Source organism: Podarcis tiliguerta, assembly GCF_965153285.1.
Source record: "Podarcis tiliguerta genome assembly, chromosome: 18".
NCBI lineage: Eukaryota > Metazoa > Chordata > Lepidosauria > Squamata > Lacertidae > Podarcis > Podarcis tiliguerta.
This window is the reverse complement of record NC_139551.1, coordinates 493,609-633,529: the sequence shown is the minus strand read 5'-3', so window position 1 is coordinate 633,529 and position 139,921 is coordinate 493,609. Positions and strand designations below refer to the sequence as shown.

Here is a 139,921-nt window from a genome sequence, read left to right as displayed (position 1 = left end):
AGTAGTCCAAGCGGGAGATAACCAGAGCATGGACCACTCTGGCCAGACAGTCTGTGGGCAGGGTCTCATCCTGCATCCCAGATGGAGCTGCCCTGGACACAGAACTGACCTGCACCTCCATGGACAGCTGGGAGTCCAGAATGACTCCCAGGCTGCGCACCTGGTCCTTCGGGGGCACAGTTGCCCCATTCAGGACCAGGGAGTCCCCCACACCTGCCAGCCCCGTCCCTCCAAAACAGTCCTTCTGTCTTGTCAGGATTCAACCTCCATCCGTTAGCCGCCATCCATCCTCCAACCGCCTCCAGACACTCACACAGGACCTTCACTGGCTCTGATTTGGGGCAAGAGCCCTCTCCTTTCTGATCAAATCAGTCCTTTATCCAGAGCCACCAGGACTGGAAGCCCAGCCAGATGGCCGGGGTATAAATAATAACTTCTTATTATTATTATCATGTTGCAGTCGTGATGTATGGAAGCGAGAGCTGGACCATCAAGAAGGCTGATGGCCGAAGAATGGATGCTTTTGAATTCTGGTGCTGGAGGAGACTCTGGAGAGTCCCATGGACTGCAAGAAGATCCAACCTCTCCGTTCTGAAGGAAATCAGCCCTGAGTTCTCACTGGAAGGACAGATCCTGAAGCTGAGGCTCCAAGACTTTGGCCACCTCATGAGAAGAGAAGACTCCCTGGAAAAGACCCTGATGTTGGGAAAGATGGAGGGCACAAGGAGAAGGGGACGACAGAGGACGAGATGGTGGGACAGTGTTCTCGAAGCTACCAGCATGAATTTGAGCAAACTGCAGGAGGCAGTGGAAGACAGGAGGGCCTGGCGTGCTCTGGTCCAGGGGGTCACCAAGAGGCGGACACCACTAAACGACTCAACAACAACAACAATTATTGTTATTATTGTTGTTGTTGTTATTATTATTATTATTATTATTAGGTCCTTTGCTGCGCTGCCTCACCAGTCCCAAAGCATCTCAAGGGCTCTGGCTTGGGGAAGCCTGCAAGCCCCCCGATGTCCCTCGGGTTTAGTTTTTAACGGGGGGGGGCTGGGGACTGAGGACTTTGCACGCTGATCCTGTGCCCTGTTTTTCCGCTTTGGGGATCCCCAAGGCGGTCTGTGGCCTTACCTGCCCCAAGCAGGGCATGTTTGCCGGTCCAAACTCGGCCGGAACCTTTTCCCAGAGTTTGCACTCCAAACCTGTTTTCCGCTCGTCCGGTTAAATTGGCGAAAGGGGGCGGCATTTATGTGGCAGGGGCAAAAGTCACCTGAGGACAACAGAGGTAGCTGACCTCTGGCTCCCCCAAGAGCAGACAAATACATAAGGCAAACTGCGCAACTGAATGCAGATAAAACGCGGGTGCATTCTTTATTTATTTTTAAAAAAGAATGTTTCATTGAGAATTTTCAAACACATTTCATTCTCACCGTACTTTCTGATCGACGTGGATTTCCCCTGCTGGCGAATTTTCATTTATATATATAAAATGTTTCATTGTGAATTTTCAAGCGCACACGTTTAATTTCTTTCTAATCAGTGTCAACGTCCTCTGTTTCCCGGAAACACTGACGAATTTTCACGAGAATTAAAATGAATAAATAAATAAATCGCGACGTGCTGGACAATCGACCTTAAGGCTGGGGGTGATGGGAGGAGAAACTGAGATAAAAGTGAGACCCCTGGGCTGTGTATAAATTCCATTAATAATAATAATAATGATGATGATGATGAAATGGGCTGATTTGACCCTGCCTAGTTGTGGGAAGACAAATTTCCTTGGCTCTTGAGGGTGTGCTGAGCTTGACGTTTCCCCCGTCCGCTTTTGTGTGCAAACATTTGGAGACAAAGATCTCGCCTGCGTGCCTTGTGGTTTTTTTAAAACTGTGCCGGTCAAAAATAGCTAAATTTAGCCGCCGTTCCTGATATCATCTTGGGGTTAAGAGGCAGGCGGCGGGAGCAGGTTTGGCCCAGGCTTGCAGAACAATGGAGTGAGTTTCTCTTGGAAATGTTAAGCCGCCCGTGGGGTGTGGGGTTTTTTTTTAAATCCTGCCAACGTTTCAATGTGCTTACAATGATTTTGCGTATACATAATAAACATTCTCCATGCTTTTTTGGAATTTCTTCTCCTCTTGGTTTCTGAGCTTCCCAGTTAATTTTGCCATTTCGGCATAAAGTGGTACCTTGGTTCCTAAACTTAATCCATTCCAAAACCAGAGTGTTCCAAAACCAAGGCGCGCTTTCCCATAGAAAGCAATGCAACTATTAATCCATTCCAGACTTTTAAAAACAATCCCTAAAGCAGCAATTTAACATGAATTTTACTATCTAACGCAGGCATAGGCAAAGTCGGCCCTCCAGATGTTTTGGGACTACAGTTCCCATCATCCCTGACCACTGGTCCTGTTAGCTAGGGATGATGGGAGTTGTAGTCCCAAAACATCTGGAGGACCAGAGTTTGCCTATGCCTGATCTAACGAGGCCATTGATCCACAAAACGAAAGCGATAATCAATGTGCTGTACTATAAAATAAATAAGACAGCATTGTAGATGATCACTATCTTGTTGGGGTGAGCATTGTAGATGATAAAAATTAAAATTAGTATTTTTTCTTCCCTGCACTGATGACGGTCATTGTTTGGATGGGGGGCTTTTATCCATTTCCATAGTCACACAATCAATTAATCAATCAGTAGCTGAACTGGGTTTCCACAGTCACAGAAACAAGTCACACAAACGGAGTCACAAGCCACAGTCACAAGTCAGTCCCATAAAGCGAAGAACAAGTCACAGTCAAAAAAAACGAAAAAGTCACACAAACAAAAACGGTACCCCTGTATTCCATCAACCTAGTTTGTCATTCCTCTCTAGTCGGGGTTATTTCCCTTTTCCATCTCTGGGCTTGTGGCGTCGGAGCGGCTGTTGTCGTGTACGTGAACAATTTCCTCTGGTCATTTGGAAGAAAAAGAAAGAAGGCCCTCTGTCTTTCTGGAATCGGTGGCAATAGCTGAGAAACTTTGTGTGATGAAACTGTTATAAGAAAAAACTGCTCCTTTCCCCCCTTATGGGGTACCCAAGAGCCCATATAGAGTCCTTAAGTGGGTTCCCTGCCGGTAGGAGAAAATAACAGAGGCCAAGCAGAGAATATTGAGAAGCAAAGCGACTAGTAAGCATAATCTCTATTAAACTGTGGCAACAGGGTCCCCAGCTCACCCCACACAAGGAGGGAGGAGGAACCCAGAACAATGGTGTGCAAGCCCCTATATAGACTTCTGAAACTGCCCAGACAGCACCTTGCCAACAAAGCTCCGTATAGTCAAAGCTCTGGTTTTCCCAGTAGTGATGTATGGAAGTGAGAGCTGGACCATCAAGAAGGCTGATCGCCAAAGAATTGACGCTTTTGAATTCTGGTGCTGGAGGAGACTCTTGAGAGTCCCATGGACTGCAAGAAGATCCAACCTCTCCATTCGGAAGGAAATCAGCCCTGAGTGCTCACTGGAAGGACAGATCCTGAAGCTGAGGCTCCAATACTTTGGCCACTCAGGAGAAGAGAAGACTCCCTGGAAAAGACCCTGATGCTGGGAAAGATGGAGGGCACAAGGAGAAGGGGACGACAGAGGACCAGATGGTGGGACAGTGTTCTCAAAGCTACCAGCATGAGTTTGACCAAACTGCGGGAGGCAGTGGAAGACAGGAGGGCCTGGCGTGCTCTGGTCTAGGGGGTCACAAAGAGGCGGACATGACTAAACGACTCAACAACAACAACAACACCCTGTAGCTTAAGACACCCCCCCCCCAAACATAATATATGCATCACAGAAAGAGGTGGTCCACGATCACTGCAGATGGTGACAGCAGCCACGAAATTAAAAGACGCCTGCTTCTTGGGAGGAAAGCAATGACAAACCTAGACAGCATCTTAAAAATTGATTTTTAATATAATAATTTTTTTTTTAAAAAAGAAACCGTGTGTTGAGCTCCTTGCCACCAGGGGGCGCTTGTAGAAAGCAGGAGGCAAAGGCAGAGCACCCGTGGGTGCCTTGGGGAGAGATGGTTGCTGGCGTCCGAGAGTCTGGTGAAACTGCATTACTGACCAGCTGTGGCAACTGACCATATAATGATTCCGTAGCTTTAATTATTTTTTAAGACACCTGAAGGCAGCCCAGTATAGGGAAGTGTGTGTGTAATTTTACAATTTAGAGTATTCATTTAAGCAACCTTAAAACATCAATTTCTTCTCTTTCCATGGTTCATTTCGCACAGCACAAATCCCTGCATATTTTAGAAAAAAACCCAAACCGTTCTGTATTCCGTTATTGCATCCATCAAAGCTTATTTACCCCCCTGAATTTATCTCAATGCTGGCAGCGTTTTCGGCTGTACACCATTATTCCCCATATATTCAATAAACGTTTTCCGGCCTCCTCTGTTCTGCTTGTTCTCTTATTCTATATATTAAGTCTGCAAGCTGCGCATATTCCATCAGCTTAATTTGCCATTCTTCTTCGCTCGTTTTCCATTTTGGGGATAACGAAACACAGGCCGCAGTAGTGGCAGACATAAAATAACCTTTTTGGACACCTGGGGATTTCTGTCTGAATTATCCCCAACAGAATGGACTTTTTTTTCTGGAAAGGTGCTTTTAAAACGTATTTTCCAACCCGTTACAAATTATTTCCCGATACCCTTTTACAGTTCCACCACATACAAAAGAACATCGCATCTCAAGCAGTTATTTGATTCACACTTATACATTTCAAAAGGGACGCGGGTGAAAAAGGGACGCGGGTGGCGCTGTGGGTTAAAGCCTAGGGCTTGCCGATCGAAAGGTCGGCGGTTCGAATCCCCGCGGCGGGGTGCGCTCCCGCTGTTCGGTCCCAGCACCTGCCAACCTAGCAGTTCGAAAGCACCCTCGGGTGCAAGTAGATAAATAGGGACCGCTTACTAGCGGGAAGGTAAACGGCGTTTCCGTGTGCGGCTCTGGCTCGCCAGAGCAGCGATGTCACGCTGGCCACGTGACCCGGAAGTGTCTCCGGACAGCGCTGGCCCCCGGCCTCTTGAGTGAGATGGGCGCACAACCCTAGAGTCTGTCAAGACTGGCCCGTACGGGCAGGGGTACCTTTACCTTTACCTTATACATTTTAGCAAGCCTACTCAAAGTTTGTATGGGCAAGGCTTTTAGGGTGTGATGTTTTATTCTGTTTTTCTATATGCTGGAATCCACCCTCTGGGTGCAAATAATAAAATCGTTGTAGTTAATAGTGTTACAATGATGAGCTGTGATTCCTGTATGGCTGCGGGGTGGGATAGAGGACCTCTGAAGGGCCCTTTCTGACAAATTCCAATTTCTGTTGGGGGAAAGGAGAAATCGCTTGCCCGCCTCTGCAGAAAGGAGGATGTCGGGGAATTACAAAATATGACTGTCGCCCCACTGCCCACTCAAATCAGGCTGCAGCTTGGCAAGCGGTTCCGTTTCCTGACCAGCAGATTCCCAGCTGCTGGGACTAATCCTGTTCTTGGAAGGAGAGGGCAAATTTGAACATGTTTGTGGCACTGTTTGTGTGACTAGGCATGTGATAGCGAGAGGTGGGAGGCCTGGAACGCAGGAGGGGATGGAATAGGACGTCCCTCTTTTCAGGGGAGAAACGTTGGAGGGGATGGAATAGGACGTCCCTCTTTTCAGGGGAGAAACGTTGGAGGGGATGGAATAGGACGTCCCTATTTTCAGGGGAGAAACGTTGGAGGGGATGGAATAGGACGTCCCTCTTTTCAGGGGAGAAACGTTGGAGGGGATGGAATAGGACGTCCCTATTTTCAGGGGAGAAACGTTGGAGGGGATGGAATAGGACGTCCCTCTTTTCAGGGGAGAAACGTTGGAGGGGATGGAATAGGACGTCCCTCTTTTCAGGGGAGAAACGTTGGAGGGGATGGAATAGGACGTCCCTCTTTTCAGGGGAGAAACGTTGGAGGGGATGGAATAGGACGTCCCTATTTTCAGGGGAGAAACGTTGGAGGGGATGGAATAGGACGTCCCTCTTTTCAGGGGAGAAACGTTGGAGGGGATGGAATAGGACGTCCCTCTTTTCAGGGGAGAAACGTTGGAGGGGATGGAATAGGATGTCCCTATTTTCAGGGGAGAAACGTTGGAGGGGATGGAATAGGACGTCCCTATTTTCAGGGGAGAAACGTTGGAGGGGATGGAATAGGATGTCCCTATTTTCAGGGGAGAAACGTTGGAGGGGATGGAATAGGACGTCCCTCTTTTCAGGGGAGAAACGTTGGAGGGGATGGAATAGGACGTCCCTCTTTTCAGGGGAGAAACGTTGGAGGGGATGGAATAGGACGTCCCTCTTTTCAGGGGAGAAACGTTGGAGGGGATGGAATAGGACGTCCCTATTTTCAGGGGAGAAACGTTGGAGGGGATGGAATAGGACGTCCCTCTTTTCAGGGGAGAAACGTTGGAGGGGATGGAATAGGACGTCCCTCTTTTCAGGGGAGAAACGTTGGAGGGGATGGAATAGGATGTCCCTATTTTCAGGGGAGAAACGTTGGAGGGGATGGAATAGGACGTCCCTCTTTTCAGGGGAGAAACGTTGGAGGGGATGGAATAGGACGTCCCTATTTTCAGGGGAGAAACGTTGGAGGGGATGGAATAGGACGTCCCTCTTTTCAGGGGAGAAACGTTGGAGGGGATGGAATAGGACGTCCCTCTTTTCAGGGGAGAAACGTTGGAGGGGATGGAATAGGATGTCCCTATTTTCAGGGGAGAAACGTTGGAGGGGATGGAATAGGACGTCCCTATTTTCAGGGGAGAAACGTTGGAGGGGATGGAATAGGATGTCCCTATTTTCAGGGGAGAAACGTTGGAGGGGATGGAATAGGACGTCCCTCTTTTCAGGGGAGAAACGTTGGAGGGGATGGAATAGGACGTCCCTCTTTTCAGGGGAGAAACGTCGGAGGGGACGGAATAGGACGTCCCTCTTTTCAGGGGAGAAACGTTGGAGGAGATGGAATCAGACTTTTAATTATGTGCTTATATATGTCAGAAGCCTCTTGGCCTCTGGAATTCTCCCCAGCCTGCACTTATTTCTTCCAATAAAATGGCATCGGCAGCACAGCCACCTTCCTGTTTTCCTCTTCTCCCAGATCCCCTTTTGGCAAGCCTTGCCTGCCACACCGTCCAAAGGCCAAACATGTCGCCGGACCTCATGGAGGAAACTTATTTTGGCCTCGAGGCAACCCTTTCCCGTCCACTCCCTTCCAGCGACTTTTGTGTGAAAGGAAGAGCTTTGGACTTGACTTTTTGCCAGGGGAAGAACCTGAGTTTTTTGTGGCAGGGATTTCGTGGTTTTTGCCTCGTTTTGAGCCTTGTAATGCTGCAAGCCCATTTTTTAAAGAAATAAATGCGCACGGATGCTCCTGTTTTACCGGTTTTACGTCGTGATATTCTTTTCGTGCTGTCTGGCCAAGGAGACGCTATTGTCTCTTAAATTAAGCCCCTTGTAAATGCTCTTGGAGGAGGAATGACGGAAGAGAAAAGCTGTTTGGCCCAATTTCAGGGAATCCAGGAGAATGGAAAGATACAGAAGGAGACCCAAAGGCAAAGGCAGGGAGAATTGAGTGCACAACGTGGATTTTATTTTGCGCAACTGCAAGTTTTCAAAAGTGCTTCTCATGCCTTTTTATATTATTTTCAATTGTTATTTATTTTTTAGATTGGCAAGCGAAAATGATAAAGTTTTTACAGCTCGAGAAAATGACCTGGAGAACAAGAGGGAGCACAAATCAGAAAGTTAATTAAAGTCTGGATAATATTTAGAGAATATCTCAAAAAATTATTGTGATAACGCAAACCTCCTGACAGGCTGAATCCTGAAGTATAAAGAAATTATAAAATAAAATTTTTGCTGATGAATAACGGGAAAGTAAAACCATAACAAAGTGCATAAGAGACTTGCAAACTGTAAAAAACATGAGATGGATCGGAAGTTAAAAGTGTGTGTGTGTGTATATATTATATATATATGCAGGTTTTGGTGTCCTCGGGTGTCTTCCCGTGTAAAAGTTGGGGTGTCTAGGCGACGTTTCGACGAGGTCTCACTCGTCATCTTCAGGCTGGTGCTTTCGGCTTCTTGTTACTGGAACAGAGCAGGATCTCAGTGTTTGAGTTCCTATAAATACTGTTGAGGAGGTGTGGTGTATAGCCTCCAATGTTCTGGGCAGAGAGGAGGTTCCCAGGCTAGTGTGCCTTTTCTTCTTTTGTTCCTTAATTACTTGAGGGATATCTTGGGTGATTTCTTGAGTGATTTCCTGAATCCTCGTCGAAACGTCGCCTAGACACCCCAACTTTTACACGGGAAGACACCCGAGGACACCAAAACCTGCATTCCTGTACCCGTGAAAATCTACGAAAGCAAATATCTCACCTCTACGGGGAGGAAACCTTCCAGCTGACAAGAACCTACGAGAAACTAGAAATCCGAAGAGCCACCATCTTATGTGATCTCTTGTTCCTACGCAACTGCCGAGACAACAACTTAATTCCCACATGCTTCCAACTTAAATTCCACTCTAAAACCCCAGCTACCGAAAGGATCCTGAAACGAACTGAACTATCTCTAATCAGAAACGAACTACACAAGAAAAGATACCTACTAAACCAAACCAACAAAGATCTACTCACTCTTCACCTCAAACTCTGTAACAAAATCCACCCTGCACTCTGGGACAAATGCAAACAACTAGCCGTCTGGAGAGCTGAAACGGAGACCTCACACAAGACAGACACACACACCAACAAACTCCACAAACTAGAGAAACGCCAGAAGCCCAGCCACCCTCCACAACAACCCATGAAACAAACAGTACATAACATATCAGACAGGATCCTCACCTCAACTGAAACCAAAGTACTCTCCAAAGGTTTCAACTTTGCAGTCGCCCCGAGACGCATCCCCACGGAAAACATCATATGCGGAGTCGAAGCTAGCCTAACCAAAATCAATCCAGATGAAGCCAATAAAATCAGACTTGAAGTCACCAACATCCTCTGCTCCAGCAAACCACCCAGAAGCAATTTACACAAAGAAGAACAGAAAGCACTCACCAACCTGAGGAAAGACAACAACATAATCATTCTCCCAGCAGACAAAGGTAATGCCACTGTTGTGATGAACACATCGGACTACCAAGCAAAACTATCAAATCTACTCCAAGACCCTACCTACCAACCTATAAAAACAGATCCCACCACCTATCTGGAAAAAACCACCAAATCCAAAATAAAAGCCTCTCCTATCAGTGAAGAAATCCAGCTAAGAATCATCCCCAGAGAAAAATCATCCAGATGCCCCAAACTCTACGGCCTCCCCAAGATACACAAAGAAGGAACACCACTCAGACCAATAGTCAGCTCCATAGGCTCACCTCTACAAAATCTCGCTAAATTTCTCGCCAAGCAACTTCAGCCCTATGCAGAATCCATCTCTTCACACGTTCCAAACTCCTTCCAGTTCATAGAAACAATAAAGAAGCAAAACCTACAACCCAATGACCTACTTGTGAGCTTCGATGTTGTATCTCTCTTCACACAAGTGCCCATTAATGAAGCCTTGACAGCCATTCAAAACAAATACAATCCCCCCGAATACATCTTGGACCTGACCAACCACTGCCTAACCAACACGTACTTCATCCACAATGGACAAAGATACAAACAGATAGAAGGAGCACCTATGGGATCACCCCTCTCACCGGTCATCGCTAACCTGTACATGGAACACTTTGAAACCAATGCTTTAGACAAGTCAGAACACAAACCCAAACTTTGGCTCAGATATGTTGACGACACCTTTGTAATTTGGCCACACGGGAAGGAAAAACTGGATAGCTTCCTCACACATCTCAACAGCCTACACCCCAAAATACAATTCACTATGGAAATAGAAGCCAACAACCAACTTCCCTTCCTTGACGTCCTAATCTACAAAAAACCTGATGGCTCCCTAGGACACACTATCTACCGGAAAAAAACACACACCAACCGCTACTTACATGCACAATCACACCACCACCCTGCACAAATAAACTCCGTAGCCAAGACTCTCATCTCCAGAACCAAACGCCTGGCTGACGAAGACCACTTGACAACTGAGTTACAGAATCTCTCAAATGTGTTAATTGCCAATGGATACCAGCAAAACAGGGTTACGAAGCTAATCCAAAAAGAAACACCCCCCAAAAACCAAGACACAGAAGAAAACAATGGCATAGCCCTCCTTCCTTATATCAAGGGCACTACAGATAAAATTAGCAAAATCCTCCATAAACACAATATCAAAACAGCCTTTTGCACCAACCAAAAAATAGCCAATATCCTCAGAAACCCCAAGGATAAAATTCAGTTGGAAAACCAAGGGGTCTATGAAATACCCTGCAAAGTCTGCCCAGCCACGTACATTGGACAAACAAACAGACGAATAAATGCACGGATCGCAGAACACAAGAATGCCGTCAAAAAAGAAGAAAAAACTTCCTCCCTTTTCCAACACATGAAAGAAACAGGACACGAAATTAATTTTGCAGATTCCAAATTGCTCTTTAACATGGAACATCACCACAAGAGAATAATCATGGAAGCCATCGAGATAGAGAAACACCCTCACAACATGAACAAGCGTGACGACACATCCCGCTTGCCAGACATCTGGAAATTAGCCCTCCCCACAAAATCTGACACCAGATCCAGAGGCACACAGAACGCCATCACCAATCAACCACACCAGACCCAAACCCAGACCCTCTCCACAGATAAATTACAGACACCATCCAGTAGCCAAACCAGGGTGGCACCTCCGGATGCTGCACCCCCCTGCAATCCCTACACAGATCTGGCTGGCACAGGCCACAAAACCACAGCTCGCCCCTATACACGAAGCCAAGCCAGAGCACAACCAAGTGCAGTACAGCCATCTTCTCAGAAAAACTCTTCACAAAGTTCAAGAGTTCAAGACACGAAGGCTTTAGCAACTAATCCACACCTAATGACCCACCTAAGTGGGATTCAGGAAATCACTCAAGAAATCACCCAAGATATCCCTCAAGTAATTAAGGAACAAAAGAAGAAAAGGCACACTAGCCTGGGAACCTCCTCTCTGCCCAGAACATTGGAGGCTATACACCACACCTCCTCAACAGTATTTATAGGAACTCAAACACTGAGATCCTGCTCTGTTCCAGTAACAAGAAGCCGAAAGCACCAGCCTGAAGATGACGAGTGAGACCTCGTCGAAACGTCGCCTAGACACCCCAACTTTTACACGGGAAGACACCCGAGGACACCAAAACCTGCATTCCTGTACCCGTGAAAATCTACGAAAGCAATTATATATATATATATATATATATATATATATATATATATATCGTTAGTTAGTGTCCATGTTCTTTATGTTGTTATATGTATTGTCTATGTATTGTCTGTCATATGTAAATTGTTGTATAATAAAGGTTATTTTAAAATAATAAATAAATAAAGAATAAACAAACAAATAAATTTTAAAAAGGGTTTTTTGTGTTTTTTTTAAGGTGCACTAGATGTCTGTGGTGTTCCTTTCCAACTGAAGGATTCTGTGTTTATAATATATATCAGGAATGTCCAACCGGTTCATCGCGATGTACCAGACAATTGTGGGGCGTCCCATCGTGGTCGATTGCATGATCCTGATCGGTCAGGGGCCCCCCAAAAAGGGGGGGGGAACCCTCAACAACGTGGGGTCTTCCTCCCCGCCAAAAAGCTGAACAACGCTGATGGGTAGATCACAGCCAGTTATCCGAAGAAGGGTGCAAGCACCCGAAAGCTCATACCAATAACTAACTTAGTTGGTCTCTAAGGTGTTACTTGAAGGAATTTTTTAAATTTCATTTTATTTGTTTTGTTTTGTTTCGACTACGGCAGACCTACACGGCTACCTACCTGTAACTAGTTCTTTTATAAGGGGAGCAGTTCGTAGTCTTTTGGAAGTTGGACATGCCTGGCGTGTATTAAGCAGAGGTTAAAAGGGTAAAGGGACCCCTGACCGTTAGGTCCAGTCGTGGCCGACTCTGAGGTTGCGGCGCTCATCTCACTTTACTGGCCAAGGGAGCCGGCGTACAGCTTCCGGGTCATGTGGCCGGCATGACTAAGCCGCTTCTGGCGAACCAGAGCAGCGCACGGAAACACCGTTGACCTTTTCTCCGGAGCGGTACCTATTTATCTACTTGCACTGGTGTGCTTTCGAAAGGCTAGGTTGGCAGGAGCAGGGACTGAGCAACGGGAGCTCACCCCGTCATTGCGGGTATTCGAACCGCTGACCTTCCAATCGGCAAGCACAGGAGGCTCAGTGATTTAGGCCACAACTAGACTAAAGGTAAAGGGACCCCTGACCGTTACGTCCAGTCGCGGACAACTCTGGGGTTGTGGCGCTCACCTCAATTTACTGGCCTAGGGAGCCGGCGTACAGCTTCCGGGTCATGTGGCCAGCAGGACTAAGCCGCTTCTGGCAAACCAGAGCAGCGCACGGAAACGCCGTTTACCTTCCTGCCGGAGTGGTACCTATTGATCTACTTGCACTTTGACGTGCTTTCAAACTGCTAGGTGGGCAGGAGCAGGGACTGAGCTCACCCCGTCATTGCGGGGATTCGAACCGCCAACCTCCTGATCGGCAAGTCCTAGGCTCAGTGGTTTAACCCACAGTGCCACCCGCGTCCCCTATTTAAACAGAGGGAGCAAGAGATTAAAAACGAATGAATGAGGCCCAATTGCACAGCTATAATGAAATCCAAGGGAAGCAGATCAGGGCCATTGAAAATATGCATTTGCACGGCTTGTGAGACGAGGGAAGGGATGTCATGAAGGAATTCCTGTGGCCTTTTCCCCCCAAGCACCTGCGCTGTCCTCCCTCGGAGACTGAGCGCTAGGCTGGCCCAGAATATGAAATGGGAGGAAATTCACCCTTCTGCCACCTTTCCCCTGCCTCTGGCTTCCTGGAAGGTGCATTCATTCATTTATTCATTCAAACTCTTTCTTCCCTGGGGCGATTCCCACCCTGTGACCGCCTGCCTTCGTCACCAGTCCCATGTTGTCAGGCAAAGGCCCCCCAGGCATTCCCAGAGGGAGGAAGAAGAAGGCCTTGTTTGGATGGAAAAACACACCTGACAGACAGGTCTCCTGAGGATCTCCTTTCACTTGGCCCTGGTGTTTGCAAATTTTGTGCGTCCCCTGGGGGGTCTCCCGCGGGAATCTCCCCTTTCTCCCAGTTCCCTCCAGGAGTGGCTCTGGTTTCTGGAAAACAACCCTGCGTGTTTTTCCCCATCCCCTCCAATGTTTCTCCCCTGAAAAGAGGGACGTCCTATTCCATCCCCTCCAACGTTTCTCCCCTGGAAATAGGGACGTCCTATTCCATCCCCTCCAACATTTCTCCCCTGAAAAGAGGGACGTCCTATTCCATCCCCTCCAACGTTTCTCCCCTGGAAATAGGGACGTCCTATTCCATCCCCTCCAACGTTTCTCCCCTGAAAAGAGGGACGTCCCATTCCATCCCCTCCAGCGTTTCTCCCCTGCAAAACAGGGACTTTGCAGGGTCTGTTTTTCCCCTTGGCGATGGGGCGGCCATATTGGGACATTCAGCCCCAGGCCTCTTATTTCCTCCCCTGGTGGAAATTTTCCGGATCTTGCGCAAATGTGTTTTTCTGAAAGTGGAGCAGAGCAAGAGGAGTTTTTCTCCCGGGACTGAAAAACAGCGTGATTTTGGATAAACAGAAAAACAGCCCGAGGGAGGCGGATACTTTTTCGTTATCTCTATTTCCTAGAGTCTCGGGTGACGAGGGAGAAGTGTTTTCGCTCCTCTCGTGTCTGCTGGCAAAACACACGCCGTGTTTTGCATTCCTCGTATAAACGGATAAAGATTTGCTAGGGCCGTAAAAACAGGCCGACCTGATTCGGGGAATATGGGGCCGCCGATTGATTTGCAAAAAGGACAGAAAGATGTGCCCCCAGAATCAGGATGGCATGAACCCATGTTCACGCGTGGAGGCAATGCGGCCTAGTGGTTGGGTGAGATAGAAAGGCAACAAAGAAATCATGGAATTGTAGAATTGGGACCCTAAGGCTCATCCAGTCCAGAATCCCTGGCAGATGACCATTAATTCCAGATTTACGGAAGTCCTTGTTGTTGAGTCATTTAGTCGTGTCCGCCTCTTCGTGACCCCCTGGACCAGAGCACGCCAGGCCCTCCTGTCTTCCACTGCCTCCCGCAGTTTGGTCAAACTCATGCTGGCAGCTTCAAGAACACTGTCCCACCATCTCGTCCTCCGTCGTCCCCTTCTCCTTGTGCCCTCCATCTTTCCCAACATCAGGGTCTTTTCCAGGGAGTCTTCTCTTCTCATGAGGTGGCCAAAGTCTTGGAGCCTCAGCTTCAGGATCTGTCCTTCCAGTGAGCACTCAGGGCTGATTTCCTTCAGAATGGAGAGGTTGGATCTTCTTGCAGTCCATGGGACTCTCCAGAGTCTCCTCCAGCACCAGAATTCAAAAGCATCCATTCTTCGGCGATCAGCCTTCTTTATGGTCCAGCTCTCACTTCCATACATCACTACTGGGAAAACCAGAGCTTGAACTATACGGACCTTTGTTGGCAAGGTGATGTCTCTGCTTTTGAAGATGCTGTCTGGGTTTGTCGTCGCTTTTCTCCCAAGAAGCAGGCATCTTTTAATTTCGTGGCTGCTGTCACCATCTGCAGTGATCATGGAGCCCGAGAAAGTGAAATCTCTCACTGCCTAGGGAAGTCCTAGTCCCTCTCTATTCTGTGTGAGAAGATGACGCCAGACCCAAACATATGAACATCTCTTACGTTCTCATGTGAAAGCAGAACGCACCCTTTTCTGTTCCTTTTCCCTAGAAAGCCTGAATTGTCCCCAAAAATGTGACTTCGCCGTGACCTCTGCGCAACACGCGCCTGCCAAGCCTTGCAGGAATCTTCCGCCAGATATTATGATACGGCGAAAAGGCAAATAGACCTCCCTGCGACCCCGCCAAGAAAGATAACACCTTTAAAACCCAGCGATAACAACAACAAAAATCCCATAATTGTCCAAAACTTCTGGCTGCCTCGAGGATATTTTTTCCCCCGTGTCTCGCTCTCGAGAGAAAAAACACATCTCAAAAGTTCAGAGCATCTGACTTTGGAGAAAACAGAGGCTGTTGACAGATTCAATAGAGATAAAAAATCGCAGCCTCTGTCCATAGGCCACACGGAAACTGGAGACTGGGGCTGAGAGGGATCCCAAGGCAGTAAACAAGTCCATAACGGGGGAAAAAGGTTTCTTTTCCCAGAAAGGAAAGCGAAATTTCCCAGGGCTGCGACCTTCAGGAGATCATCATATCATTCTTAAAACTAAAAACAAAACCATAACTTGTTTTTCTCTGAGCAATATCTGAGCTCTGCTTTCTTGGAAAAGGCGACGTCCGTCTTTTAACTCTGACGACCGTTTCCTTTCTCTCCAGATTATTCTATTAAAATCAGACTTTGCATTACAGCCAACAAGATGGAAATTTGGGGCAAAATCAAGCTTGCAGTTTCCATCGGAGGAAGGTTGGAGGGGATGCATAACCCCTAAGAGTTCTCCGATGGAAATAGGGACGTCCTATTCCATCCCCTCCAACGTTTCTCCCTTGAAAATAGGGACGTCCTATTCCGTCCCCTCCAACGTTTCTCCCCTGAAAATAGGGACGTCCTATTCCATTCCCTCCAACGTTTCTCCCCTGAAAAGAGGGACGTCCTATTCCATCCCCTCCAACGTTTCTCCCCTGAAAAGAGGGACGTCCTATTCCATCCCCTCCAACGTTTCTCCCCTGAAAAGAGGGACGTCCTATTCCATCCCCTCCAACGTTTCTCCCCTGAAAATAGGGACGTCCTATTCCATCCCCTCCAACGCTTCTCCCCTGAAAAGAGGGACGTCCTATTCCATCCCCTCCAACGTTTCTCCCCTGAAAATAGGGACGTCCTATTCCATCCCCTCCAACGCTTCTCCCCTGAAAAGAGGGACGTCCTATTCCATCCCCTCCAACGTTTCTCCCCTGAAAATAGGGACGTCCTATTCCATCCCCTCCAACGTTTCTCCCCTGAAAAGAGGGACGTCCTATTCCATCCCCTCCAACGTTTCTCCCCTGAAAACAGAGACGTCCTAGTGATTTTATTGTACTGAACCTTTTAGGAATTTTGTCTGTATGCCATTAAAGGTTTGAGGCTGAGATCTGTGATTCTAGGATGAGAGGCCTCCCCTTATGGCCTAGGTGTGCCTAGACTCAACTGGCAGCTCACAGGAAAATACCTCTCTCCAACAACAAGAAAAAGCACTTTTCCACCTGCCTTGTTCCTGTTTTCTCCAAAAATATTTGTACTGTCTTTCACACGGAAGTTGTGACGGCCGCCTGTTTCACCAGCCTGTCGGTTGCACAACTTGCTGGTGGGGGCAGAGAAGGCGGGGGGGGTGACAGGTATTAGTCAGACAGGTGGGGTTTTGGCAGCAGAGGAAATTCACAGGCAAAGTGTTTTTTTCTGCCTCTCGGCTGGTTTCTCTGCAGGAAGAAACGGAATCTGATATATTCATTTATCCTATTTGTTTCCTATAATTTATACACCGATCAATTGCTTAGAAAACATCCAAACAATTAAACGACAAATAAGAATTGGCAACCGTAATTCAAGGGATTCAGTAAGTCAAAGGTGCAATAGGCTAGAAGCCGATTAAGAAACTCTAAATATAGAGCCGCCTCTGTTTGTCCTAAAACTTTTATCGATTTTAAAACCTGTGTTTACTGGGCGGTTGTTTCGCCATGTTTGCCTTTGAAAATAAATAAAAAGTGTGTGGCTCGGAGCTGCGTTTTATGGACAGCTTTCTTTGTGAGCTGTTCTGAAACTCCAAAGTAAGCAGTATCCGATCAGTGTTGTCCCGCTCTGACTGGCAGCAGCTGCTCTCCAGAGGAGTGCGGGGCGGAAAGAAAAACCCATTTTCCCCAGATCACCCACACCCTTTAATGAGGAGATTTAGAGCCTCTCCTCTTGTCCAGGTCATTTTGGGGGTGGAATGGGCCTTGACTCTAGCTGGATCCTGGTTCCATTGAGCGCAGTGCTGCCTACACGGACTGGCAGCAGCAGCAGCAGCTCGCCAGGGTTTTGGGCAGGGAACCTTTTCCCCTTCCTACCTGGGCATTCTGCACTCCAGGCAGGCGTTCTGCTTCAGAGCTGCAGCCCCCTTCCTAAAACCAAAGTACGATTCCGACTCTGCAATCGCATGATTCTATTTCTTTCTTTATAACAATTTATTGATTTTCCAAAAGTAACAAAATAAAAAACAATAACAATACCAAAACAAATTGACTTAGGTCCAGTCATGGCCGACTCTGGGGTTGCGGCGCTCATCTCGCTTTACTGGCCGAGGGAGCCGGCGTACAGCTTCCGGGTCATGTGGCCAGCAGGACTAAACCGCTTCTGGCGAACCAGAGCAGCGCACGGAAACGCCGTTTGCCTTCCCGCCGGAGTGGTACCTATTTATCTACTTGCACTTTGATGTGCTTTTGAACTGCTAGGTGGGCAGGAGCAGCGACTGAGCAACGGGAGCTCACCCTGTTGCGGGGATTCGAACTGCCGACCTTCTGATCGACAAGTCCTAGGCTCTGTGGTTTAACCCACAGTGCCAGTAATTCTATCTCAGACCTAAATCTTCCTGTTTCAGAAACATTTTCTCTTTTTGTCCTCCAGGTATTCTCACAATTTCACCTGCCACTGTACTTTGGAGTGTCAAAACAAGGTCTCCGAGGGCAGCTGCCTCCAGGCGTGTTGACGAGCTGGGTCCCTGGGTGGGGCACCTTGTTTTTCCCCCCAGACGGAAGAAGCTGGAGGGATTCCAGGCCGGCTGTTCAGGAATCTGCCGGGCAGCAGAAGACGTCGGTCCACAAATTCGCCCTGGAAGCGAAGCCTGACTCAGCTCAGCGCCTCGGCCAAGAGGCACATTCCGTTCCCACAAGCGCCCAGCCATGCCAAGTCGCCGTTTGCCAGCCGGGCACCCTCAGCCTCATGAACAACTTGGCCACAATCAGGAAATTTGGGCCCTGGCATGGGTATTTTCCACCTTCCCATCTCAACTCTCTGGCTCCCTATCTGTACAAGCTAGCAGTTCTAAAATATAGACCCGCCTGGACTAAAATTCTCTATCAAAAACTCTTGTGGTTTGTCACTACAACAGCTACTCGCTTTGGGTTTTAGTAAAGCAAATAGTCCAATTTGTTGGCACCGCTGTGGGTTAAACCACAGATGAGCAAGGAGGGCGAGAACTCGGAGGCATATAGATAGCAAGCGCCGTTTTATTTTTAACCGGGTGGTCTCGGAAATATTTCCCCTGGTGCTATAAATACCCGGAAAAACGCCCTGTTGTTGACGAAACCCGATCCAGAGATGTCTCTGTCCGGACTCGATGTGCTGAGCTGGGTCTGGGATCCGGGATCGGGGCCATCGGAAGTGAGCAGGCTGCCTCTGATAGTCTTACTTTACATTATTACATTCAGTTACACATTTGAGCATTCTCAGCACTCCATTCCCAACGGTTATCGCTTCCAATCGTCTATGTATATAGATTTTCCTTATCCCTATTCACCACTTTACGCAGTCACACAATCTGCCAGTCAGTAGCTGAACTGGGTTCCACACAGTCACAGAAACAAGTGAAAAAGCCTCAAAAACCCTCAAAATAAAGAGCAAAAACAAAAGCGTCAAACTTCACCCGTTCCGGGAGTCCGTTTGACTTCTGAAATGTTCGAAAACCAAGGCGTGACTTCTGATTGGCGCAGGCGCCCCGGAAACAAAAGCCGACAGCCGCGTCGGACGTCCGGCTTCCAAAAAACATTCAAAAACCAGAACACTCCTGGGTTTTCGGCGTTTGGGAACCAAGGTCCCACTGTACTTAAATAGGTATTTCTGGACCTAAAATTCCTAATAAAAAAGCTTCATTTTGCAAAAGTTATTTTTAGCATTATTTTTTTCAACTCGTTATACATCGTTTCCCAATATGCTTTTGTTGTGGGTTTTTGTAACGGCCTCCGAAGTTGATCACAGGCCCTCCAACAGTTTGGGGCAACTGACCGCTGACCCCAGCCTGCTCTCTGGACCAGAGACACCTCGCATGTCCGAAAGCTCAGGCGGACAAGGGAGGATCTCCGCTTGGCAAACCCGGGGAGGAAAAACACAAATCTCTGCCGACCGGCAAAGTTGACTCAAGAGAACTGACTGCAAATGGTGGACTTTAGCCGAAAAGTTCAGGGTTCGATGTGACGCGAGACGAGGGAGAATTTCCCCCGTAAGGTGGGACCCCATCTCTTCCTCTCTGTCCGCAAACACATCGGAAAAGCCGCCTTGAATATTGAATATTTACAGATCACTTGCAAACAGACCAAAAAAAAAAACATTGGCAGGACTCTTTAAAATGCTTGATTGGTTGAAAACGGTATAACAGAAATAATCATGTTAAAGACAAGATAACAACAAATCATTATTCATTTCTTAATTGATGCTTGTTTTGTACATCATTTTGTGATGAAATTTAACCCATTGCCTTCCCAGATTGGGTTCCTTGATTAAGCCCTATTGTTTAAATTTTGTAAAATTATCCGATTTGTACACAGACGTCAATCGAAACCTGCCAATGGGTTGATCTCTGAGGCTCAGTCCAGCAGGAGAACAAAACACGAAACGAAAGACATCGCATACGCCAGACCAGGACTCATCTGCAAGCTCCAGAATTTAGGGACATTCCTTCTAGCCGGTTTCCCTACGGATGAGTGATGGACCTCTGGCCATGCGCAGATTTCTTGTGCCTCCGTTCCACAAGCTGACCCACACTGCCCCCCCCCTTATATATATTTATATATATTAGAAGCCACTCACAGTGGCTGGGGCTACGCAGTCCAGTGGGCACACCACAGAACCGTCGTTATTAAGAATATTACAGCATGGACCAGGCAGAGGCAAACTCGGCCCGCCAGATGTTTGGGACTACAACTCCCATCATCCCTAACCACTGGTCCTGTTCGCTAGGGATGATGGAAGTCGTAGTCCCAAAACATCTGGCGGGCCGAGTTTGCCTAGGCCTGGCATGGACCTCCCTCTTTTCATCCTGTAGGGAGAGATTCGCACTCAGAACCCCAGCCGGGCGGAGACACTTCCATCTCTCCATCCTTCTTCTCTCTTCCCTGCTTTCCTTCTGCCTCCCCGCCAGCCTGACCCACTTTTCCAGGAAATCCCAACTATGTTCTGCCGGCCCGGTCCCGTCCTCGCCCCGCCAGCACAGAAATAGCCAACGGGACGGGGGCCAAGGACCCCCCTGTCGTGATGGCCAAAGGCAGGACTTCTCAGATGCCTCGGACGCCCCCCAGACAGGGGTCTCCGGTTTCAGACGCTGCCGGGGCCGAGAGAGTCCAGTGTTTTTCCATTCCAGTCATTCGCTCCATTACTGTAACCGAGTCTTCGGTCTGTTGCCTTTTTCCTTTTCCAGGGGGTACCTGGTCCCCCCCCCCCCACCACCATCAGTTTAATTCCCATTATGACCTTGCAAGGGAGGTTAAGCAGAGACCCAGAGACCGCCCCCCCCACCCAGCAAGGCTGTCCTGGCTGAACGAGGATTCGAACTCAGGCCTCGTCCGGCACTCAGAGAGAGAGAGAACAGGGGCCGGGAACCTTTTCTGTTAGGTATAGTAGGTCAGGAAATTCCCCCCAAAATACCCAAATTTCTTTATGTATGCAACGGCGGCAGCAAGGACTCTTTTAATCCAAAAATGGAAGCAACAGGAAAAAGACGGTGGAATGTGCAGGATTGGCGAAGCCGACCGGGAAAATTCGAAACCAGTGGGATCCAGCTTTTCCCAAAAGACCAGAGCGAATTTGTACAATATCCGAAGGGCGATTGCAAACGATTAGCAAGACTAACGGGGCACCGTTACTCCCAGCCGCAATAAATGTGCCATGTTTTTCCTGTGTATAAGACGCCCCCATGTATAAGACAACACCCAATTTTAAACTTAAAAAAAAGGGGGGGGGGAGATAATCTTATACATGGGAAAATACAGTATACCGTCTTTTTCGCTCTATAAGAGGCACCAGACCACAAGACACACCTAGTTTTTGGAGGAGGAAAACAAGAAAAAAAATATTCTGAATCTCAGAAGCCAGAAGAGCAAGAGGGATCGCTGCACAGTGAAAGCAGCGATCCCTCTTGCTGTTCTGGCTTCTGGGATAGCTGCGCAGCCTGCATTCACTCCATAAGACGCACACACATTTTCCCTTACCTTCGAGGAGGGAAAAAGTGAGTCTTATAGAGCAAAAAATACGGTATATTATTTCTGTGCGATTTGTATCTTTTATTTGTTTCACAAAATGTGCACACTGCCTGGCTGCCAAGCAGGAAAAGGTAAAATAAGAATAATAATACAGTGGTACCTCGGGTTACATACACTTCAGGTTACAGACGCTTCAGGTTACAGACTCCGCTAACCCAGAAATAGTGCTTCAGGTGAAGAACTTTGCCTCAGGATGAGAACAGAAATTGTGCTCCGGCGGCACGGCGGCAGCGGGAGGCCCCATTAGCTAAAGTGGTGCTCCAGGTTAAGAACAGTTTCAGGTTAAGAACAGACCTCCGGAACGAATTAAGTACTTAACCCGAGGTACCACTGTAGTAAACAACAAATTTAAGGCTTTGGAAAAGCTAAAATGGTGATCATCCGGGTTGACTTGGCTTAAACAAAAATGTGTGTGTTTTTTTAACAGGATGGCACCTGCCTCTTTGCTTCATCCAGTGGCAGGGAGTTCCCAAGATGCTGCCCCATTGCAAAATCCGAGTTCTTGCAGGCAGGCGGAGACGGCGTTTCGGAAACGCGAGGGACAGGGTGTGCCAATATTGGGTGAATTTGCAGGGTGTGTCCCGCCATCCTTGCAAAGGGCAAAGTGTCGATCGCAACTGGGCGTGTGTCCCTGGGGGAATGTGCCAAGCGGGGGACAATTACTTTCTGCAGGGAGTTTGGAGACACGCCCAGGTTTCGGGATTGGCCAAGGAAATTTGGCAAAGCAAAAAGCTGATCGGATGTTGGGTTTTTTTGTTCCAAGTCTGGCCTGGTCCGGGTTTTTTTGGGGTTGCTCAGCCAGAAACTCCACCGGCAAAGCGGCTCTTCTGACGCACGTTCAATTTGCACACCTTTGTCGATTCTTCCGTACGATTTATGTTGCAATTTGCTGTATTCCTGCGTTCGCGGGAGTGAAAACAAAGCCCCTTCTTCATTATTAGGATTTGAGCTCCTGGCCTTGTGCCTTGTTTAAAAAATGGTTAGCATAAGGTGACCAGATCTTTTTCCCAATTATTCTGGGGCCACTTTTCAACTAAATAGATGGATTTTGTCAGGGGACTGATTTGCAAATCCGGGGACTGTCCCTGGGAAACAGGGATGTCTGTTAACCTAATAATAATAACATCATAATAATAATAATAATAATAATAATAATAATAATAATAATGTTATTTATATCCAGTGCTTTTTTCCTGGGGTACCCATACCCCTAAACATTTTTGGGGGGCCCCCAAGAGAGTGGGGCCCTAAGTTTTGGCTTGTTTAGCTTAGACGTAAATCCGTCCCTGGGGGGTGGGACGCCCGGCCTGTCTCGACGCACCTCCAGCTATCCAGGCCAGGCACAGAGCCAGGTGTCTGCTGGACGTCTGACCAAGTGACCGTCAGGATACAAGATGTTCTGGGGGGAGGGGGCAGCGGAAAAGGGGACACTGAGTGCTTTTAATCCTTGGAAAGCTGGACACCCAGGCAGGTGTCCCCATCCCAGTCGCAGGGACTTCGATCTGAATGGGGTAACTGTTCCCCTGAAGGACCAGGTGCGCAGCCTGGGAGTCATTCTGGACTCGCAGCTGTCCATGGAGGCGCAGGTCAATTCTGTGTCCAGGGCAGCTGTCTACCAGCTCCATCTGGTACGCAGGCTGAGACCCTACCTGCCCGCGGACTGTCTGGCCAGAGTGGTGCATGCTCTGGTTATCTCCCGCTTGGTCTATTGCAATGCGCTCTCCGTGGGGCTACCTTTGAAGGTGACCCGGAAACTGCAACTAATCCAGAATGCGGCAGCCAGACTGGGGACTGGGAGCAGCCGCCGGGACCACATAACACCGGTCCTGAAAGACCCACATTGGCTCCCAGGACGTTTCCAAGCACAATTCAAAGGGTTGGTGCTGACCTTGAAAGCCCTAAACGGCCTCGGTGCAGTAGACCTGAAGGAGCGTCTCCACCCCGGACACCGGGGTCCCTCTCCCAAGGGCTTTCTGGCAGTTCCCTCCCTGCGAGAAGCGAGGTTCCAGGGAACCAGGCAGAGGGCCTTCTTGGTGGTGGCGCCCGCCCTGTGGAACGCCCTCCCACCACATGTCAAGGAGATAAAGAACTATATGACTTTTAGGAGACATCTGAAGGCAGCCCTGTTTAGGGAAGCCTTTAATGTTTAATAGGTTATTGTATTTTAGTGTTTTGTTGGAAGCCGCCCAGAGTGGCTGGAGAAACCCAGTCAGATGGGTGGGGTATAAATAATAAATTATTATTATTATTATTATCACACCCCATCCCAGGGATGGGGACCCCTCCAGAGTGAAGCTGGTTCCCAACATGGGAACTGGTGTGAGTTCAGGGCCGGATTTCGGTTTGATGTGGCCCTCTGCTCCTGAAGGTAATGGGGCCCTTTATATGTCCAGCTGTCCTTTGTCCACAACAAATTGTCACTGTTTTTTGTGTTGAATATATATGGTGATTTATGGACCTCATAGGCATCTCAAGCCGTTTGCACAGAACAAAATTATGTATTTTATCCAAGTAATGGTTGAACTGAAATACAATTAAGAGGACGCATATGAGTAGTGAAATAATAATAATAATTTATTATTTATACCCCGCCCATCTGGCTGAGTTTCCCCAGCCACTCTGGGCGGCTCCCAATCAAATGTTAAAAACAATGTTAAAAATACAACGAAGAAGTATATTAATAGTGAAATAATGATTAAGCTCTAACTTAACGGTGTGTTTTTTGTGTGTTGAATAGATGCTATAGGGTCATTGATCTCAAGCCATTTGCACATGTTTCCGCGCAACCGGTCCATGCAGAATGTAGCAACTTGCCATCACATGAAATAATAATAGGTGTAAATATAAGATGCAAACTACTAGTAATTATAAATAGCAGAATGTCGGCACCCTATATATAGAAAGGAGCAAAGCAGGGATATTTGAGGGAGCAGGCGGGGCCATGACTTACATCCGAGGAGCCGACACAACACAAAACACGGTTGCTGGATGTCGGTTTTATTTTATTTGGCTTTTATCTTATATTTTAAGGGACGCCGGTGGCGCTGTGGGTTAAACCCCAGAGTCTAGGACTTGCCGATCAGAAGGTCGGCGGTTCAATTCCCCGCAATGATGGGGTGAGTTTCCATTATTGACATTAGTCCTATGATCCTGGCCTGAAATCCCAGAGCGCTGCTGCCAGCCAGTGTACGCAGTATTGAGTTAAATGGATGTTTGACTCAGTGCAAAAACAGCAGCTTCTTATCAGTTTCCGTTATTGACATTTAGGGTGATTTTTGAAGATTTTAACTGCACACAAAGGTTCCCCGGAAACCACAGGAGTCCTAAGTCGGGTTAAAGACCCCAGCCCTCTCCCCCCTCCTTGCAATTTTGGGCAAGAAACTCAGGAGAACACAGAGTAAATTTCACAATTTTAATTTCAACACATGTACAAAAAAGCCACAAAGCTTTGTTTTCAAACACAGGTGTTTTTTTTTGGGGGGGGGGTTGTTTCTGAAAAGGCCGCAAGTATTCTATAAAAATATAAACCGGGAAACCGGTTCTTTTGTGTAAATTCTGCACGGAGCCACAGCATATCAGGAAAATCATATTTACACATATTTACAACGTAAGGCCACTGTCCCAACTTGGGGGGAAATCAAAACACGTCCCTCCCCTGGAGACCAGAAAGCTTTGGAAAGTGGAATGCAATTTCAGAGAGAAGAAGAAGAAAACGATTTTCCTCTATTGCCCCCACAATGTCTTCGAAATGCCCGGGATTTGGGGTCTGATCTGCACCCCAAAACCCCCACACGACCCCCAAAAAACTCATTTTCTCTGCCTTCAACAGCGCAAAGGTTCCTTTCCCTCTCCTGCCAAGTTGTTCTGACCTTCTTTTCCCCACTTTAAAAACCCACAGGGTGGATCTTTCCAGAGCGGCGGGTTCGAATCCCGTCTCTGCAAAGTGGGGTGGGAGATAAAATCAGGGGGGGGTCACCCCAAAACTTTCGCTCAACCCCGCAATTTCTCCTGCTGCCTGGGGAATCTCCCCGCCCTGTTTTCTCGCCCGTAGGTGTTGTCGAAAGAAAAACCGGGACTGCCGGATCGTGTCTGAATCACAAGGCAGGCATTCGCCCTTGGGGGGTTCAAGCGTCCCCATTTCCTCCTCCGTAAACCCCGCAGGATCGGTGCCGTCGGTCTGGGACACCCCAAACCCTCGCCTCTGCCGCTTTGGGAGTCAAGGAGCCGTCTCCCCGCCGGAGCCCCTCTCCTTGTTCAGATCGCCTGATCCCGTTCCCGGGAAAGCAAAAGAGATCCGTTCCAATAGATCCGATGGCTGGCGCCTCTCAACAGGTCATGCAACGGGGGCGGATGGTGGCGTCCGATTGAGGATTGGGATCCACCTTGGAAAAAGAGGAGGAGAGAGAGGTGTTAGCGAAGATTCGTCGAATCCTGGATGGGACCCCGGCGGTCATCTAGCCCAACCCGCTTCAAGGCACGGGGTTCGAGAGCCGAGGAGGGCATAGCTGTCAACTGTTCCCTTTTAAAAATAATAATAATAATAATGATAAATTTTTATTTATACCCCGCCCTCCCCAGCCAAGACCGGGCTCAGGGTGGCTAAAGGGAATTTCCCTTATTCCGAATAGGATTCCTCGCAAGAAAAGGGAAAAGTTGACAGCTATGGAGGAGGGGCAGCCCAGCACTCGCTTTAAGGGGTGTCCCCATCGAAGGGACCTGAGGGGTCACCCAGCCTGTGCAAAAAGCCCCGAAACTCAGGGCTGTGGGTTCGAATCAAGATCCCTGGGTGATAAGCGGGTTGGGATGGATGACCGCTGGGGGTCCCACACCCAAAACAGCCTTGCTCCTTCTCCCCACCAGCGAGACGGCCAACCACCTTTCCAACCCCAGGGTTTCTAGTCCTCAGTGAGCTCACCTCGGAATAGAGCGGAGGCGGCCGGAAGCGGAATTCCTGGATGTAGGCGAAAAAGGGCCCTTCGAGGATGCCGGGGGGGCCGTTGTCCTGGCCGGGCGGCGAGAGGGTCTCCAGGGGTCCCTCACTGGACACGACGGACGAGTATTCGGGAGGAGCTGCAGAGAGAGTGGAAGGGGAAGAGTTACGGGGTTGCTTGGAGCAGGTTTCATTTTATTCTATTCTATTTTATTTTATTTAGGGACCCCAACTTTTTCACCTCCCCAAGGCGGCTTGGCGCACCTGGTTGTTCCTCCTCCTCACAACATCCCTGCCAGGTGGGATAAGCCTAAAGCAACCAGGATGCTGTCGGACTACAATTCCCATCATCCATGGTCCCGCCGGCTATGGATAATGGGAGTTGTAGTCTTTTTTAAAAAAAAGTTCTTTACATAATTTTTTTTTAAAAGTTCTTTATATAAAGCTATTTTACAAGAAAAGTTTTACAGATAGATAGATAGGTTTCCAGTCTTTACACAGGTTCTTTGTATATGCAGTTATTTCGTAAAGTTGCTTTATAAAGTCCCCTTTGTAAAAATCGTTTTTTAAAAGCTCTTTATATAAAATCATTTTTTAAAAAATGTTCTTTATATAAAGCTATTTTGTAAGAAAAGTTATACATATAAATGGAGAGAGAGGTTTCTGGTCTTTCCTAAAAGACTCCAAATTTGTATCTTTTCTCGATTGGTGCCGATGGGTCTACTCTTGAGTAGGCCTTAGCTGGCAGAAACCCTCTGCAACACCTGCACAATGCATAAAATTGCCTTGCAAGGTTTTTGACGGGGTTCTTACCTTCGGGCTCTTCGGGAATCCCCATCCGGACCCAATCCAGACTGACGCTGTACTGGCTGCTGACGCTGGAGGTGCGGCTACCAAAGGGGTGCAGGGGGATCGTGCCGATGACCAGAGGCAGCTCCAGGAACAGCTTCGACGTCCCCGGGATTTCGATGCAGACCTGCCGGGCGGGCGGAAAACAGGGAAATTGTTAAATATAAAAATGAAATCATGGCCTCCTTCGTCTCACGCCGCCCCGAGAGCAACGGATCCGCTGCAGAAAATGAGTTCCCTGCTCTGAGAATTGCAGAGAATCAGTGCTGAACACAAAGTCAGAGAGTTGGAAAGGGACCTGAGGGTCATCTAGTCCAACCCCAAAACCACCGGGTATAGGGCGGTATATAAATTCAGAAAATACTGTATTTTTCCGTGCATGAGACTATATTCCCCCCCAATAATAATAGTACTGGAGCGGGTTACTTCTGGGTTTCGGCGCTTGCCCATGTGCAGAAGCACTAAATTGCACTTTGCACATGTGCAGGAGCACCGAATTGCAACCCATGCGTGCTCAGATGCGGTGCTTCAGGTTGCGAACGAGACTCCGGCGTGGATCACGTTTGCAACCCGAGTTTCCACTGTATTATTATTATTTTTATTAGAATTTAAATACCGCCTTATACCCTCAGGATCCAACTCTCTGAATATCCCAAGTCCGAACTCTCAAAAAGCCCAAATCGGAAACCCCAGTGAGCTTTGCTGCCGGCCTGTGTTGGTGACACCGGACGGAGCAAGCAGCCCCCAATGGCTCTCCGCGTCCCCCCTGGAACCACAGAGAGCCCCCCAGCAGAGGTTTTGGGGGTTTTCCAGGACCTCCCTCCCCACGCTGTATTGGCTGCTGATGCTGGAGGTGGCTCCGACCACTAGGCTTTGCTGCCGGCCCGTGTCAGCGACACTGGATGGAGCAAGCAGCCTCCAATGGCTCTCCGCACCCACCCTGGAACTGTTTCCAGGAGTTTCCCAGCACCTCCCTCCCCACGCCAAGCTGGCTCCGACCACTAGGCTTTGCTGCCGGCCTGTGTCAGCGACACCAGACAGAGCAAGCAGCCTCCAATGGCTCTCCGCACCCACCCTGGAAACCCTAGAGGGCCCCCCCCCAGCAGAGGTTTTTGGGTGTTCCCCTCCCTGGCCCGCTCCGCCCACTAGACCACACTGCCCCCTTGGCTCACCTTGAGGGCGTACTCCACATGGATGATGCGGCACTGGAGGATGGAGGGTCCCACGGGGGGGATCTTGAGCGCCCGGCCGTGCCACACCTCCCTCTTGCCGGCCGCGATGGCGTCGCCCACCATGGAGGCCACCACCGACTTCTTCTGCTTCTTGGTGCCGCGCGCCACAAAGGTCTGGGTCTGGATGATGGCCGCCTTGGGCACCACCGTCCGGGTCGAGCAGTTGTCGATCTCGGCAAAGATGGGGATCACCTCGCCTGTCAAGGAAATGGGCGCAATGCTGAGTTGGAGGGAGCAGGAAAACCTCTTTTTTGGGGGCCACCCTGTTCCTAAAGCCAGGAAAACTTAGCCGGGCTCCCTCTATAGATTTCCCACTTTCTATTACACTGTGAGCACCAGTAATGCAAAGGTTGTGGGTTCGAGACCCGCTGCGTTGCAGCAGGTTGGACTAGATGACCCACAGGGTACCTTTGCAACGCTACGATTCTGCGATTTGACGTTTTTATTGCCGTTCTGCAATGTGTTTTTAAGGTTGCAAACTGCGCCCTGGGAACCTCTGATATTGGGCAGTACATAATAATAATAATAATAATAATAATAATAATAATAATAATATTAAGACATCTGAAAAAATCAGGGAAGTTTTCAATGTTTGAACTTTTATTCTCTTTTTAATGCTCCATTGAAAGCAGCCCAGAGTGGCTGGGGAAACCCAACCAGATGGGCAGGGTATAAATAATATATTAATTTATTATTATTATTATTATTATTATTACTACTACTACTATTAAATCGCAATTGGCTGGACTTTTGGGAAGCGAGGAAATCTCTTGTGGGGAGCGAAGGGCTGCCAGCCAGCTCTCCGTCCTTGGAGTTTTTTTAACGGGGGCTGAGCAGCCAGGGATTCGCGAGCCACGACGCCTGCATTTTCAGGGGGTCAGGCTGGATGACCGCTGGAGGACCCCGATGGTTTGAAGCCACTGCGTTTCTGCAGGGCCACCGGCAGATTCCCCGCATGCCAACCCTGGAGGCCACAGAGTCAAGTGCCCGGGGTCCTCTGGCCGATGGGCTGAGCTTTGCCATAAGCCCCATGCGCCCCGATTTCCGCTGTCCCCCAAGACTCACCTGGGGTGTAGCCTTTCCGGTCGATCTTGGCTGAGACAGAGACCAGCCCTCGGTTGCAGTACCAGGCACGTGCCAGCTTCTCCTTGGCACCGGCTTGTGGTGCCTGATGGGCAGAAGCAGAGAAGGAAGACAAATTATTATTATTATTATTATTATTATTATTAAATCAATTTTCCAGATTAAAATTCGCACCACAACATAATATATAAAAGCGAGATTCCCAAGAATCTCCTGGACTTTCCCTCCTCCTCTTACTGTTAATCCTTTCCTTCTGCATCCAAATTTTAATATCTCTGTTATGTCCAAAGGTCATCATTCGGCTACAAGTGTTATTCCAGAATATATTATTATTATTATTATTATTATTATTATTATTATTATTATTAAAGGCAAAATGTCCCAGGTTCAAATAGGGCTTGGAAAAGTCCCCCTGAGCTGAATACCAGGGAGACCCGACGCTGCCAGGCAGCCATAGAATTGCAAAACCGGCATTTATTTTTTTCCTTTTTCAATGTTATTTTGATTACGTTAGACCTTAAAACATTTCTCTCCTGCCTTTTCCAATCTTCATTTTCACCTTAGAATATGTGGTCAGTTGTTTTCTTTAATCTCTTTTTGTAAATTCCGAAAATGCAATAAAGTGTGTGTGTGTGTGTGTGAATTTCAAAACTTGAAGGAACCCCAAGGTTCATCTAGCCTGACCCCATAATTTGCCCGGCACGGGACTCAAACCCGCGACCCCGAGGGTCCTCACGCCCTACCGGCTGAGCTATCCCGAAATCGGGAAATCGGTTGCAGAATTGGAGACTCGCAAGGGACCCCTGGGGGTCATCTAGCCTGACCCGGATGTTGCAGGGGTAGCAATGAGCGAAGGGGTTTCGGTTTAAGGCCGGGGGCTTCCCCTGGTTCCTAATTCGACCCAAATCCCTCCCCAAACCGCTTTGCCAACTCACCAGTAACGCCGGCGTGTTGATATCGATGGGCTCGATAATGGTGAAATCCTTTTTGGCTTTCTTGACGGAGGACCAGGGACGGTGGAGCTTGGCCTTAACCCAATAGCGAACGCTCCCATGTTTTCCCTCGAAGGAAGTGGCCAAGGATCTGTCAAGGGGAAGGAAAGGAAGTATGAAAAACGAGGCCTAATAATAATAATAATAATAATAATTTATTATTTATACCCCGTCCATCTGGCTGGGTTTCCCCAGCCACTCTGGGCGGCTTCCAGTAAAATATGAAAATACAATAATTCACCCACTATTAAAAGCTTCCCTAAACATTTTCCTCCTGCGAGTCTGGAACCCAACCCAAAATATCTTGCATTTCGTTCCGTTTCACTTTTAATTTGTGCCTTTTTATGTGACGACACACAAGGCGGTTTAAGGCAACCAAATGTACAAGAACAGACGTCGTAATAAGACGTCGCTTTAAGATGGAACGAATAAAGGAATATTCCGCAATCGATTAGACTAGCACCCAGTAAAATTGACTCTCCGAACATCGGCAAATGTTTAATAAAACAGTAACTTTAAGATGGAACGGTTCCTAGCAAATAAAGGAATATTCCATTATCTATTAGGAGACAATAGCACCCAGTAAAATTGACTCTCAAAACATCGGCAGATGTTTAGCCTCAATAATTTGTTAACTTTAAAAGGAAACAACTCGTCTCAAATAATAAAGGAATTAATAAAGGAATATTCCATAATCCGTAATAGGATCCAATAAAAATTAGCTCTCAAAACAATATAATAACTGAACAGAAATTCACTCCTCACAATAAATAAATTACTAAACTACAATCCACAAAAGTCGCAAGGCATAAAAGAACACACAAAACCACTTAAAATGTTCACATTGAGAAACAAAGACGCTTAACTTAAAAAGCTAATTTTTTAATAAAAAAATCTGGGTTGGTATTTTGTACTGGGATTTGAAGTTCTTTTTATGTATGAAATTGCCCGAATTTGTTTCATAGAGTTGGAAGGGATTCAAAGGCTCATTCTATACCCTCCAGAAATACCTGTGGGGGCTGATAACAAAAATGATGGGGCTGTGGGGGCTGATAACAAAACGATATTCATAATAAATGCAACGGGGACATGCAATGGCGATATTCATAATAAATGCAACGGGGACATGCAATGGCGTTCGCTGCGCTGACATGCAATGGCGTTTAGGTTTTTGCCACCAGGTGCAATCGCCCACAAATAAAATAAGAATAAGAATAGTATTTTGAAGAAGTGTTGAACTTACTCTGGCAGCTGGAAAGTAAAAGGGAATTCGTGTCGGCCGGCCTGAAGGACGGTGACGTCTCCGTTGTCTGTTGGGAAAACAAGAAAGAAAGGAAGTTGAAACGAATAACAGACCTTTTAAAAAAAGAAGATGTTTTTCTGGAGCGGAGCTTTCTGTTTTCCTGCAGCGGTCAAACGAGGGAAATTCAACACAACATCCACACTCTGCCAAAAAGCATGTGACTTTTTTTTGGCTCCCCATAAACAACCGGGGAAAGTTCATGCACACACAGCGAAAAGACACAAAAGGAAGGTATTACACAACAACATTTCTCTCCCCCCCCCCCAAATATATTCAGTTCCTACAGCCCAGGTGCCCAGCAAAGGGGATTTTTTAACAGAAGGTGCCCCCTCCAGAACTGCAAATATGCCCCAAGATATCCCAGGGGGTCTTGGAAGAGCTTGGCTTTATGTAAGCGCCCGGCTTCCAGGAATAGAACCGGCTGGGGCAAAATCTTAGGAAGTTGAGCCGAGGTCAGCAAGGCCAGGGGGGGGGTCCCCAAAAGCCGGCAGCCGCTAATTTACCCCCTGGAAAGTTGCAAGCAAACATCCCACCCCTATTCCAGAAACCTGCAAATCCTGTTTTCCAACTGGCCTTTCTTAAGGGAAAGCTGGGCCAGAGCATGCAAAAGAATCCTAGAATTGCTGGGAGGGGACCCTCAAAGGTCATCCAGCCCACCCCCACCCCCGCCATGCAACGGGGAAGGATGGCAAAACGGTTCGTCTTCTGTATGCCCTGCATGCAGAATGTCCCAGATTCAATTTCCAGGTGTGTATGGTGGGGGGGGACTCCTAGCCTGGAAATCTCAGAGAGCTGCGACTGCCAGCCTGTGGGGGCAATAAAGGTGGGCTTCATATAAGCTCGAACCCACCACCCAGAGTGTCTCCTGCTCTCAGGAAGCAGGAGATATGTCGAGGTGCTGACTTGTGAGGCTCTGGGGTTCTCTAAGCAGCGGCAGCCTTGGCGGAGGGCTGCTGCCAGCCGGTGCTGGCACTACAGAGCCGGGTCCAAAAGCAGCTTCCCTGTCGAAAGCTCCTCTTTAGGAAGTAGCAGAGCCGCTGCCCTGCTGAGTCGGCACTGCTGAGGTAGAGAGGCTTCGCAAGCAACGTGGAGAGAGGCAGAGAGACAGACTGGGCGCTTGAGCGGCGCTCCCGAGGAGGGGAGAGGAGAGCGCTGCCAGCCCGTGCCGGCCCTACAGAGCTGGCTGGACAAGCAGTTTCCCTTTGGAAAAAAGGAGGAGAGTCGCTGCCCGTGTCGGCCCTGCTGAGGTAGAGAGGCTTCGCAAGCAACATGGAGAGAGACAGACTGGGCGCTTGAGCGGCGCTCCCGAGGAGAGCAGGGTAGCAGGGGAGAGGAGAGCGCTGCCGGCCCGTGTCGGCCCTACAGAGCTGGCTGGACAAGCAGCTTCCCTTTGGAAAGGAGGAGTTTTTAACGTTGCATTAAAAACTCCGCCGAGGCGGAGAGGCTTGGCAAGAGAGAGACGGATCGAAGCAGGCGCGCCGGGCTCCCGCGGAGCGCAGGGAGGAGAGCGAGATTACGCACTCTGCCCGCGCTCAGAGGACGCCTTACCTGGCGGGGCCAGGAGGGTCTGCCGGTGGCTGAGGAATTCCACTTGGTCGCTGTAGCTCTGCGTGTAAGCGGTGCTGGATCCGGCGCTGCGAGACTCGGTCCAGTGGACTTTGGCCGCGCCTTGCGCATGCAGATGGAGCGCGCCCAGGCGCGCCGTGCCGGACAGCTCCAACACTACGCGGCCGGCCACGCTCTCCCCGGAGCTGAAGACCGGCGGCGAGGCCACCTCGGGGCAATCCAGCTCCACCGAAAGGCGTTTCACACGGTCAAAAAGCATCCTGGCAAACTTGCGCGTCAATGAGCCTCTCCGGCCGTTCTGAGCGCACTGCGCCGCGCGTAAAGCTTTTCAAGGCTCTCCAAACCGCGCCCCCTGGATCCCAGCGCCCTATGGGCGCAGAGGGGGGCGGGACGAGGCAAAAAGCCCTCCCCCCGACCCCCCCATCCACCCCCCTTTTCCCACCCCCAATGCCCCCAGGTCTGGCCGGCAGCTGCAGGCTTTGGCGAAAACAAGGCAGCGAGCATGCGCGCCCGGGCTGGTCACTTTTGGAGAGATAAACTTTCCTCCAGTTGGGCAGGGAAGGGAAGGCAAACACAGAGCTGAAAAGCCTGATCCAACAGACAGATATCCATCTCTCCCTTTCTCGCTTATTTATTTTCCAATTTGTTGGTTCTATTTGTATCACAACTTAGAAGCGTTTCCATTGAATTTGGGGGGTTTGTAGCGCCGCTTAAAGTTACAAAAGCCAAACGCAAATTGCCCAACGGTTGCTATAATTCACCCTCCGACGCACGCCTGTCAATGTATTTATTCTTTCATTCCTTCCATTTATAAACCGCCCTTTGTCAAGATTAAATCGGGATTAAACAACGTACCAGCAGTCAGTAAGGAAACATATACAGCGAGAACTATTTCCGTGCCAGTTAAAACCTTCGAGAGAATAATTTACTGTTGGCCCCTTATTTTGGGCTTAATAAACTGAAATGATAGAATTCCAGATTTGGACAGGGACACCCTGGGGTCATCCAGTCCAACCCCCTGCAATGCAGGAAGATTTGGCCCCATGTGAGACTCGAACCCACAGCCCAGACATTAAGTTACTCAGTCGGGCCAGTTTTGCCTAGCTGGCTGGTAGCAGTTCTCCAGGGTTTCAGATTTGGTGTCCCACCCCCCCCAAGCCCTACCCGGAATTGCCAATGGGGACGTTTTGTACACCAAGCTCTGCTCCTTTGAAAGACACTAAGGGTCTAGTCTTCAAGGTTCACGACCACCAGAAAGGGCACAAGGATTGAATCAACAAACAAGCGTTTGCGACGGGTAGTTTCCATTGTGAAGAAATGCAAGCGAAATGCAGAGCGTTGTTAACTTTCGCAACTCACCGCTGTTTGTTCCCGCATCACGGGGGTTGGGCTGGATGACCCCCCGGGGTTCCAACTCTGCAATTCTACCATTCAATTGCAGCTGTGACGTAACTGACAATTAAATCTGATTCCCCCCCCCCCCAGAGGGCTGTCTCAAGAATTTCCTCTACTTGCGTAATTCCCAGCTAGATCCTTCGCTTGGAACATAGGACAACTGGCCCATCTGACCTTATATTGCCTGCACTGCCCGCCAGCAGCGGCTTTTTGGGGTTGCCGATTCAAGCGTCTCTGCCTGGAGACTGAACCCTTCTGCATTCAAAGCAGGCGTTCTAACCTTTTCCAGGAAAATTAAGATTGCCTTGTACTGCGTCGGACAAGGGGGACCTCAGAGGTGCCTACACTGACTGGCAGCAGCAGGCAAGGGGATATTCCCAGACACCTGTGTAGGATTGAGCTGCGCCACCAATATGTGCCAAGCGCCCTGCACATTTGAATTCACCCCCCAACCTTCTTTCCGCCCCCCAACCTCCTGACCTGGGCCTGCCCTAGATTCACCCCCCCCCAGCCATTTGGTCCTGGGCCAGCGGGCTTTGGAAAGAGACGAAAGGCGTGCCTGTGTTTCTGCGCCGGCAGGCAGGGCACCTAATCTGGGGCATACGGGGCGTGCCTCTGGGCCCACGCCGAACTCCGTGGGAGACAGGGGAACTCCTGGCCTCATGGGGCTGAATCGCGCCAGCCGGAAAACCCACGAGAAAGGAGATCCCGTATTTTCTTTAAAGAAAATACTGAAATATACATTTCATGTATGTATACTGAAATATACCGTATTTTTCGCTCTATAAGACGCACCAGACCACAAGACGCACCTAGTTTTTGGAGGAGGAAAACAAGAAAAAAAATATTCTGAATCTCAGAAGCCAGAACAGCAAGAGGGATCTCTGCGCAGTGAAAGCAGTGATCCCTCTCGCTGTTCTGGCTTCTGGGATAGCTGCGCAGCCTGCATTCGCTCCATAAGACGCACACACATTTCCCCTTACTTTTTAGAAGGGAAAAGGTGAGTCTTATAGAGCAAAAAATACGGTACATTTGTTAAAAAACCAGAAACATTTCTATTAGGAATATTAGGTGGTGAAATAAAAAGGAACGATCAGAAAGTATTTCTGTATGCAGTAACAGCAGCCAGAACTCTTCTGGCCCAGAAATGGAAACAAGAATAAATGCCCACGATTGAAGAATGGAGATCGAAATTAATGGATTACGCAGAACTGGACAGATTAACAGGGAGGATTCGCAACTGATGGGAGCAAAGATTCACTGGAGTAAATTTACATAATATATTAAAAATATTTGTGATAATGATATAACGTTTGAAAGTTTTCAAGAAGCTCTGTAAGAAGATTTGGGAGAAATATTGTTTAAACAACATGGTAAGATAAGATATACCGTATTTATTGCTCTATAAGACTCACTTTTCCCCTCCTCGAAAGTAAGGGGGAATGTGTGTGCGTCTTATGGAGCGAATGCAGGCTGCGCAGCTATCCCAGAAGCCAGAACAGCAAGAGGGATTGCTGCTTTCGCTGCGCAGAGATCCCTCTTGCTGTTCTGGCTTCTGGGATTCAGAATATTTTTCTTCTTGTTTTCTTCCTCCCAAAGATAAGTGTGTCTTGTGGTCTGGTGCGTCTTATAGAGCGAAAAATACGGTATATAGTGCAATATAAATTAAGAAATGTGAAGATTTGTGATAATTACGGAAAATTATCAGACATGTTGATGGAAGTCTAAAAGAAAAAAAGATATGTGATGAGTTTTTGATGTTTAATGATGTTATAAATTTGTTTTTATTGGAAAATTACTAAAAATTATATATATATATATTAAAAAAAGAGAGAGAGGAGATCCCGATGGCAAGAATAGTTTGATGGCGGAATGGACTTCACCGCACGCTGGTTTTGCCGGAGGTTTTTTGGTGGATTCCTGCATTGCACGGGGTTGGGCTAGATGATTTCTGGAGGGCCCCATCAAACTCGACAGCTCTGCCATCCTAGTCTAATTCCTCTCTCTCCAGCTTCTTGCAAAGCCCAACCAGCCCAGGGTGAAAATGTAAAATCTCTGGGGGGCTGCAAGCAGACGGCAAGGAGGGTAGGGATCAGGATACGAGCCCCCAAATCCCCTTTTCGGATCCCGCCAGTGTCCTGCTCCCAGCCTGAGAAGATCCCTAGCAAGATCTCTCACACCCTGCGGCGTTTATGCACCTCCGACCCCCACAGGCAGCGTTGCACAGTGGTTAGAGTGCTGGCCCGTTAGGACCTGGGAGTGAGACCGGGGTTCGAATCGCCACCGAAGCTTCACTGGGCGGTCTCGAGGCCTCTCTCTGCGGGGAACTCAGCTAAAGCAGAATAAATAAATCAGGTAGACTGCGGTGATCTGTGGAGGCTCCATGCGCTGCAGGAGAAAGGATGACCCAGGAAAAAAAGTATTTAATGGGGAAACCAGGACCAAGCGGGGTAGAAAACAACAACGGCAACACAGAAAACGTTTTGTTTGGAGCAGAAGGGGCAGTCCTTGGCACCAGAGCAAAGGGAGCTGGAGCCATCTGTCCCCTGGCACTGTCTTCCACCGACTTTGCTGACCCCTCCTGGCCTCAGCTGAGAACTAAGTTCGAATCCCGGCGCGTTGTCATTGTAAAGGACAACGGTGACGCTTAGTGGCTCAGAAAGGAACAGCATTGGTCAACTGTTACAAAAAACCAACAACCAGAAGCTGTTTTTGCTAAATTGAGCTTAGCAAATACAGTGGTCCCTTGGTTCACAGACTTGATCCGTTCCGGAAGTCCGTTCCAAAACCAAAGCGTTCCAAAAGCAAGGCGCACTTTCCCATAGAAAGTCATGCAAAATGGATTAATCCATTCCAGACTTTTAAAAACAACCCCTAAAACAGCAATTGACCATGAATTTTACTCTCGAGACCATTGATCCATAAAATGAAAGCAATAAAATACATAAGACCCTAAGCAACTTAAGCTAATGGGGCCCTTTCTATGTCCAGCTGTCCTTTGTCCACAACAAATTGTCGCTGTTTTGTGTGTGGAGTATATGCTATATAGTAATTTATGGACTGAATAGGTATCTCAAGCCATTTGTACATCACAAAATATGTATTTTATCAAAGTGATTGATGAACTGAAATACAGTTAAGAAGAAAGAAATATCGGTATATCAATAGTGAAATAATGATGAAGCTCTAACTTAAAATGATTTTTGATTCCTAACAAACTGAATAATGCAAACACATGGACATTTGGCAAGAACAAAAATTCCTTTGGAAACACAATTGACAAAGATTCCTCCTCTAGTCTCTAGATACTTGCTGTAACATGAAATAATAATAGCTGTAAAGATATGATGCAAAACACTAAGAATGATAAATAGCAGAATGCAGGCACCCCATATATAGAAAGGAGCAAACCAGGGATATTTTAGGGAGCAGGCGAGCAGGCGGGGCCCATGACTTACATCCCAGGAGCCTACACAACACAAAACACTCTTGCTGGATGTAGGTTTTATTCCATTTGTTTTTCATCTTATATTTTGGAAATGTACATCTAGTTTTTTCCCTTTAAATTTTTTGGGGGGCCCACAAGAGAGTAGGGCCCTAAGCTAGAGCTTGTTTAGCTTATACGTAAATCCGGCACTGCCATAGATAGACAGACAGACAGATAGATAGATAGATAGATAGATAATAGATACTGTAGATAGATAGATAATAGATAGATATAGATAGATAGACAGATGATAGATAGATATAGATATAGATATAGATATAGATATAGATATAGATATAGATATAGATATAGATATAGATATAGATATAGATAGATGATAGATAGATAATAGATACTGTAGATAGATAGATGATAGATAGAGATAGATACTGTAGATAGATGATAGATAGATAATAGATACTGTAGATAGATAGAAAGATATAGATAGATAGATAGATAGATAGATAGATAGATAGATAGATAGAGGATAGATAGAAAAATAATATTTTGGAAATGTACACCCAGGTTTTTTTCCTTCAATTTTTTTGCCCCCCCCCCCCAAGAGAGTGGGACCCTAAGCTAGAGCTAGTTTAGCTTATACGTAAATCTGGCACTGATGGGACCCCTGGCTTCAAGCTTCAAGAAAGGAGATTTCTATGTCCCCCCCCAATTCTATGATTCTATGTCTCTCCCTGAGCTTGGGCAGCTGCTGCCGGTCAGGGTGGGCCATATGGGCCCGCCTAAATGGGCAAATATGCCGAGCAATTTCGCACCAGGAAGCGTCGTCAAGCAGTTATCAGCCGAGTCGTGCCGGATCCAAGCAGCGGCGAGGAGCTTCGGCGTTTACTGAGCCGGCTCTGTGTTCGAGTGTTGCTGAGTAAACAGCGTCTCTGTGATCCCCAGAAGGGTTTCTGGGGGGGAAATAGATGCTGCTGCCTGGAAATGGGCCTGGCAGCTGCGAAAAGGCCAAATTCCACCCTCGCGAGATCCTGAGCAAGGGAACTGGAAATGAAACTGCCAATATATATTGCATATTTCACTTCCAATGTTTTCTTTTGAAATCTTTACGATGTTTGTTCCCTTCGCCGCATCAAATGTGCAACCTGCAGCTGACCTCCTTTGCAATGTTTTATTTGGAAGGTTTTAGTTTCCTGTTAATTTTGTTGCTTTGAATGTGCATTTTATACTCGACTTTCTTCCGGATCGTTTGGGTCCAGATTGTTTTATCTGGTGTTTTAGCGTGTTGTGAACCGCTGTGAATTGTCATAACAAGGCGATGACTGGATTGTAATTGAAAACGAATAACAATTATAATAAAAATAATAATAAAATATCCCCCCAAAAGAGCAAGGAGACGGAGATCTGCTGGGTTGCGAGTGCCGGAACCCCTCTCAAATTATATAGGTGCCCGAGCTCTTGCCAAATTCCCCACGAAGAGGCCGCACACCTGCAAATTTCTGCGCCAGGGCCCTGCACCCTGCGTGGCACCCACAGATTTCTGCGCCAGGGGCCTGTGCCAATCATGGCACCCAGATTTCTGTGCCAGGGCCCTGCACACTTCTTGGCACCCACAAATTTCTGCGCCAGGGCCCTGCACCCTGCGTGGCACCCACAGATTTCTGTGCCAGGGGCCTGTGCCCCTCATGGCACCCAGATTTCTGTGCCAGGGCCCTGCACACTTCGTGGCACCCACAAATTTCTGCACCAGGGACAGGCACCCCGCGTGGCACCCACAGATTTCTGCGCCAGGACCGTGCACACCTGCGTGGCACCCATGACGGCAGTGCCAAGCCTGCTCTCCTGCCCTCTTACCTGGGATCAGGTGTGTCTTCCTTCTCAGGTAAGTCTGGAAGGCGGTGTAGTCGCTGTAGATGGTGTTCATGCCAACGCTCTTGCCCTCCAGCCAGTGGGCAGTGGCCAGGCCACGGGCGCAGACGGCCAGCGCTCTCACCTTTTCGTTGTTTTGTTGTGGTTGACATTTTATTAATTTTCCAAAAATAAGAGAAACGAAAAGAAAAAACAAGACAAAATCATCACAGAACCAAAAAACGCACATCATAAAGCAATTTTAAAACTATGGTTTTTTTGCACCACTTCCCACTGTTTTATGCCTGTTCCTGCAGGTCTATAAAACCTTGTCCAGTTTCAAAACCTCCTTCACCTTCTTACAAGCGACTTTTGAAAGTTACACTGATGTGGAAATTTATAGGCAAAGCTTAAGAAACACGCATTAAACATTTGCCCTTTTAAAACAACACAACACAACAACACAACAAAACAACACAACACAACAACACAACACAAAGTCCTCTTTCTTCCTCGGGGTTCAAGTTATCTCATTTCTCCTGCATAGTTCCATAATTTATTTTGCCTGTCTTTTTTTACTCTATAAACCCATCAACTCCTGTACATCCCAATAGCATAACTTCAGGGTTTTTAAAATAAAAATAATTTCCAGCATTCTCTCACCTTGACCCTCTTGGCGACGTCCAGTACTACCTGCCCGGAGAGGACCTCTCCGCCCCGGTAGACGGTGCCACCGCCGGGGTGGCCATCCAACTGCACCGCGAAGCCCCTCACCCGGGTGAAGGGGTGCATGGCAAAAAAAGGGGGTGCCCCTCTCGCCAGGGAGCCCCGCGGGCACGGTGCCTGGCTGGAAGCTGGCAGAAACACTCAGAAAGGGGCAAATTCTGGGGCAGCAGCTGCTGCTGCTTTGGGGCAAACTGGGCTCCAACTCCTGCGCCCTCGGACAGCGCCCGGGCTGAACTGACAGCGACAGGCAAGGAGAGGGAAATACCTTTGCCAAGACCCCTCCCTCTGCCCCCCCTTCCCTTTCCAAAGCCCTCCTCCTCCTCCTTCAAGGGAGCGTCTTCAAACTACAGGAGCCAGAGAGGCGGCTCCGGGGGGCCAGCTGCTGCAAAGCGCAAGGCAGGAGGGGGCCCTGAGTTCGAATCCTGATCCCTTTGTGGCGGGGTTTCCCTTTGGCACAGCCGTGGGTTTTTTGTGGATCTACAAAAGGGGGCGGGCGCTCAGAGCCAAAGCATTGAAAGGAACCCAATTGACGGCAAATATAACAAGAAAACGAAGGCGCTTTTTAAAATTTAAAAAAACTCGTTTCTGCCACTCGAATCCGGGGCTGAATTTCCTCTTACATCCCTCCCGCAAAACGCTCTTGTGGGTGGGGTGGGCATCCTCAGTCGGTAGAGCACGAGACTCTGAATCTCGGGGTTGTGGGTTCGAGTCCAGCACTGGGCAAAAAATAATAATCCTGCATTGCAAGGGGTTGGGATGGATGACCACGCGGGGTCTCCTTCAACTTTACGCACTCTTCTCTGGGCCCCTCGCCCTGACATCAGCTCAGCTGCTGCGACGTTGGCAGCGGCAGAGGAGAGGCGGTTTAGAGGAAGAGGAAACTTTCTCAAAAAAATTGGCAGCGCCCTTATCTCCCAGCTGCAGGAGCGGCTGGCGGGGCGAAAATAAGCCCTGGGACGTGCGGAAGGAGGCGGAAGGGGGGGGGCACACAGACCGAGGGAACATCGGGTTTTCACATTCCTTCCCTGCGATGCCCGCCCTTGCCACGGGGCCGGGTTCGGCGGAGGCGCGTTTTTGCGCAGGAGGAGAATTTGTGGCTCCGGGGTTTGGGGGAGAAGGAAGGGGAAAAACGAAGGCGAGAAAGGACAAGGGGTCGCCCCCTTCCCTGCTGCCGGGGAACAGAAGCCAGGGGTCGGGTTTCAGCCCTGGGGATGCGGTGGAGAGTTTCGGGGGCTGGGGAATAGAAGGAGTTTCCTAGAAGCACGTGGGAACAGGACCTCAGCGTCTTGGTATTATGCACTCAGGGTCTCACACACTTCCCTGTGTCTCAATGATGCCAAACACCTAAGATTAAGAGGACTTCTTGGGTCGTAACCTTGGTGGACCACCGTGTGACGCTGCAGAGAAATAGGCTAACACTATTCTGTGAAATGGGACGCGGGTGGTGCTGTGGGTTAAACCACAGAGCCTAGGGCTTGCCGATCATAAGGTCGGCGGTTTGAATCCATGCAATGACGGGGTGAGCTCCCGTTGCTCGGTCCCTGCTCCTGCCAACCTAGCAGTTCGAAAGCACGTCAAGTAGATAAATAGGTACCGCTCCGGCGGGAAGGTAAACAGCGTTTCCGTGCGCTGCTCTGGTTCACCAGAAGCGGCTTAGTCCTCCTGGCCACATGAACCGGAAGCTGTACGCTGGCTCCCTCAGCCAATAAAGCGAGATGAGCGCCGCAACCCCAGAGTTGGCCACAACTGGATCTAATGGTCAGGGGTCCCTTTACCTATTCTCTGAAATGACCTTAACAGATTGGAGAACTGGGTGCAAACGAACCAAGCGAGTTCCCTCAGGGACAAAGGTCAGGTCCCGCACTTAGGCAGGAAGAAGCAGATGTGCAAATGTTGGGTGGGGACACCTGGCTCACTAGCAGGACACGTGGAAAGGATTGAGGGGTCTGGGTGGACCACAAGCTGAACGCGTGCCCACCGTGTGATGCAGTGTGAAAAAACCGAATGCTATTCTAGGCTGCATCCGCAGAGGTCTAGTGTCCAGATCAGGGGAAGTCATTTGTTGTTGTTGTTGTTTAGTGGTGTCCGACTCTTGGTGACCCCCTGGACCAGAGCACGCCAGGCCCTCCTGTCTTCCACTGCCTCCCACAGTTTGGTCAAACTCATGCTGGTAGCTTCGAGAACACTGTCCCACCATCTCATCCTCTGTCATCCCCTTCTCCTTGTGCCCTCCATCTTTCCCAGCATCAGGGTCTTTTCCAGGGAGTCTTCTCTTCTCCTGAGGTGACCAAAGTCTTGGAGCCTCAGCTTCAGGATCTGTCCTTCCAGTGAGCACTCAGGGCTGATTTCCTTCAGAATGGATAGGTTTGATCTTCTTGCAGTCCATGGGACTCTCAAGAGTCTCCTCCAGCACCAGAATTCAAAAGCATCCATTCTTCGGCGATCAGCCTTCTTTATGGTCCAGCTCTCACTTCCACACATCACGACTGGGAAAACCATAAGTGACCATACAGCATATATTCAACACATATTCTGCAAGGACTGGTTGCAGGGCAACATGTGCAAATGGCTTTAAATACCTATTTGGTCCATAAATTACCATATATTCAACACAAAAAACAGCGGCAATTTGTTGTTGACAAAGGACAGCTGGACATAGAAAGGGCCCCGTTACCTTCAGGAGCTGAGGGCCGCATCAAACCTCAATCCGGCCCTGGATGTGAGCACTCAAAATATCCCACCCACCTTGCCTAACAGTAGAGCTGGCTCTGAACGGCAGCAGCGAGGCCGAAAACAAATGAATTGAGGTGGCCCAAAGGCAAAATAGAGATATAGGGTTTATTCGGCCAGGCAGATGTTTGCAGGGGTGATTTTCTTCCGGAGGGAATAATTCGGCAAGGTGCCCAGGGGGAGGCTGCTTCTCTGGTTGTCCCCCACCACCAGGGTGATGGGGCCCCCATACTTGTTGGTGTAGGCGTCTTTCTGCTCCGTGCTGAACCAGCGCCGGTCCTTCCAGGGGTGGACCAGGTGGGAATACTTGATCTGGGAAGGAGAGAGAGAGAGAAGGAACTTAAAGCAGGAATGGAGAGAGCTTGCTTGTTCGGGCTGTTGCAGGAACCCCCCCCCCCCCAATCATTCAGTTTGTACAAACTTCACACACACTCACACACTACATACGCTACACTTCTGTTGTAAATTCATAGAAAATCAACCATACATCGGATCTGCACCGTTCCACTTTTATTTTACTCCATGAAGGAAGGACTACAAAATGGGGACTACAAAACAGGGCAGCCATAATCCCTTGAACATTCCAGCAAATTCACAGGAGCCCTGCCCAGTTGCTATGCCAACCCTGATGGTCCCAGACAGAAGACCATCAAGGTCACAAAGAACTTGCATATGGGAGTGGATTCAGCACAGACTGGAACAAAGGACAATAATCAGCTCTTCCCTCTGGGGGCAGGAAACTACAAACTCCCCTCTGTCACCTGGAAAGTATTCATGGGGAGGGGGAAAGGGGGAACCAGCCAGGTGACAGGACACTCAGGTTACCACCACAACTCCTCCCTCAACCCCTCCTTTCTGTGATGTATGCATGATGTTTCTGGGGGTGGTCTTGATCTACAGGGTGGCAATTTCAAAAGTCCATATAAGGCCTTGCACACCATTTTTTCTGGGTCCCTCCTCTCTCCTGCAAGTGAGGGGCGCACCCTGTTGCGACAGATCAATAAAGGCCAAGCCTACAGGCTGCTGTTTTGCTCCGAGTTATCCTGGTTAGTGTCTTTGTTTTTGTCCAAGGGAGCCCTCGGAGTTTTCCGTTAACAGGGCCAACAGCCCATCTAGGGTGCTAGTCCTCACAGTTTGAGTTGGCACCCTGGCTGGCCTGGCCTAAGATGCTTCCTGACCTTCTGTAGCTCCTCCTCAGGAACCTGACACTTCGCCTGGTGGTAAGGAACCAGCATGTCCTGGGTGCTGGTGGTGAGGCCCTCGGGCGCTGCGAGAGAGGGAGAAAAAAGAGGAGATAATACAGGGGTCACCAGACTTTTTCAGCAGGGGGCCGGTCCACCAGCCCTCAGACCTTGTGGGGGGCCGGGCTATATTTTGGGGGAAATAAATGAATGGATTCCTATGCCCCACAAATAACCCAGTATCCCAGGTGTGGTCTGACCAAGGCAGAATAGAGAGGGACTGGGACTTCCCCATCACCTCCTGGCAAATAGAAGGGGAAGAAATGGAGGCAGTGGGAGATTTTCCTTTCTTGGGCTCCATGATCACTGCAGATGGTGACAGCAGCCACGAAATTAAAAGACACCTGCTCCTTGGGAGAAAGGCGATGGCAAACCTAGACAGCATCTTAAAAAGCAGAGACATCACCTTGCCAACAAAGGTCTGCACAGTGGTACCTCGGGTTGGGTACTTAATTCATTCCGGAGGTCCGTTCTTAACCTGAAACTGTTCTTAACCTGAAGCACCACTTTAGCTAATGGGGCCTGCTGCTGCCACTGCACGATTTCTGTTCTCATCCTGAAGCAAAGTTATTAACCCGAGGTAATATGTCTGGGTTAGTGGAGGCTGTAACCTGAAGCGTATGTAACCCGAGGTACCACTGTATAGTTAAAGCTCTGGTTTTCCCAGGAGTGATGTATGGAAGTGAGAGCTGGACCATCAAGAAGGCTGATCGCCGAAGAATGGATGCTTTTGAATTCTGGTGCTGGAGGAGACTCTTGAGAGTCCCATGGACTGCAAGAAGATCAAACCTCTCCATTCGGAAGGAAATCAGCCCTGAGTGCTCACTGGAAGGACAGATCCTGAAGCTGAGGCTCCAAGACTTTGGCCACCTCAGGAGAAGAGAAGACTCCCTGGAAAAGACCTGATGTTGGGAAAGATGGAGGGCACAAGGAGAAGGGGACGACAGAGGACAAGATGGTGGGACAGTGTTCTCGAAGCTACAAACATGAGTTTGGCCAAACTGCAGGAGGCAGTGGAAGACAGGAGGGCCTGGCGTGCTCTGGTCCAGGGGGCCACGAAGAGGCAGACATGACTAAATGACTCAACAACAACAAAGATAATAAATTGATAAAAAGAAAACGCCTCTCCTGATTGCTGAGGCTTCTCTCTGCCTATCCGAATGAGACACCCACCCTGGGTTTGGGAAACTGCGTTTTCCGGCCCCCCAAAACCCCATTATTACCGGGATAGTTGAAAGGGATGTTGCTCTTCATAATCTTCCACTTGTTCACGTCCAACTTGTGGGTCTCGGGGGGCGGGCGATAGTCCTCGTGTTGCGTGGTGCAGAAGTAGGCATAGCGGTTGTCGCCCAAAGTCAAATCTTTCCGGGGTTTGGGGTCCTCCCGGGACGCCGGCTCCTCCTGGTTCGGCTGGGCAGAGAAGACACACGAGTCGTGGGTTCGAGTCTCGCGCCGGGCAAAAGGATCCCTGTGTCACGGGGGGCCAGGGACCCCCGGGGATTTTGCTACCTCTCTGTAGTAGTGGCGGTGGATGGTGGTGGTAGCGTTTTGCCTGTTCCTCTCGGGGTCCCGATCTCCGCGGAGAATGGAGGACTCATTCTTCCTCGCCGTGATGATCTGCAAAGGTCCTAGGGACATCCCGACGGAAGAAACAATCAGGCGCAGGGTTTTTGTTTTTCCTTCTCCCGCCCCGATCCCCTTTCCTTTCGTGCCTTGTATAGGGAAGCTTTTCATTGCAGTGATCAGGCGGGATTGCTATGAGGAATTATAACAAATATAGAGTAAGCCGTCTGTGTCGGCAATGAAAGCATTGCCTTGACTGGGTTTAAACTATTTTGATATGATTAGAAAAAATCAGGCGTGGGGTTTTTGTTTTTCCTTCTCCCGCCCCGATCCCCTTTCCTTTTGTGTCATGTTTAGCGAAGCTTTTAATATTTGGTGAATTATTGTGTTTTAATATTTTGCTGGAAACCGGCTGGGGAAACCCAGCCAGACGGGTGGGGTATAAATAAATAAATGATGATGATAGCTTTCCAAGGGCCAGGGTATAAACGAGTGGGTTATAGATATATTATTATTATTATTATTATTATTATTATTATTATGGCTTTCCAATGGCCAGGGCCTGTTTTATTTTTAAGCTGCTCTGGGGAAAATTATTGCGGCTAAGCGGTTCCTGAGCATGTACAGAGTTCCAACCCCCTCTTTGACGTATGTTAAAAAGCAAAGGGCCAGAAGAAACAGCTTGGGGGTGCGGAGGGAATAGCGATGGGGGTGTCCGGACTTGAACCCGGTTCTCCTGACCTGGGTCCCTCCAGGGATACGCTTCAGACATGACGGTGGTAAAGTCTTGCCTTCCGTCTCCGGGCCGAATATTCGTCAGGCGGACCTGGGCGGCTGCGCTCTCTGGGTCATAGCTGTGGGTGAGAGATCGGCAGGGAGGAAAGAGAACATCGGATCAGCACATCATTTTCCTGTTTTTTTTGGTTTTTAAATAGAATAATAAAAATTAAAATAATAGTAATTATTTTTAATTATTAGTATTTTGCCGCTTTATCTCGCCCAGGGCTGCGCAATGCAACTTACAAACAGACCCCCCCCCCCTGATATACATTAAAACCAATGTAGGGGGAATAAATACATCTTAAAAATCCTGCCCACCGTAGAGTTCAAAGGGACCCTGAGGGGCATCTAGACCAACCCTGAATAGGCAGCTATCCCATACATAAATTGAACCCGCAGCCTTGGCATTGGAAGACATAAGAAGGCAGCCCTGTTTAGGGAGGTTTTTAATGTTTGATGTTTTATTGTGCTTTTATTATCCTGTTGGAAGCCGCCCAGAGTGGCTGGGGAGGCCTGACCAGATGGGCGGGGTATTAGTAAGTTATCGATATCAATACCCTTAATAATAATAATAATTTACACCCTGCCCATCTGGCAACAAACAAAAGATTAAAAATACATTAAAAATAACCTTTTTTGACACCTGGGAATTTCCGTCTGAATTATCCTCAACAGAAAGGACTCTGGGTCCCCCCCCCCCCCGTTGGTCCTTTTCCAACTCCGTTTTGAGGAGAGGCGACCAGAACGGTTTCCATATGCAACGGTTACACCGCCCGTTTTCACAGCGGCAAATCGGAAATTTGGAAACCTGAAGTCTGGAGGTCCGTCCTTACCGCTGGCTGCCAAATTCCTTGGGGGTGTACGCCCGCTTTTGCTCCGTCAGCATCTGGTGGCAGCGGGGGTCTCCGAAGACGACCGACACCAGATTCTGCAACGGAGAGCATGCAGAGTGCCTTCAGGGTGTGTTTTCATAGCATAATAATAATAATAATAATAATAATAATAATTTATTATTTATACCCCGCCCATCTGGCTGAGTTTCCCAGCCACTCTGGGCGGCTCCCAATCAAGTGTTAAAAACTGTACAGCGTTAGATATTAAAAACCTCCCTGAACAGAGCTGCCTTCAGATGTCTTCTGAATGTCAGATAGTTGTTTATCTCTTTGACAGCTGATGGGAGGGTGTTCCACAGGGCGGGAGCCACCACCGAGAAGGCCCTCTGCCTGGGTCCCTGTCTCCTCGCTTCTCGCAGGGAGGGAACCGCCAGAAGGCCCTTGGGAGAGGGACCCCGGTGTCCGGGGTGGAGACGCTCCTTCAGGTCTACTGGGGCGAGGCCGGTTAGGGCTTTCAAGGTCAGCACCAACACTTTGAATTGTGCTCGGAAACATCCTGGGAGCCAATGTAGGTCTTTCAGGACCAGTGTTATGTGGTCTTCACTCCCAGTCCCCAGTCTGGCCGCCGCATTCTGGATTAGTTGCAGTTTCCCGGTCACCTTCCAAGGCAGCCCCACGGAGAGCGCATGGCAGTAGTTCAGGCAGGAGAGAACCAGAGCATGCGCCACTCTGGAGAGACAGTCCGCAGGCAGGGAGGGTCTTAGCCTTACCAGGAATCTTTTGCCCAGCGGCGTGGAACTCGCACCCGCAACCCTGAGACGAAAAGCCTCGTTTTCTGCCCTATTCACGTATCCGATTCTGGCCTTGCAGGGGCTGGACCATAGGACCTTTGGGACCCCTTTGAACTCTACAATTCTGTGAGCTATAGCCCCATTTCCCCACCTCCAGGGACGCCAAATTGGATCGCCACCAAGTGGGAATTCGAACCCAGGCCTCCCAGCACCCTAACCACTACCCCACGCTGCCCGGGGCAGCAGGTTTTTTCAGGGTCCCGGAGGCTTTACCTCGTCGAAGTGCTTTTCGGCAGGGGGCGCCCATTGCCCCGTGTAGTAAGTCTGGTACGTGGTCCCGAAATCGTGGCAGCCGTGCCCCCTCAGGGGAGACTTTCCTCCTGCCAAGGAAGAAGGAGACGGTTTTCGTCATACGTGGAAGCGAGGGCATTTGGGGGAAACGAAAGGAGCTTTTAAAAGATGTTTAAAGTCATTATATCAAATTTATAAATTAAAAATTGCCTTGTGGTTCATAAGCAGAGCTTCCATGGACGGAGGCAGTCCACCTTGGGTGGCTTTCGGAAGCCGGAATTCTTGTTAAAAATGGCTTTAAAATAGACAACTGATCTCAGTTAAAAGCCGTTTAACGTGAAGTGAACTCTTAAAACGCCGTTGGAAGAACCAAAGGGTTTTGTATTGATCATGTCTTCCAGGAGTGAGCGAGATTCAAACCCAAGAGCCCTCACCCTTCCTGAGAGAAGCATCGAATGTCTCCTAATTCTAAAGGGGGTCTGTCTCCTCCCCGAATTTCCCCCAGTTCTAAAGGCATCCCAGTTGGCGACCGTCCCTGCGTCCCGTGGGAGTGCGTCGGGATTCGAACCCGTCTCTCCAACTGCGACGCTGCCCTGGCTCTCCAGAAGACCAGCCCAGTGGCTCACCCAGTCCAGCGAGAGTGAGCAGGATTCGCACCCAGGAGCCCTCAGCCTTTCCTTCTGTTTTTCGGTCCTGAACAGGCCCATTTTGGGGGTTCCACACAGAGGCTTTGGGGAGCCCAAATGGGGATCAGACTCTGGGACGGCTTCTGTTGATTTGGGTTCGATCGGGGGGAGACCTGTCTCCTCCCCGAATTTCCCCCGATTCTAAAGGCATCCAAGTTGGCATCCAGTGGCAGGCAGTTCCGCGGGCGAACTCGGACAGAAGGCCTTTCCAACCCCTCGTCCCCAAACCCAGCCACCCACCCACCGTTGGTGCTTCTCCCCGGCTCCCCCCCGGGCACCCCAAAGCACCGGGTGCCCCCCGTGCCAACGCACCCAGGTGCTGACTGGGCGCCTTTTGGGCCGGCTCCGTCCTCCCGTGGCTGGGGTACGATTCCTGGTAGAGCGAGGCGGGCAGCGGCTGCTTGTCCTTGTCCCCGCTGGGCACGCTGTCGTCCCACTTGTCCACCCGCTGGGGGGCGTCGCGGGGCAGGGGGGGCGGGTAGGGGTAGCTGTCCCTGGTGACTGAGGTGCCGGTGCCCTGGCGAGGGTCTCTATGCATTTGCAGGTGGGGCGAGGGCGGCCGGGCGGGCACCTTCGCCTCTAGCCCCCGGGGTGGGTAGGAGAGGTAGGTCTCCGAGCGGGTATCCCAGGCCGAGGGCTCCATGTCCTGGTTCAGGACCCCCGCGCACTTGGGGGGCCGGATGGCCTGGCTGCGGAAGCTGCCCCACCGCGGCGGGTAGTCGATGCGGTAGGGCGAGATCAGGCTGGCACCTTCTGGGCGACGGTCGCTGCCCAGCTGGAAGTGCGAGGCTTGCAGGAAATGGGTGCTGGCCAGGCGAGAGGGGGCCCTGGGCACCTTGCGGACCTCCGTGACACGGCCTGGGTTGGGGGGCGCCGTCCGGGTGTCCCCCGGGCACCAGCAAAGGGGCACCATCTTCTCGGAGTGCGTAAATGTGCCAGGGGTCTGTGGGAAATCGGAACCCGGCGTCCGGCCACCGTCGATTTGGGTTCACAAGCTCTGGTGCGCCCCCAAATCTTCCACATTCCCTATATGCATTGCTTTATTAAAACGTGGGGTACGACACCCCCTTTAAAAGCGCTCTTTGGGGCACGTAAGAAGCCGTGTTTTGCAAGGGTTTTCCAAGGGCTTAAAGGCGTCCCAGGGCGGAATATGGCTTCCTGGATTGTGAGGTCATAGGAAGGGTGGTGAGGTCATAGGGGGAAATGGTGAGGTCATAGGGAAGAAACGGGGGTCACCCGGATGGAGCCTTTCTTTTAGGGGTTGGCGGAGTGGAAATAGCGAAGGGTTTAATCCATCGGTTGATTTAATCTATTGATTTAATTTAATCTATTGATTTTAATCTATTGATTTAACCTATGAAAGAGCTATGAAAGGGTCAGAGGAGTCTCAGAGGTAGGAATGGGGTAGAGCTCTGTGGCCCCTCTGCCACTTTGCTACCTCTGAGACCCTTCTACCCTTTTCCTAGCTCTGTGGCCCCTCTACCCCTTTCCTACCTCTGAGACCCCTCTAACCTTTCCATAGCTCTGTGGCCCCTGTGCCCCTATTCTACCTCTAAAACCCCTCTACCCTTTTCCTAGCTCTGTGGCCCCTCTGCCCCTATTCCACCTCTAAAACCCCTCTACCCTTTTCCTAGCTCTGTGTCCCCTCTGCCCCTATTCCACCTCTAAAACCCCTCTAACCTTGCCATAGCTCTGTGGCCCCTGTGCCCTGTTCCTACCTCTGAGGCCCCTCTACCCTTTTCCTAGCTCTGTGGCCCCACTGCCCCTATTCTACCTCTAAAACCCCTCTACCCTTTTCCTAGCTCTGTGGCCCCTGTGCCCTGTTCCTACCTCTAAAACCCCTCTACCCTTTTCCTAGCTCTGTGGCCCTTCTGCCCCTATTCCACCTCTGAGACCCCTCTACCCTTTTCCTAGCTCTGTAGCCCCTCTACGCCGTTCCTACCTCTGAGACCCCTCTACCTTTTTCATAGCTCTGTGGCCCCACTGCCCCTATTCTACCTCTAAAACCCCTCTACCCTTTTCCTAGCTCTGTGGCCCCTCTGCCCCTATTCGACCTCTGAGACCCCTCTACACTTTTCATAGCTCTATAGCCTCTCTGCCCCCAATTCGACCCTGAGACACCTCTTTACTTTTCATAGCTCTATAGCCCCTCTGCCCCCCAATTCGACCCCTGGGACACCTCTTTACTTTTCATAGCTCTATAGCCCCTCTGCCCCCAATTCGACCCCTGGGACACCTCTACACTTTTCATAGCTCTATAGCCTCTCTGCCCCCAATTCGACCCCTGGGACACCTCTACACTTTTCATAGCTCTATAGCCTCTCTGCCCCCCAATTCGACCCCTGAGACACCTCTTTACTTTTCATAGCTCTATAGCCTCTCTGCCCTATTCGACCATAGAGCTATGAAAAGTAAAGAGGGGTCCCAGAGGTCGAATGGGGGCAGAGAGGCTATAGAGCTATGAAAAGTAAAGAGGGGTCCCAGAGGTCGAATAGGGGCAGAGGGGCTATAGAGCTATGAAAAGTAAAGAGGTGTCCCAGAGGTCGAATAGGGCAGAGAGGCTACAGAGCTATGAAAAGTAAAGAGGTGTCCCAGAGGTCGAATAGGGGCAGAGAAGCTATAGAGCAATGAAAAGTGTAGAGGGGTCTCAGAGGTCGAATAGGGGCAGATAAGCTATAGAGCAATGAAAAGTGTAGAGGGGTCTCAGAGGTCGAATAGGGGCAGAGAGGCTGCAGAGCTAGGAAAAATGTAGAGGGGTTTTAGAGGTGGAATGGGGGCAGAAGGGCCACAGAGCTAGGAAAGGGCAGAGGCGTCTCAGAGGTAGGAAAGGAGCAGAAGGGCCACAGAGCTAGGAAAAGGGTAGAGGGGTTTTAGAGGTAGGAAAGGGGCAGAAGGGCCACAGAGCTATGAAAAGGGTAGAGGCGTCTCAGAGGTATAATAATAATAATAATAATAATAATAATAATAATTTTTTATTTATACCCCACCCTCCCTAGCCAAGGCCGGGCTCAGAGCGGCTTACAAGCAATAATAAAAAGAAGATGAATGATTACAACTTAAAAACAAAAGTAAAATACAACATTAAAATAATGGAACATTAAAATATTAAAATTTAGCCTCATTGCCTGAGGAGAAAGGAAAAAGAAAAAAGAAAGAGAGGGGGGGGAGGGAATCAGATTGGCTCCAAGCCAAAGGCCAGGCGGAAGAACTCTGTCTTACAGGCCCTGCGGAAAGAAATCAGATCCTGCAGGGCCCTGGTCTCATGAGGCAGAGCGTTCCACCAGGCCGGAGCCAGAGTTGAAAAGGCCCTGGCTCTGGTTGAAGCCAATCTGACTTCCTTAGGGCCTGGGATCTCTAGGGTGTTGTTATTTATGGACCTTGAGGCTCTCCGTGGGGCATACCAGGAGAGGCGGTCCCGTAGGTACGAGGGTCCTAGGCCATGAAGGGCTTTAAAGGTCAAAAGCAGCACCTTAAATCTGACCCTGTACTCCACCGGGAGCCAGTGCAGAATAGGGGGAGAGGGGACACAGAGCTAGGAAACGGGTAGAGGGGTTTTAGAGGTAGAAAAGGGGCAGAGGGGCCACAGAGCTCTCCCCCTTTCCTGCCTCTGAGACCCCTCTACCCTTTTCCTACCTCTATCCTCTCTTACAGCCCTTTCCCTACCCAGAACCCATCAGTATTTCTCTCTGCGTGCGTGTGTCCCTCTTCCCTTTTCCTAGCTCCCTCTCCCTTCCGTCTCCACCCCTCTTTCCGCTCCCTCCTCCCCTCTCTACTGCTCCTCTCTGTCCGGGCCGCTCTAGCCCTCTCCCTCTCTCCTTTCTCCCCTCTTTCCGGGTCCCCCCTCCTCCCTCGCATCCGGTCCTTTTCTTTGTTTTGGTCCGGTCCCTTTCCCCTTCCGGCCTCCTCCCTCTCCCCTCGCCACAAAGGTTCCGCCCGCTTTCCTTTCCCCGCCTCCCCTTCCGACGTTTCGCGACGTGCTGCTGCTGCGTGATGACGCCGGCGCGCGGCCTGGCTCCGGAGCGCGCGCGCGGCCGCGGGGCTGAGGGGAGGCGGAGGCGCGCCAACATGGCGGCGGGGGGCGGCGGCGGCGGCGGCCGGGGGAGCAGCAGCAGCGGCGGCGTCGGGCCCAGGATGGGGGGCAGGATGGGGGGAGCGGCGCCCCCCGCCTCGGAGAAGCTCCCCGTCCACGTAAGTCCGGGGGGAGGAGGCCACCCCCCCAAGGCAGAGGAGTGGGGCCTTGAACACCCCCCCCCACAAAAAAGACACCCACCTAGATGGGGTGGGGTCTCCCTGTCCCCCTTTCCTGCAAAGGGGGGGGGCTGAATAGGCACAGAGACGCCCCCTCTGCCCTCCTGCAGCTCTTGCTAGGGAAAAGACACCCCCCCCAAAAAAGGAAGGCTGCATCGTCAGGCATTGGCAGGGAAAGACCTGGACACCAAAATCCCCCCCCCCCCCAATAAAAGAAAAGGAAAAAGGGAAGGTTTCCTGAGCTCTGCAAGGGGGGGGGCATAAGGATGAGTTTTTTGCACTCTCTTCTCCACGCAGGGAGAAGTTTGCAAATAGGTCTGGACAAGCGGCATGTACCTGGGGGGGTTGTTTTAATCACGCAATTTTGTGATTTTAGGTTGTGGTTTTATAGGGTCGGCTGTCCTGAGTATCTTCTTTTTCTTCCTGGATGCATGCATTGGATGACCCCCCCCCCATTGAGTATATTATTAATAGTTGCATGCCTTAGATGACTCAATTGAGTATATTATGATTATTATTATCATTATTGTTATTGCTGTGATCAATAATAGCTGCATGCATTAGACCATCCCCATTGAATTTCTTCTTCTTTTTCTTCTTCCTCTTCTTCCTGGATGCATGCATTGCATGAGCCCCCCCCCCCCCGAGTATTATTATAATTAATAGCTGCATGCCTTAGATGACCCCATCCAATTCAGTATATTATGATAATTATGATTATTATTGTTATGATCAATAATAGCTGCAAGCATTAGACCAACCCCAATGCAGACTTCCTTGCAGAAGCCCCTTTGCTTTCTTCCCCAAACACCCCCTCCATTTCCTTTGCGTTATTGTTGTAAACACCCCCACCCTAATACTTCCCCCCTCTCCTGGTTTTTCTTTCCAAATAATAATAATAAAAATAGCTGCATGCCTTAGACCAACTCCATTGCAGACTTCCTTGCAAAAAGCCCTTTTGCTTCCCCCCCCCCAAACAACCCCCCTTCCATTACATTGCTGTATGGAAACACCCCCTCCCTAACACTCCCCCCTCTCCAGTTTTTCGTTTCCACCCCCTAATAATAATAATAATAATTGTTGTTATTATATGCCGCCCATCTGACTGGGTTGCCATAGCCTCTCTGGGCGGCTTCGAGCAAATTACAAAACGTTAAAACATCAGACATTGAAAGCTTCCCCAATGCACCCCAATCCCTTTTCGGTAGGTAAATGTGTGGCTGTGTTTATCTAACGGAGGTAGAATCACAGAATGGTCAATTTGCAGGGGACCCTGAGGGTCATCCAGCCCAACCCCCTGCAAAGCAGGAAACTTTGGCCGAACTCGGGACTCGAACCCACAACTCTTGTGAAGCCTTCGAACTCGCCTCTTTCTTTCTCCTTGCTTCCCCGCCCTCTCCTGTTGCTTTGCATTATGGATAACGCAACCCTCCTTTCTTTGCCTCCCCCCAAGTTCCTTTACATTGCTTTGCATCCAACGTTCTACTCGAGGTAGACCCCCCTGAAATTAATGGAACCAAGCGAGTTATGCCCATTAATTTCAACAGTGCTACTCTTGAGTATTAAGTCGCTTCGGATGCAACCCGAACTATGTATATACCCGCATTAAAGGGCACTCATTCGCGAAGCTTCCAGCAAAACCACCTGGAAATTTAGCTTTCAAGTAATAATAAGAAAAGGGGGGATATCTTTAATTAAATATGGCTAAATGTTGTGTCCATGCATACGTGGAATTATTTCAATTCATTCCTGTAGGGAGGACTCGGTGTTTGAAACAGCTGATGGGGACATATTGTGGTTGTTGCTGTTAAACATATACAGCAAACCTATAATTTATGTGGGGAGTTGCGTTCTGGGGGGGTCGGGCCCCAAGCCGAAACGGCATATAGTCAGGATGCATTGGGGTTCAAGAGTGGCTGGGATTGCTGATTCTGTATTTTGTGGTTTCCTAGTCTGATTTTATTCTGTGATCCTCCCCAAGACCTGTGGGTATAATAATAATAGTAATAGTAATAATAATAATAATAATAATAATAATAATAATAATAATAATAATAATAATAATATCTCCCCTCCCCTGGAAACCTACCCATTTTCCACCCCACCTTTTAATTATTTTGTAGTTTTGCATTTTTTAAATTGCGCATATAGCTGAATCATGCGCAAGTCGAACGTGCGTCAGTTGCGGGATTTAGCGTTTAAAACGTTTGGTTTACCCCCAGTCGTCTTTTTCCGTATCGCAAACCCCCTCTGAAGGCCTGGCCCCACTTTCCTGGGAGTAAGCCCCACTGATCTTAGTAGGACCTGCCGCAGAGTAGGCGCGGCTGCTGCCGAGCCGCAAGAACGCTGATCCGGGTAAATGCATTTGCCAGAGAAGCGATCCCGGACCGTAAAGAATAAGAGATTTTCAGCTTAATGCGCATAGATATATTTCCTCTCCCCCCCCCTCAAAATGCAGATGTAGCTGCAGAGAGCGGACCGCTTTATCTGCCAGCTTCTTGCACGTTTGATCTGGATTACTTCCAGACCGATCCTGCGAGCACTTACTCAGCAGTCTGCGGCCGCCATTGAGGGGGCTGGCTTGGCGAGGATTTGGGGGTGAGGATTTGCAGCCTCGTCGGAGGGGGTCTTGGGGGACAAGAGGCAGGTTCGGTTTGGGGCTCCCCCGGGAAGCGGGAGCCGAAGCCTAGCAGGCAGAAGGGGCTGCGTTTCGGGGTCTCCCAACACATAAAAGGGGGCAGCCACCCCACAGCCCTGTTTGAAAGCAGAGGCTGCTCTCTCCCCGAATCCCTGCAGGGCCTGCAAGACAGAGCTGTTCCACCAGGCCTTGGGCCAGTCTGACTCCCTCTTTCTGTAATCCTCATAGCACTGGTTTGCCATTAAATTGATTCTGAATTGATTTGAGAATGTATTTCAATGAATTGATTGCGATTTTATGTGAACTGTGTTATTTTTACTGTGGTTAGCCGCTCTCAGCCCGGCTTCGGCTGGGGAGGGCAGGATATAAATTAAATTTTATTATTATGATTCGGGCGGGGGTACCGGGAGACTGAACCCGCACCCAGAGCCTCTGAGCCACAGCGACCCACGGAGCCCGGTTCCTTGCCACGGGTGGGGCTGGCTGTCAGCGGGGCAGCCGCCTCTCCCCTCCCGGGCCCACGGCGGTCAGCGCCCCTTGATGCCTTCCCCTAAAATAATTCTCCCGCAGGTCGAAGATGCCCTCTCTTACCTGGACCAGGTGAAGATCCGCTTTGGCAGTGACCCGGCCACCTACAACGGATTCCTGGAGATCATGAAAGAGTTCAAGAGTCAGAGGTAACGGGTTCGGGGGGTCCGGGCCCCTCTCCCCATCTTTACGCAGCCCCCCAACCCACGAAGCACCCCGGCCGGCAGCGGATTAATTGTTTCCCAGTGTTACCTTGGAACGTTTTATTTACTTTATTTAATTTTTTCTTTTTTACCAGCAACAAAACACAGTCAACCACCCTCCGCCCCCAGGCGGCTGATACATTGGGTATACATAATCAATAATAACCTATTCATAAATCCGGCGCTGGATTTTTAAACCAAAGGGCGGAAACGAGGGGAACGGGAATTGCACCCGAATCGGGGGACCCGGCCTCTTCGTTGCCCATCGAACACCCCCCAAAATCTCCCTCCCACCCTCATTTTGGGTCCGTCCTTGTTCCTAACCAGGGTGGATTGGATTTAAATCAAATCGTTAGTCAGTAAGGCTCGATTGAAATCATTATTTTCCTTACAGAAAGACTTCATTCTTGCTGGCACTGTCTTAATATTTACAGATGAAGTTTTCGTTTTGGGGAGAATCGATTTTCAGAGTCGTTTTTACAGCTCTGTCAAAAATGACCGATTTGGTTGTACTATCAGAAATACCTAGACAGATAATTATGAAATTATGGGGAGGTTTAATAAGTTAATTCAGTGCTTTTTTTCCTTAAAAAAATGTTCAGGGGTACTCTCATTTTCCTACTATTGACATACCGCCCCTCAATGAGGCCAAACTTAGATTCACAAAATGTTTAGGGGTATACGTCCGTTCCCCCCCCCCCCCCGGAAAAAAAACCCACTGAGTTAACTGTGTACATTTGGACAACTTTTCTGTACTTTATTGGAAGGAGAACAACAATCATTTCCTTAATAGCAATTCAGACAATTTGTTTAACTAAAACAATGACGTTGTAGCTTATGTATCCATGGTCGCTAACTGATGTGGCTAAACAATTAAAAAAGACAAACGTGAAAAACTTAAAACAAATCCTTATTTCCTGACGAAAAGCCTCTGGACTATAATGTAACTTGGAAGAGAAAGCCTTTAGAAATGTTTTTTCCTCCAAAAGCATTTTATTTTAAAAATCTGATTTAAATAATAATAAAAAAATGGTTTATTTTATTTTTTAAAAACCCTTGATTGTTTTTATACCCCGCTTGTCTTCAGCATCGACACCCCCGGCGTCATCCGCCGCGTCTCGCAGCTCTTCCATGAGCACCCCGACCTCATCATCGGCTTCAACGCCTTCCTGCCTTTGGGCTACCGGATCGAGATCCCCAAGAACGGGAAGCTGAGCATTCAGGCGCCTCTGGCCGGCCAGGTTAGACCAGGAAGCAGGCTTGGGGTTTGACCATATCCACTCGTTCCTACGGGGAGATTTATTCCCACCCACCCCCCTTTTAAAAAAGACATTTTTTATTCAGTTTGACACTACACATTTAAATTTGAGAGCCAGTGTGGTGTAGTGGTTAAGAGCGGTAGACTCCTAATCTGGTGAGCCGGGTTCGCGTCTCCGCTCCTCCACATGCAGCTGCTGGGTGACCTTGGGCCAGTCACACTTCTCTGAAGTCTCTCAGCCCCACTCACCTCACAGAGTGTTTGTTGTGGGGGAGGAAGGGAAAGGAGATTGTTAGCCGCTTTGAGACTCCCTAGGGTAGTGATAAAGCGGGATATCAAATCCAAACTCTTCTTCTTCTTCTTCTTCAAGCAGCAGGCTTAATCGTCAGCATTCCCTGGATCTTTAGACTTCCGTCTGCCTTCCCATGGTTAACCATTTTCAGTCTTTTATAATAATATTAATAATCATAAATTTTATTTATACCCAGCCAGAGCCGGGCTCAGGGCGGTTAACACCAATAAAATCACAGTAAAAACATAATAGGGGGGAAAGGAGAGGGGGAAGAAAAGGGAAAAAACCCTATTTAAAATACAGGTTAAAATGCAGTTTGAAATGCAGCCTCGTTTTAAAGTAGCTGATAAATCAAGACCGTAAGGGGAGGGAAACAGAAGGGTCAGACCGAGTCCAAACTAAAGTCAGAAAAGGTTTGCTGACCCCTGGTCTCCGCGCAGGACGAGGAGCAGCTGGGAGAGGAAGGGGCCGGTGGGCACAAGGGTTTCATCATCATCATCATCATAAACAACTTTTATTTATATCCCGCCCTCCCCGGCCAAAGTCGGGCTCAGGGTGGCTAACATCAGACACATAACGTTCGTATAAAATGAAACAATAATTAAATTCACTCCGAAAAACAGCCCCAAATCAAATAGAAGGGACTTTGGGGTCTTCTAGCTTGCCCCCCCCCCCTCCCCGCAGCACGGGAGCAAGGCAACGAGGACCACCCAGGCGGAAGGGGAGATGCTTTCACACACAACCTGTGCTCAGCCGTCGCTGACCCCCAGCTCCCTCTCTCTGCCTAGGTATCCCTGGACCCCGTCCAAAGCCCCCTCTCGGGCTCCGGCCTCATCCTGCACTACTGCCAGGAGAACGCCCACAACCACGGCGACTGCCCGGAGGACTTCTGCCACCAGCAGCCCCACCAGCAGCAGCAGCAACAGCAACAACAGCCCTGCAAGGACGACTGCCGGCTGCAGGTGCCTCTGGAGTCGGACTCGGTGGAGTTCAACAACGCCATCAGCTACGTCAACAAGATCAAGACCCGCTTCCTGGATCACCCCGAGATCTACCGGTCTTTCCTGGAGATCCTTCACACCTACCAGGTGAAAGGTCTCCTCTCTCCCCACGGCGTTCCGGGGTCAGGAAACAAAAAACCCAAAATATATCTCTGGTTGGTGCGCGTGGTGTGGGCTGTGGGCTGCCTCGCCCGACCTGCATATAAGCTGCCACCATTTTATTTTAGGTTAGGTTAGGTTTAGGTTTAGTTTTTAGTTTAGTGTTTAGTTTAGTTTTTCATTTCCACAGCAAACATTACATACCAAAAGGAAAACGAAAGATAAACTAATCTTACATTAGATATTCTTAGACGTAAGGTAGTTATTAAAATACAGTGGTACCTCGCAAGACGAATGCCTCGGAAGACGAAAAACTCGCAAGACGAAAGAGTTTTTCGTTTTCTGAGTTGCTTCGCAAGACGGATTTCCCTATGGGCTTGCTTCGCAAGACGAAATTTCTTGCGCCTTTTTTTAAAAACCGCCAATGCATTCCTATGGGAAACCGTCAATACACAGTGGTGCTTTGCAAGACGAAAAAATTCACAAGACGAAAAAACCCGCAGAACGAATTAATTTCGTCTTGCAAGGCACCACTGTATACGTAACGTTCAAGAAATCAAGGGTAAATGTGTATCGTATGAAAGAAATAAAAGGAGAGAGAGAAAAGAAAGAGAAGAGGGGGGGAAAGAGGAATAAAGAAAAATGCACGATGAACAAAACCGAAAAATGAATAAAACTAAAACTGCCTACCGAACAAAAAGCAATGCTTAGTTAATTCAAAGCAGTACCAGGGTATTCTGGTCATAAAGGCCCATCCCTCAATGCCAACCCCTTTCTCCCTCCCTCTCTCGCTTCTCAGAAAGAACAGCTGAGCACCAAAGGCCGCCCCTTCCGGGGCATGTCGGAGGAGGAGGTCTTCACCGAAGTGGCCAACCTCTTCCGGGGCCAAGAGGACCTGCTCTCTGAATTCGGACAGTTCCTCCCCGAGGCAAAGAGGTCTCTGGTACGTGGCAGGAGGGGGGGCAGGCCGGGAAACCCCCTGAGAACACGGGGTTTCCCTGGGAGATGCTGTCGAGGACAGAGCCTGGGACCCCCTCCCTGCAAAGGAGGGGGGGTGTCCCCCTGCTGCTGCCCCTTGTCCCTCCTTCCTCCTCCGCCTGCTGGCTGAGGCTCCTCCATCTTTCTCCGCAGTTCACGGGGAACGGGCCCTGCGACGCCAACAACATCTCCAAACTCCAGCATGAGAAGCACGTGGAACACAGTAAGAAACGCTCCAGGCCCCTGTTGCTTCGACCCGTGCCCGGCCCGGCCAAGGTATCCGACCCGGACGCGGAGGCGGGTGGGCTGGAGGGATGGGGAGGCAGAGGAGCCTGCCGGGGGCTCTGGTCGGCCGCGGGGGGTCCGGTGCGTTGTTTCCGGGGGAGCCCGGCGGGTTTGGGCGGCGTCCGCTCAGGGTGGGCTCCTGAGGAGCGCCGAGCCCCGCTTGCAAAACACGGAAGCGCGCTGGTGCGAGTCCACATGTACATTTCATATTTCCTTCCCGCCCCCCTGCAGAAGAAGATGAAGCTTCGGGGGTCGAAGGACCTCTCGGTGGCGGCGGTGGGCAAGTACGGCAGCCTTCAGGAGTTCTCCTTCTTCGACAAGGTGGGTCGTCCGGCACGGAGGCCGGGTGTGTGTGCGAAATTTCAGGTTTAGATTTCTGTGGAAACGGTTTCCCGTTTGGTTATGTCTTTTTTTGATGTGGTTTATTTATTATGACTTTCATAATTGCACACCGTATATTTCCCTCTCTAAGACGCACCAGACCACAAGACGCACCTAGTTTTTGGAGGAGGAAAACAAGAAGAAAAATATTCTGAATCTCAGAAGCCAGAACAGCAAGAGGGATCGCTGCGCAGCGAAAGCAGGAATCCCTCTTGTTGTTCTGGCTTCTGGGATAGCTGCGCAGCCTGCATTTGATCCATAAGATGCACACATATTTCCCCTTACTGTCTAGGAGGGGAAAAGTGAGTCTTATAGAGCAAAAAATACGGTAATTAACTTATGCTGCAAGCTGCCTTGAGCGTTGTTATTTTAATTGTGGAAAGGTGGCCTAAAAATAAAAAATGATGATGATGATAAGGCATGTGGGGGCACAGCGGAGGGCCCCTGAACCTCCAACCTGCATAACTCTGCCAAAGGAGGGGGGGCAGACAGGCCTTTCCTCCCTGAGACCCCAGAACAGTCTGTCAGGACTGGGGGGGGGTGTCCTTTCGCAGCCCTGCTTGGAGCAAAGCAGAACCATTTCCCAGGGACACTCTTGTTGCGGATCCTGCAAGGCTGGGGACAGGCCTAGGGGTCCCTCCTGCCTCTGCAAGCGGGTGCTCTAACCACTGAGCTGCCCAGCCCCAAGGTGCCCCCTCCCATCCCCGGCTGGTTCTTCTGCTCAGGTTCGGCGAGTCCTGAAGAGCCAGGAGGTGTACGAGAACTTCCTTCGGTGCATCGCCCTCTTCAACCAGGAGCTGGTCTCAGGCTCCGAGCTTCTCCAGCTGGTCACCCCCTTTCTGGGGTAAGTGGGGGGCTGCGTTGAGTTGGGGGGCTGCCGGAGGGTCCTCCATCTCCCTTGGGGAAAAGGCAGGCAGGGGCTAATCCCGGTAGCCAGGCAGAAGCGGACAGCTTCCTCTGGGTTGACTTGGTGTGGAAGGAAGTTTTCCAGTTTCCTTGTCGCTTGTGTTTACGCATAGCTTTTTACATGGGAAAGCGACGTCTCAAAGCAAATTTACACAGAGCCTAGGACTTGCCGATCAGAAGGTCGGCGGTTCAAATCCCCGCAATGATGGGGTGAGCTCCCGTTGTTCAGTCCCTGCTCCTGCCAACCTAGCAGTTCGAAAGCACGTCAAAGTGCAAGTAGATAAATAGGTACCGCTCCGGCGGGAAGGTAAACGGCGTTTCCGTGCGCTGCTCTGGTTCGCCAGAAGCGGCTTAGTCCTGCTGGCCACATGACCCGGAAGCTGTACGCCGGCTCCCTTGGCCAATAAAGCGAGATGAGCACCGCAACCCCAGAGTCGGTCACCACTGGACCTAGTGGTCAGGGGTCCCTTTACCTTTACCTTGCCCCAATATATTTACGTTAAGAGAGCGTAAAACCCCCGGTATGTGAAAGAAAGCAAACGTAGGTGGGATTAGCCAGAACCGAACCTTCAGGGGCAAATTTCCAAGTTGGGCGTCTTCTAAAAAGGCTCCAGTTCTCAATAGAGTCACTGCCTGCCTTCTCTGATTCCTCACGAAAAACGTCCGCTCAGCTGCACATAAAACACCCCAGATTTTTGTTCTCCCTTCTCCCCTGTGCGCACTTTTGACAAGTAACAACTCTGCCCCTCAGTTAAGAAACCTTGCATTCGTTCCCGTCCCTCATGAGTCTCTTCAGCAGAGTCCGCAGGCAAAACATCGCCAGTTCGGTGCCCGTTGGCTGCGCCTTCCCCGAGTTTTCCGATTCGAATCCCCGCCGCTCGCAGCCCACCTTTCCCCTCCTTCCCCGCAGGAAATTCCCGGAGCTCTTTGCTCAGTTCAAGTCCTTCCTGGGCGTGAAGGAGCTGTCCTTCGCGTCTCCGATGGCGGACCGCTCTGGGGACGGCGTCTGCCGCGAGATCGACTACGCCTCCTGCAAGCGCATCGGCTCCAGCTACCGGGCGCTGCCCAAGACCTATCAGCAGCCCAAGTGCAGTGGGAGGACGGCCATCTGCAAAGAGGTAGGCCGGGGGCGGTCGGCAGAAGGAAGGCAGCGGCGGTGGGGCGTCCCGGCGACTCCCCTGGACTGAGGGCGCCCCCTCTCGCCCCCCCAGGTACTGAATGACACGTGGGTCTCGTTCCCCTCCTGGTCGGAGGACTCCACCTTCGTCAGCTCCAAGAAGACCCCCTACGAAGAGCAGCTGCACCGCTGTGAGGATGAACGCTTTGAGGTGGGTGCCCCCGGCGACGTGGGCAGGCTCGGGGCCCCTGCTTGGGGGGCGGAGGGCCCCAGGTCCTTCCTCAAGGCTGGCTCAGTCCCTGGGGGCTGTCAGGATTCAGGGAAACCGCTTCCACTTTGGCCCTGCATAACCTTTCAAAGCCCTAAACAGCCTTGGCCCCGTATCCCTGAAGGAGCGTCTCCACCCGGACACCGGGGTCCATCTCTGAAGGTCTTCTGGCGGTTCCCTCAGTGCAAGAAGCGAGGTTACAGGGTACCAGGCAGAGGGCCTTCTCGGTGGTGGCACCCGCCCTGTGGAACGCCCTCTCACTAGATGTCAAGGAAATAAACAACTGTCTGACATTTAGAAGACATCTGAAGGCAGCCCTATTTAGGGACATTTTTAATGCTCAAAGTTTTATTCTGTTTTTACTGTTCTGTTGGGAGCCGCCCAGAGTGGCTGGGGAAACCCAGCCAGATGGGCAGGGTATAAATATTATTGTTATTGCTATTATTACCACCAAAGCAATTATTGCCCCTTGCCATTTTAACAGTGTTTAATGATCACAGCAAAAGAACAACGCAGCCATTCTCGGAGTGAAGGCACTCTCAATTCAGTTTCCCTCCTACTTCCTCCAAGTCATGGAACATTCTTTCCATCTTGAGCATGCAAATTCTTTGCACGCAATATTCCCTCCCTCTTTGAGCATGCAATAGTCTTGCTGCTGCCGCCAAATACGTAAACAAACCAACTCTTTCGCTATATCCGTTTCCATAACCCCTAAAACTTTGGTTCTAAACGCAGCATAAGGGGTCTCTATGGTATAGTGCATTTTAAAATGGGGTTTCAGAGTTTTTAGGGGGGTTTCTATGTTTTATGTAGTTTTTCTATTTCATCGTTCTGCATGGGACAATGACAATAAAGATCTCGTATATCGTAAAAAGAAAATATCCGGGTCATGGGGAAGGGGCGTTTGACGCCACCTTGAAACACCTTTTGTGATCTCATTATCCTGTGGCGTCTGGGGTCTCCACGAGGGCAGGAAGCCCCCACGTTTGTTTTTCTCCCCGGCGCTCCTGACGGGGGGAGCCGGGTCGCGGTGTGGGGTATATGGGATGTTCTTTGGGGGGGACAGTGTGCTCCTTCTGGGGCCGTTTGCCCACTTTTGGCCCCCTCCAAAGTGAAGTTACAGGCAACCAGGCAGAGGGCCTTCTCGGTGGTGGCGCCCACCCTGTGGAACGCCCTCCCACTAGATGTCAAGGAAACAAACAACTGTCTGTGCCCCCCGTTTCTCGCTCTTCCCCGCCCAGCTGGACGTGGTCCTGGAGACGAACCTGGCCACGATCCGGGTGCTGGAGAGTGTGCAGAAGAAGCTGAGCCGCATGTCGCTGGAGGACCAGGAGAAATTCCGCCTGGACGACTGCCTGGGGGGCACCTCCGAGGTCATCCAGCGGCGCGCCATCTACCGCATCTACGGCGACAAGGCGCCCGAGATCATCGAGAGCCTCAAAAAGAACCCGCTCTCGGCCGTCCCCATCGTCCTCAAGAGGTGAGCCATTCCAAAAACCACAGAAGCGATAAGTCAATAGATCATATTTTTAAAAAAAGAGTGGGAATGTTTCAGCAATTAAGGAAACAAGGTTCCACCTCTAAGATTTGGTTGTGTTTGGAATACAGTGGTACCTCAGGTTACATACGCTTCAGGTTACAGACTCCGCTAACCCAGAAATAGTACCTCGGGTTAAGAACTGTGCTTCAGGAGGAGAACAGAAGTCATGCTCCGACGGCACGGCAGCAGCAGGAGGCCCCATGAGCTAAAGTGGTGCTTCAGCTTAAGAACAGTTTCAGGTTAAGAACGGACCTCCGAAACGAATTAAGTACTTAACCTGAGGTACCACTGTAACTCCGTAAATAGGTCGTTTCCACATACCAAGACGAGGAGAAAATATTAAATACAGGGGAATTTTTTTAGTAAGGTGAAACGAACCGTTACAAGGTAGACGGAAGTCTACCACATCACAATAAATAAAGGATAAGAGATTCAATTTATATGTAAACGTATATATGAGAAAGGCCACAAGAGCACTGAATCATATTGAATTGGACAATGCAGATTGAATCTTTCTGATTTGATTTTGTTACTGTCTTTGTTTTGTCTTTTTCTTTTGTCTTCTTTCACCGTTTTCTTTTTGCATATGTTGAGATGAAAGAGTCTGATGTTATTTGATCTATATAGAAGTTATCAATGTAGGTATTTGTCAGTTATGTATTTATTTGTGTATTTAAAAAACCGGGGGGCAAGGAGGGTGGTGGGCAGGTTGGGCTCAGCGCCCGCGTCTTCCCGCAGTCTCACCTTCGCCTCCTCTCCGCCCGTCCGCCCCGCAGGCTGAAGGCGAAGGAGGAGGAATGGCGGGAGGCCCAGCAGGGCTTCAACAAGATCTGGCGGGAGCAGTACGAGAAGGCCTACCTCAAGTCCCTCGACCACCAGGCCGTCAACTTCAAGCAGAACGACACCAAGGCCCTGCGCTCCAAGAGCCTCCTCAACGAGATCGAGAGCGTCTACGACGAGGTGGGTGCGGGGGCCTCTCAGGGCCACATTCCCCCCTTGCATGGGAAGCTTCAAGAGTCGGCAGCGGAGGCGCCTGCCCAAATCTCCGGTGGCAGGGAGTTCCACAGGACAGGGCGGATGAAACTAGAGGCTCAGTTTCTCGTTGTCGAGACGGGGAGAGCTTGGGTGCCCCCTGAGTCGCTTAGGGATTTGCAAACGGGTGGAGAGGAGCTTGGCCGTGCCTTGGTCGTAGGGGGGGGGGGCAGCCATTGCAGCTAGACTGGGGACTGGGAGCGGCCGCTAAGACCATATAACAGCAATCCTGAAAGACCTACACTGGCTCCCAGGACGTTTCCGAGCACAATTCAAAGTGTTGGTGCTGATCTTGAAAGCCCTGAATGGCCCAGTATCCCTGAAGGAGCTGTCCATGGAGGTGCAGGTCAGTTCTGTGTCCAGGACAGCTGTCTCCCAGCTCCATCTGGTACGCGGGATGAGACCCTCCCTGCCTGCAGACTGTCTGGCCAGAGTGGTGCATGCTCTGGTTGTCTCCCGCTTGGACTACTGCCATGCGCTCTATGTGGGGCTCCCTTTGAAGGTGACCCGGAAACTGCAACTAATCCAGAATGCGGCAGCCAGACTGGGGACTGGGAGTGGAGACCACATAACCCCGGTCCTGAAAGACCTACATTGGCTCCCAGGACGTTTCCAGGCACAATTCAAAGGGTTGGTGCTGACCTTGAAAGCCCTAAACGGCCCAGTAGACCTGAAGGAGCGTCTCCACCCCGGACACCAGGGTCCATCTCCTGAGGGTCTTCTGGCGGTTCCCTCCCTGCGAGAAGCGAGGTTACAGGAAACCAGGCAGAGGGCCTTCTCAGTAGTGGCGCCCGCCCTGTGGAATGCCCTCCCACAAGATGCCAAGGAAATAAACAACCATCTGGCTTGTTGAAAACGTCTAAAGGCAGCCCTGTTTAGGGAAGCTTTTAATGTTTGATCTTTTACTGTGTTTTTAATATTCTATTGGGAGCTGGGGAAACCCATCCAGACGGGCGGGGTATATATATAATAAAATGATTGCAGTAATCATTCCCTTAAATCTGTCCTTTTTCTGGTGTTTCTAAGCAAAGGTTCATCCCCTTACGATACAGGAAGCTGTGCTTTCCATTGTATTTTAAAATGGGGTTTCAGAGTTCTTAGGGGTTTCCGAATGTTTTACGTTGATTTTCAATTTCATTGTTCTGTATGGGACAGTGACAATAAAGATATCGTTGTTGTTAAGTCCATCTCTCTCTCTCTCTCGAACCTCCAGCACCAAGAGCAGCACTCTGAGGGACGGGGCGCCCTGAACGAGCCGCACCTCATCTTTGTCTACGAGGACCAGCAAATCCTGGAGGACGCGGCCGCCCTGGTGGGCTACTACGTCAAGCGCCAGCCCACCATCCAGAAGGAGGACCAAGCCACCATCTGGCAGATCGTCCACCGCTTCGTCCCCGACCTCTTCTTCTCCCAGCCCCCCGGCCACGACCCCCCGCCCCCCGCCCCGGAAGAGGCGCCCGAGGCTGGCAAGGCCAGCCCCAAGCGGCCCCCCGCCCCTCCACCCCCGCCGGACGCCCGTGACTTGCGCAAAAGGGCTCCCCCAGTGGAGGACAAGCCGCTGCCCCCCTCCGCCCCGGAGGCAGCCCACGAGCTGCGGAAAAGGACGCCCCCCGCCGACGAGAAGCCCCCTGCCCCGGAGGGCCACGAGCTGCGCAAGAGGAACCCCCCTGCGCTCGCCAGGGAGAAGGGGGGCGGTGGCTCGGAGGGCGCAGCGGCGGCCTCTCCCCCCGCCCCGGCCGCCCCCTCCTCTGCCCGGCCGCGCCGCTCTCTGGACAACGTCTATGCGCTGTTTTTCGCCAACAACAACTGGTACTTCTTCTTGCGGCTGCACCAGACGCTCTGCTCCCGGCTGCTCAAGATCTACCGGCAGGCGCAGAAGCAGCTGCTGGAGTTCCGGGCCGAGAAGGAGAGGGAGAAACTGCTCTGCGACGGCCGCAAGGAGAGAGCCAACGACCCGGCCATGGAACTGCGCCTCAAGCAGCCCAGTAAGCAGGGTGGCAGGGAAGGAGGGCAGCGTTGGGCCAGGGACCGGGGAGGGGGTTGGCTCTCGGCTTCCGGCACCCGGCAAGGCCAGGGAGGGGAAAGGGGGTCACGGAGGGTGTGGGAAGTGGCCTCGCCGCTCAGCCCTCCTAGCTAGAGGCGGGCGGTAATTGCGATTGTCCGAAACTGGTGTGGCGCTCACTCCTGTTGTGCTGGCGGCAGCTGGAGAGTTGCGACGTGGCGCCAGCTATGATAATAATGATAAGATTTAGTCGGGTCCGACTCTTTGTGACCCCCTGGACCAGAGCACGCCAGGCCCTCCTGTCTTCCACTGCCTCCCGCAGTTTGGTCAGACTCATGTTTGTAGCTTTGAGAACACTGTCCCACCATTTCGTCTTCCTTCGTCCCCTTCTTGTGCCCTCCATCTTTCCCAACATCAGGGTCTTTTCCAGGGAGTCTTCTCTTCTCATGAGGTGGCCAAAGTCTTGGAGCCTCAGCTTCAGGATCTGTCCTTCCAGTGAGCACTCAGGGCTGGTTTCCTTCAGAATGGAGAGGTTTGATCTTCTTGCAGTCCATGGGACACTCAAGAGCCTCCTCCAGCACCACAATTCAAAAGCATCCATTCTTCGGCGATCAGCCTTCTAATGATAAGATAGCCCAATGATAAGATAGGGTAGCTCCTTCTGTTCCTATTTATTCGTGAGGACTAGAACCTTAGCTTGCCTTTAAGGGAAGAGCTGTCCCCAAGCAGTCAAGTCTCCTCTGTGCACAGAAGGTGCCCGTTTCAATCTCCAGACACGGCTGGCAGTGCAACCCTAAGTCTGAAACATGGGCTTGACAGACCGCTGATCTGATCCGATCCGAGGCAGTCTTCTCCCGCTGCCCAATGGCCGCACTGCCTCCCCTACCCTCCGGTCTCGAAGAATCCTAGAGTTGTTGATTATGACAGGGCCCCCAACGATCATCTATCCCAGTCCGCCTGACGGGTGGCTGGGGAATAGGAGCCCCGGCGTGCCGAGATGCTGGGTGTCCCATTTCGGCACCCCACAGAGGGGTTTTGTGTCTCGTGTGTGTGTGTGTGCGTTCTTGCCAGGCGAAGTCGAGCTGGAGGAGTATTACCCGGCCTTCCTGGACCTGGTGCGAAACCTGCTGGACGGCAACATCGACCCCACCCAGTACGAGGACACCCTGCGGGAAATGTTCACCATCCATGCCTACGTCGGCTTCACCATGGACAAGCTGGTGCAGAACATCGTCCGGCAGGTACCGGCCGCCTCCTGGGGGGGCGGGAGGGGGTGCTGGGGGAAGCCCTGCCCCAAGGAGGTGCTGGACAGGAGTTGTGGGGGACACAGGCCAGCTGCAGCTGGGCCCCCTGCCCTGCTCCACATGGAGGACGGAAGACCCCAGTGTTTAGGGGGCTGCCTAGGACTTTCAAATCACAGAATTGCAGTGCCCAGTTTTTCTGGCAAAGGGTGTCTAACGAGAGGGCACAAACCGCTGGGTTAAAAGCTGACCAGAAAGCCCAGAGGTAGCGTTATCGATTTACGACTGAGCGGAGGGTTCACAGGCTAGGAAGGCTCACAGGTTTATGGACAGCTGATGGCCAGGAGGTGGAAGGGGCAAGCAGAAGATGAAACGGAAGAGTGGCATAAAGAGGTGTGGGATATATAGCTATGAATGATCTGTTAACATGTGCCATTGAGGTAAGGTGGGGAACGTGTGGGAGAAAAGATTCTGAGGAGATACGGAAGGCGTTTGGAGAATTTGCACTAATAATAATAATAATAATAATAATAATAATTAATAATACCTGGTGATTGTCACTGATTGCATTACCTGGGCAGCCTGGCCGTTCTTTTGCGATGGTAAATACTTTATTCCTGAGTCCAGGTCACAGGCTCACCCTCTTCATACACAAATGCGCCCTTAAGACAGGATTTGCAAGTGAGAAGAAAATGTCAAGCCTTCTCCATTTGCAGAGGAATATTTGAGGTCATTGGGAGAGTCCAAAATTCAGCGGTTCTCCACCTGCGGGTCCCCAGATGTTGTTGGACTACAACTCCCATCATCCCTGCGCTCTGGCCTAGCTAGCTAGGGGGGATGGGAGTTGTAGTTCAACAGCATCTGGGGACCCGCAGGCTGAGAAAGGCTGCTCCAAATGGCTTCAGGATTGCTCCCCCGAATTATTCCAGTTCATACATTTCGATATGTGTGCGTTTAAGAGGTTTTATTCTATATTTGAGACCTTAAAACGTTCTCACAACACTCCCCTGGCTCCAGCTGCACCACTTGGTGAGCGACGACGTCTGCCTGAAGGTGGTGGAGCTCTACCTGGGAGAGCGGAAGCGAGGGGCGGCCGGCGGCAACTTGTCCTCCCAGTGCGTCCGGGCGGCCAAGGAGACCAGCTACCAGTGGAAGGCGGAGCGGTGCATGGCGGACGAGAATTGCTTCAAGGTGCGGCACCTCTGCCCTCCACCCTCTGCGGCTTGGCTTGCCCGGAAGTGGGGGGTCGGCCACACTGGGGGGTTGGGGAGAGACCCCTTGAACGCTGCTTGTGGCCGGAGCCCGTGTGTGTGAGCACCTGCCTCGCCTCCCCGCAGGTGATGTTCCTTCAGAGAAAGGACCAGGTGATCATGACCATTGAGTTGCTGGATACAGAGGAGACCCAGACAGAAGACCCCCTGGAAGTCCAGGTGATTCCCGGCCTCCCTATCGCGCGTGCCGTGAGATCCCTCCCTGATGGGGGTGCGGACCCTGCGGCCGGTTGCGTCTGTCTTCGGGCATCGCGTCCCAACGGGTGGGCCGCAAACCACAGCCAGCCTCCCTTGCACTTCTCTGCTGCTGTTGCAAAGACCAAAAACAAGGATAACAATTTTATTATTTATGCCCCACCCATCTGGCTGGGTTGGCCCCGGTTTAGCTTGGCAGCTGCAATCTCTGGTTTTGCATTACAGCCGCAAGCCCTGGTTTAGTGTGGCAGCCGCAAGCCCTGGTTTAGTGTGGCAGCCGCAAGCCCTGGTTTAGTGTGGCAGCCGCAATCCCTGGTTTAGCGTGGCAGCCGCAAGCCCTGGTTTAGTGTGGCAGCCGCAAGCCCTGGTTTAATGTGGCAGCCGCAAGCCCTGGTTTAGTGGGGCAGCCGCAAGCCCTGGTTTAATGTGGCAGCCGCAAGCCCTGGTTTAGTGTAGCAGCCGCAAGCTCTGGTTTAATGTGGCAGCCGCAAGCCCTGGTTTAGTGGCAGCTGCAATCCCTGGTTTAGTGTGGCAGCCGCAAGCCCTGGTTTAATGTGGCAGCCGCAAGCCCTGGTTTAGCATTGCAGACTCAATCCTGTGTTTAGCCCTGCATCTGCAATCCCCAGTTTAGCGATGCAGCCCCAAACCTTGGTGTAGTCTTGCAATTTCAATCCCCGGTTAAACACTGCAGCTTCAGCCTCTTGTTTAGCAGCCTCAGTCCCCGGTTTAGAACTGCGGCCTCAATCCTTGCTTTAGCGTTGCAGTTTCAATCCCTGGTTTATAACACCGCAGCCGCAAACCCCGGTTTAGCTCGGCAGCTGAACTGGGACGGCAATTTTTCTGCTCCCCAACCAACCTGTGCTTTGTCCATGCCTTCCTGCTCCCGGTTCACGCAGGGTGGGCTAGCACGGACCAAACCACAAACCCCGGTTTGACCCACGGGTGTCCAGCTCGAGCCCCCACCCCCAAACCTCCGAGTGTTGCTCTCCCCTTTGCTTCCTGACTTTTCCTCTCTCCTCCAGCACTTGGCCAACTACGTTGAGCAGTACGTGGGGGTCGAAGGGACCCCCAGCAGCCAGAACGAAGGCTTCCTCTTGAAACCCGTCTTCCTGCAGAGGTGAGGGACCCTCTGGCGCTTGAGGGGTGCGGGTTCCGCTCCCTCCTCCAGAGCAGGGATTTGGGGTGGGGGGCAAAGGCGGCATCCCTCACTCCCTCCTGCCCCCCAGGAACCTGAAGCAGTTCCGGCGCTGGCAGTGCGCCCAGGTGCAGGCCGCCCGAGACAAGGCCCGGGGCTCCTGGAAGCAGCTGGTGGGGGTGGAAAGCGCCTGCAACGTGGACTGCAAATTCAAGCTCAACACGCACCGGATGCTCTTCGTCATGAATGCGGAGGATTACATGTACCGGCGGGGGGCCCTGGGCCGCGCCAGGCAGGTGGGTCTCGAGGGGGGCTATTTCCGTTTACCTTTACAGCGGTACAGTCTCAACTAGGGCAGGGCCTTTTCAGTACTGGCCCCGACTTGGTGGAACGCTCTGTCCCAAGAGACCAGGGCCCTGCAGGACTTGACATCTTTCCGCAGGGCCTGCAAAACAGAGCTGTTCCGCCTGGCCTTTGGTTTGGACTCAGTCTGACCCTTATGTTTCCCTCCCCTTACGGTCTATGGGCTACTTTTAAACTGAGGCTGTGTTTTAAATTTTAACCCGTATTTTAAATTGGTCCCCCCCCTTACGTTTTTACTGTAATTTAACTGGTGTTAGCTGCCCTGAGCCCGGCTCTGGCCAGGGAGGGCGGGGTATAAATACAAAATTATTATTATTATTTACATTGGTTGCCGAACAAATCGGCTCCCGAACAACGCTGAAAACCAGGAAGGAAGCGTTCCAGTTTAAGAACGCTTTTCGGAAGCCGTGCCTCGGTTGCCGAACCGTTCCGGAAGCTGAACGGACTCCCGGAACCGATTACATCCAACAACCTCTGTATAAAATTTACATGCAGGTCTTTTGGTATTATTATTAAGTTTATATACCGCCCTATACTTGGAAGTCTCAGGGCAGTTCACAGAAAAGATCACAACCTATATAACGGGTCAGCAAACCTTTTCAGCAGGGGGCCGGTCCACTGTCCCTCAGACCTTGTGGGGGGCCGGGCGTTTGGAAAATGTCCCAAAACGGGAACACTTCCGGATTTTGGGCCTTCGGGAACCAAGGTACCGCTGTAAATACCTGGCGATAGCATCCCACGGGCGGGGAGCCACCACCGAAAAGGCCCCGTTCCGGACCTCTGGAGAAAAGCTACAAAGAGGAGAAGGACCTTGGGTGGGTGAGCTCAGGTCCATCTCCCCGGCTTGCGGGGGCCGATTTCCGCCAGTGACCCTCCCCTCCCTCTCTCTCTGGCCAGGCGCAGCCGTCGGTCTTGCTGCGCTACCACCGGCGCTTTGAGGCCTGGCACCTGGGCTGGCTGAGCCGGCACGCCGGGCGCGAGGCGTCGGAGCTGGTCCAGGACTGGCTGATGGGCGACGACGACGAGGACCTGCTGCCCTGCAAGACCACCTGCGAGACGGTCAGCGTCCACGGCGTCCCGGTCAACCGCTACCGCGTCCAGTACAGCCGCCAGCCGGCCTCTCCCTGAACCCCTTTTCTCCCTCCTTCCCTCTGACCGGGGGGGGGGCAGGGGGTGTCCTGCAGCCAGCCCACCCCTGGTATTTATCCGACCAGCTTTGCGGGGGGCAAAGTGTCATTTTCTCCGTTTGGTTTGTGACTTTGGGGGACGGGGGGCGGCTCGTTTGGTGCGCCCTCCCTGCGTGGCACGGGACGGACTGGGGGGGGGGGTCTTCCCAGAGCTCTCCAGGCCTCGGACTGCTTTGTTTTGGCCCGGGGGGGGGGGAGCAAGGATGTGAACGGCATGGAGGGACCCAGGAGACTGTTTCGGGTGCCCTCCCCACGTGGCACGGGGGGGGGGGGCAGGCTTCAGCAATGCCCAGAGCTCTGCAGGCCTCGGACTGCTTTGTTTTGGCCGGAGATGGCAAGGAGGGACCCAGGAGAGAAAACTCGGAGCCCCCACCGCCAGGCCTTTCTCCCCCCCCCCCAGCCCCATCGGTCACTGTACGGTGAGCACTTCCTATCGCCCAAACGCGAGGCCTTGTGAGAAGCAAAGGGGGCTTTCCTTTCTAGGCCCCCCCTTCCCGCCCCACGGACTGTGTGGCCTTTATGGTGCAAAAAATAAAAGCTGTCCTCTTGTGTGCGTCTGGTGGGTGGGGGGGGCAGGTGGCCAAGCCCACCTGGAAGGGGGGGCTGTCTTCCGCCGTGGGCACTTTGTGGACCATCCCGGCTGTGGGGTTTTTTTTGGGGGGGGGGGACAAGATCAAGGGGTTGCTCCTCCCCCTGCCACCTCCAAGACGCTCCAGGGGTTTATTTCTTGGGGTCCCAAAGTGGGGGGAGGCCATTGCCCTGAGTGGTTTCTTTTGGGGGGGGGGCTTGGTTTCTCGGTTTCCTTTGCGAGATAATCTTGGGGGGGGGGACTCTGTTGTCTTTTTATTTCTCTCTCTCTGCGCCCCCCTCCAAATTTGGCCACGGAAGACACACTTGTGTGTGTGGTTTTTGGGGGGGTCTGCCCCTCCCCTCCTCTCTCTCCCTCCAATCACTGCCAAGGAATGGAAGACACCCCCCCAAGGAAATTGATTGGTTCAAACCTCCCCTCCAAAAAATATCAGACACCCCTCCACCCTCCCTGGACTCCAGGAAGGCCCCCCCCCATCCCCATATCTCCCCCCCCCCATACCTGTTATTCTCCCAAGCGGGGGGGGCGGGGGACCGACTGTGCCAAAATCTCTCTTAACGAAACGATGACTTAAATGGTAGCTTTGTGGCTTAACGTGTCGTTTTTCATTTCTTTCTTTTTTTTAATTGGGGGGGCCATTGTGAGGTTTGGAGGGGGGGAGAAACCCTCCTCCGCTCAGCCCCCCCCCCTCTTCCTACTGGCCATATTTCTTCATCCCATTGTTTTTAAAAATAAATAAATAAAATCCAATTTAATTTATAATCTGGGCGGGCATAGCGTCCATCTCTCCAAGGGGGGGGGCGTCAGCAAGGCAACGGGGGGGGGGGTTGCTTCCGGAAGCCGGGAAAGATCTGTCCGTAGCAGAGAACGCGAGAGACAATGCTTCTGGGTTTTTTCTTCTTCTAAATTTCAATTTTTATTTCGTCTCCGAAGGATCTCTCTTTCTTCTCTTCTTCCTCTATCCCCCCCCCCCACCACACCCCCCCCCCGGCTTCCTCCCGCCTTTGTATTTGCTTTTGCCAACTCTTTGAATGTAGTTTTTAAAAGAAATTATTTATTTGCACATCAAGTAAAAATAAAATATTAATTTTGAAAACGCCAGGGGCTCCCTCGTGTTCTTCTTTCCCCCGCGGAACAGGCGGTGGGGCCCCCGTGCGAGGGGCGTAGGTCGCCCGAGGGCCCCCTTCTGGGGACCGGGTGCAATGTTCCCATTTCCAGCCCTTGGGTTGGGTTCTGCGTGCGAGTTCCCAGAGGGAGAACCCGATCTCTGCACAGACGAGACTGGAAGACGTTTGCCCCAGTTTAAGGGGGGGATGTCAAGGAAGATATTAATGGCCGTGACGGTGAACCTTTTACAGACCAAGCGCCCAAACCACAACCCAAAACCCACTTCATTATTGCCAACACAGCAATTTAACCTGAATAGGTTTTAGTTTAGGGAGAAAAAACAACTCACACATTAACAACAACAACAAAAAACCACAATAACAGAGCTTCCAATTATACAAACGCAATTTTTATTGAAAGTTTGGAACAATTAATACGATTTTTGCTTTTGTGAGCATGCTGGTCATTTTGTCATACTTTCAGAACGGATGCTGCTGCTGTCCTTCGTCGTTCCTCTTCGTCTTCTCAAGTGTTTCACACAGGGCACCGGATTTTTTTTTTTTTATCTTGATATTTTATTAAGGATTTTCTTGTTTTACAGAAGTAAGTGTAATGCCTCGTTGTTGTTTTTCCATGTAACATTTTTACAAATCCATTTCTGGGCATGTTTAGCCTGGAGAAGAGGAGGTTAAGGGGTGATATGATAGCCATGTTCAAATATATAAAAGGATGTCACATAGAGGAGGGAGAAAGGTTGTTTTCTGCTGCTCCAGAGAAGTGGACACGGAGCAATGGATCCAAACTACAAGAAAGAAGATTCCACCTAAACATTAGGAAGAACTTCCTGACAGTAAGAGCCGTTCGACAGTGGAATTTGCTGCCAAGGAGTGTGGTGGAGTCTCCTTCTTTGGAGGTCTTTAAGCAGAGGCTTGACAACCATATGTCAGGAGTGCTCTGATGGTGTTTCCTGCTTGGCAGGGGGTTGGACTCGATGGCACTTGTGCTCTCTTCCAACTCTAGGATTCTATGATTCTATGATTTCATTTGTTGAGGCATTAGGGGGAGAAGAAAAGAAAAAAGAAAGGGGGGGTGGAGAGAGGGAAGATGGAAGGGGGTGGGTTCGGGTGGCGGTGTTTCTATTATGTCTAATGTATGTAGAGTTTGGGGTCAGCGTTGTTTGCGTTGTTCACTAGTGTTCCTTTGGTGGTGAGAGAGGTTGCGCTTTCTTGAAGTTCCAATAGTCCCCTCTCCAGATTTCCTCAATCTAACCAGTCTAAGCCAGAAAGACCAAGTTGGTCACGCTGGGCTCGATCTGGAGAAGGAAGAAAACACAAGGTTGTCACCGTCTCACAGAACCGTAAAAATCTGGCGAACTCAGTGCTGGGGTGATGGCGGCGCCTGTGCCCACGGAGAGGTCTCCGAGTGCCCCATCTGGCGCACGTGCCATAGGTTCGCCGCCACCGATTTAAGGGGCTGCTTGGCCCCAGGACTGCCTCCCCACACGTGGGGGTCTCCTGTGCCGTCCACAGCCTGCTATCTGCCGCCAGAAGTTTCCTCTTCCTCCATTTCTCTGCATCGAGGTCATTTCCTTGCGCTTATCAGCCCCAGAAAGACAAGGCTTTGTGGGGACGCGAAGGATGTTTATAACAAGGAGGGTGGGAGAGCTGCGGCTGGCCTCCGTCCCTCGCCAATATGCCCCCTGCGGAAGGACGCTGCCTCGGGACCCTCCCCCCTTTGGGAACTGCACCCGGGGCCACTTCTGGAGCCGTTGCCATAAGCTCAGAGGCAGGGCAGCTGCTTGGGTTGCAGAACGTCTCGATTTCCATCCCTGGAGGAATCTCCAGGGTGGGGCTAGAAGTGTCCCGGCTCTTTGGGGATTTTGCAGCACTAGGGATATTAGACCAGGGGGGTTTGAGTTTAAGCAAAGCCAAGAGTTCTGTGTCCTGCGCCAGATCCGTAATTCTACCGGGGAAGATTAGCCTCTAGGCGCAATGATGTGTTTGGGATTGTTTTACTGACAATTTGCCCAGTATTTATACGACTTATGCTGCGCTCGTGATGTTCCATTATGTTAGTTTTATTTTCCGTCCATTCCGGCTTGCTCAGCCACCGTGTCTTTTCTCTTGGCAGATCAAGATGAGCAGGTGACGGCAAAGGTGGCAAGGTTTTTTAGCCGGGGCAATCAGAATAAGATCCACTATTTGACCGTTGACTACAATTCCCATCATCCCTGACCACTGGCCTTGTTAGCTAGGGATGATGGGAATTGTAGTCCCAAACATCTGGAGGGCCGGAGTTTGCTTATGCCTGCCCTAAAATGTATTTTATAGAATTGACTTTTTGTTTCTATTCTTTGTATAGTGTATTGTTTTATTGCAATGACTGGTGGCTGACGCAAATAAAGATCCGTTCATTCCCTGCTCTGGGCTGGAGGTGCTGCTGGGCATTCAGCGTGCCAGCCTTCTACATGCCCAGCATGTGACCTGGCCTCCCTACAGCCTCGATAGCCCAATTTGTGGCTGAGATGGAACAAAGCCTTCTGCCCTCCCTCTCCCAAACGACTGGGACAGGTCTCTGCCGATTCCGCGAAAGAGAAGAGTTTTGTCTTGCGAGAGTCAAAGCGCGTCTATATTTTGGAATTGCTGGGTTATGCAGAGAGGGTGCCGGAGAGTCGAAAGGGGAAGGTGGAAAATAGCCATGCCATGGGCAAAATTTCCTGATTGTCGCCAAGTTGTTCTGACACTAGATATCATTTAGGCACTGACAAATTAGTCTGCTTGCTTTGCTAAAACCCAAAGTGAGTAGCCGTCATGGTGATAAACCACAAGAGTGAAGTTTTCGAGAGACAATTTTAAGTCCAGGCACTTTTGGGATCTCGCAGCACTTGGGATATTAGACGGGGGGATTTGAGTTTAGGCGAAGCCAGGAGTTCGGTGCCCTGCGCCAGATCCGTCATTCTACCAAGGGGAGATTAGCTGTGGTCTAAGCAACATCTGGCACAGGCCTGCCTCTTCCTCTGCCGATTCCGCGAAAGAGAAGACTTTTGTTGCGTGCAAGGGAGTTGCGGGGGGGGGGGCGACCCTGCAGTGTCACTGGGTTTGGGGTGGGGAGTGTTTCCTGGAGTTAAGAGGCTGAGCCAGGATGTTGCTCCTTGCAGCAGCCACTTCCCCAAAGCAGGATGCATCTGTGCGGAGCGGGGCCAAGCCTGCCTCTCCGGCTGCTCACGCTGTTCCTCTTGTGCGGGCAGCCAGCGAAGGCTGCGGCGGCCGACGACTACGATGGTAAGTGGCATGGAAGACCCCCCAGCCCCCCCCCCCTTTTTAGCTGGGCGAGAGGGTGCAGGATTCTGCTTGTGGCCCGGGTGCTGCGGCAGACAGGTGTTGGGACTTGAAAATTTATTTATTGGGTTTTTCAACTTGAAATCTCGCAGAGATCTCGCAAACATAAATCACATAGCCGCTGCCCCACAGAAGCCGGGGGTGGTGCCCCCCTCTGAAAACCCCACTTGACAGGACATGGGCAGCGCACTTTGGTTCCAATGCCACTAACCCAACCTCTTTCCGCCTCTCCAGATTATGCCACCCCCAACGGGACCGAGGCCCCTCAGCGCCCGCCGCCGCTTGGCCTGTGCCCCCGTGCCATCCCTTCTGCCCGGGTGACCCTCAACCGCACCACCTTCCTGGTCCTGCCCCCGTCCTCACAGGCGCAGCTGGACAGCCCCCTGACCACCCTCTTGCTGCCCTCCTTCTATGCCCTGCTCTGCCTGGTTGGGCTGCCCGCCAACGCCCTGGCGCTCTGGGTGCTGGCCACGCGCGTCGAAAAGCTCCCGTCCACCGTCTTCCTGATGAACCTGGCAGCTGCCGATCTCCTCCTGGGGCTGCTGCTGCCCTTCAAGGCCGCCTACTACTACCTGGGCAACCACTGGCCCTTTGGCGAGGGCATGTGCCGCCTCAACACAGCTGCCTTCCACGCCAACATGTACTGCTCGCTCCTGCTGCTGGCCTGCATCAGCGCCGACCGCTACCTGGCCGTGGCGCACCCCTTCCTCGCCCGCTCCTTCCGCAGCCCGGCCTTCGCGGCGGGCACCTGCGCCGCCGCCTGGGGGGCTGCCATCCTCTCGGCGCTGCCCCTGGCCCTCCGGCGCCAGTCGTTCCCCCTGCTGGGCACAGGCCGCGTCTTATGCCACGACGCCCTGCCCGCCGAAGACGACGCCACCTATTTCCGCCCCTATTTCGTCGCCCTCGTGGCCGGCGGGTTTGTGGCCCCGCTGCTGGTTATGGTGCTGTGTTCGGGTGCCACCCTGCGGGTCCTGGCGGGCAAAGGGGACCGCTACGCCACCGCCATCAAGCTGACCGTCGTGGTGGTGGCGTCGGTCGTGGCTCTGTACACCCCAAGCCACGTCCTCCTGCTCCTCCACTACTCCCGCCGCTGCGCCGGCGCCCGAGGGACCCTCTACGTGGCGTACATGGGGGCCCTGGCAGCCAGTGCCGCCAACACCTGCGTAGACCCCTTTGTGTACTATTACGCCTCGGAGGAATTCCGCGCCAAGGTAGCGGGGAGGATCTTCGGAGCGCGGAAGGACTCGGCCGTCTCCCTGAAAACCAGCAAAGAGACGCTGCCCACGAAATGCTCCCAGGCCCTGGCATGAAAACAAAACAATGATAATTTATTATTTCTACCCCGCCCATCTGGCTGGGTTTCCCCAGCCACTCTGGGCGGCTTCCAACAGAATATTAAAATACAATATTAAACATTAAAAGCTAAACAGGGCTGCCTCCAGATGTCTTCTAAAAGTCTGGTAGTTGTTTATCTCCTTAACATCTGACGGGAGGGCGTTCCACAGGGCGGGCGCCACCACCGAGAAGGCCCTCTGCCTGGTTCCCTGTAACTTGGCTTCTCGCAGGGAGGGAACCGCCAGAAGGCCCTCGGCGCTGGACAATACAGTAACATAACTTATTGATTCCCCCCCCCAAAAAAAATACGCCCACAATTTCCTGTCCAACTCCCAAGAGACTGCAATCTACTCTCCCACTATGAAAAAACTGGCAGTGATTTATCCAAAGTTGCTGAGCTTTTTGTGGGGGCAGGGGCCAATCAATCAGGATCATGCAATCGACCAGGGTTGACCAGGGACCCCCCGCGATTGACCGGTGGATCACCATCGACCGGTTGGACATGTCTGCTACATTGTAAAGGGACAAACGTTCGCTCAGAACTTGGGTAGAACAAACCCATAGAAATAGCTCAGCACAAGTGCCCCCCCCCAAATTCAGCTGAAACTGCTGCTTTTATTTGCTCCTTTTCAAACACCGGGAAGCCCGTAGATTTCGTTCGCAAACCTGATTCCAATGGGTGCTGGATAATTTCGATACATGATGCAGTCACACAGAGAAATAAAAAATTCATTTGTTGATTTTGGGGGCGACCTTCTCCTCCACCCCCAAGATTTGGAAACGCCGTTCCGTCGTTTTTAGGCAAAGGTTCGCCAAACGGAGCTCCAAGGACACCGGATTGTACCAAAGTCCTAACCTTCACCTTTCTCCAGAAGGAAACGAGAGGCGCCATTTGATTTTTAGACATCGGTTTTTAATAAAATATTTTATCAGCATCTAAATCAAACTTCTTCTCCCGTGCCCCCCGCCCACGACCTGGGCACTCGAACTCGCTACCGAAACGTGCGCCGAGGTCCGCAGCCCCCCCTCCGGGTGCCTTGGGTTTGCAGGCCGTCCTACTGAAATGGGGCTGGGGGCAGAAGGAGGACAGGGGTCTCCGAGCTCTTCTGGGGTGCAGCAGCTGGTCGTGCCGGAAGAGGGGGGGGTCCCCGGTCTAGGGCAGAAATGGGAGAAAGCGAGAGGGGCTGCCAGATGCCATGGGGTGGGGTTCCCCCGCCCCACTCGGTCACCCCCCCCCACCCGGGACGTGCGGAACGGCCGTTTCTGAAATAAATACCGGCACAGCAAAAGGGTTCTGGGTAGCGGCTGAGCGAAGGGAGCACATTCTGCCTTGCTCAGAGGTGGGGCAGAGGGGGTCCTGGGATTGTTGCGCGGGGGGGGGGTGTGCAAAGAAAAAAACATGGAAAGTGGAGGGAGGCTGGTTTCTCACCCCCCCCCCAAAAAAGAGAAAATCCCCAAGTTGTGGCTCGTATCTCGGGATATGGCAACAATGTGGGGGGACTTTTCCTCTGTGGCCCCCGCTCTTTTTAAAGCGTAAAGCGAGGGGTTGTGGATTCAAGAGGGGAAGGGGCTTGTTTGGCGCCCCTGGGTGGGTTGGAAAAAAGCCCTTTTCACTGGGAAGGTTTATGCACCAAGCATTCGGGGAGGAAGGTGGGATGAAAATGCAGAATGGAGAACGTTTCCTAGCGGAAAGGAAGGGAACATTCTGAACGGCCGATTCCAGGAATCCAGTGGGAACAGGGAGGCGGGAAACCCCCCAAGCCTAGCCCTGGCTCCTCGATTGCAGAGCTGGGCGTCGGGACCCCTGGGGGTCATCCAGCCTGACCCGCCGCAGCGCGACCAGAAAAGAGGTGGAAAAGTTCAGATGGAGGGTGGCTCTTCGGGCGGGTGAGGTTTGGGGCGCGTCTTGAGGGTGCCGTGAGATCTTGCCGGGCACGGGCAGGCAGCATCCCCTTGCCCACCTTTGCCTCTCAAAGCCGGATGGGGTGGGGAGGAAGCAGGGTCCAGATCCGAGCGAGGCTTGGCTGGGGAGGGAGGGAGTCCGTGGTCCACCTCTGCGGCAGAAAAGCTCCTGGGCTGGCGTGGCGCAAGGGGTTGGCACGGAGGGCCTGGGGGGCGGGCAGGATGGGCAAAGTTTGCCTGGGGGGCAGCTGGGCTTTGGCTCGGCATCGAGGGGAAAGCCTGGCTGGGTCTCCGGCGTGGGGCAGCCTGTGCTGGGTTGGGGGGAAGAGAGCCCTAGAGGAGAACAGAAAGCAAGGGGGAAGGAAGCGATTAGGAGGTGCAATTTGATTCCAAATAAATCCATATCAGTAATAATGATTATTAAGAATGACAAAGAATTGCTAATTACTATTGTTGAAATGAGAAAGGAATCAAATGACTCCCCCTAATAATAAGAACTAATATTTCCTAATTCCTTTATCAGTAATAGTATAAAACAACAACTATTATTGAAATGAGAACGGGATCAAATTACTCTCCCTAATAATAACAACTAATATTTACTAATTTCCATTTCATTAATAGATGATTATGATCACTATTACTACTATTACTATTGTTGAAATGAGAATGGAATCAAATTACTCCCCTGATTAATAACTAATAATTACTAATTCCTGTATCTGTAACCGTATAATAATTATAATAATTGAAATGAGAACAGAATCAAATTACTCCGCCTGATCATAACAACTAATAATTACTAATCCCTATTTCAGTTATAGTATAATCAAATTACTTCCCCTAATAACAATAATAACAATTTTTTGTTGACAAAGGACAGTTGGACTTCTAAAAGGCCCTATTACGTTCAGGAGCTGAGGGCCGCATCCAACCTCAATCCGGCCCTGGGCTTTCCTCTCTTTTTCTCCAATTAAGAGGTAAATATATTTCTCGAAATATAGGTCAATAAATAGGCCAGCTGGCTCCTGGCTGCTGCTGCTGCCCTGGGGCTGGAGGGGGGCGGATGATGTCAGGAGCCCCTAACCCCACCTCCGCCCCACCCCGGGGTCCCCACTCACCCTTCACTCCCCCGTGGGCACCGCCGTCCCCTGAAAGCGGCCCCCTCCTGCCGCCGCGGTGCTGCTGGGGGCCGTCAGCTCAAAGGCGTCCCCTTCCGACATGGCGTAGGGGTCAACTTCGTATTCGTAGGAGTAGTAGGAGAAGTCCAGCTGGGGGGTGGGGGCTTCCTCTGAAAGGCGGAGAAAAGGGTCAAACGGGGCCAGGACACCCCCCCCCCCCAAAAAGGGAACCATCGCCAGGAAAACGGTTCCTGGGTTACTTTTCCAAATTTCTAATCTTTCCTCCCACGCTCTCTTGTTTTATGCCAGTAGTAGCTCACGTCCAGGGTTTTGGCGTTTGGGAAGCAAGGACCCACTGTAGCGCAAAACGGTTTGGAAGCCGGATTATGATATGATATAAATGTGTGTGTGGATAGAGATAGATAGATAGATAGATAGATAGATAGATAGATAGATGATAGATAGATGATAGATAGATGAGAGAGACAGAAAATGAGATAGATAGATGACAGATAGATGACAGATAGATAAGATAGATAAGATAGATAGATAGATAGATAGATAGATAGATAGATAGATAGATGATAGATAGATAGATGATAGATAGATATAGATAGATAGATAGATAGATAGATAGATAGATAGATGATAGATAGAAAAATGAGATGGATATAGATAGATGATAAATAGATAGATGATAGATAGAGATGATGATAGATGATAGATAGATAGATAGATAGATAGATAGATAGATATAGATAGAGATAGAAAAATGAGATGGATATAGATAGATGAGATAGATAGATGATAGATAGATAGATAGATAGATAGATAGATAGATAGATAGATGATAGATGTAAAGAGATAGATGAGATAGATAGATGGATAGATAGATATAGATAGATAGATATAAAATATATATCTCCGGAGGCAGAGATCCAGTTGTCGAGGGGTCTCACCGATTGGGGTTTCTTGCTCCGAGACACCGGGCAGTTCCAGAGGTCGGAAGTCAGGCTCTGTCTCTCCTGGGTGATTCTGGCCTGCAGAGAGGAACGCGGTCAGTGCGGTCAGCGGGGAGCCAGATCCTGGTCCGACTCCACGTCAAGACAGCTTCCCACGCGCCGACCTTCTGATCGGCAGGTCCTAGGCTCTGTGGTTTAACCCACAGCGCCACACACGTCCCTAAAACACCTTTAAACACTTAATTATAAAAGCTTCATAAAATACAGTATAAAAACACGAATAACAATCAAATTCAAAAATCAAGTTAGGGCGGAAACGGGGAACGACTTACCGGCCGCGCACTGGGCCAGGGGGACTTGCTCAATCCGAGTGCCGTTCCCGCAAGCGGCGACTTCCATCTGGCAGTGGTTGGGGTAGACCAGGCCGTCGGAGCCGCAGACGGGGTCCCCGCCGGAGCCGCAATCCCGAGAACACTCGCACTGCTCAAAGTAGCCTTCCTCCTGGCAGCCCGAGAGGCTGTTGCAGAGCCCCGTGTGGACGAAACCTGGGCAGGCAGGGAGAGAAACCGGGTGCAAAACCATGGAAGGGACACCCAGCGGTCATCTAGTCCAACCTGCTGCCAGGCTGGAAGTTCGCCTGCGCGATCACTTTCCCTCTTATACAGTGGTCCCTTGGTTCCCAAACTTAATCCGTTCCGGAAATTCCGTTCCAAAACCAAAGCGTTCTCAAACTAAGGCGCACTGCTTTCCCATGCAAAACGGATTAATCCGTTCCTGACTTTTAAAAGCAATTCCCTAAGACAGCAACTGAACATGAATTTTACTATCTAACCAGACCATTGATAATAATAAATAATAATAATAATACAGTGGTCCCTTGGTTCTCAAACGGAATCCGTTCTGGAAGTCCGTTCCAAAAGCAAAACGTTCCAAAACCAAGACAGCGCTTTCCCATAGAAAGTCATGCAAAACGGATTAATTTGTTCCAGGCTTTTAAAAACAGCCCCTAAGACAGCAATTTTACAGATTTTACTATCTGAGACCACTGATCCATAGAATGAAAGCAATAAATGATGTGCTGTGCTACAAAATAAGTAAGATGGTATTGTAGATGATAAAAATGAAAATTTAGTTGTTTTCTTCTCTGCACTGATGACAGCCATTACTTGGATGGGGGGCTTTTATCCATTTCCGCAGTCACACAATCAATCAATCACTCACTCAATCAATCAGTAGCTGAACTGGGTACCACGCAGTCACAGAAACAAATGAACCGAAAAAGTCTCCAAAACAAAAGCGCCAAATAAAGAGCGAAAACCAAAGCACCAAACTTAATCCATTCTGGAAGTCCGTTTGACTTCCGAAATGTTCGGAAACCGAGGCCCGGCTTCTGATTGGCGCAGGCGCCCCGGAAACAAGAGCCGACTGCCGTGTTGGACGTCCGGCATCCAAAAACCGTTCGGAAACTGGAACACTTATTTCTGGGTTTTCAGAGTTTGGGAACCAGAGCGTTTGAGAACCAAGATCCCCCTGTATATGCCCATTCTGATCTGGTCCTGTGACCCCCCAGCGAAAGACCCGCTGCCAAACTTAACCACTGGGCCACCTTTCCTTTTTCCTCCTCCCTCCTCGCTCTCTTTCCTTTCATGCCATGCCCTTTACCTCTGAGATTTCTAAGCCATTTTTTTTAAGGGGGAAAGGGCAGAGCGGCATTTCTGAGCCCGGCAGGCGCAAGAAGGGGCTACACCTGTAAGACTAGCCGTCCGCCCGCCCGGCCGCCTTTGGGACTCACCGACCCAGTGGCTGGCGCCGCTCTCCACCTCGTTGCAGAGAGGGCCGTCACAGAGCTCCCGGGCCAGGGGGCTGTTCTCGCTGACGTTGTAGAAGCGGGTGGCTTCGAAGGCTGCGGGTGCGAGAGGCGGGTCAGAAGAGGGGGCTGCCAGCGGCGGGGGGGGGGGGCGAGGGGCACAGGTGGGTCCGACGTACCTGGTTCATAGTAATCATACACTTTGATGGGGACGGGGGCTGTCTTCCCCACGACGTATTCCCGGAAGGCCACGAATTTGACGCAGGTCACGCACTGGCTTGGGATCTGGGGAGGAGGCGATTCGGTGAGGTCCCGAGGGCCGTTTTACGCGGCCCCCGCCAACCCACCATGGAGGGGGGAGCAGCTGCAGGAGGGGGGAGCCACCCCAAACCCACAACCTTCCCGTAAAATAGGGCCGCCTCTTGTGTGATGGGTGATGTTCCTGGGGCCACATGCTGGGGTGTGTGGGGCCGGGGGCCAATGTGGGCGGAGCCACAGCTGCAATTCTTTAAATATACTTTTTCTACCTTAGGTTAGTTTCTAGTAGGGTTGGGCGATATGTCGGTTTATCATCCCAAACCAGTTTGAAATCCATATTCTAATATGGGTTAAATGGGTTTTTTTAACCTGGCAATATATTGCGAATTGTGATGTGGGTTAGGGCCGGGCGATATATCGATTTATCACCCCAAACCAGTTTGAAGTGACGTATCGGTATATTGTGATGTTTAGCTGGTGATATATCGCAGCCTGGGGGGGCGAGAAAGAACACACACGAACCCTACCCCATGGGAAAAAATTAACAAGTTACAACGGAGGACTGGCAATGAAAACAGATGGAATATGCAGAAATGTACCGGAAGAATAAGAAATGAAGGAGAGAGACTTTTAAAAATCCGATGGAGAATTACTGATTAGATGCAGACAACTTAAAGCATTAGCCAGCTTGGCTTCAACTTGTGCCGTTGAGAAATTAAACTAAAAGGGAGTCTAATGGGAAATTAGATTTGAATCAGAGACGCCGTGGGGGGGGGGGATATAAAAATAAGTAACTGTGCAGAAAGGAGGGAAGTCAAAGAGTGATTATGCAAAGAGGTTGTTTTTCATTGAAATAATTGCACAACGAGGAAAGGGAAAATAAAATTATAAAGGAATTCTACCCAGAAGAGTAAAAAAAGTGAGCCAAAGCTGCTCCCCTATGTCTAAACGGCAATTTAAGCCCTCTCGTCTTTGGGGGGGGGTCCAGCCCTCCAAATCCCTCATTTCCTCCCAAAGGGGGCCACCCACCCCCCTGACCCCACCCCAGGATCTCCCCCGCTTCCGGCAGGGCCTTCCGAGTGGTGGCTCCCCTGCCTCGCCGACTCACCTCGTCGAAATAGAAGAGGACTTTCCGGCCGTCCACCTCGTAGCGTTTCAGGCCGATCTGCTTGTTGGAGAGGAGCTGGGAGAGGCGGAAAAGGAGGGGGGGGGAAGGGGTCAGGCGGACCTGGCGGCTGGCTCTGCCCCCAACTTGCCCGGGGTTGGGCTAGATGACCCCAGAGACCCCAGAGACGCGCAGCTGGGGCGGGCGCTTACCTGCTCCAGACTTTCCAGGTCGGCTCGGAAGCCCGAGAAGAGGGGGACCTCCAGGACAGCCATGTTGGAAGACCCCAGATGCAGCCACCTGCCCCAGAGGCAGCCGGGGGTCCGCAGGGAGGGAGGTGGAGGGGAGAAGAGAAGGAAGAAAGGGTTTCGTGGGTATGAGGGAGCCGCCGTTGACTGAGTCCAACTAGCCCAGGAAGGCTCTGTGCCTCTCCCAGCCTCCCTCTAAAAATGAAGGTTCTACCGAGGGAGACCACTGCTCTGTGTGCCAACACTGGCTGGCAGCAACAGTGCTCCAGGGTTTTTTTACCGTATTTTTTTGCTCCATAAGACACACCTGACCATAAGATGCGCCTAGTTTTCAGAGCAGGAAAACAAGGGAAAAAAATATTCTGAACGAAACAGTGGAGGTATGATTCTTGTGGTTCATGCTGTGGCCACAGACATGTGATATGATGATGAATTTGGGGTGACCCAGTGCAAAAATCCTGAGGATCCAGGGGCTTTTACCTCCCTGCTCCCAGGCAGCCTCCTTTATCTCTAGCGTCCCTTATCTCCCTCCCGATCACTTACCGATCAGCTGCTTTCTTTCCCTCTTGTTTGCCTTGGTGTCTTCTCCTTAGCTGGAGCAGTTTTTCGCTCCTGCTTATCTTCTAATTTATCTCCTTGTTGCTTTAGTCTTCCTGTTTTCCCCCTTTGCAAGTTTGCTGTCTTTACCTCCCCCCTCCCAGGCAGCCTCCTTTATCTCTAGCGTCCCTTATCTCTCTCCCCATCGGCAAACGATTAGCAGTTTTGTTTCGACACCCATTTCCCTCTTTCTAGAAAATCTGCTTTTTGCCCCTGGGCAATTCAGCTCCAGGGACCACACATTCGCTCCATAAGACGCACAGACGTTTCCCCTTACTTTTTAGGAAGAAAAAAGTGCATCTCACGGAGTGAAAAATACGGTGTATCAGTTAGAGCCTGGTGCTGACGCCGCCAAGGTTGCGGGTTTGATTCCCGTACGGGACGGCCCTGGCAGTGCCTTCCTCTCCCCCCTGCGAGGTAGGCCAGCACGTCAAAGTGCAAGTAGATAAATAGGTACCGCTCTGGTGGGAAGGTAAACGGCGTTTCCGTGCGCTGCTCTGGTTCGCCAGAAGCAGCTCAGTCCTGCTGGCCACATGACCCGGAAGCTGTACACCGGCTCCCTCGGCCAATAAAGCGAGATGAGCGCCGCAACCCCAGAGTCAGCCACGACTGGACCTAATGGTCAGGGGTCCCTTTACCTTTATATATCCATCTATCTATCTATCTATCTATCTATCTATCTATCTATCTCTCTCTATCTATCATCTATCCAACCAGCTATCTATCTGTCTGTCTGTCTGTCTGTCTGTCTGTCTATATCTATCTATCTATCTATCTATCTATCTATCTATCATCTATCTACCTATCTTTATCTCTATCTATCATCTATCTCTTTATATCTATCATCTACAAATATCTATCTGTCATCTATCTATCATCTATCTATCTATCTATCTATCAATCAATCTATCTATCTATCTATCATCTATCTATCTATCTATCTATCTATGCCAGTGCTGGATATACGTATAAGCTCAACAATCTCTAGCTTAGGGGCCCCCTCGCTTGCGGGTCCCCCCAAAATTAAAGGAAAAAACAACAACTGGGTGTACATTTCCAAAATATTATCTATCTATCTATCTATCTATCTATCTATCTATCTATCTATCATCTATCTATCTATCATGTATCTATGCCAGCCTATGCAAGGGAGGCCAGCACCGTCAGCCCCCCCCCCCCTGAGCCCCCCACCCCAAGCTCACCTCATGCAGGCTTCCACCATCACACGGTACTCCTGCTGGTCCTGGTCGGCAGCCGGGTCGTCGTCGTCCCCCAGCGCCTGCTCAGCCCTGCGCTGGGGGGTCTCCTCTGGGGGGGCGGGCTTGGGGGGCCGCGGGGGGGCTCTCCGGTGCCTCTTCATCTTGGGCTCCTGCAGGTTGACCAGCAGCTGGAAGGAGGGCTTGGCCACCGGGTCGGGGACGTTGTAGGCTACGTCGATCTGGAAATGAAAACGGGCTCTGGGTTTATTCCGCCTGGCTCAGTGCTGCCCGCACGGGTCGGCAACAGCGGGGTTTCAGGCAACGTCCCGTTTAAATCAGCTTCTTCTCTGCTCTTTCTCAAGGACTAGAAACTTGCTTTTTTAATCATGGGGCCTTCTGCATGCCAAGCAAACGCCCTTCCCTTAAAAAGGAAAGCGTCCAGCCCTCGCGATTTTTAAAAAAATAAGTTTCTAGTCCCCATGAAAGAGCAGAGAAGCTGATTTATACGGGAAGTTGCCTGCGAAAGGATATATAATTATCAAATATGTGAATACAAATAAAAGTTATATTGCAGCTGTTGAATAAGGGATCATTATTATGACCAGAATACAACTGGGTTAAATAAGACTTTGGGAGCAGAATTTTTTTAAAAAATGATTAAACCTGTAATTCTAGCCACCAAATTTATACAACTGGATATTTGATTAATGGATGTTTGATTGGGTATTGTGATTTGATACGGATACAATGAGGCATATTTTGGACTTTTTGCAATTGGGAACCAATAAAAATTATTTTAAAAATGGGGAAAAGTGGACGGGAAGCTGCCTCGCACGGAGACAGACCGCCGGGTCCGCCGGGATGCGTGTTGCCGACACGGACGGGCAGAAGCAGCTCCCTGGGGTTTCAAACTCGGGGCAAACTCCACAGTTGGGATATTGCACCTGGGACCCTTCCGCACTCCAAGCAGGTGTCCTCAGTGAAAACAGAGCAAGGGGCTAGTCCTCACCGTTCTCCGGAAAGGGCTTAATTAAATCGGAGCCTTACACCGTCGCTCCATCTGGGTGTGCGTTGTCTGCACAGGCTGGCAGCAGCTTCCCAGGGGTTCTGATTTCTTTGGGGGGGGGGGTATTAGGATACAGAATGAGGCCCAGCCCAGGAACCGAAGACCCCGGGTCCAGGGAGACCCTCACCTGCAAGAGGCAGCAGCCGTCTCCCTTGGCGCTCACAAACAGCCCCGTGGGGAGCGAAGGGATCTGTCGAGGAAACATAGACCTCAGTATTGCCCGCACGGGCCGGCAGCAGCAGCAGGAAATCACGCCTGGAAGGACGCCTTTCGCAGCTCCATTGGGCATCGCCGGAAAACGAACCCAGGACCGTGCGAATCGAACCGCCGACCCTCTCCGCAAACCCCCAGGTGGAGACCGGGCGCCCCCCAGCAGCCCAGAGCCCCTTCTACCCAACCACCCCAGGGTGGGAAACCCCTTTTTATACCCTGGCCGTCTGCAATAGCTTCTTGTTGCCCCGGTTTAGCTCGAACGTCTCCTGGTAGTCCAAGTTGGTGGAGGCCAGAGAGATGGTGAGGTTGACGCCTCCGACATACGACAGGATGGCGTATTCGGCCAACGCCTGGAGGGCCACGCAGGTGTCCTGTGGGCGGGGAGGGAGAATAAAAAGAACCACAGGGTTGGGACCCCCAGAGATCATCCAGCCCAACCCGCTTGCAACTCTAAGCAACCGCAGGCAACACGCGGCCAATCATGTTCAAACACGCATTATTTTGCAATTCTTAATACGTAACGGAGTCGCACAAAACTAATAATCATCAATTCATATTGCAGGAGCAAAATTAGAGAAAGTCGTCAATCAGTATCAAAGAGGCAAACAAGCCTTTCCGCAAATGATAAAAGTCAACCGCTGTTGCAGGAACTAAATCGTCCATCCCAATGTTTGGCACATCCATTACCACATAATTACTGGATTGTGACTGTTGAAAGGCAAGTTTGCCTGTGTCCCCCCCCAAAAAAAGCGCTGTGGAAATGAATAATAGAATCACAGAGTTGGGACCCAACGGTCATCCAGCCCAACCCCCTGCGATGCAAGGGAACGTTCGCCCGATGCGAGATTCGAATCCACGACCCCACGGTTCAGAGTCTCCCGGTCTCCCAACTGAGCTATGAAATGACCGCAGCAAGCATCATGCTGCTCTGGCCGGTTGCTGGGCAACCCTTCCTCTGCCACACCCCCGGCAGGATTAACCCCTCGGTCCCCAACCCGATGATCCCTGCTGCCGCACTTCCCACCCCCTCCTTTAGGTGGCTCCCTCCGTTTCTGGGCGTTTTCTCCCCTCTCGGATTCGGACAGGGCTCACCTGAGTGGAGGAAAACCCCCCCAGGGCGTTCCTCTGCTGCGAGAGCCATTTGACGACGGGCAGCGCCGACGCCACGTCCCCCAGGGTGGTGTACGTCAAGAGGGCGTAGGCTGTCATCTCGACTTCGGCCGACACCACTGCAGGGGGGGTGCAGAAGAGCGGGGAATTGGGGGGCAAGGGCAACCCACGGCGTGTCTCCCCCTGAGTCAATAGTCCAGCCCTCCAGCAACCTGTCCCCCTAGCTTTACACCAACCCGCTCGCCACGTCTTGGCAGAATCCGCACCCGCTACCCTCAAATGCCCCCACAACCCCAGAAGAAATAAGAGACCCTTCTCTTATTAATGTTTCGCCCTTGCAAACTGCGGAGACTCACCCGACTGGGAGAGCCCGTCGTTGAAGCCCATGAAAGTGTCCTCGTCCGTCGCCAGGGTGCCCATTAGACTCCAGTGGGTGAAGCCATCTGGAAAACAGGAGGCGGGTCGGGGGAACCCAGAATCCTTTTATTTTATTTTTAAAAGCCAGTCCTTTACTAGGCACAGCAAACCACACATTATCAAACAGACACCCTATGCAAATTGTGCAAAATACGAGCTCGGCATAACAAGGTTTGTCCCAGTCAGATCTTTAATCAATTTGCATAAATAATATGATATCTATATATCCTTTTAATTTTGGAGGGGGAAACCCAACAGTCCAGTAGAGGACAGGGCAATATGGAGGTCAAAAGGTAAAGGGACCCCTGACCATTAGGTCCAGTCACAGACGACTCTGGGGTTGTGGCGCTCATCTCGCTTTATTGGCCAAGGGAGCCGGCGTACAGCCTCTGGGTCATGTGGCCAGCAGGACTAAGCCGCTTCTTGCGAACCAGAGCAGCGCACGGAAACGCCGTTTACCTTCCCACCGGAGTGGTACCTATTTATCTACTTGCACTTGGACGTGCTTTCGAACTGCTAGGTTGGCAGGAGCAGGGACTGAGCAACAGGAGCTCACCCCGTCATCGCGGGGATTCGTACCGCCAACCTTCTGATCGGCAAGTCCTAGGCTCTGTGGTTTAACCCACAGCGCCACCCGCGCCCCATGCAATATGGAGGAGGGCGGCGCAAATCCGGAATGGGCCAATTTTGCAAGTGACCGACAAGGACCTCAAACGGGTGCTCCCGGGGGTCCTCAGCGGGCACAGAACGGACGAGGACACGAGAGGGAGGGTCTTGCCGAGGCAGCCGGGCACCTGAGTGGTTAAGGGTTTTGGGGGGGAATTATATAACGGATGAAAGAGAATATTTAAGGTGAGTCTCCCGGGTGTGGAAAGCAACCCAGAAGTATTTCTCTTAGGGATAACTGCGACGGATGCCCCCAAAAGGCAGCTGAACATATTTCTATTATCTGGAACGATGGCAGCGGGGATATTATAAGCGCAGAAATGGCCAGGCGAAGCAATACCCCCCAAAACAGAACAGTGCTTGAAATGGAATACGCCACATTGGCAAATCATAAGGTTTTAAATGACAATTTTTGGTTATATTTTAGCGATCAAGATTTAATGTGTATTTTTAACTGCTGTTATACCTGAATTGTCTCTGTTAAACCCAATTGCAATTCAATGTATTCCTGTTGTGTTTTGTGTTTTTTCCGATATTGTAAGTGTTGAACTGTTTCTTTAAATCTAAAGGTTCATCATTGTTTCACCCGTTGTGTATACCTTTAAGGGGCCGGAGCAAACTAACGAGATCCAGCTTTGCAGCTGTGAGGCATAGCAGGTGCTGCTGAGTTGCATTGATTAAGCTGTGTTGGGAATTGGCCACAGTATATAAGGAGCAGCACCTAGCTCTGCCTTTCACCCTGGGGATGGGTTGCTGGTTGGGTCGTGTTTGTTTGTAGCTATATTTAGTGTATAGGGAGTTTTTGTTTTTCTTATTAAAACCTTGTTTAAGTTATTTTTGAGTCCCTTCTTTTTAATGCAAGCTCTCCCCAGCAAGCTCTCTGCAGCGTTACTACACTGCGAAAAGCCAACATCTTTGGTTATGGGCCCAGCTGCTGAGTGGATGACTGCATATTTTTGGACTCTGAGAAAGGTTTGAAAACTCCTTCTCCTGTTAGCGTAGTTTTGTGGGTCTGGAAGAGTTCCAGAATGGTTGACCGGGTTCCTGAAGTGGAGAAGGCTCTAGTCTTTCCACAGCTAACAGATGAGAACTATAGTTTATGGTCTTTTCGGGTGGAGGCGCTTTTGACCTCTAGAGATGTATGGACCTATGTAACTGATGACCCTCCTGACCCTGTGACTAATGCTTGGTTGAAAGGAGATGCGAAAGCCAGGGCGATAATTAATTTGGCAGTCAGCGACCAGCAAGTAGTCTATATAAGGAATAAGGAAACTGCCAAAGAAATGTGGGACAGTCTTGCAGCAGCGCATATTAGAAAAGAGTCAGCGTCTGCATTGACGTATTTCAAGCAGTTGTACCAGACGAAGTTGCAGTCTGGTGGTGATTTGGCAGCACACTTGAGACGTCTGGAGGCAATACGCGGCGAATTAATTCGAAGGGACATGGAGACACCTGATATCCACCAGCACAATTAACTGTGGAAGCCACAACTGTGGAAGAACAGTAAGTAAGCCGGAACTGGTCTGCGACCGTAATAATAAAATTCAAATTCACATTGTCAAATCTTAACTAGCAAAACCAGGCAGACTTTAAGGAGGGTTGGAAACCTTTGGTAGAATATTTGGAGTTACTGCAAAGGTGTAAAAACTCAGGTAGGATTGGAAACAGCCGCAGTGTTGGTTCAGGCTTTCTGCTGTTTGCACAGGGCCAATTGAAGTTGTGTTTCCCAGCTAAATTTGGGGGGAAGCCTCCGGTGGGTCGAGCGGTTATTTCAATGTTCGGTGTTAAATTTGGAAACTCTTTAAAAATATAAATAAGGTGAAACATCTGAAGGCAGCCCTGTTCAGGGAAGTTTTTAATGTGTGACACTTTAAGGGATTAGCGGATTAGCTGCTAAAAGGCTATTAGCGGCTTAGTGGATCAGCTGTCAAGCGGCTTAGATCAGCTGTCAAGCGGCTTAGATCAGCTGTCAAGCGGCTTAGAGAACAGCTGTCAAGCGGCTTAGAGAACAGCTGTTAAGCGGCTTAGGGGCTGGGGAAAAGGGGGGGGAGGGGAAAAAACCCCGCAGGAACTCGCAAGACATTTTCGTCTTGCGAAGCAAGCCCATAGCAAATTCGTTTTGTGAAGCACCTCCAAAACGGAAAACCCTTTCGTCTAGCGGGTTTTCCGTCTTGCGAGGCATTCGTCTTGCGGGGCACCACTGTAATAAATTATTATTATTATTATTAAAACAGAATAAGGCGGCCGGGCGGCTGACTCACCTTGCGTGAGCGCCATGGCGTTCATCTTCCGCAGGGCGGCGGGCGCAGAGAGGCTTCGCAGGAGCGTGAGCGAATATGCGGTCAGCACGGCCGTGTAGGGGTCTTCGGCCGAGAAGAAGTTGGATTCCAAAAAGTGCTTGGCCTTGGCCACCGCGCTCTTTTCTTCCTATGCCGGGAAGGAAGGTGAGAGCGGGGGAAGAAAACCCCAAATCTGGCGGACTCTCAGGTCCCCGTTCCTCTGAGGTTTTTCCCCGGCAGGGATTCTTTGAGCTGCTAAAATTGTCTTCCTCAAAAAACTTGTGGCTTATCCCCACAACAGCCGCTCACTTTGGGTTCCAGCAAAGCAAACAGGCCAATTTGTCAGCGGCTAAATCAGGCATAGGCAAACTTGGCCCTCCAGATGTTTTTAGGACTACAACTCCCATCATCCCTAGCTAACAGGACCGGGGACAGGGATGATGGGAGTTGTAGTCCCAAAACATCTGGAGGGCCGACTTTGCCTATGCCTGGCTTAAATGATCTCGAGCGTCGGAACAGTTTGGCCAGAATAAGAAAAATTTGTCCCTGGCATGGCTATTTTCCATCTTCCTATTTCGACTCTCTGGCACCCTATCTGCATAACTGAGCAATTCCAAAATATAGACACACCTGGACTCAAAAACTTCACTCTTGTGGTTTATGCCCACGACATCTGCTCACTTTGGGTTTTAGTAAAGCAGTCAAATTTGTCAGCGCCTAAATGATATCGAGTGTCGGAACAACTTGGCCACAATAAGGAGATTGCCCATAGTGTGACTATTTTCCACCTTCCCATTTCAACTCTCTGGCACCCTCTCTGCATAACCGAGCAATTCCAAAATACAGAAGCGCTTTGACTCTTGCGAGATTGAATGTCTTGCCCTCGGCTGGACTTAGGGGACGATGCCAACAGATTCCACACGAAAAACGTCCCTGCGGAGATGGCAGTCCCGAATCGGTGGCGCATGCCCTTCTGGCTTGCCCTCTTGATAAAGACTTGAGGAATGAGATTATCACCCCTCTTTTATCGCCCATTCTGGGTCGCCCAGCCACTGCCCCAGTGTCCTTTCTCTTGGCAGATCAAGATGAGCAGGTGTTTTCAAAGTCTGGGGGTCTTTTTTTGCACCACCCGCCGCACCCTGGCTTCTAAGCGCCCCCCCAAAAGGGAATCCCGGCCCTCTCCAAGTTTTAGCATTGAGTTTTACCTCGGAGGCGACTCCTGTTTCCAGCAGGGCAGCGACCACGTATGCCGTCAGTGATATTTTCCCATGGATTCCTCCCTGGAATTCGAAAAACACACAAAAAAACCCCCAGATTGGCAGACATTGCGATATATCAGTATACCAATATATCGCGACATACCAAGAGGTTGACCGTGATACCATATTTTTATGTGTACAACACGCCCCTTGTATAAGACACCCCCTATTTTGGGGGACTTGAAATTAAGAAAAGGGAGGGATTCCCCATGACCCCCAATTTTTAACATGAATTTTGTATTTTTTTTAAAATACTAGTCTTATACACGAAAAAGGACGGTATATTGATATATCGTGATATACCAGTGTGCTGCAGTGTTTAGCTGGCGACATATCGCAATGCCAAAAACCAGGTTATCGGCCAGCCCTAATAATAATAATAATAATAATTTATTATTTATACCCCGCCCATCTGGCTGAGTTTCCCCAGCCACTCTGGGTGGATCCCAATCAAGTATTAAAAACAATACAGCGTTTTTAGCGTTTTCCCCGGCCTCCCGCCCCTTTTCCGATACCTGGATGTCCTTGTTCAAAATCCGCCCTCTTGCCGGGAACGATCCGTCCTCTTTCTGGTGCCGGATGAGCCAGTCCTTGGCGGCCGAGAGCTCCTTGGGGTCGATGAAGATGAAGCCACGCGACTGGGCAAAGGACTTCAGGACGAAGGCGGTGAGCCTGGCGAGAGAGAGAGGAGGGCGGTTGGCGTCTGGGCACCCGGAAAGCCCCCCAGGGGCAGCCGGTGCCAGCGGGCAGCCGGTCCCCCTTCCCCGCAAAGGACCCCGCTTGCCCCCTTACCACATGCTCCCCGATGAATCCCTCTCGCCAAAGGCGCTGTAGGAGCCATCTTGCCTCTTGTAGGTCAGCTGGCGCTGGTACCCTGCGGAGAGAGTGTGGCACAGGATCCATGAGAGGCAGTAAAGTAGAGCAAAACTTCTGCAAATGTCCGCCTCGTCTGGCGTCCATTCTGGCGAATGTCTGCAGCAGTGGCATAGCGTGGGTTGTTAGCACCCGGGGCAAGGCAAGTAATTTGCGCCCCCTAACCCGTGGATTTGCGCCCCCTAACCCTAACCCCCAGATGTTGCGCCCGGTGCGGCCGGCGCGCCCCCTGCACCCCCCATGCTATGCCACTGGTCTGCAGCAAACCTGAAAGTACTGGAACGGGTTATTTCCGGGTTTGCCGGTCCCGCATGTGCAAAAGCGCTAAATCACCATCACCAAACCTTTTATTGGCATCACGTCCAAACATCCAAAACAAATCAATACAGAATTACCACTTCCCCAGTGGCTCAAAACAAAGGAGGCAGAGCAGTCTATTGTCACATCTCTTGGTCTCCAGGGAGATCAGACATCTGCAGTGTATTTCGACGACAGAAAACCAAGTAGAGATATTTAGCCACTCACTTGGTGAGCTCCTGATCATTCCCCAGGAATAGAAAATGTATGAGCTCCGACTCTGGTTTCCATTTGGGGATGCAGAGTTGATCTAGAGATTGCTGACCGAGATCAGCATATAGTTTACAACTGAGAACCAGATGTGTGAGGGTTTGTGTAAGGGACGCTCTGCCCTGCGTCCTTTTTGGCTAGAGGTCAGGGCTCTGTAACAGATCCTGGCTGCAAAACAAGATACGACTGTGCAACATTCCTTGCGATTCTAGAGAAGACATGCGAGGGAATGTTTGGTCCAGCCGGTCGAAACTTCCTGTTCTTCCTGGCTGGAGCATCCTTCCTTTTGCATGTGACAGAAGGCGGGCGTGATTTGGAAAGGTATGATTTTAATAGGCAATTTCCCTTTAAAAAATAACGTACATCTCTAACAGTCGGTTTTATGTACGCTTGAGGGGTTTTTTGTTTTGTTTTTAGGTCCGCTTGCTTTTGTCTTCCGACTTCAGCATTTAGAAGAAGTTGAGAGAAGACTGGGAAATGTTTATTGAATACATGGGGGGAAATAGTGTACCCTTGAAAACGCTGGCAGCATTCAGATAAATTTACCAGCGTAAATAAGCCACGGTGGTTGTAACAACGGAATAACCGAACGGCGCAGTTTATGCAAAATATGCAGGGATTTATGATATGCAAAACGAACCGTGGAAAGAGAAGAAAGGGAGTCATGGATGTCTCCGGGATTTAAAAAGGAGCGTTTTAAATGGTAAAGAGGAGAATTTAATAAAAAAAGAGAGAAAAATAAATAAAGCTGCCCCATGGAGCTCTAACCTTGCACCAGGTAATCTGTAGCCTCCCTTTCCACCTCAGGGCTGAGCTGCCGTGTTTTCTGCAGGTATTTGAGTACGAAGATATTGGGTGCAAAATGGATCATATTCTGCTCCCCGCAGCCGAAAGGTAGCTGCAAGAGGTTGTCCAGGTTGTTGAGAGTCGGGCCCATCACGTCCCCTGCGGGCAAGCGAGACGACAGAAATTTATGCCATTTATTTTGCATTTCCCCAACGTTACATACAGTGGTACCTTGGTTCCCAGACGCCTTGGCTCCCAAACAAATCGGCTCCCGAACGATCGAAACTCAGAAGTGGCTGTTCTGGTTCTTGAACGTTTTTCGGAAGCCGGACGTCCACTGTGGCTGTCGGCTATTGTTTCCGGGGCGCCTGCGCCAATCAGAAGCCGCGCCTTGGTTTCTGGACATTTCGGAAGTCAAATGGACTTCTGGAACGGTTTGGCGCTTTTGTTTTCGCTCTTTATTTTGTGTTTTTGTTTTTGAGGCTTTTTCGGTTCATTTGTTTTTGTGACTGTGTGGAAACCCAGTTCGGCTACTGATGGATTGTGTGACTGCGGAAATGGATAAAATCCCAAACAATGACTATCATCAGTGCAGGTGAAGACGAAAAAATTAATTGTAATGTTTATCATCTACAATAAGGTAAAGGTACCCTTGCCCGTACGGGCCAGTCTTGCCAGACTCTAGGGTTGTGCGCTCATCTCACTCTATCGGCCGGGAGCCAGCGCTGTCCGCAGACACTTCCGGGTCACGTGGCCAGCGTGACAAGCTGCACCTGGCGAGCCAGCGCAGCACACAGAACGCCGTTTACCTTCCTGCTATAAAGCGGTACCTATGTATCTACTTGCACTTAGGGGTGCTTTCGAACTGCTAGGTTGGCAGGCGCTGGGACCGAATGATGGGAGCTCACCCCGTCGCGGGGATTCAAACCGCCGACCATGCAATCGGCAAGTCCTAGGCGCTGAGGTTTTACCCACTGCGCCACCCGTGTCCCATCATCTACAATACTGCCTTCTTTATTTTCTAGTACAGTACATTGATTCTTGCTTTCGTTTTATGGATTGATGGTCTCGTCAGATAGGAAGATTCACACTAAATGGCTGTTTTAGGGGTTGTTTTTAAAAGTCCGGAACGGATTAATCTGTTTTGCATAACTTTCTATGGGAAAGCAATGTGCCTTGGATTGGGAACACTTTGGTTTTGGAACGGATGAAGTTTGAGAACCAAGGGACCACTGTATGTTCCATTTTTGTGTTATTGCTATGGCTGCTGGCCGGTGCGAATGAAGTTTCCGTGCGTTTTTGTATGCAAAACCTATTACCGTATTTTTTGCTGTAAAAGACTCACTTTTCTCCTCCTAAAAAGTAAGGGGAAATGTGTGTGCGTCTTATGGAGCGAATGCAGGCTGCGCAGCTATCCCAGAAGCCAGAACAGCAAGAGGGATTCCTGCTTTCGCTGCGCAGCGATCCCTCTTGCTCTTCTGGCTTCTGAGATTCAGAATATTTTTGTTCTTGTTTTCCTCCTCCAAAAACTAGGTGCGTCTTGTGGTCTTATAGAGCGAAAAATACGGTGCTTTCCCCGACTAGTTTAGCAAGCGAACATGCAGGAATTCGGCATCCTCCCAGCTCATTCCCCAGTACTCATCCAGTACCGATGACGGAGGCGGTAGCCCGTTCCGACCCGGGGATGACGTTGTGAGGGACGCCGAGCGTGAAAGCCTCGTTGTGGTTCTCGTCCGCCTCCTTCTTCCTCCAAATTTTGAACTCGCCGACCGAGCCCCAGCCGGTGGAGAACCCCACGTACTTCACGTCCAGCGGCCGGGGGGGCGCCCAGCTCACGATGACCGACTCGTTGAGGGCGGAGGGGCCGTGGCCCACCTGTGGGGATGGGGGGAGACACACCGGCCATCAGGAACCCCCCCTTTGCTTCCGGGGTCCCATCGAGGGGCTCACATTAGGGGACAAATCCCAACCGTTTCATTAAGTGTGCAACGTGATTAATGAGAGGCAGCCAAGTACCGCCGTATTTTTCAAATTATTTTTTAATTATTATTTTCAAATATAAATTTAAAGCTAGATGGAGTTGGCGGGAAGTCAACGGAACTAGAAGGTGATAAGGTGTAATAGATATGGACAATTTTTCGATGTTTGTTTGTAATGGATGATTTTGTGTTATGTTTTTTCTTTCCCTTTAAAGTTAAATAAAGTAATCTAAAAGCACAATAAATAAATAATGAAATAAAATAAATAAAATAAATCTCAGCTGAATGCTCAACCCACCCCCCCCGGTAAGAAAATTTCCGTGGAGTCAGGGATGCTCTCTGGGCTTCTAGAAACCCCCTCCCAACCTCGCCCCCCCCCTCCGAAGATGCCCAAATTTCCCACCTGGACAACGCCGTTGGCCCAGCTGACCCAAAAGCTCCGGAATTCGTCCCAGGAGAGGATGGCGGGCGTCTCTGCGCTGGCCACGGGCTCCCCCATCTTGCTGGTCGAGATCCAGGTCTTGGTGTTCTGGCGGCCCCCGATCACGATCTCCGTCATCTCCGCCATGTCGTGGGGTCCGGCCGACAGGGCCAGGTGGGCGCTGTGGTGGGCTTTGATGGACACCTCGAAATGCCCCATCCAGGCCGGCTTCCTCACGTACTGGTACTCGTATTTGTTGGGGGTGAAAATGTGGATTTTCTCTAAAGTAAAGGTAAAGGGACCCCTGACCATTAGGTCCAGTTGTGACCGACTCTGGGGTTGCGGCGCTCATCTCGCTTTACTGGTTGAGGGAGCCGGCGTACAGCTTCCGGGTCGTGTGGCCAGCAGGACTAAGCCGCTTCTGGCGAACCAGAGCAGCGCAACGAAACGCCGTTTACCTTCCCGCCGGAGTGGTGCCTATTGATCTACTTGCACTTTGACGTGCTTTCAAACTGCTAGGTTGGCAGGAGCAGGGACCAAGCAACAGGAGCTCACCCTGTCATTGCGGGGATTCGAACCGCCGACCTTCTGATCGGCAAGTCCTAGGCTCTGTGGTTTAACCCACAGCGCCACCTGTGTCCCTGGATTTTCTCTAGCCGGGGACTAAAACGGGGAGCAGGGTTATTTTCCCCATGAGGGTCTTTCTCCGTACAAACGCAGCACATGTACCCGTTCCGCAACGGACCCCTTTGTGCTCCAGGCGGCATCACAATTCGAACACAAGACCCAAGAATGCCAGAGTTTTTTGGGGGAGGAAGGTTGCTTACTGAATCAAGTCACCTGGCCAGGCATGGGAGAGACGGGACAGAATAGTTGGCGTGTTCGAAATGACCGCTGTCCGTACCCAGAAGGGGAAAACACTTCCGGCTACGACAGAGAAATATTCTACACCTCAAACTTACCGTTAGGGCAGAAAAAGACGCTGTAGGTGTATTCCCTGGTGAGGCCCTCTGCCTGGGAAAATAAAAGGAAAAGGTGGATAAATCAAATACCTTTATTGGCATCGCAGTATAAAACATTTCCGGGATAATTAAAAGGGTCAACGAGTGAAGCTGCCGAGGATCCGAAAGACGAATTTCCTTCGCTTCTGAGAGTGTGCTGAGATTGACGTTTCCCCAGTCCACTTTTGTGCGCACACATTTGGAGACAAAGTTCTTGCCTGCGTACCTTGATTTTTAAAAAAACTGTGCTGGTCAAAAATAGCTAAATTAGGTGCCATTCCTGATATCATCTTGGGGTTAAGAGGCAGACGGCGTGTGCAGGTTTGGCACAGGCTTGCAGAACACTGAAACGTGTTTCTCTTGCAAATATTAAGCCGCCTGTGGGGTATATGGGGTGTTCTTTGGGGGGACACAGTGTGCTCTTTCTGGGGCTGTTTGCCCACTTTTGGCCCCCTCCAAAGTGAAGTTACAGGCAACCAGGCAGAGGGCCTTCTCGGTGGTGGCGCCCGCCCTGTGGAACACCCTCCCATCAGATGTCAAAGAAATAAACAACTATCTGATGTTTAGAAGACACCTGAAGGCAGCCCTGTTTAGGGAAGCTCTTAATGACTGATGCTTTAATGTATTTTTAATCTCTTGTTGGAAGCCGCCCAATTATTATTATTATTATTATTATTATTATTATTATTATTATTACCACCAAAGCAGTTATTGTCCCTTGCCAGTTTAAGAGTGTTTAATGATCACAGCAAAAGAACAACGCAGAGATTCAAATCAAATCAAATCCCTTTATGGGCATCACAGTATAAAACATTTAAAACCACCGGGATAATGAAAAGGACCAGAGTGAAGCTGTCAAAGGTCATAAATTGTGTGCATTTGGATATTCTGCTTTGCCCTGCTTGTTCCCCAACAAGGATGGTTCGTTGGGAATCCTTTCGGGTAAAATTGTGGCTAAAAAGGAAGCTACCAAAGCAGTGATATCTTTGTCCCGGTCTGCCAGGAGAGACCTCTTTTGGGTTCTTCTCGGAGTTATGGGCCGGAGGTCCGACATTTTGCTCAGCATCAGTTGGCAAGGTTTGCTGCGCAAAGGCCAGTCTAAGAGAACGTGGTGCATTGAATCGGGTCTTGCCCCTAATTCATTCTGCACTCGGGGGGGAAATTAAGCGATTGAGGGGCCAACCCTGGGCAGGCCCTGCTGCTAGGATCTGCTCACCTCGATTAAGATGCTCCTCCGGACGTAGTCGGTCCCGATCGGCGTCCTCTTGTCAGCATAGATGTCCTCAGGGAGCCTCCCGTTCTTGGCGAACGGAGAGATGTCCTGGCAGCAGCTCCCGGCGTAAGCAAAGGCTTTGGCTAAAAGACAAAGTGGAAATCCCAATTAGGCTTTGTACCAACACCTGACCAATGAGGAATTTGTCAGCAAATGGCAGAAACCCATGGCTAAAAAAGCCACCTCTATTGGACTGTCTCCCCCCCCCAACTGTATTACCTGGGTTATGAAGGTGCCCTAAAGACATTAAAGCAAAGATTATGGGATAGTGCACTCTGGTTCTAAATGCAGCATAAGGGGTCTCTGTAGTATAGTGTATTTTAAAATGGGGTTTTAGAGTTTTTTAGGGGTTTTTGAATGTTTTATGTAGTTTTTATGTAGTTTTATGTAGTTTTGTGGTAGTTCTATGTAGTTTTTATGTAGTTTTATGTAGTTTTTCAATTTCATTGTTCCGCAAGGGACAATGACAATAAAGATATCATATATCGTATACAGTGACTTGCGATCTCGATCACACGCAGTCTGTAGTCCGCTGGCAGTACGGAGGAGGAGAAGCCAAACGAGGTCTCTCCTGGCAGACCGGGACAAAGATATCACTGCTTTGGTGGCTTCCTTTTTAGCCACAGTTTTACCCGAAAGGATTCCCAACGAGCCATCTCTGTTTTGCCTTTAGCTTGGATGTTTCCGTTTGGACAAAACAAAGGCATTGGACGATAACCTTTCTGTTTTCCTTTATAAACCCTCATATATATCCCGATATACAGTGGTACCTCGGGTTACATACGCTTCAGGTTACATACGCTTCAGGTTACACACTCCACTAAGCCAGAAATAGTGCTTCAGGTTAAGAACTTTGCTTCAGGATGAGAACAGAAATCGTGCTCCGGCAGCGCAGTGGCAGCAGCAGGAGGCCCCATTAGCTAAAGTGGTGCTTCAGGTTAAGACCAGTTTCAGGTTAAGAACGGACCTCTGGAACGAATTAAGTACGTAACCAGAGGTACCACTGTATCCCGAAATATTATTTGAACGGCACCTGTGATGTTGCTCTGTCCCAGTTCAGCGAAGGCCAGGACGATGGACGTCGGCTTGGCTTTCCCGGGGGCGACGCACTTCTTCCGGGTCAAGAGATGCTTCCCAGGGTGACCGACAAACTTGATCCCTTTGGGCACCGAGATCTTGACGTGGACCTGCGCAGAAATGAGGGCAGCGGGGATCTGTCGGCTCGGGTGCTGCTTCTGCGCTTCGGGAATCGCAGAAGGACCCCCAAAGGACATCTAGACCAGCCCGCCCCCGGCAAGGCAGGAAAGTCCGCCGGGCTCTTCCCCCGAGTAGCTTTGCGCACAAGGCGTTAAAATCCCCCAAACCTCGCCCTGTTCAAAGGTTTCCGGGTGGTATTCCTCGCAAGCAAATTCAGAAGGGCACGATCTCTTCCAGGTGTATTTTTTTTTGGGGGGGGGAAATATGAATGGATTCCTATGCCCCACAAATAACCCAGAGATGCATTTTAAATAAAAGGACATGTAAAAAAGACTCTGATTCCCGGACTATTTGCAGGCCAGATTGAGAAGGCGATTGGGCCGGATTTGGCCCCTAGTTTGCGTGCCCACGATTTGGACAGAACTGGGCCAAAACTCTAACCATTAGGCCACACTACCCTCCCTGCTTCCTTGCCGTTCCCAGGCTGGGAAGGACGCCGGGGTTTCTCACCTCCGCACACACGGGCAGGTAGTTGTGGACGGTTAGGGGGACCTTGGTCTGCTCCCCACGGATGACGCTGTAGGGCAGGGAGAAGTCCACGAAGAAGGGCTTGAAGGTCCTCAGCTGGGCTTGGGGGGCCAGGCCAAGACCCTTCTCCTCCGAGATGCCCACGGCCTCCGCCAGCCACGTGGTGATGGAGCCAGGCACCTCCACCCGCAGCTGGGCTTCCCCGGAAACATCACTGCGTCGAGAGGGAGAGGGTGAAGAGGGCCGGGGGGGGCGAGGAAGGAGTCGTGGGAACAATGATAAAAATAATAATTTTATTTTAGGCAGAATTGGACAAATTAACTGGGTAGATTAGCTACCAACGAGAGCGTAAGTTCATCGAGGACTGGGGGAAATTTGTAGAGTATCTGAAAAATATATGTGATAGGAGGGTGTTCCACAGGGCAGGGGCCACCACCAAGAAGGCCCTCTGCCTGCTTCCCTGTAACCTCACTTCTTGCAGGGCGGGAACCGCCAAAAGACCCTCAGGAGATGGAGCCCGCTGTCTGCCAGCGTGGTGCCCAACCCTGGAAACATACCTGACGTTGAAGCAGCGCCACAGCCACGTCTCGGGGAAGAAGGTCCTTTTCTTCTTATCTGCTCTGTGAGTGGAAAGAGAGACAGGAGGGTTGAAGGTTCGGGAGGACAGACTGGGGGCGAAACGCACCGTGAGTTTGAAGGACTTTTGCGGGGTCAAATGGGCACAGCTAACCCGCCACCCTTCCATCTCCACGATTCTGGGAGTTCAAACCAGCAGCTCTCAGCCAGCTCCCCAAACCATCACCGGCTGGACTTTACCATCTAAAGCAACGAGGAGAGAAATTAGAAGAAAAGGAGGAGCGAAAAACTGCTCCAGCTAAGGAGAAGACACTAAGGCAAACAAGAGGGAAAGGAAGCAGCTGATTGGCAAGCGATCGGGAGGGAGATAAGGGAGGCTAGAGATAAAGGAGGCTGCCTGGGAGCGAGGAGGTAAAAGCCCCTGGATCCTCAGGATTTTTGCACTGGGTCACCCCAAATTCACCATCAGATCACAAAGCATGTCCATGGCTATAGCCTGCACCCCAAAAAACCATGCATGTGAGGCCGCAATGGCGCAGAAACGTGGTTACAAAGCACGGATCTATATGGATCCTCAGGATTTTTGCATTGGGCTACCCCAAACTCACACATCTGTGGCCACAGCATGAACCACAAAAATCCTACATCCACCGTTTCGTTCCGAATGTATTTTTTTCTTGTTTTCCTCCTCTGAAAACTAGGTGCGTCTTATGGTCAAGGTGCGTCGTATGGAGCGAAAAATACAGGTACGTTTGGACATTTGCTCCAAGCCCACAGTTCCGCTTACCTGGGTGCCACCCGGGAGGGGGCCGAGGCGACCAGGGTCCCCGTGTGGGGCTGGAAAGCCGGGACGGCCTCGTCCGTGTACATTCCTCCGTGCTGCCGGTGGTGGAGGCTGACCACGTCCGTCATGACCACCAGGCCTGTTTCCTGGGCGGCGGCGAACCGCAAACGACACAAGAGAGAGAGAGAAAGAGAGAGAGAAGGTCCATGCTCCTTCTTAAAGGTAAAGGGACCCCTGACCATTAGGTCCAGTCGCAGACGACTCTGGGGTTGCGGCACTCATCTCGCTTTATTGGACGAGGGAGCCGGCATACAGCTTCCGGGTCATGTGGCCAGCAGGACTAAGCCACTTCTGGCGAACCAGAGCAGCGCACCGAAATGCCATTTACCTTCCCGCCAGAGCGGTACCTATTTATCTACTTGCACTTTGTGCTTTCGAACTGCTAGGTTGGCAGGAGCAGGGACCGAGCAAAATCCATGCTAAATTTTAGGGGTCGCTTTTAAAAATCTGGAATGGATTCATCCATTTTGCATGACTTTCTATGGGAAAGCAGCGCGCCTTGCTTTTGGAACGCTTTGGTTTTGGAACGGAATTTCCAGAACGGATTAGGTCTGAGAACCAAGGGACCACTGTATGTTCCATTTCTGTTTTATTGCTATGGCTGCCGGCCGGCGCGAATGAAGTTTCTGTGCGTTTTTGTACGCAAACCTATGACTTTCCCCGATTAGTTTAGCAAGCCAACATGCAGGAAGATCACCCCTCACCGTGAACGCAAAGCGGGCATCCTTGGTGATGTCCCAGTGCCAGGGAAAGATGGAGGAACGGCGCCGGCGGGAAGACATCCCTGCCCACCAGAAATGCCCGTCTTCCTTGGCAGCGCCAAAGGCGTCCGAAACGTCATAGTCCGCCATCTCCTGGAAGATCTGCGGCAGGAGACAGAACGGCCGTTGAGGGTTGAAGTTGGGGCCTTCTGTACACCCAGCAAGGGAGACAGCCCTTCTCGGTGCCAACTCTTAAAGTGTTACCTGACGTCTGTTTGGACACATGGAGGACCAGGACTCACCTGGTCCGTGGTCAGCTGGAAGCCCGGCTTGAGGAGGTGGACGCTCTTGTCCACCGCGGCCAGGCAGACGCAGCTCCCCTTGGCTGCGGACACCTTGAGGGTCAGCGTGTCTCCCGGCTGGGTCTCGTTGGTGGAAAAGGCCACGGAAACCTGGAGATGATGGAGAAGGTGATGATGGAGAAGGTGATGGAGGAGGAACAGAAGGAGGAGGAGATGTTGAAGGAAAGGAGAAGAAGGAAAAGAAGAAAGATAAAGCTCATGAAGGAGAAGATGAAGGAGCAAGAGAAGGAGATGATGAAAGAGAAGGAGGAGATGATGAAGCAGAAAGAGAAGGGGAAGAAAAGGATGGAGGAGAAAGAAGGAGAAGATGGTAGAGAGCGAGAAGATGACAAAGGAGGTAATGAAGAAGAAGAGGGAGAAGAAAGAGGACGAGATGAAGGAGAAACAGGAGGAGGAGGAGATGTTGAAGGAAAGGAGAAGAAGGAGAAAGAGAAGGAGGAGGAGAAGCTCGTGAAGGAGATGATAAAGAAGGAAAAGAAAGAGAAGAGGAGGAGATGAAGGAGAAGGAGAAGATGAGGAAAGAGAAGAAGAAGAAGAAAAGGATGATGGAGGAGATGATGGAGGAGGAGATGGAGGAGGAACAGGAGGAGGACACAGTGAGAAGGAGAAGGAGAAAAGGATGAAGGAGAAAGAGGAGGTGGAGATGCAGCCCCATTAGCCCCAGAGTTCCCCACCCCACGGCCGCTACCTGGTTCTCGAAGGAGGGCTTGACAGCAAACTGCAGGCTGTCGGTGACCCCTTCCCCATCTTCCCGGACGTAGTAGGCGAGGAGGCGTCCGAGGGGGGCCATCTTGGGGGTCACGGAGAAGCGGACCGAGGTGACGCAGGTGTTCATCTCAGGCGCAGGAGGGGCCGTCGGGCCTAAGGGGAGGGGGTGGAAAGGCAGCAATCTTGTATCTGGACGATGCCGTCAAATTAAATGTGTTGATTTGCAAGGCCCTGGACGAACCGGGTCCCTTAGACCCCTAAGACCTTTGGGGCAGCCGCTATGAGGCAGAATAATTCAGATTGAAATGCACCATCCGCTTGCAGAACCACAGACTTGGAAGGGAGCCCCCGAGGGCCATCTAGACCAGCCCCCCAATGCTACGCTTTCCCCCAGCTCCCTGGGCACCCAGGAGATGGGCCCCCGGCTGAGAGACCCCCCCCCCAGGGATGTCTCTTTCCCACAGAGCCCCTCCAATGCCCCCTAGACACCTCTGAGCCAGGCACAACCGGGCGCTTGCCGTTCACACCAATATGGGTCTTTTTGCTTGCAAAACTTAATAAAAATTATTTTGAAAAAGAGAGAGAGGGGGGCATGGCCGGAAACTGCCCCCTGCCCGACACCGAACTGCAAATCAGGGCTGTCTTAAGGATACATGGCGTCAGGGTGCAAAGATCCACCCGGTGCCCCCAGTTTGCCCAGTCCCAGGCGGCAGGAGGGTGGAGTCGGCCGGCCGCCTCAGTGTCTCGGTCGCCCCCGAACTTGTGCCTCAACTCTCGGGCCCCGGACTCTTGGCCTGGCGCCCCTGAGAGCCCAGCGCCCAGGTACCCCGCACTCCTTGCGCCTATGGGTAAGGCAGCCCTGCCGCAAAGCCATGCCTGGGACGTGGGTGACGCCTCCGCTCCCCTGAACATCCCTCTTGCTCCTTTGTCGAGTGACGTCCGAGGGCTGCACCCCTGAGAGGACGATGTTCCCCCGCGAAACCACCTCGTAGTAGAGGGTGAAATTGCAGGGGCAGGTGGACTTCAACACGACGGACGCCTCCTCGCCCACCTGGGGAGAGAGAAGGGATTTGAGGGATATCGGGCACAGAGATCCCCAAAGACGCCCCCAAAAAAACCCTTTATGTACGCCGCTCGACAGCGGCTCAGATGAGAAAAAGAAAACAGTTCCTACCCAGGGATCGTGCTTAAATCGTGACTGTGGGAGGCAGTTCAGGGAGGCAGGAGAGGATAGGTAAAGGTAAAGGTACCCCTGCCCGTACGGACCAGTCTTGACAGACTCTAGGGTTGTGCGCCCATCTCACTCAAAGAGGCCAGGGGCCAGCGCTGTCCGGAGACACTTCCGGGTCACATGGCCAGCGTGACATCACTGCTCTGGCGAGCCAGAGCCGCACACGGAAATGCCGTTTACCTTCCCGCTAGTAAGCGGTCCCTATTTATCTACTTGCACCCAGGGGTGCTTTCGAAGTGCTAGGTTGGCAGGCGCTGGGACCGAGCAGCGGGAGCGCACCCCGCCGCTGGGATTCGAACCGCCGACCTTGCGATCGGCAAGCCCTAGGCGCTGAGGCTTTTACCCACAGCGCCACCCGCGTCCCTATAATTCTTCAATTATATCCTATCCTGACTTGTGTTAACAAGTTCTACAATTGAGGACAGTAATATTCCCCTTTTTAAATGTACACAGCGGATAACGTCTTTGCCAGGCTTGTTTAAGCCTCTGAAATAAGTTTCCTGGTAATTCCCCTTTAATGTAATGGTACCCCTGACCATTAGGTCCAGTCGCGGACGACTCTGGGGTTGCGGCGCTCATCTCGCTTTACTGGCCGAGGGAGCCGGCGTACAGCTTCCGGGTCATGTGGCCAGCAGGACTAAGCCGCTTCTGGTGAACCAGAGCAGCGCACGGAAACGCCGTTTTCCTTCCCGCCGGAGTGGTACCTATTGATCTACTAGCACCTTGAAGTGCTTTCGAATTGCTAGGTTGGCAGGAGCAGGGACAGAGCAACGGGAAAACTGCCAACCTTCTGATCGGCAAGTCCTAGGCTCTGTGGTTTAACCCACACCAGGAGATGAGTCACTCCGAGGGGAGGAGGGCCATTGAGGGGGGTCCCAAACCAATCAACCCCCAGTCCCCCAACTTGGCAACGGGGGAGAGGCTCACCTGGAAAGGCCGGTCCGGCATCTGCAGTTGGATGTAGCACTTGCTGGGAGAATACCAGCCGCTGATGGAGAGGAAACTGGGGAGATACTGGTCCCCGGCAGACGCCCCTCCCAGGGCCGTGACTTTGGTCTGGGGGGGGGAGAGGGAGGCAGGGAGGTCATGCTGTGATCCGTTCCCACCCCCTCGCCTCTTAGAACCAGAGAAGGCACCCCCTCCCCGAGACAAATATACCATATTTTTCCGTCTATATTTTTCGAGCCCCAAATTAAGAAATAAATAATGGCAACATTCCGTGTATAAAAAGACCCCCAATTTTAAACTAAAAAATATGGGGGGGGGGGAATATAGCCTTATACAAGACTAGATTTGGCGTTTTCATCCCCCAAAAGTTTTTGATTTGTGTTTCTACTGAAATGAGGCTGTATTTTAATGCTGTATTTTGATCTTGTTTTTCAGTTGTCTTTTAATCCATCGTTTTTATACCTGAGCCCAGTCTTGGCTGGGGAAGGCGGGGTATAAATAACATTTATTATTATTATTATTAGGAAAAATACAGTATTTTTTTTTTAAAGGAGGGATTCCCCTCCCCAGGGATCATCCAGCCCCCTGCCCCAGAGATATGAGACACCCGCTCTGCCTTTCCACCGGCCCCCCAGTGGGGGTCTCCCAAGCCCCCCAGCCCCGTCCGGGGCTCTCACCCACCTCCAGCCAGACGTACTGGGCAGCCGAGGGGATGGAGGGGATTTCGAACTCCACCGATCCGCCGCGCGACACCAACTCGCTGGTGTAGATGTTGTCCTTGGGGGTGAGCTCAGCCTTGACCCGGACCCTCACGCCGTCCGCCGGGCTCCCGTCAGGGTACGTGACTTCCACCTGGGGGGCGGAGAGAAGGAGAGGCGGGGGGAGACGGATCCAGCAACTACGGCGCGTGGGGAGAGGCCTGGGGAGGGATGCCGCCACCCCCAAAGTGGAATTTTTTTAAAAAAATTTAAATTACTGCAAAACAGGAAACTAAGAACATGCAGGTTGTTTAGCTAAGCAGCTGATCGGAGAGGAGGCGTGGGGTTTTAGGAATACAGTGGGACCTTGGTTCTCAAATGCCTTGGCTGCCAAATGCCAAAAACCCAAAATTAATGTTCCGGTTTTTGAACAATTTTCAGAAGCAGGACGTCCGACGCAGCTGTTGTTTCCGGGGCGCCTGCGCCAATCAGAAGCCGCACCTATGTTTCCGAACATTTCAGAAGTCAAACGGACTCCTGGAACGGATTGCTTTTGCTCTTTATTTTGCGTTTTGGAGGCTTTTTTGGTTCATTTGTTTTTGTGACTGTGCGGAACCCAGTTTGGCTACTGATTGATTGATTGTGTGGCTGCAGAAATGGATAAAAGTGTTGGCTTTTTTGCAGTATAATAACGCTGCAGAGGGAGCGTTACTGGCCAAGGGAGCCGGCGTACAGCTTCCGGGTCACGTGGCCAGCAGGACTAAGCCGCTTCTGGCGAACAAGAGCAGCGCACAGAAACGCCGTTTACCTTCCCGCCGGAGCGGTACCTATTTATCTACTTGCACTTTGACGTCCTTTTGAACTGCTAGGTTGGAAGGAGCAGGGACTGAGCAACGGGAGCTCAGCCCGTCATTGCGGGGATTCGAACCGCCGACCTTCTGATCGGCAAGCCCTAGGCTCTGTGGGTTAACCCACAGCGCCACCCACGTCCTGTTTTCTGGATGTCCTAGGACCGCTCTATTCCGGGAAAGACTCTCAGCGCTCACCTTCGCCCTGTACGGCAGGCCTGGCTTGAAGTGTTTCGGGGTCCCCCGGCTGTACTTGATGTCAACCAGCTGCTTCTGGACAGGGGTGGAGTCGTCGAAGGTGACCTGGCGGCTGCCGTCGGCCCCCGTGACGGTTGCCCAGATGCTCACGGTGCCGCGAAAGTGCTCAGGGACGTCAGCCGGCATCATGTCACTCACGCACACGTCGAAATCTGCAGAGCCGTCGATCTGAGGGAGGGAGGGAGCGCGGGGTCAGGGTCGCCCGCACTGGCTGGCAGGAACACCTTCCTGGGGTCCACAGGGGGCATTCCCTAGCCCTCGCCCCGGGGAGGCTGCCGGAAGTCAAAGTTGGCACCGTCGTGAGATCCCAGAAGGGAATTTGGGGGGTCCGCCTGGCGCTAATGGGAAACCCAGCCAGATGGGCGGGGTATAAATAAATTATTATTATTATTATTATTATTATTATTATTATTATTATTATTATTTATTATTACAGAAGGCTAGATCTCCCTTTGCCTTCGTTGTGACACATTTGAGATTTCCCTTTGTGTGCTGAAATCAAAAGCGCCGACACGGAGAGCTCCGGATCCCAGCAGGAGAACAAAGAGAAGAAAATGAAAAAAACAGTGGTGCCTCGGGTTACATACGCTTCAGGTTACAGACTCCGCTAACCCAGAAATCGTGCTTCAGGTTAAGAACTTTGCTTCAGGATGAGAGCAGAAATCGTGCTCCGGCGGCGCAGCGGAAGCAGCAGGAGGCCCCATTAGCTAAAGTGGTGCTCCAGGTTAAGAACAGTTTCAGGTTAAGAACGGAGCTCCGGAACGAATGAAGTACTTAACCCGAGGTACCACTGTAATCCGCACAGTATTATAATTATAATACTTGTAAAAAATGGCCGGAAAAGGTTCCAGCCGCCGTTCCTCAAGCCGCTGTCCATCACCCCCTTGACCGCTCACCTCCAAGGTTTTGAGGACCGGGTGGCCAGATTCATGCTTGTAGTAGCCGACTCCGTTGACCGTCATGTTGATGGTCAGCCGCCCGGCGACCGGCTTCCCAAAAGTGTACCTGGGGGAAAAGGAGCGGCTTCAGAGAGGGGGCCCCAATCCGGCCCTCGCCTCCGGACCCTCTGCCCCCCCGCGGCCGGCCGAGATCCCCGAATATACACACCCCCCGGACCCTGTCCTCACCTGGCGTGGACGGTCGCTTTCTCGCATGCGCCGAGGTCCCTGATGTAGCGTGGCGGGTCGATGCGCACCTCAAATTTGGGTAAAACTGGCGGGGGAGAGGAGGGAGGGGGAGAGGTTGACCGCTGCCAAGGGGGGGGGCGTCCCGAAAGGCCCTCTGCAAAGGGGGTCAGGCCCAAGGGGGGGGTCTCCCAGGCCGGCCTCTTGAGACCCCCTCCCCAATGGGACTGAAGCAGCCTTTTCCCTCGTTCAACTGTGTTCATCCGTGGGGATTGAATTCTGGTTTAGATTTTCCACTTTTAAAAACGGGAAAAGTGGCACAATACCAACCAAAACAGAGTGGCTTGCCAAATTATTGGAGTATTGCAATGGGAGAAGTCGGAAGGATCTCAAAAGAGACGATGGACAAGGACTGGAAGGTGTTTAAAGGATATTTGCAAAATCATATTGAGAAACCAGAACTCCTATTAGAATAGACAAGTTCCGCTATAATAATATTTTTTTATTTGTACCCCGCCCATCTGGCTGGGTTTCCCCAGCCACTCTGGGCGGCTTCCACAAAGATGAAAAATACACTAAAATGTCACATATTAAAAACTTCCCTGAACAGGGCTGCCTTCAGATGTCTTCTGAATGTCAGGTAGTTGTTTATCGCTTTGACATCTGATGGGAGGGCATTCCACAGGGCGGGCGCCACCACCGAGAAGGCCCTCTGCCTGGTTCCCTGTAACTTGGCCTCTCGCAGTGAGGGAACCGCCAGAAGGCCCTCGGAGCTGGACCTCAGAGTCCGGGCAGAACGATGGGGGTGGAGACACTCCTTCAGGTATACTGGACCGAGGCCGTTTAGGGCTTTCAAGGTCAGCACCAACACTTTGAATTGTGCTCGGAAACGTACTGGGAGCCAATGTAGGTCTTTCAAGACCGGTGTTATGTGGTCTCCACTCCCAGTCCCCAGTCTAGCTGCCGCATTCTGGATTAATTGCAGTTTCCGGGTCACCTTCAAAGGTAGCCCCACATAGAGCGCATGGCAGTAGTCCAAGTGGGAGATAACCAGAGCATGCACCACTCTGGCCAGACAGTCTGAGCGCAGGGAGGGTCTCATCCTGCGTACCAGATGGAGCCGCCCTGGACACAGATTTGACCTGCGCCTCCATGGACAGCTGTGAGTCCAAAATGACTCCCAGGCTGCGCACCTGGTCCTTCAGGACCAGGGAATCCTCTAAATGCTGAAATATCAAATAAAATGGATGACAATGGGTTAGATTGTCATTGTTTTATTTAATTGCATGATCTGCCATGATCCATTGACTGGACGGGGAACTGTTTGCATCTGATATTCTTGCTGTGAATGTTGTGCTGTGTCTTTAATTTCCCTTACGGTATATTAGTTTCACCTGTGGCTGAAATTATGTTCTTTACAATTTGTTACCAGCACCAGTGACCACAGTATCACAGGAACACTGAGTATATTTTCTACAGCGTTCGTATCTGCTTACATGTAAGTTTGGGTGCGTATTTTAGTTGTACGTATTGTATTGTGCATTTTATTTTATACAGACGCAGGTTCCATTGTGTGTATATTGTAAGTTCAGCTTGTTAAGAAATGGAGCTGCCATTTCGTATCAATTCTCATAAGCCTGGCTGATGAAGAATTGATCAAGATTGGCTGATGAAGACTGGTCATCCGGAAACTCTGTTCCGGCGATATTTGGTGACAGACAGGAGAATCTTTGGACGATTAAAATAATAATAATAAAAGCTGATCGATGCTTCGAAAGATTGGAGAATTAGTAAAAACGATATACCGTATTTTTCAGCCCATAGGGCGCACCTAGTTTTTTTTGGGGGGGGGGGAAATAAAGAAAAAAAAATTATTTTCCCCCCAGGTGCGGGGCTGGGGCGGGGGAAGCTTCCCAGCCCCCAGAACAGGCATCTCTCCGCAAAGTCGGGCCGGTCTCCCGAGGGTTGCGCAGAGCCAGTGGCGTAGCGTGGGTTGTCAGCACCCGGGGCAAAGCAAGTAATTTGCCCCCCCCCCCGCTGCACTGCCCCTCCCCCAGATAGTCCCTCGCTCTCTCTCCGCACCGCACCGCACGCCTGGCACCCTCCCCTCCACAGTGGGCGGCGACCCGGCGGCTCGGATCGGATTCACACAGCCAGCACTGCAGTGAGAGAGAATGAGTGAGCCAGGTAGGGGCAGAGAGCTGCAAGTGCGAGCGCGCCCCCCCCCCAGATGTTGCGCCCGGTGCAGCCGGCCCCCCCTGCACCCCCCACGCTACGCCACTGCGCAGAGCTTCCTGAAGCCTGGAGGGCGAGAGGGGTCTGTGCGCACCAACCCCTCTCGCTCTCCATGCTTCAGCGAAAGCCTGCATTCGCCCCATAGGACGCGCACACATTTCCCCTTCATTTTTGGAGGGGGAAAAGTGCGTCCTATAGGGCAAAAAATACAGTATATAAAATAAGGAAAGAAGGCTCTGCCCCCTCCCCCCCGCGATTCCACCAGCCGCTGTGCCAAAATCTCACCATACTTCTGGACTTCGAAAGTCTTGTTGTACACCTGGCCGTGCAATGCGGCAAAAACGCGCCACTCTCCGAAGACAGGTTGGTTAGACAGAGGGAAGGTGATGTTGAGGACACCTGCGGCCAGGGTAAGAAGCCGAGAATAAAAGATAAGTTATTAACAGATATTAAAGGCAGAGGAGGCTTCTCCTTGCCAGATTTGAAATTATATTATGAAGCCTCTTGTATTTGCTGGATCCGGGAATGGATACAATTTTAAAAATACAGATTTATTAGATTTGGAAAGTCGTGATTGGGTTGGTTGGCATGCTTAGTGCGGCAGGGAAAAGGGGATGGTCAGCAAGGTTTGGCCGAAAAGGCGCTGGGTCGCTTCCGGCAAAAGAGGGGGAGAAAAGAAGGTAGGCCCCTATTTCTTTCTCCTTTTCGGGGAGACGGGCACCCCACTGCCGCTCGCTCCAGACTCACCGCAACAAACTGGCTTTAGGTTGTTCCATTCGATCATCCGAGACCCACGAGGATCCTGGGGAGAGACAACTTCATTCAATTTCATTTTAGTCTTTAAGATATTATTATTATTATTATTATTATTATTAATACAGTATTTGACACTTTTGTTTTCGCTCTTTCTTTTGCAGGCTTTTTTGATTCATTAGTTTTTGTGACTGTGTGGAACCCAGTTCAGCGACTGATTGATTTGCGGAAATGGATAAAAGCCCCCCATCCAAACAATGACCGTCGTGTGTGCAGGTAAGGGGGAAATTAATTTTTATCTTTATCATCTACAATACCGTCTTGTTTATTTTATAGTACAGTGCATTGATGATTGCTTTCATTTTACGGATCCATGGTCTTCTTAGAGAGTAAAATTCATGTGAAATGGATGTTTTAGGGGCTGTTTTTAAAAGTCTGGGACGGATTAATCCGTTTTGCATTGCTTTCTATGGGAAAGCGCCCCTTGGATTGGGAACGCTTTGGTTTTGGAACGGACTTCTGGAACGGATTCAGTTTGAGAACCAAGCAGGTACTCACCACAATGTAGGCTTCAACCTGGAAGGGGGAAAAGAGGGACGAGTTACTGGCTTGGAATTCTGCACAAAACCTAACCCAAAGAAGCTTTTATTTAGTTCTTGGGTCAGCTAGTGTCAGAGCTGGCTCCTGGTCCCAGCTCACAGAGGACCAACGCTAGCCGGTAGTAATGTACAAAAGTCTTTATTGAAGTACAGTTTCCATTTTCACGCCACAGCGCCCCAGCTCTACGTCTAGGGTTTAGATCGGCGAAGCTCCATCTGAATCTCCACCCCCTGTACACCAGTTTAAGACTCTAACCTTACTCCACCTCTTCCGTCTCTCCTTTCTCCTCTGGGTCCTGCTACCCCCCGGGGTTCCTTCCTTCCTGGACTCTTCCGACGCAGACGTTGACCCCCCTGACTCCTCCCTCTCTCTTCGGCGGGCTTTAGGACCTGGCTCCCTATCCGGGCTGCCAACTGTGCCGCCCTCCTGTACATTTGAACTTGGCGCGCGCGCGCAGCCTTCAACCTTCCTCTTGACCGTTTCCTCGCTCCCCGACGGAGGCGTGGTCAATCCTCCCTCATGTTCTCTCGCTGGCAGCGCGCCGCCTGATCCCGATGCCTGGGACTCCTCCCCCCTACTGCACTCTGGTGTGGACGCTGGCACTGATTCCCGACGGCTGCTCTCTGAGTCCCCTCTGGCCCCTTCTTCCTGGGGTGCCCCCCTAGGCACCCCCCTTGCTCTGACCATGGGAGCCCCTTTCTGTGAATCTTCCGATTCGCTGGAAAGACTCAGAGACCTCGGACCGCTGTCATCGCTGACATTTCCTTCGGACTCCTCCCCCTCGCTCTCCATTTCCTCCCTTCCCTGTGCCTCTGCTCCTGAACCCCTGACAGCTAGTAATGCCTACACGGACTGGCAGCAGCTTCCCAGTTGTTCGGACGGAGAGCCATTAAAAACAAAGTAAGATGCTAGTCCCCATTGCTTTTTAAAAAGGGGGCTGAATTAAATGGGGCCTTCTACATGCCCAGCAGGTGTCCTACCACTGAGCCATTAAGAACAACGCAAGATTATAGTCCTCATGGTTTTCAACAAAAAGAGGGATGAATTAAATAGGAATTTAGGACACCGCTTAGTCCCCTTGAACAGTCTAGCTCAGGGCAGCCTACACTGACCGGCAGCAGCGCCTCTGCAGGATTTCCAGCTGGGAAATACCCCCCAGCCAAAACCTTCCGCATGCCCAGCAGCTGCTCCAGCCGCCGAGCTACGGCCCTTTTGCCCTGGGAGTGTAGGAAGAGCCTCTCCTCCGCCATGAATTTGCCCAGTCCTTTTTTAAAGCCATAGAAGTTGGCAGTAGCCTCAGGTGGCAGGGAGTTCCACAGGTCTCCAGCCTGGCCAGGTCCTTCTCAGCGGAAACGAACCCAGGATAAATATATCTTACTACAGCCCCTTCCTCACCTTCTCATCGACGGGCCGCAAGTCCGGGTTGATGGTGAACAGGTTGATCAGTACTAGAAACAGAGAAGGAGAGGGGGAAATCAGAAACCAGAGAAAATTTAATTAAGAATGGGGAAAATCTACAAGCCGCCTAAGAGAACACTGCAAACAGCTAAAAACTTTGGCAGGGTTTTAGGGACACTTGCAACGTATTAGAAATTAGGGTGGAAAAGAAAAAAGGATGGTTTTAAGTAAAACAGAGAAATGATAAGATGTAGCAGATTAAAGGCTGATCATAATGGAAACCACGGAGTTCTAAGGTCTAAGGGTTCAGGGCACCCTAAATGTTGGTGGTTCACGTTTGAATTTAATTGCATAATGTAAAACTGAATTTTAAAAGAAATAGAGAGGGGGGGAGAGAAGGAAAGGAGCATTGCAGAATTGTGGAATTGGGAGAGCTGGCGGGGGGGGCGGGCGCCCAAGGTCATCTAGCTCAACCGGCCACAATGCACGAGTGCGAAATGTGGGATGTGATCCGTGAGAGGCAGACAAGTACAACATTCCTTGCGATGCTAGAGAAGACATGCGAGGGAATGTTTGGTCCAGCCGGTCGAAACTTCCTGTTCCTCCTGGCTGGAGCATCCTTCCTTTTGCATGTGACAGAAGGTGGGCGTGATCTCACCTGTCCAGGTAACAAAAGGACGAGTCATGCAGCACACCTCTCTCTTTTTGGCTTCCTTCTTCGTTTGACCCACTTCTACCTAGGACTGCTCTGCTAGCTCTCAGGATCACTGGGATTATCCCCCCATATGGGGCAGATCCACATGTACATCTTTGTAACTAAGTCTGCCTTCAGGGATCCAACTGTGAACTGATGTGAGTCACCTTCTTTCATTGACTTGGAATACGATTGTGGCTTCTTTATTCTTTTAAGAAGTTTTTAATGTGTAAAGAGGTGGATTTGCCCTGCCAGACCTTAAACTCTATTATGAATCAGCCGCATTTTGCTGGCTGAGAGAATGGATGCTTCTTGAAAATACTGATGTCTTGGATCTGGAAGGTTTTAACAACGTATTTGGTTGGCATGCAAGTTTTTAATGTGTGACATTCTAATGTCTTTTTCATCTTTGTTGGAAGCTGCCCAGAGTGGCTGGGGAAGCCCGGCCAGATGGGCAGGGGTGCAAATAATAAATTATTATTGTTATTAGGGATTGAAGGGAAATTACCAGGAATGTACAATTCAATCTGAAGACAGACCAAACTGTATAATAGTGAGAGCTCACACGAGCCTGCAACCAGCTATCTGCTGTGCATGTAAAAAGGGGGATATAACTCTGCTGTGTAAAGGAACTTGCCAGCGCAAGTTAGGAAGGATATCAATAAACAATATATCCTCTCCTGTCACCCACATTAAAGAATAAGCGCCCACCTTTCTGCTTTGGCTTGTAGACGGGTTTGTCAGTCTGGATGAAGACAGAGGCGCCTTTGCTGTCGATGGTGACGGTGGTGTGGTTGTGGAAAATGTAGCCCTCTTCCGCCAAGTGACGGTTGCCCCAAACCTTGAGGTGTGCCTGGCCCCGTAGCCCCGGGGGCACCTGGTTGGGAAGGGAAAAGGGAGTTATAGCGCTGCGCCCGGCGCCGACGAAGCTTAGAATCGTGGGTCTCAGCTGGAGTGCCCAGGACAGAGAGAAGGCCAGGAGTTTATAAAATCAGATGTGCTTTCTCCCTCCCTGGTGTAACGCCGGGGAAAAAGTAAGTGCGTGGTTAGCCTGTGGAACCTGCTGTCACTGGAATCTGCCATGCCGACCGACCTGAATGGCTTTAAAACAGGGGCAAAGAAGGCAGGGGTTATAAGAGCTCTTTCTGCCCACCAGTTTGCACCAGGGTGGATTTGATCGAAATCAAATCGATTTAAATCACTAGTCAGTAAGACTTCATTTAAATCATATTTTTTTTACAGAAAGACTCATTCTTGCTGTTATAACCTTAATATTTACAGCCGAATGAAGGCTTCGTTTTTGGAATAATAAGTAGTTTTTGCAGTTATATCAAAAATTACAGATTTGGTTCTACTCTTAGAAACACATAGACAGATAATTGTGAAATTATGGTGAGGTTTCCTGAGTTAACTGTTTATTTTTGGACAACCTTTCTGCTGTGCTTCATTGGAAGGAGAAAAACAATCATTTTCTTAGTAACTATTTAACTGAAAAAAACAACATTATAGCATATGTATCCATGTTTGTTAACTGTTGCAGTTAAACAATTAAAAAAAAAGCTGAGTTTTAGCACTCATAAGAAACATAAAACAAATCATTTCCTGACAAACAGTCTTTGGGCTACAATGTAACTTAGAAAATCTTTAGAAAGGCTTTTCCTCCGAAAGCATTTTATTTTTAAAAATCCAATTAAAAATTTTTTTTAATCCGATTTACATTTTTTAAAAACCCGGTTTTTTCATTTTTTAAAAAATAGTTTATTTTTAAATCCACCCTGGTTTGTACTCACCTTGAGCTTGATGGTTCCTTTGCCTGCAAAAACGCCGGAAAAAGAGAGAGAAAATGCAGGATTCAGAAAGCTGAACTATATCATGCAAACACGCCAGATTTAACTCCGATACTCAACACACACAGACACCTCTTCCCCTGGCAAGGCAGGGGTGTGGGGCTGCCACCAGCCGCGGCCGGGCGCCCTTTGCACGTACGTAAACGGGCGCCTACCCAAAACCGTTCCGTGCCCTCGCGCCACCGTCTCTCCTTTGACCGTCAGCTGGATCTGAACCGTCGTCTCCTTGGCCGGGTTGAAGATGACCACGCTGATGGTTTCCACCACCCCTGCCCGGAAGACGGAGGGCACGGCCACCAAGTAGCCCCTGGGAGAAAGAGGGAGAGAGGAAGGAGGTGAGAGGGGGCAGCTCTGGAAGAAAGGCTCTGCGGCAGAACAGCTGCTTGGCAGGCAGAAGGCCCCGTGTTCCATCCCCGCTGCCATCCCCATATAATAATAATTATTGGGACGCAGGTGGCGCTGTGGGTTAAACCCCAGAGCCTAGGACTTGCCGATCAGAACATCGGCGGTTCGAATCCCCGCGACGGGGTGAGCTCCCGTTGCTCGGTCCCAGCTCCTGCCAACCCAGCAGTTCGAAAGCACGTCAAAAGTGCAAGTAGATCAATAGGTACGGCTCCGGCGGGAAGGTAAATGGCGCTTCCATGCGCTGCTCTGGTTCGCCAGAAGCGGCTTAGTCCTACTGGCCACATGACCCGGAAGCTGTACGCCGGCTCCTCGGCCAATAAAGCGAGATGAGCGCCGCAACCCCAGAGTCGGCCACGACTGGACCTAATGGTCAGGGGTCCCTTTACCTTTACCTTTACCTGCCTGGGTTTCCCCAGCCACTCTGGATGGCTCCCAACTGAATATTAAAAACACAATAAAGCATCAAACATTAAAAACTTCCCTCAACAGTGCTGCCTTCAGATGTCTTGTAAAAGTCAGATAGTTGTTTATTTCCTTGACATCTGATGGGAGGGTGCCACCACCGAGAAGGCCCTCAGCCTGTTTCCTTGTAACCTCACTTCTCACAGGGAGGGCACCACCACTGAGAAGGCCCTCTGCCTGGTTCCCTGTAACTTGGCTTCTTGCAATGAGGGAACCGCCAGAAGGTCCTCGCGAGATGGACCCTGGTGTCCGGGGTGGAGACGCTCCTTCAGGTCTACTGGGCCAAGGCTGTTTAGGGCTTTCACTAGAAAATCACCAGCCCAGACTGGAGTTCCTTGCCTCCCCTTCTCTCCGGGGCTTTCCCCAAGCAATCGGAGACCGCGCCTGCCAGCAATCCCACCTCTCCTGCGCCCTTTTCATGCTGCTCTTGGTCCTGGGAGACCACTAGGGAAGGGAGATTCTTGCCGCAGGAGGGGGAAGAAACCCCTCTCTGCCTCTTGGCTTCCCTCCTCTCCTGCTTCTGCTCCTGCCTCTGATTCTGAACTCTCTCTGCCACCGATTCTCCCCGCTCACAAAGCCCTGTTCCCTCTTCCCAGCCCCTCCAGGTGGGAACAACTTTAAAAAGCCGAATGGCATGTAGACGGTGGTCCCACCTTAACCCTTATTGCATTTGTGTCATCCGTGGGGCAGAATGCATGGAAACGGAAGAAAGCCCGCCAGCCCAGGGGAGGCCCCCCAAAGTTAACTATTCCCCCTTTGCCCGAGTGCTCTTCTTTCCTCCTCCCGCCTCGCTGCCTTCCCCTTTTGTGCTGCGTCTTTTAGTCCAAACCCACCAGCAAGGCGCCGACGGCACATTGTACGACGCACACATGCGTTTCAAATTCTCCGGTCGTGATTCTCCTCCGCAGCCCCTCTCCCCGCTGCTCAGCCCATCCCATCCCCAATGGGCCTTCTTCGTGCAAGACAGCTCTTCGCGTCATGCGCTTTGGAAACATAATTCCGCTTCGCCAGCCGGGTCTCTTTCGCCGGAGGTTAACAGGCGCCCCGCGAGGAGCGAAGGCTGCTTTTCTCCCTCCTCCCCCCCAAATTCCAAACATTGCACACTCCGGCCCCCTCAGCGGGATCCATCGCCATGGAGATCTCATTGCAAGAGATCTCCTGGGCGACAGGCAGCGCTCAGGACCGGCCCAGATCAAGAAACAAGCAATGAGAAGCTCAAATCTGCAAAACCTCGACCGCCTTTTCTGGACCGGTCTAGCGAGAGGGCAAAAAACGAGGAAATATTTGCAGCGTAAGGGTCTTCCGCCCGACGTGAGACTCGAACCCACAACCCTAAGAGCCTCGCACTTGACCGGCTGAGCTATCACTGGCTGGCTTTCTCCAGCTTACGGGAGATTTCCAGTTTTGTAACTTTAGGACTGGCTCCCTGGATGGCCGGTTGATTACAGAGTATGAATGAACTTTATTACGGTCACAGACCAGGATTAAGAAAAGCATATAGATAAAATAGCAGTTGGGATTTTTGACCGATAATTGTTAGGGCAAATGAGGACAAGGAAACAGGCGTAAAACATCCGAATAAAATACAAGATTAAACACAGATAATGGATGGATAAGAAACTAATAATTAAAACAGATGAGAGCTAAAAACCAACAAAGACACGCAGTTAAAACAACTGTAAGAGCATAAGAACTAAAAGACTCGCAGATAAAACAACTGAGGCTGCAGAGTTGAAGCATCTTAAATAGAGGACACCCACAACGTTAAAAACTGCTGTGCAAATATGGTTAAACAGACAAATAAAACAATATACAACACTAAATTTAGAAACAATGTACAACAATAAACTGCCCCAGGGAGTTGACTCCCTGGAACCGTGTTTGGGGTTTTCATGCCGGACTATTTTGAGTATTACAGAGTATTTGTCTTGCTTTGCTTGCGCGACGTTGATGCAGAGGTTAGACTATCATGGAATTTTAGATTTGGAAAGGGGGCCCCCAGTGGTTATCCAGTCCAACCCCCTGAAATGCAGGAATCTCAGCTAAAGCATCGCGGACAGAGGACCGTCTGACCTCACTTAAAAACCTTCAAGGAAGGAGAGTCATGAACACCAATGTATTCTGCCTTGGACAGACCCCACCTGGAATCCTGTGTCCAGTTCTGGGCAGCACAATTTAAGACGGATGTTGAGAAGCTGGGAAGAAAGGGAGACCGAGATGGTCAGTCTGGAAGCCTGATGAGGAACGGTCGAAGGAGCTGGGGATGTTTAGCCTTGGAGGAGATGGGAGAGCCCCTTCCGATATCTCACATGGAAGAGAGAGCTTGTTTCCTCCTGCTCCGGAGGGCAGGACTCGAACCCACGGCTCCCAGCGACAAGCAAGGCGATTCCCACTCAACACCAGGAAGAACTTTCTGATGGTCCAGAGATGTGGGATGGGAGGTGGCGGATGCCCAAGCCGAGGTTGGAAGACCATCAGTCATGGGCGCTTGAGCTGAGATTCCTGCCTCTGCAGCGGGTTGGGCTGGATGACCCCTGGGGGTCCCTTTCCAAAACTACGATTCTGGGACACCGGAGCGTAATAGCCATGGGCAGCCTTGTCCGCCGTGAATTGGCCGTTTTAAAGCCACGCGTCAGAACTAGCCCTGAGGATTAAGTCTTCCTCTCCTCTGAGATAGACCGGCTCTGTCTATGGAGGCTCCATTTCGGAATCCTAAGGGGAGCCCGGCCCGCAGGATGAGGCCAAAGGGAGCTCCTTCAGTTCCTGCTGTAACGGTTGCCTCGGGGATCTGAGTGCGAAAACAGCAGCTCAGAAACTCCCTGCTGGGCAAGTCCAGAAACCGGCCGTCAGATTGGGGGCGAGAGGAGAGCTGTTCTGTCCTAACGGACCAGTTCAGAATTGGGGGGGGGGGTCCCCTGACCTTTCCCACACCCCGTTAGGGCAAAGGAAGGGTGTTGGGGAACGCAAAGCTGGGCTCAAAATTATATGCCGCCCCAAAAAACGGTGCAATGTTGTGCATGGAAGTTAGGGGCTCTGTGGGGCCGGCCAGGGTGCAGTTTGGCCTGGGGGGGGGACATTTCCTGGACCCCCCATCCTTTGCGTGGGTCGGCAGGATGCGGCCAAATTCCACCCAGCACCTGAGGCAGGAAGATGTTCCTCTCGGCTGACAACCACAATCAGCTCAGTTGGGTTTTGGAGACGAGGAAGAGGGCTCTCTGCACATGCCCCAGAACGCCCCCCTCCCTGGTTCTTCCCCCTGAAGAATTCGCAGAGCAGAGGAAGAGGTGTCTCTGCACGCGCTCAGGAACCCCTGGGCTTTCTGCACATGCTCTGGAACACTCCCCTTGGCTCTTCCCCCTCTGCCTGCTCCAGGGTTCCCGGAGGCGAGCAAGAGGTCACTCTGCACATGCTCAAGAGCCGCTGGGCTCTCTGCCCATGTTCAGGAGCGCTCCGCTTGCTTCTTGCAGCGAGGGCTTCCCGGAGGCGAGCGAGAGGTCACTCTGCACGCGCTCAGAAGCCCCTGGGCTTTCTGCACACGCTCTGGAACACTCCCCATGGCTCTTCCCCCTCTGCCTGCTCCAGGGTTCCCGGAGGCGAGCAAGAGGTCACTCTGCACGCGCTCAGGAACCCCTGTGCCCTCTGCAGGCGCTCGGGAGCGCTCCCCTCCTTCCTTCTCGCAGCGAGGGCATCCCGGAGGCTCCCTCTGCGCGCCCTCCGGAGCCCGGGGCCGGGGCGCCTGGGAGACCCCCTCGGTCTCTCCGCTGCCGCTTCGCTCACCTCCTGTCCGGGCTCGGGGTGCAGATCCCGCAGAGGCTGCAGAGCGGCAGCAGCAGCAGCGTCCAGGGCGCGCGTCCAGGGCGGCGGGCCGGAGGAGGCATGGCCGGGCGCCCTTTGTTCCCTCGGGAGGCCGCCGACGCCCGAGCCGGCCAGCAGCGCCTCTGCCCCGGCCCTGCGCCTCCGCCGCTGCCCCCCGGCCGCCTGCAGCCCCGCCTCGGCCCGGGGCGGCCCGCCGATGCCTCCGCCTCCGCGCTCCGCCTCCCACGCGCGCTCCCTTTGTTCCGGGGAGGCGCGCGCCCCGCAGGACCCACGCCGCGGGGAGGGGCGCGACAGACCCCCGGGGGTCCCCGCTCAGCAGGATCGGGGGTCTTCTTCTTCTTCTTCCCCTCCTCTGCCAGGAGATTCTTTCTTTCCTTCCTTCCTTCCTTCCGCGCGCAAAAGTGCCGCGCGTAAAAACCGTGCTTCTCCGAAGCAGCGCCGCTCCAACTTTGGGAACCACGCTTTTTAGATCTCTTCTGATCGAGGCTTCCCAAAAGGTCGTAGTGGGAAGCTGGTGGTACCCACCTCGAAGCATCTTTTCATCGCCTGTTTTTATTGATACAGAAACGTTTTATTTATTTTATAGCGCGGCACATTGTTTCTCGCTTTCGTTTGATGGATCGATGGTCTCGCTAGATAGTAAAATCCATGTTTTAGGGGTTGTTTTGAAAAGTCTGGAACAGATTAATCCGTTTTGTGGGACTTTCTATGGGAAAGCAGTGCGCCTTGGTTTTGGAACGCTTTGGTTTCGGAACGGACTTCTGGAACCAAGGTACCACTGTAGTTATTGACATTAATGAGGATAGGTACATACCAGATTAAATGAAATACGGCTATTTTTGTGGGCACTCATCAATATTTACATTGATGTATCCATATATACCGGATGGAAACAAATTGATCTGTTTTAATTGATTGTTATCAAAAGATAAACAAATGTTCATACCCAATGCAAAGTATCTTTTCTTTGTGATTACAGAATTAAAGAAGCATGCCGCCTTTTATTGATAGTTATCGATATTGATAATACATTGATTAAAAGAAATATGGTTATTTTTATGGACACTCATCAAGATATACATTGATGTATCCATATAGGTACCCCTGCCCGTACGGGCCAGTCTTGCCAGACTCTAGGGCTGTGCGCTCATCTCACTCTAAAGGCCGGGAGCCAGCGCTGTCCGCAGACACTTCCGGGTCACGTGGCCAGCGTGACAAGCTGCATCTGGCAAGCCAGCGCAGCACACGGAATGCCGTTTACCTTCCCGCTGTAAGCGGTCCCTATTTATCTACTTGCCCCCGGGGGTGCTTTCAAACTGCTAGGTTGGCAGGCGCTGGGACTGAATGACAGGAGCGCACCCCGCCGCGGGGATTCGAACCGCCGACCTTTCGATCGGCAAGTCCTAGGTGCTGAGGCTTTAACCCACTGCACCACCCACGTCCCTCCAATGTATCCATATATGCCAGATTAAAACCAGCGGCCTGATATATATCGCATGCAAGAAGCTCCTGTTCCGCCGCTTAGCTAAAAAGCTTTGTGAAAACAAGGCAGGTTTCTAGTCCTTAGGTTCTGGAAACCAAGCCTGATGAGGAACGGTCGAAGGAGCTGGGGATGTTTAGCCTGGAAAAGAGGAGGGTGAGGGGAGATAGGAGAGCCATTTCCCGATATCTCAAGGGCAGTGTCACGTGGAAGAGGGAACAAGCTTGTTTTCTCCTGGAGGGTAGGACTCGAACCCGTGGCATCCCGACTCAACATCAGGAAGAACTTTCTGGCAGTCAGCGCTGTTTGGGATGGAAGGTGGTGGCCTCTCCTTGGAGGTTTTTAAGCAGAGGTCAGATGGCCATCTGTCATGGATGCTTTAGCTGGGATTCCTGCGTTGCAAAGGGGCTGGACTAGATGACCGCTGGGGGGACCCATAGCTGCTGGGTTCCACCCAACGCAGCTACGAGAAGGTGGTGGAATACTGGGGGAGCCTAGCCCCCTCCTTGAAAATTATTTTGGGCAGCCCTTCCATTTCTACAATTTTCGTTAACCTGTGGAACTCCCACCCCCAGGATTCCACTGAGCCGGCTGTCTCTGAAAGAGGACCCGGCAAATCCGTGGCTCTCGTTGGCTACAAACTATGTTTTCCCTGCCTGCCAATCAGGGTAGTGGCCCTGCTTCTTAACACCCAGCCGGGAGAGAGTCGCTGCGGGTTCGAGTCCTGCGGACCGACAGAAGAAGAGGCAAGCTTTGGCTGGGAGTTGAAGGAAGCCGGGGCGGAGAACCTCTGGCGGCTGCAGGCTTCACTGCCCGGCCTGTTGCCAGGATGCGTCCCATAGAGGGATATCTTGGACCGCTTCCCCTCCTCCTCCTCCTCTCTGGGTGGGTCAAGGAATTAGGGGGTCATAAATACACGCCTTTTATAATTTGGAATACCAACCATTAGCTCAGGCTCAGGAGGGGGGTCCCCAAAGGACAGCCCCCATCAAAGTCTTGGCTGGCTTCCGCACCCAGTTTCCGTGGGAACGGGAACTCCTCAAAGCTGGAATTGGGTGTGGGGAGACCCTGACTGGGGTGGGGGGGGGAAGGAAGCTTGACTCATGCAGTCAGGATTTTTTTTGGGGGGGGCTCCACCCCGCTTCTCGGTTTTCCCACCCCCCTCTCTCAAGGGTTTTGATATGAGCAAAACGCGTGGACAAAATTGGAGCCAGGCTTCGTTCAAACAGGGAAATATAAATCGCTTTCTGCTGCATTTTCCAGATTTGGCACGAGTGGTGGATTTCTTAAGGGAGGGGCACGGGTGGGGAATTAGCCGTTGTGTGTAAAGTGTTCTGGGGGGGGGTGTCTCTGATATGCCTCTTTCTCAGGGCATAAACTCACGATAATGTCAGCTGAGGGGGCCCATGCCTAGGGCGAAGGATATTGGGGGCCGAATGTGGCTCTCCAGATTCTCAGTGCGGCCTCCAGACTCTCCTCAGACCAGTGCCAGATTTACGTATAAGCTAAACAAGCTATAGCTTCGGGCCCCACTCTGTTAGGGGGCCCCCAAAAAAATGAAACGGGGAAAAACCCGGATGTACATTTCCAAAATATAAGATAAAAAATAAATAAGATAAAACCCACATACAGCAACAGTGTTTTGTGTTGTGTAGGCTCCTCTATTTCCCAGGGACAGACCCGGTTTTACAGAAGACGTCCCACTTCCTGACTTGATACCGGAGCATCCCACTTTCCCGTAGGACGTCCCTATTTTCAGGGGAGAAACGTTGGAGGGGATGGAATAGGACGTCCCTATTTTCAGGGGAGAAACGTTGGAGGGGATGGAATAGGACGTCCCTCTTTTCAGGGGAGAAACGTTGGAGGGGATGGAATAGAACGTCCCTCTTTTCAGGGGAGAAACGTTGGAGGGGATGGAATAGGACATCCCTGTTTTCAGGGGAGAAACGTTGGAGGGGATGGAATAGGACGTCCCTATTTTCAGGGGAGAAACGTTGGAGGGGATGGAATAGGACGTCCCTGTTTTCAGGGGAGAAACGTTGGAGGGGATGGAATAGGACGTCCCTATTTTCACGGGAGAAACGTTGGAGGGGATGGAATAGGACGTCCCTCTTTTCAGGGGAGAAACGTTGGAGGGGATGGAATGGGACGTCCCTATTTTCACGGGAGAAACGTTGGAGGGGATGGAATAGGACGTCCCTATTTTCAGGGGAGAAACGTTGGAGGGGATGGAATAGGACGTCCCTATTTTCAGGGGAGAAACGTTGGAGGGGATGGAATAGGACGTCCCTCTTTTCAGGGGAGAAATGTTGGAGGGGATGGAAGAGGACGTCCCTCTTTTCAGGGGAGAAATATTGGAGGGGATGGAAGAGGACGTCCCTCTTTTCAGGGGAGAAATATTGGAGGGGATGGAAGAGGACGTCCCTCTTTTCAGGGGAGAAATATTGGAGGGTATGCACCCACACTGTCATCCGGGTGGAGCAGGCCCTGGGTGTCACCGGCGCATGAGCTCAGAGCTGCAGGTGCGAATGGTGCTCGGAGTAGCCCAGCTGCCACAGGCGAGGCCCTCCAAAACGTGATGACAAGCCGGCCAGCTCACGGAGAAGCCGAGTCAGCAAAGCGGGGGCCGGGGGAAGCCTTTGCTGGGCCCTCGGCCAAATCGAACCTTCTTTCCGCCTGACGTCCTCTCTCGGGTCCCCCTCGACCCAATTCAGGCCCCGCCCTGCTGTGGCAGGTGGAGGGGCTCAGCCATGGGCGGTGTTGTGTATTGAGTCAAAGGATTTTATATCTGTATTATTATTGTCTATATTTGCATTAGGGTAAAGTAACTGCCTTTTGGTTTCAGGGGGTACAGCTACTATTGGTTCATTTAAACTGCTGTATTTGGATCCTCTGTCTTATTGGTTTCCTCCAAAAGGCAGGACTGTGATTGCCTGATATTGTTCCCTCCAAAATGTATCCTTTCTAGCTAGTCCCCTGTCCCTATAAATGTAGCTCTCCCCTCCTCAGTCTTCAGTCTTGTTTGCTGTAATAAAGAAGTGTTACTAGAGAACTGTCTCCAGCTGATTATGTCAAGAGAGCTGAAATCACAAACCCCACGTCACAACAACTGGCGACGAAGGTGGGATCCGGAATGCTGAGGAGCGGTTAAACGCAGCCCTGCCTCAGAGTCCGGATTGCAGCTAAGAACAAGACTCACTGGCCAGCTGAGAAGACGACCCTGCCACAGGACAATGGAGAGTCCAAGGGTATTGGAGCCCTTCCAGCCATCAGAGCCCCACACGTGGGAAGACTACATCGAACGCTTCGAGTTCTTCGCAGTGGCTCAAGGGATCACCGATGCCAGCAAAAGAAGGGCCACATTCCTGAGCTACTGTGGGCCTGAGACCTTCAAGCTGGCCAAGGCATTGCTTGCTCCAGCGAAGCTAAGTGAGACATCTCTCAAAGATATTCTTGCCTGCCTAACAAGCCATTTGGCGCCTACTGAGACCAAGATGGCCCGGCGGATGGAGTTTCATGAGAGGCAGCAGCGTGCTGGGGAGTCTGTATCTGCATTTCTAGCTGAACTGCGGAAGCTCGCTCAGCACTGCGACTTCCAAAATCTGGAAGAGACTCTCCTGGATCGGTTTATCGGTGGTCTGAGCAGCAAGAAAGCCAGAAGACGCATCGTGGCTAAAGAAGAGGTTACCCTTGCTTCAGCCTTGAAGGAGGCCACCGCCACGGAGAATTATGAAAGAGAGGAGCTTGATGCCAGTCGCAAGGCCCCTAAGCCACAGATAGAAGTTGCGCATGCCATGGACGAGCTAGAGGCTACTCCGAGCCAGAGCCCAGTCCGTGGGGTCGAGTCAGTGCGTCAGGCCTGCACAGTGCACAAAGATCACCGAGGCAGGTGTCCAGGTTGTGGCGGAAACCATGAGCGGAAGAGTTGTCGTTTCCGGGATGCTATGTGCCGGACGTGCGGGAAGACAGGTCACACCGCCAGGGTCTGTAGATCGGCGGCGTTGGGAGCGACAGGAACACCTAGACTGGAGCATAGCAGACCGCCCACAGCAACCCATTTTCTAAAGGACTGCCACTATGTAACGGAGATCAACGGGAGGGTCGTGCAGTTCCCAGCGCAAGGCAAGGCACACGTCAAGGTGAAGATTGAGGGTCAGCAGTGCGACATGGAGGTGGACTCCGGATCTGGATTCACTATCGTGTCGGACCAGACCGCGAGGACATTCTTCCCCAGGGGTAAGTTGCCCCCTCTGGAGCCCTTCCCGGCAACCTTGCAGTCATACTCAGCGGGCCGCATCCATGTTATGGGAATGTGTGCCGTGAGAGTTCAGTTCCGGGACAAACAGGCTGTACTCAAACTGGTGATTGCGAAGGGCAGTCGCCCCAGTCTCCTGGGCACTGACTGGTTCCCCGCCCTGGGACTGAGTATATCAGGGCTTAATTCAATCCAAACCTGCCCTGAGATGAGCGAGGCATTATGCAAAGAGTTTGCTGGTCTCTTTAATGGAAAACTGGGTTGTTATAAAGGGCCCCCAGTTGACTTCGAGTTGGACCCTGGGGTGGCCCCAATCCGACTCAAACCAAGGCGAGTGCCATTTGCACTGCAACCCAAGATCGAAGCAGAGCTGGATAAATTGGTCAAGCAGGGAGTTCTCTCACCCGTGGACTCTGCTAAGTGGGAGACTCCAATCGTCACGCCCCTTAAAGCAAATGGGGAAGTCAGGATCTGTGCAGATTACAAATGTACTATCAATAAGGCACTCAGGGGAAACTCATACCCCATTCCAGTCGTATCACATCTGTTGGCTAAACTGGCTGGGGGCAAGGTGTTTGCCAAAATTGACCTGGCACAAGCCTACCAACAGCTGCCAGTAACCCCACAATCAGCGGAAGCACAGACTATTGTCACACATAAAGGGGCGTTCAGAGTTAACAGATTACAATTTGGAGTTTGTGTGGCCCCAGGGATTTTTCAAGGGCTCATGGAACGCCTGTTAAGAGGTCTGCCGGGGGTCTTGCCATTTTTTGATGACGTTTTGATTGCTGGAAAAGACCCACAGGAACTGGTTGCGCGTGTCCGTGCAGTGTTGCTCAAGTTCAAGGAGGTGGGGTTGCAACTGAAAAAGGAAAAATGCAGTTTTGGGGTGCCAGCTGTGGATTTCTTGGGGTTTAAAATTGATGCATCAGGCATCCACCCCACAGATGCTAAGATTAAGGCCATCATCGAGGCACCACGACCACAGAACAAGACGGAGTTGCAGTCATTCCTGGGACTTATTAACTTTTATCATTCGTTCTTACCCCATAAAGCTTCGGTAGCTGAACCATTACATAGACTGTTGCAGAAAAAGAATGTGTGGCGATGGGGGCAGGGGCAGCAGAAGGCTTTTGACTCCTTGCGAAGAATGCTGAGTAGCGGGAGCGTCCTTGCTCATTATGATGAGTCAAAGCCGCTGGTCCTGGCATGTGATGCCTCTCAATACGGCCTGGGGGCGGTGCTGAGTCATAGGGAACTGGATGGGTCGGAAAAGCCCATCTCTTTCTATTCCCGTACGTTGTCGCCCACGGAGCGCAACTATGCTCAAATTGACAAAGAGGCGCTTGCAATTGTGGCAGGAATCAAAAAGTTCCATGATTATGTGTACGGTCGCCATTTCTCCATTGAAACGGACCACAAACCACTGTTAGGGTTGTTCAACCCGAACAAACAAACGCCACAAATTCTCTCCCCCAGAATGTTGCGTTGGTCTATATTCCTGAACGGGTTCCAGTACACCTTGACCCATGTGCCGGGGAAACGGTTGTGCCACGCTGATGCGCTGAGTCGATTGCCCCTTCCTGGCGGGAGCAATGAGGATCCCGCTCCAGCGGAGCACATAATGATGCTGGAAACACTTCCGGGGGCTCCTGTAACGGCTACTGATATAGCTGAGAAAACGAGGAAAGATGCTGTTCTCTCCCGTGTGCTCACTTGGGTGGGGAGGGGGTGGCCAGGTGGTCCGCATGAAGACAAATTCAGGCCTTATGCGACAAGGCAGCACGAGTTGTCCATGCATAAGGGTTGTCTCCTGTGGGGAGATAGGGTGATCATCCCAGCACCACTGAGAAACAGGGTGCTTGAGACGCTTCACATGGGACACCCGGGAATGGTCAGGATGAAGTCGCTAGCCCGATGTTATGTGTGGTGGCCTGGAATGGACCAGAACATAGAACAATGGGTACGAACATGTAAGGCATGCCAAGAGGTGCGGCCAGAAGTGGCCAGAGCACCAGTTCACTGGTGGGAGCAGTCCAGATCTCCCTGGAGCCGGCTGCACTTAGATTTTGCTGGGCCATTCCAGGGGAAGGTCTTTTTGGTTGTCGTCGATGCATATTCCAAATGGTTAGAAGTGGCGATGGTCCCTAGCATGGCATCAGCTGCCGTAATCAAGGTGTTGAGGCAGCTGTTTGCAACCCACGGGTTACCTGAGACCATTGTATCAGATAATGGGGCAGCTTTTGTATCCCAAGAATTCAGGGCATTCTTGGCTGATAACTTCATAAGAGGGGTCACATCCGCGCCCTTTCACCCATCCTCCAATGGGCAGGCTGAGCGCATGGTAAGAACAGCCAAAGAATCCATTGCGCGCTTAATGGAGGGTAACTGGTCAGCTCGCATCGCGCGAATGTTATTTTTGCAGCATGCGACGCCGTGTACTGCGACGGGCAAGTCGCCAGCTGAGCTGCTCTTGGGTAGAAGACTGGTAACGGTGCTGGATTATGTCCACCCGGATAAAATGCCAAACCATAATTCAAGAGCAACCCCCCAGGCTGAGACTGACACAACAAGGTATCTCGCCCCTGAAGATCTGGTCTGGGTGAGGAACTATTCACGAGGTTCGCGGTGGGTGGCTGGTGTGGTCACCCGGGCTAGTGGACCTGTGTCCTATTATGTAACCTTGGAAAATGGGCAAGTTTGGAAGAGACATATAGATCAGCTGAGGCGCCGGGCGCTCAGCAGGGAGGAGTCAGATAATTCATCCCTGGCTAACGACGCAGAGCTGCAAGACCAGAGTGAAAATGGCCCAGAGGTGCAGTCACCAGGGGCTTCAGCAAATGAACCAGGGTCTGCTAGTCCTCATGATGACGAGGTACAGGTAGGGAACCCTGAGATGTCTGGGACTCCATCTGTTCCTGAGGAAACCCCTATAGCAGCCCCTCTACCACAGGTAACACCCAATCCAGAACCGGCAACGCCTGTTGTCAGGAGATCAAGTAGAAGTTGTAGGACCCCACAGTACCTGAGAGATTACGTCTGCTGTGCTCACTAGGGGGGGAGGGGTGTTGTGTATTGAGTCAAAGGATTTTATATCTGTATTATTATTGTCTATATTTGCATTAGGGTAAAGTAACTGCCTTTTGGTTTCAGGGGGTACAGCTACTATTGGTTCATTTAAACTGCTGTATTTGGATCCTCTGTCTTATTGGTTTCCTCCAAAAGGCAGGACTGTGATTGCCTGATATTGTTCCCTCCAAAATGTATCCTTTCTAGCTAGTCCCCTGTCCCTATAAATGTAGCTCTCCCCTCCTCAGTCTTCAGTCTTGTTTGCTGTAATAAAGAAGTGTTACTAGAGAACTGTCTCCAGCTGATTATGTCAAGAGAGCTGAAATCACAAACCCCACGTCACAACAGGCGGGGGCAAGGAAATAAATCAAGTAAATTAAAGAAACACTTAACTAAAAGTAGAACTAATCGGAAAGCTAGAAAGTTCCAGAAAGACATCTACTTCTGCTTCGTTGACTATGCAAAAGCCTTTGACTGTGTCGACCACAGCAAACTATGGCAAGTTCTTAAAGAAATGGGAGTGCCTGATCACCTCATCTGTCTCCTGAGAAATCTCTATGTGGGACAAGAAGCTACAGTTAGAACTGGATATGGAACAACTGATTGGTTCAAAATTGGGAAAGGAGTACAACAAGGCTGTATTTTGTCTCCCTGCTTATTTAACTTATATGCAGAATTCATCATGCGAAAGGCTGGGCTGGATGAATCCCTAGCCGGAATTAAGATTGCTGGAAGAAATATCAACAACCTCAGATATGCAGATGACACAACCTTGATGGCAGAACGTGAGGAGGAATTAAAGAACCTTTTATTGAGGGTGAAAGAGGAGAGCGCAAAATATGGTCTGAAGCTCAACATCAAAAAAAACGAAGATCATGGCCACTGGTCCCATCACCTCCTGGCAAATAGAAGGGGAGGAAATGGAGGCAGTGAGAGATTTTACTTTCTTGGGCTCCATGATCACTGCAAATGGTGACAGCAGCCACGAAATTCAAAGACGCCTGCTTCTTGGGAGAAAAGCAATGGCAAACCTAGACAGCATCTTAAAAAGTAGAGACATCACCTTGCCAACAAAGGTCCATATAGTTCAAGCTCTGGTTTTCCCAGTAGCGATGTATGGAAGTGAGAGCTGGACCATCAAGAAGGCTGATCGCCGAAGAATGGATGCTTTTGAATTCTGGTGCTGGAGGAGATTCTGGAGAGTCCCATGGACTGCAAGAAGATCAAATGCATCCATTCTTAGGGAAATCAGCCGTGAGTGCTCACTGGAAGGACAGATCCTGAAGCTGAGGCTCCAATACTTTGGCCACCTCATGAAACGAGAAGACTCCCTGGAAAAGACCCTGATGCTGGGAAAGATGGAGGGCACAAGGAGAAGGGGACGACGGAGGACAAGATGGTTGGACAGTGTTCTTGAAGCTACCAGCATGAGTTTGACCAAACTGTGGGAGGGAGTGGAAGACAGGAGTGCCTGGCATGCTCTGGTCCAGGGGGTCATGAAGAGTCGACACAACTAAATGACAAAACAACAATTGTAAAATCAAATAAAAATGATTTCCAAAAGTAGAATCGCTGTAGAATTTGCAAACCGCATACGGAGTTGTTCAGTTTGCGGTTTTTCACCAAATCTGGCAACTTCCCCCCTTTTTTCGCACATACACACCCGGGCAGAATTTTTCTGCCTTTCCAGGCCACTGGGAGACTGATTGGATTACTTCCTTCTGCCTGGCATGAAATTGCCTTCCTTCCACCCCCTCCGGAGATCCGGAAAGCTACACTCCGAATGGTCAACAAACGGCCAGCTGCGCCCCCGGAGCCAGCCGGCCAAAGATCTGAGAGGCCGGCGGGCATTAGCGCAGTGAAGCAGCGGAAGACATTTCCAGGCATTACGTTCGCCTCTGTGCCCAGATTCACGCGCGGAATTCCTGGCCTTGTTTATATCTCGTGTCTCCCGTTATCTCCCGTCAAACATAGGGGGGCCTTTCACAGCGATGTCCCCTCCATTGTTTGGATCTTGTTTCCTCCTCAGGGGGATGGCATGCCATCCTCAGAATGAGGAAAGGAAAAATGCCTACAACCAACTTTCAGAGACGCGCCAGTTTTGGGGAGTTTGGCCAACTCCGGGGAAAGTCCGGAAGGAAGGATGTTGAAAGCTCCCCACTGAATCTGGGCCCCTAGAGACTGGGGGTCCCATCAGTGACGGATTTACGTATAAGCTAAACAAGCTCTAGCTTAGGGCCCCACTCTCTTGGGGGCCCCCAAAAAGTTTAAAGGGGGGGGGGAAACCTGGATGTACATTTCCAGAATATAAGACAAAAAACAGAATAAAACCACAATGCAGGTGGCGCTGTGGGTTAAACCACAGAGCCTAGGACTTGCCAATCGGAAGGTCGGCAGTTCGAATCCCCGTGACGGGGTGAGCTCCCGTTACTCAGTCCCTGCTCCTGCCAACCTAGCAGTTCGAAAGCATGTCAAAGTGCAAGTAGATAAATAGACGGGGTGAGCTCCCGTTGCTCGGTCCCTGGTCCTGCCCACCTAGCAGTTCGAAAGCACATCAAAGTGCAAGTAGATAAATAGGTACCGCTCTGGCAGGAAGGCAAATGGCGTTTCCGTGCACTGCTCTGGTTCGCCAGAAGCGGCTTAGTCCTGCTGGCCACATGACCCGGAGGCTGTACGCCGGCTCCCTCGGCCACTAAAGTGAGATGAGCGCCGCAACCCCAGAGTCAGCCACAACTGGACCTAATGGTCAGGGGTCCCTTTACCTTTACAGCAACAGTGTTCTGTGTTGTGTTGGCTCCTCAGATGTAAGTCATGGCCCCCACCTGCTCCCTCAAATATCCCTGGTTTGCTCCTTTCTATATCATTCTTAGTAGTTTGCATCGAGATGGTTGGACAGTGATCTCGAAGGGACCAGCATGAGTTTGACCAAACTGCGAGAGGCAGTGGAAGACAGGAGTGCCTGGCGTGCTCTGGTCCAGGGAGTCACCACTAAACGACTAAACAACAACAACAACAACAAGTAGTTTGCATCATATATTTGCACCTCTTATTATTTCATGTTATAGCAAGTTTCCAGAGACTAGATGATGAGTCTTTGTAAATGGTGTTTCTAAAGGAACTTTTGATCTTGCCAAATGCCAGTGTGTTTGCATTATTCGGTTTGTTATGAATCAAAAATCATTTTGAGTTAGAGTTTAATAATTGTTTCACTATGAATATACTTCTCCTTAATTGTATTTCAGTTCAACAATCACTTTGATAGAATACATCTTTTGTGATGTACAAATGGCTTGAGATACCTTTTAGGTCCATAAATTACCATATAGCATATATTCAACACAAAAAAACAGCGACAATTTGTTGTGGATAAAGGACAGCTGGACATAGAAAGGGCCCCATTACCTTCAGTAGCTGAGGACCTCATCAAACCAAAATCCAACCCTGGGTCCCCTCAAAGTCCTATTCCATCCCCTACGATGTTTCTCCCATGAAAAAGGGACGTCCTCTTCCATACTTCCCACTCTTAAATTTTAAGATAGTCTAACCTCTGCGTAAACGTCGTGCAAGCAAATCAAGACAAATACTCATTAATAAACAGGCCACCCAGGGTGGCAAACCCTAGAAGTTACAAAATGTTTGCTGGAAATCTACCGTAAGCCTGACAAAACCAACCAGGGATAGCTCAGCCGGTCGAGCGCGGGGCTCTTAGGGTTCTGGGTTTGAGTCTCATGTTGGGCGAAAGACCCCCATGCCTTACAGGGGGTGGGACTAGATGACCCCTGGGGTCTCTTCCAGCTCTGCAGTTCTGTTCTACGAAAACCCAGCAGAGAAAGAGATTTTGTGCCTCATTAGGATCCATGCGGAGCTCAGCCGAACTCCGAGCTCAGAGGGACATCGCAACTTGTCGGATTTGCGCAGGCTGCAAACCGTACAAATCAGGTGTGACGAGACGCCGTCTACCTCCTTTCCTCCGGGGTCCGGGGTCAGCCTTCCTGCCGGCCGGCCCCCACCTCTTCCCCGCTGCTAATTAAGTGTTTCCATTTCTCTCCGGACCGGCTAAGCGTGTTTAATCGCCTTTAATTAAACCATCTCTGCTCCGCGCCGAAACCCGGGGAGGGAAGAAGACGGGAGTCTTTGCAAAGGCGCCTTTTGATCCCCGAGGCCGGGGCGCGTTCCCTTCCCCACCACCACCAGTTGCCGGACCCTGCGGAAAAGTCGTGGGCCTCTTCCTCCGGACGACACGAGCCACGGCTACAGAGATGCGCTGGCCAGGGCCCAAGAACCGCAGGCTGGAGCGCGTCGCAGCGTGTCAACGCCACCGTCTTGGACGGGCAAGGGCCATGGGGACCCCTGCTTGGCATGCAGAAGGCTCCATCTCTAAACAAGGCTGGGACTCACCATCCTGTGAGAGATCCTCCGAATGTGCCTGGATGTTCTGCTGCAGATACCCCAGGCCATCTCTCCTCCAAGTGGTCATTCCTCCTCTGGTCACTGCTGTGGATACACGACTTGACCGCCCGTCTCCAGGCACTTCGGCCGTCTGCAAGGGATTCCTGGGTCCAGCGTCTAGAATCCCTATTTCCCAATCTGGACCAGCCAGATTTAATTGTGTATATTGAGCGGCTCACACGAGCCTGCAACCAGTTATCTGCTGCGCATGTATGAAAGGGGAATGTGAACTCTGCTACCTAGAGGAAGGTTTGGAATATATCTTCTCCTGACTCCCTGGACAGTTGTGGCAGGGGCAGGGAGAAGGGCGACTGAAATATACGGTACTCAGGGTCCTTGGCACAAAAATGGAAATAAGAAGAATTACCGACGAAAGAAGAATGGCGGATGAAATTGATGGACTAGCAGGGTTTAGCAGGGTTTTAATTGTAATTTTGTTGTGAACGGATAACTGGGATTTAAAGCGGTTAAAACTGAACAATAGACAGGCCTTCGTCTGACTTGATCTCTACATTCTATACCCTTTTCCAGAACGCTGGTTTTGGGAGGGTTTTTAATTTTTATTGGGTTTTTGTTTTTGTTTCGCTTTTACGGATACCTTCAGGTATAGGGTGGTATAGAAATTAAACAAACAAACAAATATAATAAATTAATAAATATTAAAAAGATGATAGATAGATAGATAGATAGATAGATAGATAGATAGATAGGAAGCGGTTAGAGCGCTTTGGTTTCCAAACTTTTTTCAAAGAGGGCCAGATCTGATGAAGAGAAATTGCACAAAAATGGAAGCAAGAAGAATTACCAACGAAAGAAGAATTGCGGATGAAATTAACGGACTATGCAGAATTAGATAAATTAACAGGAAGGATTCGAAATCTGTGGGACCAGAGATTCTCAGAAGATTGGAGTAAATATATGAACTATTTGAAAAGCAATTGTAACGAACAGATGAAGCTAGTAGGACTGCAAGAAGTTCTGTAAGGAGCACTATTTGAAATATTGCAAGGAAGATGATGAAGAGAATGATTAGTTAGTGATAATTAAGAGTAACTGAGAAATTAAGAAAGGCAGATTAAGTGA

General features: G+C 50.9%; 6 protein-coding genes across 6 annotated transcripts; 2 read left to right on the top strand and 4 right to left on the bottom strand.

Annotated features, from left to right (window-relative positions):
- Window positions 1-24,820: 24,820 nt before the first annotated feature.
- On the bottom strand, window positions 24,821-33,688 carry LOC310668451 (arrestin domain-containing protein 2-like). The gene is made up of 8 exons (XM_083421771.1): window positions 33,360-33,688; window positions 31,752-31,818; window positions 30,452-30,599; window positions 29,499-29,601; window positions 28,374-28,630; window positions 27,166-27,328; window positions 26,338-26,492; window positions 24,821-25,804 (listed from the first exon to the last, which is right to left on the bottom strand). The coding sequence occupies exons 1-8, from the start codon at window positions 33,634-33,636 to the stop codon at window positions 25,748-25,750; spliced, it is 1,227 nt and encodes a 408-aa protein (XP_083277897.1). The 5' UTR covers window positions 33,637-33,688; the 3' UTR covers window positions 24,821-25,747.
- Window positions 33,689-38,890: 5,202 nt separating this feature from the next.
- On the bottom strand, window positions 38,891-42,133 carry LOC310668263 (uncharacterized protein; the record flags this gene model as incomplete). Its single annotated transcript, XM_083421286.1, has 4 exons — window positions 40,729-42,133; window positions 40,021-40,210; window positions 39,707-39,857; window positions 38,891-38,999 (listed from the first exon to the last, which is right to left on the bottom strand). Exons 1-4 carry the CDS (start codon window positions 40,855-40,857, stop codon window positions 38,891-38,893), a joined length of 579 nt encoding a protein of 192 aa, XP_083277412.1. The 5' UTR covers window positions 40,858-42,133.
- Window positions 42,134-43,612: 1,479 nt separating this feature from the next.
- Window positions 43,613-51,067, bottom strand: SAXO5 (stabilizer of axonemal microtubules 5). The gene is made up of 8 exons (XM_083421688.1): window positions 50,019-51,067; window positions 49,003-49,109; window positions 47,939-48,033; window positions 47,067-47,179; window positions 46,272-46,390; window positions 45,986-46,172; window positions 44,700-44,788; window positions 43,613-43,833 (listed from the first exon to the last, which is right to left on the bottom strand). Exons 1-8 carry the CDS (start codon window positions 50,617-50,619, stop codon window positions 43,630-43,632), a joined length of 1,515 nt encoding a protein of 504 aa, XP_083277814.1. The 5' UTR covers window positions 50,620-51,067; the 3' UTR covers window positions 43,613-43,629.
- Window positions 51,068-53,767: 2,700 nt separating this feature from the next.
- Window positions 53,768-75,562, top strand: SIN3B (SIN3 transcription regulator family member B). The gene is made up of 19 exons (XM_083421388.1): window positions 53,768-53,894; window positions 57,163-57,269; window positions 58,411-58,564; window positions 59,662-59,961; window positions 60,773-60,916; window positions 61,105-61,227; window positions 61,468-61,557; window positions 62,343-62,461; window positions 63,434-63,641; window positions 63,735-63,851; window positions 65,150-65,388; window positions 66,225-66,408; window positions 67,694-68,465; window positions 69,554-69,723; window positions 70,741-70,914; window positions 71,061-71,153; window positions 72,212-72,306; window positions 72,416-72,620; window positions 73,585-75,562. Exons 1-19 carry the CDS (start codon window positions 53,772-53,774, stop codon window positions 73,813-73,815), a joined length of 3,648 nt encoding a protein of 1,215 aa, XP_083277514.1. The 5' UTR covers window positions 53,768-53,771; the 3' UTR covers window positions 73,816-75,562.
- A 3,019-nt stretch (window positions 75,563-78,581) lies between these two features.
- F2RL3 (F2R like thrombin or trypsin receptor 3) lies at window positions 78,582-81,189 on the top strand. Its single transcript, XM_083421789.1, has 2 exons — window positions 78,582-78,851; window positions 79,143-81,189. The coding sequence occupies exons 1-2, from the start codon at window positions 78,749-78,751 to the stop codon at window positions 80,216-80,218; spliced, it is 1,179 nt and encodes a 392-aa protein (XP_083277915.1). The 5' UTR covers window positions 78,582-78,748; the 3' UTR covers window positions 80,219-81,189.
- On the bottom strand, window positions 81,135-125,910 carry CPAMD8 (C3 and PZP like alpha-2-macroglobulin domain containing 8). The gene is made up of 43 exons (XM_083421342.1): window positions 125,547-125,910; window positions 121,058-121,209; window positions 120,846-120,868; window positions 119,767-119,932; window positions 118,359-118,411; window positions 116,922-116,939; window positions 116,358-116,412; window positions 115,896-116,009; window positions 113,379-113,463; window positions 113,148-113,256; window positions 112,192-112,419; window positions 111,129-111,299; window positions 110,427-110,555; window positions 109,145-109,319; window positions 108,249-108,421; window positions 107,501-107,650; window positions 107,202-107,360; window positions 106,441-106,583; window positions 105,635-105,697; window positions 105,060-105,291; window positions 104,386-104,539; window positions 103,296-103,435; window positions 102,041-102,092; window positions 101,061-101,359; window positions 100,328-100,553; window positions 98,661-98,837; window positions 97,245-97,326; window positions 96,968-97,124; window positions 96,399-96,473; window positions 95,176-95,341; window positions 92,188-92,274; window positions 91,814-91,950; window positions 90,937-91,092; window positions 90,636-90,698; window positions 89,446-89,681; window positions 87,611-87,698; window positions 87,402-87,476; window positions 86,215-86,320; window positions 86,021-86,131; window positions 84,561-84,773; window positions 84,226-84,306; window positions 83,267-83,436; window positions 81,135-82,478 (listed from the first exon to the last, which is right to left on the bottom strand). Exons 1-42 carry the CDS (start codon window positions 125,645-125,647, stop codon window positions 83,270-83,272), a joined length of 5,547 nt encoding a protein of 1,848 aa, XP_083277468.1. The 5' UTR covers window positions 125,648-125,910; the 3' UTR covers window positions 81,135-82,478; window positions 83,267-83,269.
- Between the last annotated feature and the right edge of the window lie 14,011 nt (window positions 125,911-139,921).

Excerpts from the sequence above, each read along its gene's own strand:
- LOC310668451 (XM_083421771.1), bottom strand. The coding sequence starts at position 33,636 with ATGCTTTTTGACCGTGTGAAACGCCTTTCGGTGGAGCTGGATTGCCCC. Across the intron at positions 30,600-31,751 it reads TTTACTTTCCAGCTGCCAGA|ATCCTTGGCCACTTCCTTCG; the intron begins GTAAGTTCAACA and ends TCCCCTTGACAG. Across the intron at positions 26,493-27,165 it reads GATTCCCGAAGAGCCCGAAG|CTCCTCCCGAATACTCGTCC; the intron begins GTAAGAACCCCG and ends CTCTCTCTGCAG.
- CPAMD8 (XM_083421342.1), bottom strand. The coding sequence starts at position 125,647 with ATGCCTCCTCCGGCCCGCCGCCCTGGACGCGCGCCCTGGACGCTGCTG. Across the intron at positions 120,869-121,057 it reads AGGGCACGGAACGGTTTTGG|GCAAAGGAACCATCAAGCTC; the intron begins GTAGGCGCCCGT and ends GCGTTTTTGCAG. Across the intron at positions 87,699-89,445 it reads ATGGTGGAAGCCTGCATGAG|GTGGCTGCATCTGGGGTCTT; the intron begins GTGAGCTTGGGG and ends CCTCTGGGGCAG.
- SIN3B (XM_083421388.1), top strand. The coding sequence starts at position 53,772 with ATGGCGGCGGGGGGCGGCGGCGGCGGCGGCCGGGGGAGCAGCAGCAGC. Across the intron at positions 61,558-62,342 it reads AGTTCTCCTTCTTCGACAAG|GTTCGGCGAGTCCTGAAGAG; the intron begins GTGGGTCGTCCG and ends TCTTCTGCTCAG. Across the intron at positions 63,642-63,734 it reads GGACGGCCATCTGCAAAGAG|GTACTGAATGACACGTGGGT; the intron begins GTAGGCCGGGGG and ends TCGCCCCCCCAG.
- F2RL3 (XM_083421789.1), top strand. The coding sequence starts at position 78,749 with ATGCATCTGTGCGGAGCGGGGCCAAGCCTGCCTCTCCGGCTGCTCACG. Across the intron at positions 78,852-79,142 it reads GGCGGCCGACGACTACGATG|ATTATGCCACCCCCAACGGG; the intron begins GTAAGTGGCATG and ends CCGCCTCTCCAG.
- SAXO5 (XM_083421688.1), bottom strand. The coding sequence starts at position 50,619 with ATGGTGCCCCTTTGCTGGTGCCCGGGGGACACCCGGACGGCGCCCCCC. Across the intron at positions 48,034-49,002 it reads CCGAAAAGCACTTCGACGAG|AATCTGGTGTCGGTCGTCTT; the intron begins GTAAAGCCTCCG and ends TCTCCGTTGCAG. Across the intron at positions 46,173-46,271 it reads ACCGCCACTACTACAGAGAG|CCGAACCAGGAGGAGCCGGC; the intron begins GTAGCAAAATCC and ends TTCTCTGCCCAG.